We start from the raw sequence: 142294 nt of genomic DNA on the forward strand, positions 1-142294 counted from the left end.
GGCCAGAACTATAGAGCGAAGGGTTTCCATACGGAACTTGGAAACCTCCACAAACCTGTTCAATGTCTTGAGGTTGAGAATGGGCCGGGAGGACCCATTCGGTTTCGGGACTAGAAACAGCGGAGAATAGTACCCACCGGCCCCTCTGAGCAAGAGGCACCTATACTACGACTCCTGTATCCAGGAGGGTCTGTACCACCGAGTGTAGAGTTTTTGCCTTTGTCTGGTCCAACGGGACGTCTGTCTGTCGATGAGGGGGTCGGTATTTGAAGGCTATGGCGTAGCCTCGAGTGACAACTTTCCATACCCAGGCATCTGAAGTGGTCTTCAACCATTCCTGGGTATACCCTAGAAGCCGGCCCCCCACCCGGGGATCCCCCAGGGGGAGGCCCGCCCCGTCATGCGGCAGGCTTATTGGTCTTGGCAGCTGGCTGACGGGCAGCCCAGGCTCTTTTGGGCTTCGGCTTACCAGGCTTGAAAGTGCGGGCCTGCTTATGGTACGCCTGACCTTTTGCTTTACCTGAAGGGCGAAAGGACGTACCTTTAGCCTTCGACACAGAAGGAGCGGTATTAGGCAGACAGGCAGTTTTGGCAGTAGCCAAATCAGCCACAATCTTATTTAAGTCCTCCCCAAACAGAATATCTCCCTTGAAAGGGAGTACCTCCAGGGTTTTTCTAGAGTCCAGATCCACAGACCAGGATCTCAGCCACAATATCCGGCGAGCCAGGACTGACGTAGTAGAGGCCTTAGCTGCTAGGATACCGGCATCAGAAGCCGCCTCTTTAATATATCGAGAGGCTGTGACAATATATGACAAGCATTGTCTAGCATGGTCAGAAGAGATTTCAGCTTCTAACTCCAAGGACCATGCTTCAATAGCCTCTGCAGCCCATGTAGCTGCAATAGTGGGCCTTTGTGCAGTACCCGTGAGGGTGTAAATCGCTTTTAGACCCTCCACATGTTTATCCGTAGGCTCTTTTAGAGACGTGACGGTAGTGACAGGTAGAGCTGAGGAAACCACCATCCTAGCCACATGTGAGTCCACTGGAGGAGGCGTTTCACAATTTTTAGACAGCTCTGGCGCGAGGGGATAGCGAGCCAGCATCTTCTTTTGAGGCACAAACTTTGTACCCTGGTTTTCCCAGGGTTCCTGACGGATATCCACTAGGTGGTCAGAGTGAGGTAAAACTTGCTTAACCACCTTCTGACGCTTGAACCTATCTGGTTTCTTAGGAGGGACGGATGGCTCGGGATCATCCGTAATCTGCAGAACTAACTTAATAGCCTCCAAAAGATCAGGAACATCCACATGTGAACCACCCACCCCATCAGCCATATCTGAGTCAGAACCTGAGGGGTCAGTATATGTGCCGTCTTCATCAGACGAGGTGTCAGTGACAGCAGTGGATTGTGAGGAGATAAGCGCTCGCTTAGAGGACCTCTTGGACGTAGGCGAGCGTTGATTAGACTTTTTAGTAGTCAAGGACTGGTTTAACTTCTTTAATTGAGCAGATAAATCGTCCGCCCACGGCGGGTTAGCTGCAGGGACCACATACGGTTGTACCGGCATTGGGGGTCCCATAGGGGGAGTTAGTTTATGAACTAGCGTATGCAGAAGCGTGGAAAAAGCGGCCCACGGTGGGTCAGTATGTGCCTCCGTTGCCACAGTCCCACTGGGGGGCAAGGAGCCCCCAGAACCAGAGCCCACAGCTGCTATATTCTCCTCATATGGCCCCGTGGCGTCAGCAACACCGGCAGTGTGTTCAGCCCCAGAACCGTTACCCTCAGAAGCAGACATGATATAACTTGCAGTATGAGGTAACACAGTACAATTATCAGCAGCACTATACCTCTAAACCCAAACCCCTGCGCAGTGTAGTCAGCACTAGCAGAGATAAAGGAGAGATATGGTGACCAAATCACAGAGAAAAATACGTAATACAGTATATCTGTGAAAATCCTATATTAAATAACACCTGACGCACCAAGCCCCCTCAGGTTATAGAATATAGGGATAGCAAGTTGAGTGAAAGACACGAGATGGACACCACTCAGCTATCAAATGCACACACAGATAGTCACAGTCTGTACAATGCAGAGGTTATTACTAACAATAATACTGCACTGGACTAGCTTACACAGCTATATAAAAGTAGATATAACAGTACACAGTAAGAACTGGATGTATATCACAGGGTAATTGTACTAGGAAACCCTGACTAAATGCACTCTTTCTTACTAACACTGACTAAAAAGGCAGGTAGAATACTTAAGTGTCTTGTAAAGGCACAGCGCTGACAACCAGGCGGCTTTACATAGGAGGATTTGCCCAAGCATTCCCAGGAACAGTGAGCTGAGGGATAATGGCGCCGCAGACACTGCCAGGGAGTGATGGAGAGACAGATATGCAGCTCCAGGGCGGGAACATTTGCTAGAAATGGCGCCCTGAGGCTGGGGGAGGGGCTTCAGGTCTAAGCCTTATCCCCTCTGCTGGCAAAACCACCGGGTACTGTGGGCGATATAAGAATTGGTTTGGAGAGAAAACCTGACCTGCGCCCATGCCCTGGTGATCTAGTGGGATCGCCTGTACTGCCACAGTGTCCACCGTCAGTGCGCGCGGCCCGCCTCCCACTGACCGCGCCGGATCGCGATAAAGACCGGGTCCCGCAAGCGAGATCCACTTACCACCTCCCGAAGCGCGGCCACGCGATCCTGGAGAGCCCCAGCAGTGTTTCTAACGTGAAGAAAACCGGAGCCTCCGCTGTAGGTACCCAGCAACCAGGGCTCGGGAGTGTACAGCGCCGCTGGGGAGAGCTGGAGCTGCAGCAGTGAATGTCACAAGACATTTACCACTGCTGCTGCCCTTGAAGTCTTCACTTTTTACCTCATAAAAGGCTTTTCTTAGGACTGCCTGGAGCAGCCCCTCTGTTAAGTGCCTGCTTACTGCAGCACCAACTTACAAAACTGAGCTCCTGTGCAGGGAGGCGGGGTTATAGAGGAGGCGGTGCTGTGCATTCTGGGAACAGTCAAAGCTTTGAGCCTGTTGGTGCCTCGGATCAAGATCCTACTCTACACCCCATTGTCCAATCCTTGTGGAGCCCAGTGTACCCCGCAGCAGAAAATAAGGGAAGCCCCCACCCAGCCTGCGCAGCCATCTTTCCTGTTGCAGCGGCCGTGTATGACGTCACGTGGCCGCCCTGAAAACGGCAGAGGTGTTCGTATCACTGCGATGCGATCAAATTTGCCAGCCCGCGCACATGCAGAACTGGCCCTGTATGTGCGCTCTGGCCCGCGGATCGGCAGAATGCGATCACATCTCCGATCCAAGCTGAATAAGGCCCAATTAATTCTATATTTCACCTATGGACTATTAGTGATGGTGTGCCGGGGATAGCCCCAGGTTTCCGCCCTGGCCTTGGATGCCCTGGAGAGGGAGGACCCCTTATTTGGGGAAGAGGGGGGGTCTCCACTTCCCCAGGAATCCCCGGCCTGGGCAGTCTAGTTAGGGGGGATGAATGCTTTGGCCATGGGACTTCTGTCAAGTGTGTCCCCTGGCTGTGGCATTACCCCCCTGCTAGTGGAGCCCAGTGCTGGTTCTGAAAATATGGGGGACCCTTACTTGTTTTGTTCCCTGTATTTCTCTTACGTCCTAGAGGATGCTGGGGACTCCGTAAGGACCATGGGGAATAGACGGGCTCCGCAGGAGACATGGGCACTAAAAAAGAACTTTAGGTATGGGTGTGCACTGGCTCCTCCCTCTATGCCCCTCCTCCAGACCTCAGTTTAAGACTGTGCTCAGAGAGACTGGGTGCATTACAGGGAGCTCTCCTGAGCTTCCTGAAAGAAAGTATTTTGTTAGGTTTTTTATTTTCAGGGAGCACTGCTGGCAACAGGCTCCCTGCATCGAGGGACTGAGGAGAGAGAAGCTGACCTACTTAAGTGATAGGCTCTGCTTCTTAGGCAACTGGACACCATTAGCTCCAGAGGGAGTCGGAATGCAGGTCTCCCCTAGCGGTTCGTCCCGGAGCCGTGCCACTGTCCTCCTCGCAGAGCCGGAAGATAGAAGCCGGGTGAGTATAGGAAGACAGAAGACTTCAAAGGCGGCAGAAGACTTCAGAGCTTCACTGAGGTAACGCGCGGCGGTAACACTGCGCGCCATTGCTCCCTCACAGAACACACACAGCGCACACTGTTGGGTGCAGGGCGCGGGGGGGAGGGGGGGGGCAGGGCGGGCAGCAATATATACCTCTAAGACTGGCTATACATATATATACACTTTTTTGTGGTATTTACAGTGAATCCCCGCCAGTTGTTTTAAAAGAGCGGGACCGAAGCCCGCCACTGAGGGGGCGGGGGTTCTCCCTCAGCACTCACCAGCGCCATTTTCTCCACAGCACACGCTGAGAAGCTGGCTCCCCGGACTCTCCCCTGCTGATCACCGGTGACAGAGGGTTTTAAAGAAGGGGGGGGCACATAATTTGGTGCAGTACATATATAAAGAAGCGCTGTATCTGGGTAATTTTTTCCAGGGTTATTGGCGCTGGGTGTGTTCTGGCATACTCTCTCTCTGTCTCTCCAAAGGGCCTTGCGGGGGAACTGTCTCCAGATTAGAGCTTTCCCTGAGTGTGTGGTGTGTCGGTACGTGTGTGTCGGCATGTCTGAAGCGGAAGGCTCTCCTAGGGATGAGGTGGAGCGCATGAGTGTGGTGTCTCCGTCGGCAACGCCGACACATGACTGGATTGATATGTGGAATATTTTAAATGCAAATGTGAATTTATTGCACAAACGTTTGGACAAAGCAGAGTCCAGCGACGGTACAGGGGGTCATACCCTGCCTTTCCCTATGTCACAGGGGCCTTCTGGGTCCCAAAAACGCCCACTTTCTCCTGTAGTCGACACAGATACCGACACGGATTCTGAATCCAGTGTCGATTATGATGATACGAGGTTGCAGCCAAAATTGGCAAAGAGTATTCATTATATAATTATTGCTATAAAGGATGTGCTGCATATTATAGATGACCCCGCGGTGCTTAATCCAAAGATCCACATGTTCAAAGAAAAGAAGCCTGAGGTTACTTTTCCACCTTCTTTTGAATTAAATGAGTTATTTGAAAGTGCTTGGGAAACTCCAGACAAGAAACTGCAGATTCCCAAAAGGATTGTTATGGCGTATCCTTTCCCGATCAAGGACAGGATATGGTGGGAATCCTCCACAAGGGTGGACAAAGCGTTGACGCGCCTTTCCAAAAAGGTGGCGCTGCTGTCTCAGGATACCGCTGCCCTCAGTGATCCTGCTGATCGCAAGCAGGAAACTACCTTGAAGTCGATTTACACACATACTGGTACATCACTCAGGCCGGCAATAGCGTCGGCTTGGGTTTGTAGTGCTGTAATAGCGTGGACCGATACCTTATCTGCGGATATGGATACGATGGATAAGGAAACTATTTTATTGACCCTGGGCCATATTAAGGATGCGGTCCTTTATATGAGAGAGGCTCAGAGGGATGTGGGCATACTGGGGTCCAGAGCGAACGCTATGGCGATTTCTGCCAGGCGAGCACTGTGGACCCGACAGTGGTCGGGTGATCCGACTCGAAACGGCATATGGAGGTATTGCCTTATGATTTTGTCGATATTATCTTAAACCATAAAGCTATACCTCTAGATACACTTTTTCCGTGGAGCCGCTATGGCCGCTAGACTGAATACACGTGCTACGCACTTTGTACGCTATTTGCGTACAGAGTCCCGTACGTGGTACGTACTTGGCGTACACACGCCGCGCTGAGTGCACCGAGTACGCACAGCGCGCACACACACAATTGATAACCTTTAAACCTTTTTAGTAATACAATGTAATAATATGGTTACACTTTAAACCTTTATGCAGCAAAGCACTGCAATGATGTTATACCTTAAACCTTAAGTAGCGCTGACGGTATAAAGTACCCGCAGTGCGTACACCTTATCAATACTTATAAACCTTATACAGTTAAATACGCTTTAAACCCTAGCAGGGAAATGAGGACACAACACCGATATGTAGTTGAACCACAGGGTTCTAAGGCCACAGTGGATTATTTCAAAAAGGGTTAACAGTACAAATCATACACTACAGGCTAACAAGATAAATCTAAACAGAATAATGGCTACAGTCAATGTACATACGTGAGAATGTTCGCTTGCGCAACCCGGCTGGTCCTCCGCTTGTCAGGTAGAAAGCGTTCAGAGTCTACTGACCGGCCAAGCAACAACAGGCTTTTTATACACAACTTCCATATACAATACAATGGTCACTGTATTCTCATTGTCCATTGGACACAGAGGTGCATCTTTACATTACAGGAGAGGTCATAGGTTGATTTGAAAAGGTGGGCGATGTCTTTCTCAACTGCTCTCGTGGGTGGTATCCTCTGGATTACCGCCGCATACATAATATACAGAAAATACAGTTAATATCTATATTCTACTTTTGCACATAACTATACGCAGGAACATGCGATCTTTCTCTAACCAACACCGGAATGTTACTCTGAAAATACCCTACAGCTGGATACCAGACATCACCTTATAACCTTCGTCTGTCCCCTCCTATCATGCAAAGGCGAATCCCTTAGTCCTGGAATCATTTAAACTGTTGATACTTGCTGATGTGGTGTAGGGGAACTATGTGTACAAAATGCACTATTTGGGTTAAATATGTAATGTTCTGATAACCCTCTATGCGCTCACAAACTCCGCCGTAAATACCCACACCACGTGCATGATCGCAGGAGCGATCCTACGCAAATTGCGGATATGTGCACGCACGGCAGAATAAGTGCACGCGCAGCGGGCATGTGTATGGGGTTAGTACATGGTGTATGCATTACAATATTTTTCGACTTTGACACTTACAGGGGTGAGGAATTGTTTTGGGAAGGTCTCGCGGACCTAGTTTCCATGGCTACTGCAGGTAAATCAACCTTTTTACCTTATGTTTCCTCACAGCATAAAAAAGCGCCACATTATCAGATGCAGTCCTTCCGGTCGCATAAATCCAAGAGAGCTCGGGGATCTTCCTTTCTTGCCAGAGGTAAGGGCAAAGGGAAAAAGCTGCCAGCTACAGCCAGTTCCCAGGAACAGAAGTCCTCCCTGGCTTCTACTAAATCCACTGCATGACGCTGGGGTTCCGCGGGGGGAGTCCGCTCCTGTGGGGGCATGTCTTCGTCTTTTCAGCCAAGTCTGGGTTCACTCTCAGGTGGATCTCTGGGCAATAGACATTGTTTCCCAGGGGTACAAGCTGGGATTCGAAGAGGTGCCTCCTCGCCGGTTTTTCAAATCGGCACTGCCGACTTCTTCCCCAGAGAGGGAGGTAGTTTTGGCAGCAATTCAAAAGTTGTGCCTTCAACAAGTGGTGGTCAAAGTTCCCCTGCTGCAGCAGGGGATGGGCTATTACTCAACCCTGTTTGTGGTCCCGAAACCGGACGGTTCGGTCAGACCCATTCTGAATTTAAAATCCTTAAACCTATACTTAAAGAGGTTCAAGTTCAAGATGGAATCGCTCAGAGCGGTCATCGCAAGTCTGGAAGGGGGAAATTATATGGTGTCCCTAGACATAAAGGATGCATACCTTCATGTCCCCATATATCAACCTCATCAGGCGTTCCTGAGATTTGTGGTGCAGGATTGTCATTACCAATTTCAGACGTTACCGTTTGGGCTTTCCACGGCCCCGAGGATTTTTACCAAATTAATGGCAGAGATGATGGTGCTCCTGCGCAATCAGGGTGTCACAATTATCCCATACTTGGACGATCTCCTGATAAAAGCGAGATCGAGAGAACAGTTGCAGGACAGCGTATCTCTCTCCCTGACGGTGTTGCAACAACACGGTTGGATTCTCAATCTACCGAAGTCACAGTTAGTTTCAATGACCCGATTGCCTTTCTTAGGCATGATTCTGGACACGGAACAAAAGAGGGTCTCTCTCCCGATGGAAAAGGCCCAGGAACTTCAGAGTTTGGTCAGGGACCTGTTAAAGCCAGACAGGGTGTCGGTACATCACTGCACTCGAGTTCTGGGAAAGATAGTGGCGTCTTACGAGGCCATTCCATTCGGCAGGTTCCATACCAGGACTTTTTAGTGGGACCTTCTGGACAAGTGGTCCGGGTCACATCTACAGATTCATCAGATAATCCGCCTGTCCCCCAGGACCAGGGTATCTCTCTTGTGGTGGCTGCAGAGTGCTTACCTTCAAGAGTGTCAGGTCCGGGTGTTTTTGTGAATCCGTTAACCCGGGACCAACCACAGGTGTAGGTGCTGGGCTATGAAGAAAGCAGGGAGGACGAAGAAAGTTCCGATTCATATATTTATTCAAAATAACAATTCAGTAAAGAGTTAACTGACAAGTTGTTAATCATCATATTATACTGAAGTATTGCAGGAATAATATGCAAGAGAAAACTCAAAAATACATAAAAGAAATGTTCATGGAAACATATGCAAAACAAGCTGATGAATAAATGTTGGATTGTCCAAATATAAACGAGCTTTGATGCTGAACTGCAGAATATGATTAACTGGATAATGCAGACATGAAGAGATAACTGTAAGGATTTGCAATGGAGTTTTGAGAGTTAACTGAGAGACTGTGAAGAATTATCCTTGTTATGACAACATAGCAAATATAAACAAGCTTTGATGCTGAACTGCAGAATGTTATTAACTGGATAATGCAGACATGAAGAGATAACTGTAAGGATTTGCAATGGAGTTTTGAGAGTTAACTGAGAGACTGAAGAATTATCCTTGTTATGACAACATAGCAAATATAAACAAGCTTTGATGCTGAACTGCAGATTGTGTTTAACTGGTTAATGCAGACATGGAGAATTAACTGTAAGAATTGGCAATGGAGCTTTGAGAGTTAACTGAGAGACTGAAGAATTATCCTTGTTATGACAACATAGCAAATATAAACAAGCTTTGATGCTGAACTGCAGAATGTTATTAACTGGATAATGCAGACATGAAGAGATAACTGTAAGGATTTGCAATGGAGTTTTCAGAGTTAACTGAGAGACTGAAGAATTATCCTTGTTATGACAACATAGCAAATATAAACAAGCTTTGATGCTGAACTGCAGATTGTGTTTAACTGGTTAATGCAGACATGGAGAATTAACTGTAAGAATTGGCAATGGAGCTTTGAGAGTTAACTGAGAGACTGTGATGAATTATCCTTGTAATGACAACATAGCAAATAAAAGTACTGAATTGGGTTACTTGCGGGTTCCGGAGGTCACTGTGAAACTGTAGTAGAAGACAAGGTGATGAATGGGTTAAATGCAGAGTTGAACAAACGAACAGCTGAGAGAAACAGAATCCTCCAGACTTTGAATGATAGGCAGACTGACAAGGTAACCTCATGCAGGACACTGGGAATCCAACTATTTCCAATAGGAGTGCAATTAACTGACAGCACAGCAGAGAGCCGGTGGATCTTTCAGCAGTGAAGGCTGCAGACGGACCTCTGGGAACGGAGGCGATATCTGGACCACGGGAATCACACAGGAATGCACGGAGAGAGCTCAGAGCTAGAGCACAGCTTTGATACAACAAAGCACTGGCCCAGAGTAACATAATCCCAGCCTACTTAAAGGCAGCACAAGCACGGGATTGGCTTACACCTGCCCACAGGTGTTTTCACAAGTGCTCTGTATTAGCTATTTGGTCTCCAACATGGCCACCTCCTATACAGCAGACACACCGCAGTGCCTTAGGCCATTTGGTCCCCGCACTCACAGTTCCCAGACTCTGCATTACCTGTGCCATTGATCACGCCGTGTCCCCACACGGGCGCACAGCACCGCGAGCAACCGCACTGGCAACGGATGAACCCCAGAACCCGCAGAGGTAAGAGACCGGTTCGTGACAAAGAGGGTCACAGGTTCGGCATCAGGACTGGGTTCTGGTGACCACGGACGCGAGCCTCCGAGGATGGGGAGCAGTCACACAGGGAAGAAACTTCCAAGGTCTGTGGTCAAGCCAGGAGACTTGTCTACACATCAACGTACTGGAATTAAGGGCCATATACAACGGCCTTCGTCAAGCGGAGACCTTACTTCGAGGTCTACCGGTTATGATTCAGTCAGACAACATCACAGTAGTGGCTCATGTAAACCGCCAAGGCGGCACAAGGAGCAGAGTGGCAATGGCAGAAGCCTCAAAGATTCTTTGATGGGCGGAGAGTCATGTAAGCGCTCTGTCAGCAGTCTTCATTCCGGGAGTGGACAACTGGGAGGCAGACTTCCTAAGCAGACACGATCTGCATCCAGGAGAGTGGGGACTTCATCAGGAAGTCTTCGCAGAGATTGCAGGTCAGTGGGGACTGTCTCAAATAGACATGATGGCTTCACGCCTCAACAAGAAACTTCCGAGATATTGCGCCAGGTCAAGGGACCCTCAGGCGGTAGCAGTGGACGCCCTGGTGACACCGTGGGTGTTCCAGTCGGTCTATGTGTTTCCTCCTCTTCCTCTCATCTCAAAGATACTGAGAATCATAAGACGAAGAGGGATTCAGACAATTCCCATTGTTCCAGATTGGCCTCGAAGGGCCTGGTATCCAGATCTGCAGGAAATGCTCACAGAAGATCCGTGGCCTCTTACTCTCATGGAAGACCTGCTACAACAAGGACCCTGTCTGTTGCAGGACTTACCGCGACTGCGTTTGACGGCATGGCGGTTGAACGCAGGATCCTAGCGAAAAAGAGCATTCCGGATGATAAAGGCTAGGAAGGAGGTGACATCGAAACATTATCACCGTATCTGGAGGATGTATGTATCTTGGTGCGAAGCCAGGACTGCTCCTCTGGAAGAATTCCATCTCGGACGTTTTCTCCACTTCCTGCAAACTGGAGTGAATTTGGGCCTAAAGTTAGGCTCCATTAAGGTTCAGTTTCGGCCCTATCCGTTTTCTTTCAAAAGGAATTGGCTTCTCTTCCAGAAGTCCAGACTTTCGTGAAAGCGGTGGTGCATATCCAGCCTCCTTTTGTGCCTCCGGTGGCACCATGGGACCTTAACGTGGTGTTACGGTTTCTTAAGTCACACTGGTTTGAACCTCTTCAAACTGTTGAATTGAAGTATCTCACTTGGAAAGTGGTCATGTTATTGGCTTTGGCTTCAGCGCGGCGAGTGTCGGAGTTGGCGGCTTTGTCTCACAAAAGCCCTTATCTGATTTTTCATGTGGATAGAGCTGAGTTGCGGACTCGTCCTCAGTTTCTGCCTAAGGTGGTTTCTTCTTTTCATGTGAACCAACCTATTGTGGTGCCAGTGGCTACGGACCTGGAAGATTCCGAGTCCCTAGATGTGGTCAGGGCATTGAAAATTTATGTGGCCAGAACGGCTCGGGTTAGGAAAACAGAGGCCCTGTTTATCCTGTATGCAGCCAACAAGGTTGGTGCTCCTGCATCTAAGCAGACTGTTGCTCGCTGGATCTGTAACACGATTCAGCAGGCTCATTCTACGGCTGGATTGCCGTTACCGAATTCGGTAAAGGCCCATTCCACTAGGAAGGTGGGCTCTTCTTGGGCGGCTGCCCGAGGCGTCTCGGCTTTACAACTTTGCCGAGCGGCGACTTGGTCGGGTTCAAACACATTTGCAAAATTCTACAAGTTTGATACCCTGGCTGATGAGAACCTAATGTTTGCTCATTCTGTGCTGCAGAGTCATCCGCACTCTCCCGCCCGTTTTGGAGCTTTGGTATAATCCCCATGGTCCTTACGGAGTCCCCAGCATCCTCTAGGACGTAAGAGAAAAATAAGATTTTACTTACCGATAAATCTATTTCTCATAGTCCGTAGTGGATGCTGGGGACTCCGTCAGGACCATGGGGATTAGCGGCTCCGCAGGAGACAGGGCACAAAAAGTAAGCTTTTAGGATCACATGGTGTGTACTGGCTCCTCCCCCTATGACCCTCCTCCAAGCCTCAGTTAGGTACTGTGCCCGGACGAGCGTACACAATAAGGAAGGATCTTGAATCCCGGGTAAGACTCATACCAGCCACACCAATCACACCGTACAACTTGTGATTTGAACCCAGTTAACAGTATGATAACAACGAAGGAGCCTCTGAAAAGATGGCCCACAACAATAATAACCCGATTTTTGTAACAATAATTATGTACAAGTAATGCAGACAATCCGCACTTGGGATGGGCGCCCAGCATCCACTACGGACTATGAGAAATAGATTTATCGGTAAGTAAAATCTTATTTTCTCTAACGTCCTAGTGGATGCTGGGGACTCCGTCAGGACCATGGGGATTATACCAAAGCTCCCAAACGGGCGGGAGAGTGCGGATGACTCTGCAGCACCGAATGAGAGAACTCCAGGTCCTCCTCAGCCAGGGTATCAAATTTGTAGAATTTTACAAACGTGTTCCCCCCTGACCACGTAGCTGCTCGGCAAAGTTGTAAAGCCGAGACCCCTCGGGCAGCCGCCCAAGATGAGCCCACCTTCCTTGTGGAATGGGCATTTACAGATTTTGGCTGTGGCAGGCCTGCCACAGAATGTGCAAGCTGAATTGTACTACAAATCCAACGAGCAATAGTCTGCTTAGAAGCAGGAGCACCCAGCTTTTTGGGTGCATACAATATAAACAGCAAGTCAGACTTTCTGACTCCAGCCGTCCTGGAATTATATATATATATATATATTTTCAGGGCCCTGACAACGTCTAGCAACTTGGAGTCCTCCAAGTCCCTAGTAGCCGCAGGCACCACAATAGGTTGTTTCAGGTGAAACGCTGACACCACCTTAGGAAGAAACTGGGGACGAGTCCGCAGTTCTGCCCTGTCCGAATGGAAAATCAAATATGGGCTTTTGTAAGACAAAGCCGCCAATTCTAACACTCGCCTGGCCGAGGCCAGGGCCAACAGCATGGTCACTTTCCATGTGAGATATTTCAAATCCACAGATTTGAGCGGTTCAAACCAATATGATTTTAGGAATCCCAACACTACGTTGAGATCCCACGGTGCCACTGGAGGCACAAAAGGGGCTGTATATGCAATACTCCCTTGACAAATGTCTGGACTTCAGGAACTGAAGCCAATTCTTTCTGGAAGAAAATCTACAGGGCCGAAACTTGAACCTTAATGGACCCCAATTTGAGGCTCATAGACACTCCTGTTTGCAGGAAGTGCAGAAATCGACCTAGTTGAAATTTCTTCGTGGGGCCTTCCTGGCCTCACCCACGCAACATATTTTCACCACATGTGGTGATAACGTTGTGCGGTCACCTCCTTCCTGGCTTTGACCAGGGTAGGTATGACCTCTTCCGGAATGCCTTTTCCCTTAGGATCCGGCGTTCAACCGCCATGCCGTCAAACGCAGCCGCGGTAAGTCTTGGAACAGACATGGTACTTGCTGAAGCAAGTCCCTTCTTAGCTCCCGAGGCCATTAGTCCTCTGTGAGCATCTCTTGAAATTCCGGGTACCAAGACCCTCTTGGCCAATCCGGAGCCACGAGTATAGTTCTTACTCCTCTACGTCTTATAATTCTCAATACCTTGGTTATGAGAAGCAGAGGAGGGAACACATACACCGACTGTTACACCCACGGTGTTACCAGGACATCCACAGCTATCGCCTGAAGGTCTCGTGACCTGGCGCAATACCTGTCCCGTTTTTTGTTCGGGCGGGATGCCATCATGTCCACCTTTGGTCTTTCCCAACGGTTCACAATCATGCGGAACTTCCCGATGAAGTTCCCACTCTCCCGGGTGGAGGTCGTGCCTGCTGAGGAAGTCTGCTTCCCAGTCGTCCACTCCCGGAATGAACACTGCTGACAGTGCTATCACATGATTTTCCGCCTAGCGAAAAATCCTTGCAGTTTTGCCACTGCCCTCCTGCTTCTTGTGCCGCCCTTTCTGTTTACGTGGGCGACTGCCGTGATGTTATCCCACTGGATCAATACCGGCTGACCTTGAAGCAGAGGTCTTGCTAAGTTTAGAGCATTATAAATTTGCTCTTAGCTCCAGTATATTTATGTGGAGAGAATTCTCCAGACTTGATCACACTCCCTGGAAATTTTTTCCCTGTGTGACTGCTCTCCAGCCTCTCAGGCTGGCCTCCGTGGTCACCAGCACCCAATCCTGAATGCCGAATCTGCGGCCCTCTAGAAGATGAGCACTCTGTAATCACCACAGGAGAGACACCCTTGTCCTTGGATATAGGGTTATCCGCCGATGCATCTGAAGATGCGATCCGGACCATTTGTCCAGCAGATCCCACTGAAGAGTTCTTGCGTGAAATCTGCCGAATGGAATCGCTTCGTAATAAGCCACCATTTTTACCAGGACTCTTGTGCAATGATGCACTGACACTTTTCCTGGTTTTAGGAGGATCCCGATTAGCTCGGATAACTCCCTGGCTTTCTCCTCTGGGAGAAACACCTTTTTCTGGACTGTGTCCAGAATCATCCCTAGGACCAGCAGACGTGTCGTCGGAACAACTGCGGTTTTGGAATATTTAGAATCCACCCGTGTTGTCGTAGAACTACTTGAGATAGTGCTACTCCGACCTCCAACTGTTCTCTGGACCTTGTTCTTATCAGGAAGTCGTCCATTTTCTTTGAAGACGAATCCTCATTTCGGTCATTACCTTGGTAAGGACCCGGGGTGCCTTGGACAATCCAACGGCATCGTCTGAAACTGATAGTGACAGTTCTGTACCACGAACCTGAGGTACCCTCGGTGAGAAAGGCAAATTTTTGGGACATGGAGGTAAGCATCCCTGATGTCCCGGGACACCATATAGTCCCCTTCTTCCCGGTTCGCTATCACTGCTCTGAGTGACTCCATCTGGATTTGAACTTTTGTAAGTGTTCAAATATTTCAGATTTAGAATAGGTCTCACCTAGCCTTCTGGCTTCAGTACCACCATATAGTGTGGAATAATACCCCTTTCCTTGTTGTAGGAGGGGTACTTTGATTATCACCTGCTGGGAATACAGCTTGTGAATTGTTTTCAATACTGCCTCCCTGTCGGAGGGAGACATTGGTACAGCAGACTACAGGAACCTGCGAGGGGGAAACGTCTCGACATTCCAATCTGTACCCCTTGGATACTACTTGTAGGATCCAGGGGTCCTGTACGGTCCCAGCGTCATGCTGAGAACTTGGTAGAAGCGTTGGAGGGCTTCTGTTCCTGGGAATGGGCTGCCTGCTGCAGTCTTCTTCCCTTTCCTCTATCCCTGGGCAGATATGACTCTTATAGGGACGAAAGGACTGAGGCTGAAAAGACGGTGTCTTTTTCTGCAGAGATGTGACTTAGGGTAAAAAACGGTGGATTTTCCAGCAGTTGCCGTGACCACCAGGTCCCATGGACCGACCCCAAATAACTCCTCCCCTTTATACGGCAATACATCTTTGTGCCGTTTGGAATCTGCATCACCTGACCACTGTCGTGTCCATAAACATCTTCTTGCAGATATGGACATCGCATTTACTCTTGATGCCAGAGTGCAAATATCCCTCTGCGCATCTCGCATATATAGAAATGCATCCTTTAAATGCTCTATAGTCAATAAAATACTGTCCCTGTCAAGGGTATCAATATTTTTAGTCAGGGAATCCGACCAAGCCACCTCAGCTCTGCACATCCAGGCTGAGGCGATCGCTGGTCGCAGTATAACACCAGCATGTGTGTGTATACTTTTTAGGATATTTTCCAGCCTCCTATCAGCTGGCTCCTTAAGTACGGCCCTATCTGTAGATGGTACCGCCACTTGTTCTGATAAGCATGTGAGCGCCTTATCCACCCTAAGGGGTGTTTCCCAACGCGCCCTAACTTCTGGCGGGAAAGGGTATACCGCCAATAATTTTCTATCGGGGGAAACCCACGCATCATCACACACTTCATTTAATTTATCTGATTCAGGAAAAACTACAGGTAGTTTTTTCACATCCCACATAATACCCTTTTTTGTGGTACTTGTAGTATCAGAAATATGTAACACCTCCTTCATTGCCCTTAACGTGTGGCCCTAAAGGAAAATACGTTTGTTTCTTCACCGTCGACACTGAAATCAGTGTCCGTGTCTGGGTCTGTGTCGACCGACTGAGGTAAATGGGCGTTTTACAGCCCCTGACGGTGTTTGAGACGCCTGGACAGGTACTAATTTGTTCGCCGGCCGTCTCATGTCGTCAACCGGCTTGCAGCGTGTTGACATTATCACGTAATTCCATAAATAAGCCATCCATTCCGGTGTCGACTCCCTAGAGAGTGACATCACCATTACAGGCAATTTGCTCCGCCTCCTCACCAACATTTTCCTCATACATGTCGACACACACGTACCGACATACAGCACACACATAGGGAATGCTCTGATAGAGGACAGGACCCACTAGCCCTTTGGGGAGACAGAGGGAGAGTTTGCCAGCACACACCAAAACGCTATAATTATATAGGGACAACCTTTATATAAGTGTTCCTCCCTTATAGCATTTAATATATATTCATATCGCCAAATCAGTGCCCCCCCTCTCTGTTTTAACCCTGTTTCTGTAGTGCAGTGCAGGGGAGAGCATGGGAGCCTTCCCACCAGCATTTATGTGAGGGAAAATGGCGCTGTGTGCTGAGGAGAATAGGCCCCGCCCCCTTTTCGGCTGGCTTCTTCTCCGGAGTTTGTGATATCTGGCAGGGGTTAAATACATCCATATAGCCTCAAGGGCTATATGTGATGTATTTTTCGCCATACAGGTATTATACATTGCTGCCCAGGGCGCCCCCCCCCGCGCCCTGCACCCTCCGTGACCGCTGTGTGAAGTGTGCTGACAACAATGGCGCACAGCTGCAGTGCTGTGCGCTACCTGATGAAGACTGAAAGTCTTCTGCCGCCTGGTTCCGGACCTCTTCAATCTTCAGCATCTGCAAGGGGGGTCGGCGGCGCGGCTCCGGGACGAACCCCAGGGCGAGACCTGTGTTCCGACTCCCTCTGGAGCTAATGGTGTCCAGTAGCCTAAGAAGCCAATCCATCCTGCACGCAGGTGAGTTCACTTCTCTCCCCTAAGTCCCTCGATGCAGTGAGCCTGTTGCCAGCAGGACTCACTGAAAATAAAGAACCTAAAAACTTTTTCTAAGCAACTCTTTAAGAGAGCCACCTAGATTGCACCCTGCTCGGACGGGCACAAAAACCTAACTAAGGCTTGGAGGAGGGTCATAGGGGGAGGAGCCAGTACACACCATGTGATCCTAAAAGCTTACTTTTTGTGCCCTGTCTCCTGCGGAGCCGCTAATCCCCATGGTCCTGACGGAGTCCCCAGCATCCACTAGGACGTTAGAGAAATAAGATTTTAAACCTACCGGTAAATCTTTTTCTCCTAGTCCGTAGAGGATGCTGGGCGCCCGTCCCAGTGCGGACAACATCCTGCAAGACTTGTATATAGGGGGTCATTCCGAGTTGTTCGCTTGTTGCCGATTTTCGCTATACTGAGATTAGTCGCTTACTGCGCTTGCGCAAGGTTCGCATAGCGCATGCGCTTAGTTATTTTACACAAAAGTTAGGTATTTTACTCACGGCATAACGAAGTTTTTTCTTCGTTCTGGTGATCGGTGAGTGATTGACAGGAAGTGGGTCTTTCTGGGCGGAAACTGACTGTTTTCTGGGAGTGTGCGGGAAAAACGCAGGGGTTTCAGGGGAAAACGCGGGAGTGGCTGGAGAAACGGGGGAGTGTCTGGCCGAACGCTGGGCGTGTTTGTGACGTCAAACCAGGAACGAAACTGACTGAACTGATCGCTATGTGTGAGTAAGTCTCAAGCTACTCAGAAACTGCTAAGAATTTTCTATTCGCAATTCTGCTAATCTTTCATTCGCAATTCTGCTATGCTAAGATACACTCCCAGAGGGCGGCGGCTTAGCGTGTGCAATGCTGCTAAAAGCAGCTAGCGAACGAACAACTCGGAATGAGGGCCATAGTTGTTGCTTACATAAGGGTTATGTTTTCAGTTTGGATCATTTTTGGACTGATACTGGTTTTGTTTCATACTGTTGACTGGTTCGTGTATCCCATGTTATACAGTGTGGATGGTGTGGGCTGGTATGAATTTTGCCCTTGGATTTCCAAAATCCTTTCCTCGTACTGTCCGTCTCCTCTGGGCACTGGGGGTAATTCCAAGTTGATCGCAGCAGGAAATTTTTTAGCAGTTGGGCAAAACCATGTGCACTCATTTTTTTAAGGGGAGGTTCATTAAAATCCTGTACTCAGCCCCCCTTCGCCATTATAATTGATCAAATTCCTATATTAATAAGTACCCCAGCGAAAATTATATTTTTTCAGCAGAATGTTTCTGTACACAGATTGGTCTGCTAAAAAATTGGACAAGTGTGTAGGGAGGATTGTATGTAGACAATGCTGTTTTTGTAGGAAAATAGGTTCAGGAACTGTGGGCAGGGCAGAGGTGGGTGGTGATGAGGGTGGAGCTACCACAGTGGCGGGGCACCACTTAGTGCCTACACTTTTTTTTAAAAACACATAATGCCCCCAGTAGTGCCCTATATACACTTAGTGCGCCAAAAGTGCCATATATACACATAATGCCCCCAGTGTAGTGTCAGAGACACAATGCCAACAGTGTAGTGCCAAATACACATAATGCCCTCTGTGTAGTGCCAAATACACAATGCCCCAGTGTAGTGCCAGATGCACAATGCCTCCAGTTGTGCCAGATACACAATGCCCCAGTAGTGGCAGTTACACAATGCCCCCAGTAGTGCCACATACACAATGCCCCCAGTGTAGTGCCAGATATACATATTGCCCACAGTGTAGTGCTAGATACACATAATGCCCTCAGTGTAGTGCCAAATACACAATGCCCCCAGTGTAGTGCCAGATATACATATTGCCCACAGTGTAGTGCTAGATACACATAATGCCCTCAGTGTGGTGCCAAATACACAATGCCCCCAGTGTAGTGCCAGATATACATATTGCCCACAGTGTAGTGCTAGATACACATAATGCCCTCAGTGTAGTGCCAAATACACAATGCCCCCAGTGTAGTGCCAGACACACAATGCTCCCAGAGTAGTGCAGATACACCATGCCCCCAGAGAAGTGCCAGATACACAATGACCCCAGTAGTGGCAGTTACACATTCTGGCCCTAGAAGTGCCAGATACACAATGCCCCCAGTAGTGCCAGTTACTCATTCTGGCCCCAGTAGTGCCAGATAGACAATGCCCCCAGTAGTGCCAGATTCACAATGCCCCAGTATAGTGCCAGATACACAATGCATCCAGTAGTGCCAGTTACACATTCTGTCCCCACTAGTGCAAGTTACCCAATGCCCCCTGTAGTGCCAGTTACACATTGTGCCCCCAGAGTGCCAGTTACACAATGCCCCCAGTGTAGTGCTAGATACACAATGCCCCAGTGTAGTGCCAGATACACAATGTCCCAGTGTAGTGTCAGATACCCAATGCCCCAGTAGTGCCAGTTACACATTCTGCCCACACGTTCACCCCTCTTCTGCTGCTGCAGCTGCCAATGTCTGTATATGTGGGGAAGGGAAGGCGCAGCGTGCGCCTTGCCTGCCCCTCTCCAGCGGCCATTTGAGGCGCTGGCTTGTAAGCCATTCAAAGTTTGCGGCCTGCAGCCAATCAGGGACCGCCACTGTCGGTCCGCGAGCTCTGACCGGCTGGCGGCCAGAGCCACATTTGAAATGGCCGCGTGCCCCTTTGCCCGGACCCCGCCGCTGTGGGCAGGCCGCAGACGTTCCGGCCCATCGTTTTAGAAAAGTAACGACGTTCCGGCCCAAAAATAGCCCCGATTTGCAGAGGATTGGAAAAGCGTGTACCCAGCTCTACTCCCAGATTAGGGCGCTGTAGGTCCCGGAGAAGGTCTGTTACTCCCTGGTACATAACACATACAGGCAAACAGACATTGTGGGGTAAATTTACTAAGACGGGAGATCTATGTAAGATGGGATGTTGCCCATAGCAACCAATCAGATTCTACTTTTCATTTATCTAGCACCTTCTAGAACAGTGATGGCGAACCTTTGGCACTCCAGCTGTTGTTGAACTACATATACCAGCATGCCCAGCTACAGTTTTGCCATGCTAAAACTGTAGCAGGGCATGCTGGGATGTGTAGTTCAACAACAGCTGGAGTGCCAAAGGTTCCCTATCACTGTTCTAGAAGGTAATACCTGGGATCTGATTGGTTGCTATTGGCAACATCCCATCTTAGTACATTTACCGCTGTGAGCGTGATGGGAGAGGACAGGTCAGGGCTTAATACTAACGGGGAACAAGGTAGAGGTCAGGCAGTGTATAGTTATGCTGGGACTTGTGGTCCCTCTGACAGAGCTCAGCTATATCCATGGGAGACACCCTGGACGGGGCAGGGCTAACCCAATGTTTATTTACTGCAGGCCCCGCCCACTACACCTCACAGGCCATTTCCGGCGCCGCCATGTTGCTGCACCGGAAGTGGGGCAGGTAGCGTGTGAGTGGGGCGGTGAGGCTGTCGCTGTGTCACCCCGAGACCCCCCAACCGCTGACATAACGGTCGCCCAGCGCGCCGGCTGAGGGTCCTCGGGCGCCGACCGACCCCCTCTGATTGGCCGCCGGCGACGCTCTCGCGAGACCGGCGACGCTCTCCCGTGGCCCCGCCCCGCCAGCACGGGAGCACAGTGCGTCACGTGACCCCTCCCCTCAGCGCCGCCGCCATCTTGTCCTGGGATCCCCGCACACGGAGGAGGTGGCGGAGGAGGGAGCGTGACGTGTCGTGACGTAACGAGTGAATATCGCGACCGAGGCGACAGGGACGCAGCCTGGGGGGGGGGCGAGAGAGAGCGGGAGACGGAGCAAGGTCCCCCCGGGAGGAGGCGGCCCGTTACCCGCACGCAGAGAGGGACTGAGCCCGGGCCTTCGGGCCTAGCACACCGCGAGCTCGGGGTCCAGCGCCGCCGCCTCAGTGCTCGGGTCAGGGCCGGTGGCCAGTAACGCACAGCCGGGGAGGGGGCACCTCTTACCGCCAGGGGGCCCCGTGTCTGACACCCCGGGGGCCACACACAGGACTGGGGGCACCTACAAGTCACCTGGGTCAGACATGTTTACATTCAGCGGGCCGGGGTCAGGGCAGGCAGCTGTACACTCGCGTGTAGCGGCCTAGGCAGCGGTATACCGGCACTGCACCCACTATATATAGCTCTTATATATATATATATATAGGTGCACAGGCAGGTACACCTGTATATACAGCGCCAGGCGGGGCCCTGGAGGGAGAGACACTGACGCTACGGGGTCGCTGCGCAGGGTAACGTCTTACTGTACCCACCCCCGGGGCCCGGTCACATCGCAGAGATCCGGGGCCCAAATACCGTCATCCAAAGGAAGATAACCCAGAGCCGTAAGGAACGCGCAGTGAGGAGACCCCGGCGGCATCCTGGTGGAAGGTAAATGGCCAAGCGGAGTCTGCTGTATACTGTCAGGAGTCTGCTGTATACTGTCAGGGTACAGGGGATGTGACAGTCCCATAGCGGACTCATATACTGTCTGCTGTATACTGTCAGGGTACAGGGGGTGTGACAGTCCCAGAGTGGGGTTATATACTGTCTGCTGTATACTGTCAGTGTACAGGGGGTGTGACAGTCCCATAGCGGGGTTATATACTGTCTGCTGTATACTGTCAGGGTACAGGGGGTGTGACAGTCCCAGAGTGGGGTTATATACTGTCTGCTGTATACTGTCGGGGCACAGGGGGTGTGACAGTCCCAGAGCGGGGTTATATACTGTCTGTTGTATACTGCCAGGGTACAGGGGGTGTGACAGTCCCATAGAGGGCTTATATACTGTCTGCTGTATAATGTCAGGGTACAGCGGGTGTGACTATCCCAGAGCGGGCTTATATACTGTCAGTGTACAGGGGGTGTGACAGTCCCATAGCGGGGTTATATACTGTCTGCTGTATACTGTCAGGGTACAGGGGCTGTGACAGTCCCAGAGCGGGGTTATATACTGTCTGCTGTATACTGCCAGGGTACAGGGGGTGTGACAGTCCCAGATCGGGGCTTATATACTGTCTATTGTATACGGTCAGGGTACAGGGGGTGTGACAGTCCCAGAACAGGGTTATATACGGTCTGCTGTATACTGTCAGGGTACAGGGGGTGTGACAGTCCCAGAACAGGGTTATATACGGTCTGCTGTATACTGTCAGGGTACAGGGGGTGTGACAGTCCCATAGCGGGGTCATATACTGTCTGCTGTATACTGTCAGTGTACAGGGGGTGTGACAGTCCCATAGCGGGGTTATATACTGTCTGCTGTATACTGCCAGGGTACAGGGGGTGTGACAGTCCCAGAGCGGGGTTATATACTGTCTGTTGTATACTGTCAGGGTACAGGGGGTGTGACAGTCCCATAGCGGGGTTATATACTGTCTGCTGTATACTGTCAGGGTACAGGGGGTGTGACAGTCCCAGAGCGGGGTTATATACTGTCTGTTGTATACTGCCAGGGTACAGGGGGTGTGACAGTCCCAGAGCGGGGTTATATGCTGTCTGTTGTATACTGCCAGGGTACAGGGGGTGTGACAGTCCCAGATCGGGGTTATATACTGTCTGTTGTATACTGTCAGGGTACAGGGGGTGTGACAGTCACAGAGCGGGGTTATATACTGTCTGTTGTATACTGCCAGGGTACAGGGGGTGTGACAGTCCCATAGAGGGCTCATATACTGTCTGCTGTATAATGTCAGGGTACATGGGGTGTGACTATCCCAGAGCGGGCTTATATACTGTCTGCTGTATACTGCCAGGGTACAGGGGGTGTGACAGTCCCAGATCGGGGCTTATATACTGTCAATTGTATACGGTCAGGGTACAGGGGGTGTGACAGTCCCAGAACAGGGTTATATACGGTCTGCTGTATACTGTCAGGGTACAGGGGGTGTGACAGTCCCAGAGCGGGGTCATATATGGTCTGCTGTATACTGTCATGGTACAGGGGGGGGTGACAGTACCAGAGCGGGGTTATATACTGTCTGCTGTATACTGCCAGGGTACAGGGGGTGTGACAGTCCCAGATCGGGGCTTATATACTGTCTATTGTATACGGTCAGGGTACAGGGGGTGTGACAGTCCCAGAACAGGGGTATATACGGTCTGCTGTATACTGTCAGGGTACAGGGTGTGTGACAGTCCCAGAGTGGGGTTATATACTGTCTGCTGTATACTGCCAGGGTACAGACGGTGTGACAGTCCCAGAGCGGGGTTATATAGTGTCTGCTGTATACTGTCAGGGTACAGGGTGTGTGACAGTCACAGAGTGGGGTTATATACTGGCAGGGTACAGGGGGTGTGACAGTCCCAGAGCGGGGTTATATAGTGTCTGCTGTATACTGTGAGGGTACAGGGAGTGTGACAGTCCCAGAGTGGGGTTATATACGGTCTGTTGTATACTGTCAGTGTACAGGGTGTGTGACAGTCCCATCCGGGGCTCATATACGGTCGGGGTACAGGGGGTGTGACAGTCCAAGAGCGGGGCTTATATACTGTCTGCTGTATACTGTCAGGGTACAGGGGGGTGAGACAGTGCCAGAGCGGTTCTTATATACTGTCTGCTGTATACTCTCAGGGTACAGGGGGTCTGACAGTCCCAGAGCGGGGCTTATATACTGTCAGTATACAGGGGGGGTGATAGTCCCATCCGGGGCTTATGTACTGTCTGCTGTATACTGTGAGGGTACAGGGGGTGTGACATTCCCTTAGCAGGGTTATATACTGTCTGCTGTATACTGTCAGGGTACAGCGGGGTGTGACAGTCCCATAGCGGGCTTATATACGGTCTGCTGTATACTGCCTGCTGTATACTGCCAGGGTACAGAGGGTGTGACAGTCCCAGAGCGGGCTTATATACTGTCTGCTGTATACTGTGAGGATACAGGGGGTGTGACAGTCCCACAGTGGGGCTTATATACTGTCTGCTGTATACTGTCAGGGTACAGACGGTGTGACAGTCCCAGAGCAGGGCTTTGTACTGTCTGCTGTATACTGTCAGGGTACAGGGGGGGGGGGGGGGGGGGGGGGACAGTCCCAGAGTGGGGTTATATACTGTCTGCTGTATACTGCCAGGTTACAGACGGTGTGACAGTCCCATCCGGGGCTCATATACTGTCTGCTGTATACTGTCAGGGTACAGGGGGTGTGACAGTCCCAGAGCGGGGTTATATACTGTCTGCTGTATACTGTCAGGGTACAGGGGGTGTGACAGTCCCAGAGCTGGGTTATATACTGTCAGGGTACAGGGGGTGTGACAGTCCCATAGCGGGGTTATATACTGTCGGGGTACAGCGGGGGTGACTGTCCCAGAGCGGGGTTATATACAGTCTGCTGTATACTGTCAGGGTACAGGGGGTGTGACAGTCCCAGAGCTGGGTTATATACTGTCAGGGTACAGGGGGTGTGACAGTCCCATAGCGGGCTTATATACTGTCTGTTGTATACGGTCAGTGTACAGAGGGTGTGACAGTCCCATTCGGGGCTCGTATACTGTCAGGGTACAGGGGGTGTGACAGTCCCAGAGCGGTGTTTATATACTGCCTGCTGCATACTGTCGGGGTACTGAGGGTGTGACAGTCCCATTCGGGGCTTATATACTATCAGGGTACCCCCTGTGACAATGCCAGAGCGGGGTTATATTCGGCCTGCTGTATACTGTCAGGGTACAGGGGGGGGGGGGGGGGGTGACAGTGCCAGAGCGGGGCTTATATACTGTCTGCTGTATATTCTCAGGGTACAGGGGGTGTGACAGTCCCATAGCTGGGTTATATACTGTCTGCTGTATACTGTCAGCGTACAGGGGGGGGGGGTGACAGTGCCAGAGCGGGGCTTATATACTGTCTGCTGTATACTCTCAGGGTACAGGGAGTGTGACAGTCCTAGAGCGGGGCTTATATATTGTCTGTATACTGTGAGGGTACAGGGGGTGTGACATTCCCATAGATGGGTTATATACTGTCTGCTGTATACTGTCAGGGTACAGGGGGGGTGACTGTCCTAGAGCGGGTTTATATACTGTCTGCTGTATACTGTCAGGGTACAGGGGGTGTGACAGTCCCACAGCGGGCTTATATACTGTCTGCTGTATACTGTGAGGATACAGGGGGTGTGACAGTCCCACAGTGGGGCTTATATACTGTCTGCTGTATACTGTCAGGGTACAGACGGTGTGACAGTCCCAGAGCAGGGCTTGTGTACTGTCTGCTGTATACTGTCAGGGTACAGGGTGTGTGACGGTCCCATATCGGGGTTATATACTGTCTGCTGTATACTGTCAGAGTACAGGGTGTGTGACAGTCCCAGAGTGGGGTTATATACTGTCTGCTGTATACTGCCAGGTTACAGACGGTGTGACCGTGCCAGAGCGGGGTTATATACTGTCTGCTGTATACTGTCAGCGTACAGGGGGTGTGACAGTCCCATAGCGGGGTTATATACTGTCTGCTGTATACTGTCAGGGGACAGGGGGTGTGACAGTCCCAGAGCTGGCTTGTATACTGCCAGGGTACAGGGGGTGTGACAGTCCCAGAGCGGGGCTTATATACTGTCTGCTATATACTGTCAGGGTACAGGGGGTGTGACTGTCCTAGAGCGGGGCTTATATACTGTCTGCTGTATACTGTCAGGGTACAGGGGGTGTGACTGTCCCAGAGCGGGGTTATATACTGTCTGCTATATACTGTCAGGGTACAGGGGGTGTGACAGTCCCAGAGTGGTGCTTATATACTGGCTGCTGTATACTGTCACGGTACAGGGGGTGTGACAGTCCCAGAGCGGGGTTATATACGGTCTGCTGTATACTGTCAGGGTACAGGGGGTGTGACAATCCCAGAGTGGGGCTTATATACTGTCTGCTGTATACTGTCAGGGTACAGATGGTGTGACAGTACCAGAGCAGGGCTTATATAGTGTCTTCTGTATACTGTCAGGGTACAGGGGGTGTGACAGTCCCATAGAGGGCTCATATACTGTCTGCTGTATAATGTCAGGGTACAGGGGGTGTGACTATCCCAGAGCGGGCTTATATACTGTCAGTGTACAGGGGGTGTGACAGTCCCATAGCGGGGTTATATACTGTCTGCTGTATACTGTCAGGGTACAGGGGGTGTGACAGTCCCAGAGCGGGGTTATATACTGTCTGTTGTATACTGTCAGGGTACAGGGGGTGTGACAGTCCCATAGCGGGGTTATATACTGTCTGCTGTATAATGCCAGGGTACAGGGGGTGTGACAGTCCCAGAGCGGGGTTATATACTGTCTGTTGTATACTGTCAGGGTACAGGGGGTGTGACAGTCCCATAGCGGGGTTATATACTGTCTGTTGTATACTGCCAGGGTACAGGGGGTGTGACAGTCCCATAGAGGGCTCATATACTGTCTGCTGTATAATGTCAGGGTACAGGGGGTGTGACTATCCCAGAGCGGGCTTATATACGGTCTGCTGTATACTGCCAGGGTACAGGGGGTGTGACAGTCCCAGATCGGGTCTTATATACTGTCAATTGTATACGGTCAGGGTACAGGGGGTGTGACAGTCCCAGAACAGGGTTATATACGGTCTGCTGTATACTGTCAGGGTACAGGGGGGGGGTGACAGTACCAGAGCGGGGTTATATACTGTCTGCTGTATACTGCCAGGGTACAGGGTGTGTGACAGTCACAGAGTGGGGTTATATACTGTCTGCTGTATACTGTCAGGGTACAGGGGGTGTGACAGTCCCAGAGCGGGGTTATATAGTGTCTGCTGTATACTGTGAGGGTACAGGGGGTGTGACAGTCCCAGAGTGGGGTTATATACGGTCTGTTGTATACTGTCAGTGTACAGGGTGTTTGACAGTCCCATCCGGGGCTCATATACTGTCAGGGTACAGGGGGTGTGACAGTCCAAGAGCGGGGCTTATATACTGTCTGCTGTATACTGTCAGGGTACAGGGGGTTGTGACAGTGCCAGAGCGGTGCTTATATACTGTCTGCTGTATACTCTCAGGGTACAGGGGGTCTGACAGTCCCAGAGCGGGGCTTATATACTGTCTGCTGTCAGTATACAGGGGGGGGTGACAGTCCCATCCGGGGCTTATATACTGTCTGCTGTATACTGTGAGGGTACAGGGGGTGTGACATTCCCTTAGCAGGGTTATATACTGTCTGCTGTATACTGTCAGGGTACAGCGGGGTGTGACAGTCCCATAGCGGGCTTATATACGGTCTGCTGTATACTGTCAGGGTACAGACGGTGTGACAGTCCCAGAGCAGGGCTTGTGTACTGTCTGCTGTATACTGTCAGGGTACGGGGGGGTAGGGGGGGGGGGGGACACAGTACCAGAGTGGGGCTTATATACTGTGTGCTTTATAATGTCAGGGTACAGGGTGTGTAACAGTCCCAGAGTGGGGTTATATACTGTCTGCTGTATACTGCCAGGTTACAGACGGTGTGACAGTCCCATCCGGGGCTCATATACTGTCTGCTGTATACTGTCAGGGTACAGGGGGTGTGACAGTCCCAGAGCGGGGTTATATACTGTCTGCTGTATACTGTCAGGGTACAGGGGGTGTGACAGTCCCAGAGCTGGGTTATATACTGTCTGCTGTATACTGCCAGGGTACAGGGGGTGTGACAGTCCCATAGCGGGCTTATATACTGTCTGTTGTATACGGTCAGTGTACAGAGGGTGTGACAGTCCCATTCGGGGCTCATATACTGTCTGCTGTATACTGTCAGGGTACAGGGGGTGTGACAGTCCCAGAGCGGTGTTTATATACTGCCTGCTGCATACTGTCGGGGTACTGAGGGTGTGACAGTCCCATTCGGGGCTTGTATACGATCAGGGTACAGTGGGTGTGACAATGCCAGAGCGGGGTTATATTCGGCCTGCTGTATACTGTCAGGGTACAGGGGGGGGGGGGGTGACAGTGCCAGAGCGGGGCTTATATACTGTCTGCTGTATATTCTCAGGGTACAGGGGGTGTGACAGTCCCATAGCGGGGTTATATACTGTCTGCTGTATACTGTCAGCGTACAGGGGGTGTGTGACAGTGCCAGAGCGGGGCTTATATACTGTCTGCTGTATACTCTCAGGGTACAGGGAGTGTGACAGTCCTAGAGCGGGGCTTATATACGGTCTGTATACTGTGAGGGTACAGGAGGTGTGACATTCCCATAGCGGGGTTATATACTGTCTGCTGTATACTGTCAGGGTACAGGGGGGGTGACTGTCCTAGAGCGGGTTTATATACTGTCTGCTATATACTGTCAGGGTACAGGGGGTGTGACAGTCCCATAGCGGGCTTATATACTGTCTGCTGTATACTGTGAGGATACAGGGGGTGTGACAGTCCCACAGTGGGGCTTATATACTGTCTGCTGTATACTGTCAGGGTACAGACGGTGTGACAGTCCCAGAGCAGGGCTTGTGTACTGTCTGCTTTATACTGTCAGGGTACAGGGGGGGGGGGGGGGGGGGGGGGGGGGGGGGGTGTGACAGTACCAGAGTGGGGCTTATATACTGTGTGCTTTATAATGTCAGGGTACAGGGTGTGTGACGGTCCCATATCGGGGTTATATACTGTCTGCTGTATACTGTCAGGGTACAGGGTGTGTGACAGTCCCAGAGTGGGGTTATATACTGTCTGCTGTATACTGCCAGGTTACAGACGGTGTGACAGTGCCAGAGCGGGGTTATATGCTGTATACTGTGAAGGTACAGGGGGTGTGACAGTCCCATAGCGGGGTTATATACTGTCTGCTGTATACTGTCAGCGTACAGGGGGTGTGACAGTCCCATAGCGGGGTTATATACTGTCTGCTGTATACTGTCAGGGGACAGGGGGTGTGACAGTCCCAGAGCTGGGTTGTATACTGCCAGGGGACAGGGGGTGTGACAGTCCCAGAGCGGGGCTTATATACTGTCTGCTGTATACTGTCAGGGTACAGGGGGTGTGACTGTCCCAGAGCGGGGTTATATACTGTCTGCTGTATACTTTCAGGGTACAGGGGGTGTGACAGTCCCAGAGCGGGGCTTATATACTGTCTGCTGTATACTGTCGGGGTACAGGGGGTGTGACCGTCCCAGAGCGGTGCTTATATACTGGCTGCTGTATACTGTCACGGTACAGGGGGTGTGACAGTCCCAGAGCGGGGTTATATACGGTCTGCTGTATACTGTCAGGGTACAGGGGGTGTGACAGTCCCAGAGTGGGGCTTATATACTGTCTGCTGTATACTGTCAGGGTACAGATGGTGTGACAGTACCAGAGCAGGGCTTATATACGGTCTGTATACTGTGAGGGTACAGGGGGTGTGACAGTCCTAGAGCGGGGCTTATATACGGTCTGTATACTGTGAGGGTACAGGGGGTGTGACATTCCCATAGATGGGTTATATACTGTCTGCTGTATACTGTCAGGGTACAGGGGGTGTGACAGTGCCAGAGCTGGGGTTATATACTGTCTGCTGTATACTGTCAGGGTACAGGTTGGGGGCGGGGGGGGGTGACAGAGCGTTGCTTATATACTGTCTGCTGTATACTGTCGGGGTACTGGTCCCATTCGGGGCTTATATACTGGCTGCTGTATACTGTCATGGTACAGGGGGTGTGACAGTGCCAGAGCGGGGTTATATACGGTCTGCTGTATAATGTCAGGGTACAGGGGGTGTGACAGTCCCAGAGCGGGGTTATATACTGTATACTGTGGGATTGTATACTGTCTGCTGTATACTGTCAGCGTATAGGGGATGTGACAGTACCAGAGCGGGGTTATATACTGTCTGCTGTATACTGTCAGGGTACAGGGGGTGTGACAGTCCCAGAGCGGGGTTATATACTGTCTGCTGTATACTGTGGGATTGTATACTGTCTGCTGTCAGGGTACAGGGGGTGTGACAGTCCCAGAGCGGGGTTATATACTGTCTGCTGTATACTGTCAGGGTACAGATAGTGTGACAGTCCCAGAGCGGGGTTATATAGTGTCTGCTGTATACTGTCAAGGTACAGGGGGTGTGACAGTCCCAGATCGGGGTTATATACTGTCTGCTGTATACTGTCAGGGTACAGGGGGTGTGACAGTCCCAGAGCGGGGTTATATACTGTCTGCTGTATACTGTCAGGGTACAGGGGGTGTGACAGTCCCAGAGCGGGGTTATATACTGTCTGCTGTATACTGTCAGGGTACAGATGGTGTGACCGTTCCAGAGCGGGGTTATATACTGTCTGCTGTATACTGTCAGGGGAGGTGACCGTACCAGAGCGGGGCTTGTATACTGTCAGGGTACAGGGGGGTGACAGTACCAGAGCGGGGCTTGTATACTGTCAGGGTACGGGGGGGGGGGGGGGGGTGATAGTACCAGAGTGGGGCTTGTATACTGTCAGGGTACGGGGGTGGGGTGACAGTACCAGAGTGGGTCTTGTATACTGTCAGGGTATGGGAGGGTGACAGTACCAGAGTGGGGCTATATACTGTCTGCTGTATACTGTCAGGGTACAGATGGTGTGACCGTTCCAGAGCGGGGTTATATACTGTCTGCTGTATACTGTCAGGGGAGGTGACAGTACCAGAGCGGGGCCTATATACTGTATATACATCCAGGGTACGGGGGGGGGGGGGGGGGCTGGGGGGGGCGGGGGGGGGGCGGTGACTGTACCAGAGTGGGGCATGTATACTGTCAGGGTACAGGGGGGTGTCAGTACCAGAGCGGGGCTTGTATACTGTCAGGGTACAGGGAGGTGACAGTACCAGAGCGGGGCTTGTATACTGTCAGGGTACAGGGGGGTGACAGTACCAGAGCGGGGCTTGTATACTGTCAGGGTACGGGGGGGTGACAGTACCAGAGTGGGGCTTGTATACTGTCAGGGTACGGGGGGGGTGACAGTACCAGAGCGGGTCTTGTATACTGTCAGGGTACGGGGGGGGTGACAGTACCAGAGTGGGGCTTGTATACTGTCAGGGTACAGGGGGGTGACAGTACCAGAGCGGGGCTTGTATACTGTCAGGGTACGGGGGGGGGGGGGGGGGGGTGACAGTACCAGAGTGGGGCTTGTATACTGTCGGGGTACAGGGGGGGTGACGGTACCAGAGCGGGGCTTGTATACTGTCAGGGTACATAGTGTTCACTCTAGGAGTGAAAAGGGGCAGGGCGCCGGACTCCGGGGGCACATGCGCGACCACTCAAATTAGGGGGCGTGGCCACGCCTACGTCATTTTAGGGGCGGTGCGGCCCACAGACGCTACTATAGAGAGCGTCTGTGGCCGGCGACGTCACTGTTGGGCGCGTGCCCAGCACCTCCGTCGGTGCTGGGCTTCCCCCAGCCCTCTCCCAATGCATGAATGGATACCGCACGCATGCGCACGGCATCTATACACGCCGGGAGGGCAGGAAGCGGGCGGCTGTTCTAGCAGGGTGCCGCAAAAGGGGCAGGGCGGGTTTTGCCTGCTAAAAAACGGGCAGGGCGCGGCGCCCTGCTAAAACAGCCTAGAGTGAACACTAGTACAGGGGGGTGACAGTACCAGAGTGGGGCATGTATACTGTCAGGGTACAGGGGGGTGACAGTACCAGAGCGGGGCTTGTATACTGTCATGGTACGGGGGGGGGGGGTGACAGTACCAGAGTGGGGCTTGTATACGGTCAGGGTACGGGGGGGGGGAGGGGGGGTGACAGTACCAGAGCGGGGCTTGTATACTGTCAGGGTACGGGGGGGGTGACAGTACCAGAGTGGGGCTTGTGTACTGTCAGGGTACGGGGGGGGAGGGGGGGTGACCGGAGCGGGGCTTGTATACTGTCAGGGTACAGGGGGGTGACAGTACCGGAGCGGGGCTTGTATACTGTCATGGTACAGGGGGGGGGGGGGGTGACAGTACCAAAGTGGGGCTTGTATACTGTCAGGGTACAGAGGGGTGACAGTACCAGAGCGGGGCTTGTATACTGTCATGGTACGGGGGGGGGGGGGGGGGGTGACAGTACCAGAGTGGGGCTTGTATACTGTCAGGGTACGGGGGGGGGGGGGGGGTGACAGTACCGGAGCGGGGCTTGTATACTGTCAGGGTACGGGGGGGGGGGGGGGGGAAGACAGTACCGGAGCGGGGCTTGTATACTGTCAGGGTACAGGGGGGTGACAGTACCAGAGCGGGGCTTGTATACTGTCATGGTACGGGGGGGGGGGGGGGTGACAGTACCAGAGTGGGGCTTGTATACTGTCAGGGTACGGGGGGGGGGGGGGGGAGACAGTACCGGAGCGGGGCTTGTATACTGTCAGGGTACAGGGGGGTGACAGTACCAGAGCGGGGCTTGTATACTGTCAGGGTACAGGGGGGTGACAGTACCAGAGTGGGGCTTGTATACTGTCAGGGTACAGAGGGGTGACAGTACCAGTGCGGGGCTTGTATACTGTCAGGGTACGGAGGGGGTGACAGTACCAGTGCGGGGCTTGTATACTGTCAGGGTACGGAGGGGGTGACAGTACCAGAGCGGGGCTTGTATACTGTCAGGGTACGGAGGGGGTGACAGTACCAGAGTGGGGCTTGTATACTGTCAGGGTACAGGGGGGGATACAGTACCAGAGTGGGGCTTGTATAATGTCAGGGTACGGGGGGGGGGGGGGGTGATAGTACCAGAGCGGGGCTTGTATACTGTCAGGGTACGGGGGGTTACAGTACCAGAGTGGGGCTTGTATACTGTCAGGGTACGGGGGGGTTACAGTACCAGAGCGGGGCTTGTATACTGTCAGGGTACGGGGGGGTTACAGTACTAGAGTGGGGCTTGTATACTGTCAGGGTACGGGGGGGGGGGGGGGGGGTGACAGTACCAGAGCGGGGCTTGTATACTGTCAGGGTACGGGGGGGGGGGGGGGTGACAGTACCAGAGCGGGGCTTGTATACTGTCAGGGTTTACAGTGTTACATTTTCTGCTTGTGTTGTAGTTATGTGAATGTTGCAATAAGTGGTTTCTGGTAAATAGGCAACGCCCCCTCTGAGCAGCGCAATTTGCATAAAGCTGCGTCAGACATAGAAATGTTCCGTTCGGTGTTGTGATATGAACTAAGGTAATAAAATTAAATGGTTCCAGCTGCCTATGTATGCACGTCCTCCTCTTACTAATGTATCTGCAGCACTTTCTGTGTATAGATTATCTTCCCTGCGCCGGGAAGCAGCACATAATGTGTCAGGTGTAGACCGCTGTACAGAGGTAATCAGGAACTCTGTATGATATAAAGACACTGCTGTACAGCACAGACTTACAGTAATAAGATAATGCAATGTGCTCCGCTAGTTTCAGGACTTTATATACAGTAAGTGGCTTGTACTTATGGCTGAAGGCTAGTATGAATTGGTGTTTGTTATATGGGCACGTTGGAATCTCTGGAGCCAGCTGTCAGTATGCAGTGTGAGCAAGACTGTCTCCATGGTAACACAACTTTCTCTGACGTCCTAGTGGATGCTGGGAACTCCGTAAGGAACATGGGGAATAGTGGCTCCGCAGGAGACTGGGCACAACTAAAGAAAGCTTTAGGACTATCTGGTGTGCACTGGCTCCTCCCTCTATGACCCTCCTCCAGACCTCAGTTAGAATGTTGTGCCCGGCTGAGCTGGATGCACACTAGGGGCTCTCCTGAGCTCTTAGAAAAAGAAAGTTTATTTTAGGTTTTTTATTTTCAGTGAGATCTGCTGGCAACAGACTCTCTGCTACGAGGGACTAAGGGGAGAGAAGTGAACCTACCTGCTTGCAGCTAGCTTGGGCTTCTAGGCTACTGGACACCATTAGCTCCAGAGGGATCGAACACAGGCCCAGCCTCGGTCGTCCGGTCCCAGAGTCGCGCCGCCGCCCCCCTTACAGAGCCAGAAGCAAGAAGAGGGTCCTGGAAATCGTCAGCAGAAGACGTCGGTCTTCATCAAGGTAGCGCACAGCACTGCAGCTGTGCGCCATTGCTTCCCATGCACACCTCACACTCCGGTCACTGATGGGTGCAGGGCGCTGGGGGGGGGGGGCGCCCTGAGCTGCAATATTGAGTACCTTGGCTGGCAAATAACACATAATATAGTCATAGAGACTATATATGTGTAAAATACCCCTGCCAGATATACATAGAAAAAAGCGGGAGAAGTCCGCCGAAAAAGGGGCGGGGCTATCTCCCTCGGCACACTGGCGCCATTTTCCCTCACAGCTCCGCTGGAAGGATCGCTCCCAGGCTCTCCCCTGCAGTTTCCAGACTACATAGGGTAAAAAAGAGAGGGGGGGCACTAAATTTAGGCGCAATATTGTGTATACAAGCAGCTATTGGGAAGAATCACTCCGTTATAGTGTTAATCCCTGTGTTATATAGCGCTGTTGGTGTGTGCTGGCATATTCTCTCTCTGTCTCCCCAAAGGGCTTTGTGGGGTCCTGTCCTCAGTCAGAGCATTCCCTGTGTGTGTGGGGTGTGTCGGTACGGCTGTGTCGACATGTTTGATGAGGAGGCTTATGTGGAGGCGGAGCAGGTGCCGATAAATGTGATGTCACCCCCTGCGGGGTCGACACCTGAGTGGATGGTTATGTGGAAGGAATTACGCGACAGTGTCGACTCCTTACATAAAAGGTTTGACGACATAGCAGATGTGGGACAGCCGGCTTCTCAGCCTGTGCCTGCCCAGACGTCTCTAAAGCCATCAGGGTCTCTAAAACGCCCGCTACCTCAGATGGCAGACACAGATGTCGACACGGATACTGACTCCAGTGTCGACGATGATGAGACTAGTGTACATTCCAATAGAGCCACCCGTTACATGATTACGGCAATGAAAAATGTGTTGCATATTTCTGATATTACCCCAGGTACCACAAAAAAGGGTATTATGTTTGGAGAGAAAAAACTACCAGTGGTTTTTCCCCCATCTGATGAATTAAATGAAGTGTGTGAAGAAGCGTGGGCTTCCCCCGATAAGAAACTGGTAATTTCTAAAAAGTTACTAATGGCGTACCCTTTCCCGCCAGAGGACAGGTCACGTTGGGAGACATCCCCTAGGGTGGATAAAGCGCTCACATGTCTGTCAAAAAAGGTGGCACTACCGTCTCCTGACACGGCCGCCCTAAAGGAGCCTGCAGATAGAAAGCAGGAGGCTATCCTGAAGTCTGTATATACACACTCAGGTACAGGTTGAGTATCCCATATCCAAATATTCCGAAATACGGATTATTCCGAAATACGGACTTTTTTGAGTGAGAGTGAGATAGTGAAACCTTTGTTTTTTGATGGCTCAATGTACACAAACTTTGTTTAATACACAAAGTTATTAAAAATATTGTATTAAATGACCTTCAGGCTGTGTGTATAAGGTGTATATGAAACATAAATGAATTGTGTGAATGTAGACACGCTTTGTTTAATGCACAAAGTTATGAAAAATATTGGCTAAAATTACCTGCAGGCTGTGTGTATAAGGTGTATATGTAACATAAATGCATTCTGTGCTTAGATTTAGGTCCCATCGCCATGATATCTCATTATGGTATGCAATTATTCCAAAATACGGAAAAATCCCATATCCAAAATACCTCTGGTCCCAAGCATTTTGGATAAGGGATACTCAACCTGTATTATGCTGAGACCGGCTATTGCTTCAGCATGGATGTGCAGTGCTGCAGCTGCGTGGTCAGATTCCCTGTCGGAAAACATTGATACCCTAGACAGGGACACTATTTTGCTAACCGTAGAGCATATTAAAGACGCTGTCTTGTACATGAGAGATGCACAGAGGGATATTTGTCGGCTGGCATCTAAAATAAACGCAATGTCCATTTCTGCCAGGAGAGGATTGTGGACTCGGCAGTGGACAGGAGATGCAGATTCTAAAAGGCACATGGAAGTATTGCCTTACAAGGGTGAGGAGTTGTTTGGGGATGGTCTCTCGGACCTCGTTTCCACAGCGACAGCTGGGAAGTCGGCATTTTTACCCCATGTTCCCTCACAGCCAAAGAAAGCACAGTATTATCAGGTACAGTCCTTTCGGCCCCAGAAAGGCAAGCGGGTTAGAGGCGCGTCCTTTCTGCCCAGAGGCAGAGGTAGAGGGAAAAAGCTGCAACATACAGCCAGTTCCCAGGAACAAATGTCCTCCCCCGCTTCCTCTAAGTCCACCGCATGACGCTGGGGCTCCACAGGCGGAGCCAGGTACGGTGGGGGCCCGTCTCAAGAACTTCAGCGACCAGTGGGCTCGCTCACGGGTGGATCCCTGGATTCTACAAGTAGTATCTCAGGGGTACAAGCTGGAATTCGAGACGTCTCCCCCTCGCCGTTTCCTCAAATCTGCCTTGCCGACAGCTCCCCCGGACAGGGAGGCAGTGCTGGAGGCGATTCACAAGCTGTATTCTCAGCAGGTGATAATCAAGGTACCCCTCCTTCAACAAGGACGGGGTTACTATTCCACAATGTTTGTGGTACCGAAACCGGACGGTTCGGTGAGACCCATTTTAAATTTAAAATCCTTGAACACTTATATAAGAAGGTTCAAGTTCAAGATGGAATCGCTCAGGGCGGTGATTGCAAGCCTGGAGGAGGGGGATTCCATGGTATCACTGGACATCAAGGATGCTTACCTGCATGTCCCCATTTACCCTCCTCACCAGGAGTACCTCAGATTTGTGGTACAGGACTGTCATTACCAATTCCAGACGTTGCCGTTTGGTCTGTCCACGGCACCGAGGGTATTTACCAAGGTAATGGCCGAAATGATGATACTCCTTCGGAGAAAGGGAGTTTTAATTATCCCGTACTTGGACGATCTCCTTATAAAGGCGAGGTCCAGGGAACAGTTGTTGATCGGTGTAGCACTAGCTCGGGAAGTGCTACAACAGCACGGCTGGATCCTGAATATTCCAAAGTCGCAGCTGGTTCCTACAACGCGTCTACTGTTCCTGGGGATGGTTCTGGACACAGAACAGAAAAAAGTATTTCTCCCGGAGGATAAGGCCAAGGAGTTGTCATCTCTAGTCAGAGACCTCCTAAAACCAAAACAGGTGTCGGTGCACCACTGCACGCGAGTCCTGGGAAAGATGGTGGCTTCTTACGAAGCAATTCCATTCGGAAGGTTCCATGCAAGGATCTTTCAGTGGGATCTGTTGGACAAGTGGTCCGGATCGCATCTTCAGATGCATCGGCTGATAACCCTGTCTCCAAGGACCAGGGTGTCGCTGTTGTGGTGGCTGCAGAGTGCTCATCTTCTAGAGGGCCGCAGATTCGGCATACAGGACTGGGTCCTGGTGACCACGGATGCCAGCCTTCGAGGTTGGGGGGCAGTCACACAGGGAAGAAACTTCCAGGGACTATGGACAAGTCAGGAGACTTCCCTACAAAATCATGTGTTAGCACTGTCAGCAGTGTTCATTCCCGGAGTGGACAACTGGAAAGCAGGCTTTCTTAGCAGACACGACCTCCACCCGGGAGAGTGGGGACTTCATCCAGAAGTCTTCCAAATGATTGTACACCGGTGGGAAAGGCCACAGGTGGACATGATGGCGTCCTGCCTCAACAAAAAGCTAAAAAGATATTGCGCCAGGTCAAGGGACCCTTAGACGATAGCTGTGGACGCTCTGGTAACACCGTGGGTGTACCGGTCGGTGTATGTGTGTCCTCCTCTGCCTCTCATACGCAAGGTACTGAGACTAATAAGAAGGAGAGGAATAAGAACTATACTCATTGTTCCTGAAGGAAAAGGGCATTCCGGAGGAAGTTATCCCTTTGCTTATTAAAGGAATTTCAGCTAGGTCGGTTTCTGCACTTCCTACAGTCGGGGGTGACTATGGGCCTAAAATTGGGTTCCATTAAGGTCCAGATTTCGGCTCTATCGATTTTCTTCCAAAAAGAACTGGCTTCACTACCTGAAGTTCAGACATTTGTTAAGGGAGTGCTGCATATTCAGCCCCCTTTTGTGCCCCCAGTGGCACCTTGGGATCTCAACGTGGTGTTGGATTTCCTAAAGTCGCATTGGTTTGAACTACTTAAAACCGTGGAACTAAAATATCTCACGTGGAAAGTGGTCATGCTGTTGGCCTTGGCTTCGGCCAGGCGTGTGTCAGAATTGGCGGCTTTGTCTTGTAAAAGCCCTTATCTGATTTTCCATATGGATAGGGCGGAATTGAGGACTCGTCCCCAATTTCTCCCAAAGGTGGTTTCAGCGTTTCATTTGAACCAGCCTATTGTGGTGCCTGCGGCTACTCGTGACTTGGAGGACGCCAAGTTGCTGGACGTAGTCCGGGCCCTAAAAATCTATGTTTCCAGGACAGCTGGAGTCAGAAAGATTGACTCGCTATTTTTCCTGCATGCGCCCAACAAGTTGGGTGCGCCTGCTTCAAAGCAGACTATTGCTCGCTGGATCTGTAGCACGATTCAACTTGCACATTCTGCGGCTTGACTGCCGCATCCTAAATCTGTAAAAGCCCATTCCACGAGGAAGGTGGACTCTTCTTGGGCGGCTGCCCGAGGGGGTCTCGGCTTTACAACTTTGCCGAGCAGCTACTTGGTCGGGGTCAAACACATTTGCTAAGTTCTACAAGTTTGATACCCTGGCTGAGGAGGACCTAGAGTTCGCTCATTCGGTGCTGCAGAGTCATCCGCACTCTCCCGCCCGTTTGGGAGCTTTGGTATAATCCCCATGGTCCTTACGGAGTTCCCAGCATCCACTAGGACGTCAGAGAAAATAAGATTTTACTCACCGGTAAATCTATTTCTCGTAGTCCGTAGTGGATGCTGGGCGCCCGTCCCAAGTGCGGATTGTCTGCAATACTTGTATATAGTTATTGTTTAACTAAAGGGTTATTGTTGAGCCATCTGTTGAGAGGCTCAGTTATATTTCATACTGTTAACTGGGTATAGTATCACGAGTTATACGGTGTGATTGGTGTGGCTGGTATGAGTCTTACCCGGGATTCCAAATCCTTTCCTTATTGTGTCAGCTCTTCCGGGCACAGTATCCTAACTGAGGTCTGGAGGAGGGTCATAGGGGGAGGAGCCAGTGCACACCAGGTAGTCCTAAAGCTTTCTTTAGTTGTGCCCAGTCTCCTGCGGAGCCGCTATTCCCCATGGTCCTTACGGAGTTCCCAGCATCCACTACGGACTACGAGAAATAGATTTACCGGTGAGTAAAATCTTATTTTCACCAGGCGCTCGTTCCTTATACTGTGTCAGTTTTGGGGTTTGAATCGGTCTCATCCCGTGGTGCGTACGGTCGGTCTCATACCGTGGTGCGTGCAGTCAGTCTTATCCTGTGGTGCGGCAGTCTCATACCGTGGTGCGTACTCTGTCTCATCTGTGTAGTACAGAGTACTGTATCTGCTCTGTAAGAAGAACCGGTTTGTGTGTTATAAATAGTGACTGGAATGTGTAATGGCTCTCTAAGCTTTTACACGTTTTAATGATTGTTTGTTAAGCATTAATAAACCATTATAAGATACTGGCGAGGTGAATGTCATGTGTAAGTAATGTCTGGGACTATCCTTTCTGCGTTATTATACTGGTATGCCATGTGGTGCTCTGGGGAGGGACAGTCTACAAGCTTTCAGGGAAACGGCTACACTGACAATCATGGCGCAGGTGTGTGAGAAATGGGCTTACCTGTGCGCAGGTGTGTGAGAAATGGGCTTACCTGTGCGCAGGTGTGTGAGAAATGGGCTTACCTGTGCGCAGGTGTGTGAGAAATGGGCTTACCTGTGCGCAGGTGTGTGAGAAATGGGCTTACCTGTGCGCAGGTGTGTGAGAAATGGGCTTACCTGTGCGCAGGTGTGAGAAATGGGCTTACCTGTGCGCAGGTGTGTGAGAAATGGGCTTACCTGTGCGCAGGTGTGTGAGAAATGGGCTTATCTGTGCGCAGGTGTGAGAAATGGGTTTACCTGTGCGCAGGTGTGTGAGAAATGGGCTTACCTGTGCGCAGGTGTGAGAAATGGGTTTACCTGTGCGCAGGTGTCTGAGAAATGGGCTTACCTGTGCGCAGGTGTGTGAGAAATGGGCTTACCTGTGCGCAGGTGTGTGAGAAATGGGTTTACCTGTGCGCAGGTGTGTGAGAAATGGGCTTACCTGTGCGCAGGTGTGTGAGAAGGGGCTTACCTGTGCGCAGGTGTGTGAGAAGGGGCTTACCTGTGCACAGGTGTGTGAGAAGGGGCTTACCTGTGCACAGGTGTGTGAGAAGGGGCTTACCTGTGCACAGGTGTGTGAGAAGGGGCTTACCTGTGCACAGGTGTGTGAGAAGGGGCTTACCTGTGCACAGGTGTGTGAGAAGGGGCTTACCTGTGCACAGGGGTCTGAGAAGGGGCTTACCTGTGCACAGGTGTGTGAGAAGGGGCTTACCTGTGCACAGGTGTGTGAGAAGGGGCTTACCTGTGCACAGGTGTGTGAGAAGGGGCTTACCTGTGCACAGGTGTGTGAGAAGGGGCTTACCTGTGCACAGGGGTCTGAGAAGGGGCTTACCTGTGCACAGGTGTGTGAGAAGGGGCTTACCTGTGCACAGGTGTGTGAGAAGGGGCTTACCTGTGCACAGGGGTCTGAGAAGGGGCTTACCTGTGCGCAGGTGTGTGAGAAGGGGCTACCTGCTTGTATCAGGAAGAGTACCAGTTTGTCCAGGTAATCAGTTATACTTTGGATGTACCCAGTGAACGCTGTAGTGACAGGGTATATAATGTCATGTATACATTACATTTCTCATCAGTCAGACACCCCGTGATGCTGAAACACGGCTGCAGGTTCCCCCTCCACATTCATCTGCCAGCACCCTGCCCTTACAGTGCCCAGTCTTCCAGCTGTTCTCCCGCACTGCCAGGCACTGTGAGGGGACTGCCTGCTATAGCCTCCTCTATGTATAACACACAGACATAGGAGGAGAAGCCACTGCCTCTTACTGGTGACTGGGTCACTGTCTATATGCTGGGTGTTATAACAGCGTACGTTGCAGTGTTCATTAGGAATAAATGCATTAATAAAAGGGGGGAATTCAATTGTCATTGCGGCACGATCTCCCGTGTAAGGTGATGGGCGATATTCAATTTATGCTCATATCGCGCTGTCCGTGACCATTAGTGTCGCGTTTTGCCGCGTAAAGCAGCTAATCATGTTTTCTCTAACGTCCTAAGTGGATGCTGGGGACTCCATCAGGACCATGGGGAATAGCGGCTCCGCAGGAGACAGGGCACAAAAATAAAGCTTTAGGATCAGGTGGTGTGCACTGGCTCCTCCCCCTATGACCCTCCTCCAAGCCTCAGTTAGGTTTTTGTGCCCGTCCGAGCAGGGTGCAATCTAGGTGGCTCTCTTAAGGAGCTGCTTAGAAAAAGTTTTTAGGTTTCTTATTTTCAGTGAGTCCTGCTGGCAACAGGCTCACTGCATCGAGGGACTTAGGGGAGAGAATTTCAACTCACCTGCGTGCAGGATGGATTGGATTCTTAGGCTACTGGACATCAGCTCCAGAGGGAGTCGGAACACAGGGCTCACCCTGGGGTTCGTCCCGGAGCCGCGCCGCCGACCCCCCTTACAGATGCTGAAGATTGAAGGTCCGGAAACAGGCGGCAGAAGGCTCTTCAGTCTTCATGAAGGTAGCGCACAGCACTGCAGCTGTGCGCCATTGTTGTCACACACTTCACACCAAGCGGTCACGGAGGGTGCAGGGCGCTGCTGGGGGCGCCCTGGGCAGCAATATTTAATACCTTTATGGCAAAAGAATACATCACATATAGCCATTGAGGCTATATGTATGTATTTAACCCATGCCAGATATCTAAAACTCCGGGAGAAAAGCCCGCCGAAATAGGGGGCGGGGCTTATTCTCCTCAGCACACAGCGCCATTTTCCTGCTCAGCTCCGCTGTGAGGAAGGCTCCCAGGACTCTCCCCTGCACTGCACTACAGAAACAGGGTAAAACAGAGAGGGGGGGCATTTTTTGGCGATATTTTGATATATTTAAGCTGCTATAAGGAACAACACTTATATAAGGTTGTTCCCATATATATTATAGCGCTTGGGTGTGTGCTGGCAAACTCTCCCTCTGTCTCCCCAAAGGGCTAGTGGGGTCCTGTCTTCGATAAGAGCATTCCCTGTGTGTCTGCTGTGTGTCGGTACGTGTGTGTCGACATGTATGAGGACGATGTTGGTGTGGAGGCAGAGCAATTGCCGATAATGGTGATGTCACCCCCCAGGGAGTCGACACCGGAATGGATGGCTTTGTTTATGGAATTACGTGATAATGTCAGCACATTACAAAAATCAGTTGACGACATGAGACGGCCGGCAAACCAGTTAGTACCTGCCCAGGCGTCTCAGACACCGTCAGGGGCTGTAAAGCGCCCTTTACCTCAGTCGCTCCACACAGACCCAGGCACAGACACTGAATCTAGTGTCGACGGTGATGAAACAAACGTATTTTCAAGTAGGGCCACACGTTATATGATCACGGCAATGAAGGAGGCTTTGCATATCTCTGATACTGCAAGTACCACAAAAAGGGGTATTTTATGTGGGGGGTGAAAAAACTACCTGTAGTTTTTCCTGAATCAGAGGAATTAAATGATGTATGTGATGAAGCGTGGGTTAACCCAGATAGAAAAGTGCTAATTTCAAAAAAGTTATTAGCATTATACCCTTTCCCGCCAGAGGTTAGGGCGCGCTGGGAAACACCCCCTAGGGTGGATAAGGCGCTCACACGCTTATCAAAACAAGTGGCGTTACCGTCTCCTGATACGGCCGCCCTCAGGGATCCAGCTGATAGGAGACTGGAAACTACCCTAAAAAGTATATACACACATACTGGTGTTATACTGCGACCAGCCATCGCCTCAGCCTGGATGTGCAGTGCTGGGGTCGTCTGGTTGGATTCCCTGACTGAAAATATTGATACCCTGGATAGGGACAGTATTTTATTGACTATAGAGCAATTAAAGGATGCTTTCCTTTATATGCGAGATGCTCAGAGAGATATTTGCACTCTGGCATCGAGAGTAAATGCGATGTCCATATCTGCCAGAAGGAGTTTATGGACGCGACAGTGGTCAGGTGATGCGGATTCCAAACGACATATGGAAGTATTGCCGTATAAAGGGGAGGAATTCTTTGGCGTCGGTCTATCGGATCTGGTGGCCACGGCAACTGCCGGAAAATCCACCTTTTTACCTCAGACCCCCTCCCAACAGAAAAAGACACCGTCTTTTCAGCCGCAGTCCTTTCGGTCCTATAAGAAGAAGCGGACAAAAGGACAGTCATATCTGCCTCGGGGCAGAGGAAGGGGTAAGAGAGGGCAGCAAGCAGCCCCTGCCCACGAACAGAAGCCCTCTCAGGGTTCTGCAAAGCCCTCAGCATGACGCTGGGGCCTTACAAGCGGACTCAGGAGCGGTGGGGGGTCGACTCAGGAATTTCAGCGCGCAGTGGGCTTGCTCACAGGTGGACCCCTGGATCCTGCAGGTAGTATCTCAGGGTTACAGGTTGGAATTCGAGAAGTCTCCCCCTCGCAGGTTCCTAAAGTCTGCTTTGCCAACGTCTCCCTCAGACAGGGCGACGGTATTGGAAGCCATTCACAAGCTGTATTCTCAGCAGGTGATAGTCAAGGTACCCCTCCTACAACAGGGAAAGGGGTATTACTCCACGCTATTTGTGGTACCGAAGCCGGACGGCTCGGTAAGACCTATTCTAAATCTGAAATCTTTGAACCTGTACATACAAAAATTCAAGTTCAAGATGGAGTCACTCAGAGCAGTGATAGCGAATCTGGAAGAAGGGGACTTTATGGTGTCCCTGGACATAAAGGATGCTTACCTGCATGTCCCAATTTGCCCTTCACAACAAGGGTACCTCAGGTTCGTGGTGCAAAACTGTCATTATCAGTTTCAGACGCTGCCGTTTGGATTGTCCACGGCACCTCGGGTCTTTACCAAGGTAATGGCCGAAATGATGATTCTTCTGCGAAGAAGAGGCGTATTAATTATCCCTTACTTGGACGATCTCCTGATAAGGGCAAGGTCCAGAGAACAGCTGGAGGACGGAGTAGCACTAACCCGACTAGTGCTGCAACAACACGGGTGGATTCTGAATTTTCCAAAATCTCAGTTGACCCCGATGACACGTCTGCTGTTCCTGGGAATGATTCTGGACACGGTTCAGAAAAAGGTGTTTCTTCCGGAGGAGAAAGCCAAGGAGTTATCCGAACTTGTCAGGAACCTCCTAAAACCAGGGAAAGTGTCTGTGCATCAATGCACAAGAGTCCTGGGAAAGATGGTGGCTTCTTACGAAGCGATTCCATTCGGCAGATTCCACGCACAAACTTTTCAGTGGGATCTGCTGGACAAATGGTCCGGATCACATCTGCAGATGCATCAGCGGATAACCTTATCGCCACGGACAAGGGTGTCTCTTCTGTGGTGGTTGCAGAGTGCTCATCTGTTAGAGGGCCGCAGATTCGGCATACAGGACTGGGTCCTGGTGACCACGGATGCCAGTCTGAGAGGTTGGGGAGCGGTCACACAGGGAAGAAACTTCCAGGGAGTATGGTCAAGCCTGGAGATGTCTTTTCACATAAATATACTGGAGCTAAGAGCGATTTACAATGCTCTAAGTCTGGCAAAACCCCTGCTTCAGGGTCAGCCGGTGTTGATCCAGTCGGACAACATCACGGCAGTCGCCCACGTAAACAGACAGGGCGGCACAAGAAGCAGGACAGCAATGGCAGAAGCTGCAAGGATTCTTCGCTGGGCGGAAGATCATGTGATAGCACTGTCAGCAGTATTCATTCCGGGAGTGGACAACTGGGAAGCAGACTTCCTCAGCAGACACGATCTACACCCGGGAGAGTGGGGACTTCATCCAGAAGTCTTCCACATGATTGTGAACCGTTGGGAAAAACCAATGGTGGATATGATGGCGTCCCGCCTCAACAAAAAACTGGACAGGTATTGCGCCAGGTCAAGAGACCCTCAGGCAATAGCTGTGGACGCTCTGGTAACACCGTGGGTGTTCCAGTCAGTGTATGTGTTCCCTCCTCTGCCTCTCATACCAAAAGTACTGAAAATTATACGGCAAAAGGGAGTAAGAACGATACTAGTGGCTCCGGATTGGCCAAGAAGAACTTGGTACCCGGAACTTCAAGAGATGCTCACGGAGGATCCGTGGCCTCTACCTCTAAGACGGGACCTGCTTCAGCAGGGACCGTGTCTATTCCAAGACTTACCGCGGCTGCGTTTGACGGCATGGCGGTTGAACGCCGAATTCTAAGGGAAAAAGGCATTCCGGAAGAGGTCATTCCTACACTGGTAAAAGCCAGGAAGGAGGTGACTGCACAACATTATCACCGCATTTGGAGAAAATATGTTGCGTGGTGTGAGGCCAGGAAGGCCCCCACGGAGGAATTTCAATTGGGTCGATTCCTACATTTCCTGCAAACAGGATTGTCTATGGGCCTCAAATTGGGGTCCATTAAGGTTCAAATTTCGGCCCTGTCGATTTTCTTCCAAAAAGAATTGGCTTCAGTTCCTGAAGTCCAGACTTTTGTAAAAGGAGTACTACATATACAGCCCCCGGTTGTGCCCCCAGTGGCACCGTGGGATCTTAATGTAGTCTTGGATTTTCTCAAATCCCATTGGTTTGAGCCGCTCAAATCGGTGGAGTTGAAGTATCTTACATGGAAAGTAACCATGCTACTGGCCCTGGCTTCAGCCAGGAGAGTATCAGAATTGGCGGCTTTATCATATAAGAGCCCATATCTGATTTTCCATACGGACAGGGCAGAACTGCGGACGCGTCCTCATTTTCTGCCTAAGGTGGTGTCAGCGTTTCACCTGAACCAGCCTATTGTGGTGCCTGCGGCTACTAACGATTTAGAGGATTCCAAGTTGTTGGACGTGGTCCGGGCATTGAAAATATATATTTCAAAAACGGCGGGAGTCAGAAAGTCTGACTCACTGTTTATATTGTATGCACCCAACAAGATGGGTGCTCCTGCTTCTAAGCAGACGATTGCTCGTTGGATTTGTAGCACAATTCAACTTGCACATTCTGTGGCAGGCTTGCCACAACCTCAATCTGTCAAGGCCCATTCCACAAGGAAAGTGGGCTCATCCTGGGCGGCTGCCCGGGGGGGTCTCGGCATTACAACTCTGCCGAGCTGCTACTTGGTCAGGGGCAAACACGTTTGCAAAATTCTACAAATTTGATACCCTGGCTGAGGAGGACCTTGAGTTCTCTCATTCGGTGCTGCAGAGTCATCCGCACTCTCCCGCCCGTTTGGGAGCTTTGGTATAATCCCCATGGTCCTGACGGAGTCCCCAGCATCCACTTAGGACGTTAGAGAAAATAAGAATTTACTTACCGATAATTCTATTTCTCGTAGTCCGTAGTGGATGCTGGGCGCCCATCCCAAGTGCGGATTGTCTGCAATACTTGTACATAGTTATTGTTACAAACAAATTCGGGTTGTTATTGTTGTGAGCCGTCTGTTCAGAGGCTCCTACGTTTGTCATACTGTTAACTGGGTTCAGATCACAAGTTATACGGTGTGATTGGTGTGGCTGGTATGAGTCTTACCCGGGATTCAATATCCTTCCTTATTGTGTACGCTCGTCCGGGCACAGTATCCTAACTGAGGCTTGGAGGAGGGTCATAGGGGGAGGAGCCAGTACACACCACCTAATCCTAAAGCTTTATTTTTGTGCCCTGTCTCCTGCGGAGCCGCTATTCCCCATGGTCCTGACGGAGTCCCCAGCATCCACTACGGACTACGAGAAATAGAATTATCGGTAAGTAAATTCTTATTTAAACTAATGGGCGTGATCATTAAGAATTGTCCCCCCCCCCCACATAATGTTAATTTTAGCACCCTGCACCTGTCACAACCTGTACAGTTCCTCTTTCCTGCCTGGGCTGTTCCCCTCTGCTCCGGTGTTTCTAACACAGTCTGGTCTGTATAGCAATGCTACGTGTGCTAGAAGCACCAGAGCAGAGAGTGACTCCCCAGGCAGGAAAGCGGTTGTGACAGGTGCAGGCTGCTAGAATGAACACTAACAGACAGGTACAAAGGCTTCTTACAGGTGTGGTTCATAGGGTCGACAGTCACTAGGTCGACCACTATTGGTTGACAGTGACTAAGTCGACACCTAAAATAGGTTGACACAAGCATTAGGTCGACAGGATTTTTTTTAAAAATTTGGTGTCGTTTTCTTCGTATAGTGACAGGGAACCCCAATTAGTGCACTGCCATGCTCTGGGCTTCAGGTTACCGTTCCCAGTCGTAGTCCACGTGGATCGTAAAGTATGAAAAAGTTTAACAAAAAAGAAAAAAATTGTGAAAAACTCATGTCAACCTTTTGTCATGTCGACCTAGAAACCATGTCAACCAATAGTGGTCGACCTAGAGACCCGATACCACTTTTTAGGGTCTAAAATAAAATAGGGGGGGGGGATTCATTTGCAGTCCTTGTGCCCACTTTTGGATTACCGTGGGGAAGGGGGTTACCGATACCCGTGCTCTCCAGTTTTAAAAATAGTTGTGGGGGGTTTTCAGCTCTGAAAACGCTGCAGCGTGGGAAAAGAAACGCACACGGGAGGGGGATGCTGGGAGGCTCAGTGGCTACTGGGAGATGTAGTTCTCCTAACTGCTGCCTCCGCTGAGGGGTCACACACACCCGCGCACACCCGCACATCCATTATACTAACTGCTACTGCAGAGGACTGGAACCCGACGCTGGATGCAGGAGACACCGCTTCCGAAGCGGAGTCATTACACTAATCTCATTTGCTTGAATAGTCCTCTGTATGCCGAGGTCCCAGAGCAAGTCCTGATGATTTTTCTACTAAAATTAACGACTTAAGGAAAAAATCAGACTCGCTTTCTCTCTAATTGAATAGCAAAACCCTGTGGCCTCAGGAAAACTCCCATTTAAAAAAAAAAAAAAAAAAAAATTCCTGGCGTCAGTTGAATTCCCTCCTAGATAATACATTGCCAGTATGATGAGGTGTTCTCAGGGGGTGTATTATGTTATGCCCGCGGCCGGGTTCCCGGCCACCGGCATGCCGGTAGCTGGGTGAACGCAAATGAGCCCCTTGTGGGCTCGCGGCGCACACCCCGCTGTTTATTCTCCCTCCAGGGGTGTTGTGGACTCCCAAGAGGGACAATAGTTGTCGGTATGCTGGATGTCGGGATTCCGGCGCCATTATACTGAGTGCCGGCATCCCAACAGCCGGCATACTGAATACCACCCGTTCTCAGGGAACGCTGGGAGGCTAGAGTAAAGTCTTGTAGTGCGAGGGGGGTATTCCACAGAGCGGGTGCAGTAAGGAGTGTGGATGAGAGACTCTGACCTTGTGCGGAGGAGTCATGTTAGGAGATAGATGTATGTCAGTGTAGTGTGGATGAGAGACTGACCTTGTACGGAGGAGTCATGTTAGGAGATAGATGTATGTCAGTGTAGTGTGGAAGAGAGACTCTGATCTTGTGCGGAGGAGTCATGTTAGGAGATGTATGTCAGTGTAGTGTGGATAAGAGACTGACCTTGTACGGAGGATTCACGTTAGGAGATTTATGGCAGTGTAGTGTGGATGAGAGACTCGGACCTTGTACGGAGGATTCACGTTAGGAGCTGTATGTCAGTGTAGTGTGGATGAGAGACTCTGACCTTGTGCGGAGGAGTCATGTTAGGAGATGTATGTCCGTGTAGTGTGGATGAGAGACTCTGACCTTGTGCGGAGGAGTCACGTTAGGAGATGTATGTCAGTGTAGTGTGGATGAGAGACTCGGACCTTGTACGGAGGAGTCACGTTAGGAGATGTATGTCAGTGTAGTGTGGATGAGAGACTCGGACCTTGTGCGGAGGAGTCACGTTAGGAGATAGGAGATTTATGGCAGTGTAGTGTGGATGAGAGACTCTGACCTTGTGCGGAGGAGTCACGATAGGAGATGTATGTCAGTGTAGTGTGGATGAGAGACTCGGACCTTGTGCGGAGGAGTCACGTTAGGAGATAGGAGATTTATGGCAGTGTAGTGTGGATGAGAGACTCTGACCTTGTGCGGAGGAGTCACGATAGGAGATGTATGTCAGTGTAGTGTGGATGAGAGACTCGGACCTTGTACGGAGGAGTCACGTTAGGAGATGTATGTTAGTGTAGTGTGGATGAGAGACTCTGACCTTGTGCGGAGGAGTCATGTTAGGAGATGTATGTCAGTGTAGTGTGGATGAGAGACTCTGACCTTGTACGGAGGAGTCATGTTAGGAGATGTATGTCCGTGTAGTGTGGATGAGAGACTCTGACCTTGTGCGGAGGAGTCACGTTAGGAGATGTATGTCAGTGTAGTGTGGATGAGAGACTCGGACCTTGTGCGGAGGAGTCACGATAGGAGATGTATGTCAGTGTAGTGTGGATGAGAGACTCGGACCTTGTGCGGAGGAGTCACGTTAGGAGATAGGAGATTTATGGCAGTGTAGTGTGGATGAGAGACTCGGACCTTGTGCGGAGGAGTCACGTTAGGAGATGTATGTCAGTGTAGTGTGGATGAGAGACTCGGACCTTGTACGGAGGAGTCACGTTAGGAGATGTATGTCAGTGTAGTGTGGATGAGAGACTCGGACCTTGTACGGAGGAGTCACGTTAGGAGATGTATGTCAGTGTAGTGTGGATGAGAGACTCGGACCTTGTACGGAGGAGTCACGTTAGGAGATGTATGTCAGTGTAGTGTGGATGAGAGACTCGGACCTTGTACGGAGGAGTCACGTTAGGAGATGTATGTCAGTGTAGTGTGGATGAGAGACTCGAACCTTGTACGGAGGAGTCACGTTAGGAGATGTATGTCAGTGTAGTGTGGATGAGAGACTCGGACCTTGTGCGGAGGAGTCACGTTAGGAGATAGGAGATTTATGGCACTGTAGTGTGGATGAGAGACTCTGACCTTGTGCGGAGGAGTCACGATAGGAGATGTATGTCAGTGTAGTGTGGATGAGAGACTCGGACCTTGTACGGAGGAGTCACGATAGGAGATGTATGTCAGTGTAGTGTGGATGAGAGACTCGGACCTTGTACGGAGGAGTCACGATAGGAGATGTATGTCAGTGTAGTGTGGATGAGAGACTCGGACCTTGTACGGAGGAGTCATGTTAGGAGATGTATGTCAGTGTAGTGTGGATGAGAGACTCGGACCTTGTACGGAGGAGTCACGTTAGGAGATGTATGTCAGTGTAGTGTGGATGAGAGACTCGAACCTTGTACGGAGGAGTCACGTTAGGAGATGTATGTCAGTGTAGTGTGGATGAGAGACTCGGACCTTGTGCGGAGGAGTCACGTTAGGAGATAGGAGATTTATGGCACTGTAGTGTGGATGAGAGACTCGGACCTTGTGCGGAGGAGTCATGTTAGGAGATGTATGTCAGTGTAGTGTGGATGAGAGACTCGGCCCTTGTACGGAGGAGTCATGTTAGGAGATGTATGTCAGTGTAGTGTGGATGAGAGACTCGGCCCTTGTACGGAGGAGTCATGTTAGGAGATGTATGTCAGTGTAGTGTGGATGAGAGACTCGGACCTTGTACGGAGGAGTCATGTTAGGAGATGTATGTTAGTGTAGTGTGGATGAGAGACTCGGACCTTGTGCGGAGGAGTCATGTTAGGAGATGTATGTCAGTGTAGTGTGGATGAGAGACTCTGACCTTGTGCGGAGGAGTCACGATAGGAGATGTATGTCAGTGTAGTGTGGATGAGAGACTCTGACCTTGTGCGGAGGAGTCACGTTAGGAGATGTATGTCAGTGTAGTGTGGATGAGAGACTCTGACCTTGTGCGAAGGAGTCACGTTAGGAGATGTATGTCAGTGTAGTGTGGATGAGAGACTCGGACCTTGTACGGAGGAGTCACGTTAGGAGATGTATGTCAGTGTAGTGTGGATGAGAGACTCGGACCTTGTGCGGAGGAGTCACGTTAGGAGATAGGAGATTTATGGCACTGTAGTGTGGATGAGAGACTCTGACCTTGTGCGGAGGAGTCACGATAGGAGATGTATGTCAGTGTAGTGTGGATGAGAGACTCGGACCTTGTACGGAGGAGTCACGATAGGAGATGTATGTCAGTGTAGTGTGGATGAGAGACTCGGACCTTGTACGGAGGAGTCACGTTAGGAGATGTATGTCAGTGTAGTGTGGATGAGAGACTCGGCCCTTGTGCGGAGGAGTCATGTTAGGAGATGTATGTCAGTGTAGTGTGGATGAGAGACTCGGACCTTGTACGGAGGAGTCACGTTAGGAGATGTATGTCAGTGTAGTATGGATGAGAGACTCGGACCTTGTGCGGAGGAGTCATATTAGGAGATAAGAGATGTATGTCAGTGTAGTGTGGATGAGAGACTCAGACCTTGTGCGGAGGAGTCATGTTAGGAGGTGTATGTCAGTGTAGTGTGGATGGAGACTCGGACCTTGTGCGGAGGAGTCACGTTAGGAGATGTATGTCAGTGTAGTGTGGATGAGAGACTCTGACCTTGTACGGAGGAGTCACGTTAGAGATGTATGTAAGTGTAGTGTGGATGAGAGACTCGGACCTTGTACGGAGGAGTCACGTTAGGAGATGTATGTCAGTGTAGTGTGGATGAGAGACTTGGACCTTGTACGGAGGAGTCACGTTAGGAGATGTATGTCAGTGTAGTGTGGATGAGAGACTCTGACCTTGTGCGGAGGAGTCATGATAGGAGATTTATGGCAGTGTAGTGTGGATGAGAGACTCTGACCTTGTGCGGAGGAGTCACGATAGGAGATGTATGTCAGTGTAGTGTGGATGAGAGACTTGGACCTTGTACGGAGGAGTCACGATAGGAGATGTATGTCAGTTTAGTGTGGATGAGAGACTCGGACCTTGTGCGGAGGAGTCACGTTAGGAGATGGGAGGTGTATGTCAGTGTAGTGTGAATGAGAGACTCTGACCTTGTGCGGAGGAGTCACGTTATGAGAAGAGATGTATGGCAGTGTAGTGTGGATGAGAGACTCATACCTTGTGCGGAGGAGTCACGTTAGGAGATGTATGTCAGTGTAGTGTGGATGAGAGACTCGGACCTTGTACGGAGGAGTCACGTTAGGAGATGTATGTCAGTGTAGTGTGGATGGAGACTCGGGCCTTGTGCGGAGGAGTCATGTTAGGAGATGTATGTCAGTGTAGTGTGGATGAGAGACTCTGACCTTGTGCGGAGGAGTCATGTTAGGAGATAGATGTATGTCAGTGTAGTGTGGATGAGAGACTCTGACCTTGTGCGGAGGAGTCATGTTAGGAGATAGATGTATGTCAGTGTAGTGTGGTTGAGAGACTCTGACCTTGTGCGGAGGAGTCATGTTAGGAGATGTATGTCAGTGTAGTGTGGATGAGAGACTCGGACCTTGTGCGGAGGAGTCACGTTAGGAGATGTATGTCAGTGTAGTGTGGATGAGAGACTCGGACCTTGTACGGAGGAGTCACGTTAGGAGATGTATGTCAGTGTAGTGTGGATGAGAGACTCGGACCTTGTGCGGAGGAGTCACGTTAGGAGATGTATGTCAGTGTAGTGTGGATGAGAGACTCGGACCTTGTACGGAGGAGTCACGTTAGGAGCTGTATGTCAGTGTAGTGTGGATGAGAGACTCGGACCTTGTGCGGAGGAGTCATGTTAGGAGATGTATGTCAGTGTAGTGTGGATGAGAGACTCTGACCTTGTGCGGAGGAGTCATGTTAGGAGATAGATGTATGTCAGTGTAGTGTGGATGAGAGACTCAGACCTTGTGCGGAGGAGTCATGTTAGGAGATAGATGTATGTCAGTGTAGTGTTTATGGCCTTGTGTGTAAAGAGAAGTTTTTGTAGAGAACTCGGTAATGTCGGGACTGACAGGACAGCAGAGGTTTCTGGCTGCAGCTTGCACAGTGGAGAGTACGGGTGACAGTCTGGTTATAGGAAGACCTGTAAGGATTCAATGGGGTCGATTCAATTCGGCAACTTATGAATAGCGCCGGGAATTAGCTCCCGACGCTATTCAATTCAGCTGCTAGTTACCCGCAATTGTCGGGAATTCTTCTCTCATCCTCGGGGGATGAGAGAAGAAACCCGACAAAAGTGCTGCCTCGCGGCCGGTGCGAGGCTGATTCTGTTGGGAATCAGCCTCGCGCCGGGGAGTTAAGTTGGAGAATGACCGTTCTCCCGACAATTCAACGTGTTTAGTCGGCGAGAACGGGCCATCGCCGACTTAACTGGAGCTGAATTGAATAGCGGCGGGAGCTAATTCCCGGCGCTATTCAGAAGTTGCCGAATTGAATCGACCACAATGTCAATAATCAACAAAGAAGATGATGTATTCACAAATGTCTCTGTGAGATCTGATACTTAGATGTATGTAACATGAATCATGTATTGGATGCGGCCTTATGATTATTATCCCTTATTTATACAGCGCCGCAGGGGATCCGCAGCGCCCAGTTACAGTGATGTGTTATTAGGCTGGAGACTGTCAGATATTACATTCTGTTCCAGCCTCCGCCCTCCTGACCTCTTTATATGATGTTCTTTCACCATGACATTAATACGTCATTGCTCATACTACTGTATATTGCATGTAGGGTCATTCCACACCAAACCAGCACAGGTTTCCAACTGTGATGATAAATACTGCCGTGAGTGTAAAGAGAACCCCCAAATCTTAAGGCCCATACACACGGTGAGATTGTCACTATGCAACAGGGGCTAGATCGGGACATAGTCGGTATCGCAAGCACATAATGACACTGCTTACGATACTGACTATGTGCGATTTTGACTATCTCTTCTATAGAGAGACTGTGCAGGCAAGTAAATTTTGACTATCTATTCTTGCGATGCCGGTCGCGCAGGACCGCGCATCGGCATCGAATCGGGATTGCAAGGTGACCTTGCGATTTGCACTAACTTTTCTTACGATTTTGACTACATAGTCAAAATCGTCCGAAAAAATCTCACCATGTCTACACACCATTAGGCTGATATGCGCGCTGCTTGTGCTGTTGTATGCCTTTTAAAGCTAGATTTAAAAAAAAAAGTTTGCTATTAACGTTCTTTTAAATTGCGCTTGCAACTCACCTGATTGAGCTAGAGTGTTGGGCATGGTCTCATTTTAAACCTATTTTTGGGCTATCATGTGATATATAAAACAGCAGTATGTTTCCATAAGAATTCCAAAGTAATTTTTTCCCCCAAAATTTTAATTTCCGCAAAAAAAAAAAAATTTTTTTAAACTTAAAAAAAAATTGTTCATACTGTTAATAATTTCCCAAAGTTTTATTTTGGGATCACTTGCTATAAGAGCTGTCATTTTTGAGTAATTCGTGAAAATGATATTTAAAAATCAACAACACACTATTTCCAGCTCCCTACATTAGGGGAATGCACGCCCCTCTTCCGGTGTGTTTAGGGAGGAGATTCTACAGACAGCGCCTGCTCCCACTTCTGCGCAGGCGCACAAACTTGAGTGGAAAGGTACTCCATGTGGAAAGACACTTCAGCTCTGTTGAATAGGGCGGCATTTTACATTTCCCTGGACCACCAACAGTGGCGATCTGGAAAAGTGCAGTTTGTGCGCCCAAACGGGTCACTTTTCACACACTTCAACTTGCCATCCCTGGAGGGTGCGAGCTGAAATGTAAACGCTGGTACAAAGCTACAATTGAATAGCTCCATTGGGTGCCATCTAGTGGCTGCTGGCCAGAAACACATTTAAATTTCACCCATTGTTTTGCTGATTTGCATAAACAATCTTCATGAATCACTCAAAAATTAAAGCTCTTATAGCGTGTAATCCCATCCTGATCCCAAAATAAAACTTCTGGGTTTATTAACAACAGTATAAAAAAAAAATATGTGATTTTTTTTTTTTTTTTAATGTAAAAAAAAATTTTTAATTATCTTTTTGAGAAAATGTAAATTATTTTTATGGTTTTATGGAAACATACTTCTGTGCTATATATCATCATATTAAAGCCCAAAACGATAGGTTTACAATGAGACCTTGCCCGGCTCTCTAGCTCAGTCAGGTGAGCTGCAGGTGCAATTCAGAAGAACGTTATTAGCAAACTTCTCATGAAAAACTTGCTGCTGTAAAGGCCTAGAACCAGCGTGCATATCGGCCTTGATTTGGGGGTATTCTGTACACCCATGGCAGCGCTTACTGTACCACATTTCATTACAATCTGAAACCTGTGTGGAATAAGCCTGTAGCCTTGGACCGCTGCTGTCTGATTTCCAGGTCAGATGAGACCTCTAGGACATTGTATAGCGCTGTAAGGTTTATTGCGTCTCCAGATGCTGCCATCTTTTTGTTTGGACTGGTTATCAGTGGGCGCTGTCTTAATGCTCTCTGTGGGGAATTCAGTTGTTTTACCGGGCGCCTTAACTAATGGCCACACAATTCAATTGTTGCTCTGGTCGGGTGCCCCCTAGCTGCTGGAGACATTAGAAATGTGTGAAAGTCTGGTTTTTGGGCACCCTAACCAGGACTTAAGACGGGTTTAGTCGCTATACACGGCTAAACCCGGTATTGGGCGCATGTAAAGCGCTCGGTAAACAAATTTAATTCCCTCCTTATGTTATTCTAGGGTTATATAATAGTGTTATGCCTATGTATGTGTACTGACTGATATACTCTGACCATCCAGCATAAGTCATACTACATTAGTAAAGGTGGAGGTCTGATGCTGGGGAGCCCTCTCCTCCTCTGACCGCGTAATTGGGACATTTGGTTGGCGGGTGGCTGAGTGACCCACTTTCTGTTTTTTGTTCCCAGATATCTGAAGACTACGTCATGGCTGCTGAAACACTAAACTTTGGGCCAGAATGGTGAGCCTCCCTGCAGTCACTGTGTAGCTATAGGGTATATTGTGGGGTCATCTGTATGGTATGGGGATATGGGGTGTTGGCTGGGTCCTGATGAATGGGAAGATTACATGGAGTAGAAAGATGGGTCTTGTAGGTGATGTAGAATAATGTGTATCTGTATGTGGTTCCTAGTAAAAGGGAGACATGAATTAGATGGGGGCGTACTATGAGAATGAGTGATGTCTACTAGTTGAAACAGATCCTATCAGGAGCGGTGATGTGAACTGGCTTTAGGGTGGGGGGGGGGGGTGTCAGGAGGGGTGATGTAGACTAGTTGGGGGGGTCTGTTAGGAGAGGTGATGTGGACTAGTTGGGGGGTCTGTTAGGAGGGGTGATGTAGACTAGTTGGGGGGTCTGTTAGGAGAGGTGATGTAGACTAGTTGGGGGGTCTGTTAGGAGAGGTGATGTGGACTAGTTAACATGGGTTCTACTTGGAAGGGTAATGTGAACAAGTTGGGGGTGGGGGGGTTCCTGTTGGCAGGGCTAATGAACTAGTTGGGGGTCTTGTTGGCAGGATTGATGTGGGATAGTTGAAGCAGCCCCTACCAGGTGGGATGATGTGGACTAGTTGGGGTAGGGGGGCCTGTCTGGAGTGGTAATGTGGACTAATTGGGGGGGCTGTCTGGCGGGGTGATGTGGATTAGTTGGGGGGGGGCGGTCTGGAGGTGTGATTTGGACTAGTTGGGGGGGCTGTCGTCTGGAGGGGTGATGTGGACTAGTTGGGGGGGCTGTCGGTCTGGAGGGGTGATGTGGACTAGTTGGGGGGGCTGTCGGTCTGGAGGGGTGATGTGGATTAGTTGGAGGGTGCGGTCTGGATGGGTGATGTGGACTAGTTGGGGGGGGGGGGGTCTGTCGGTCTGGAGGGGTGATATGGACTAGTGGGGGGGGGCTGTCTGAAGAGGTGATGTGGCCTAGTTTGGGGGGGGCTGTCGGGAGGGGTGATGTGGCCTAGTTGGCGGGGGGAGGGCCTGTCTGGAAGGGTGTTATGGACTAGTGGGGGGGGCCTGTCTGGAGGGGTGCTGCGGCCTAGTTGGGGGGGGGGGCTGTCGGGAGGGGTGATGTGGCCTAGTTGGGGGGGGGGGGCCTGTCTGGAGGGGTGTTATGGACTAGTGGGGGCCCTGTTGGGAGGGGTGATGTGGCCTAGTTGGGGGCCCTGTCAGGAGGGGTGATGTGGCCTAGTTGGGGGCCCTGTCGGGAGGGGTGATGTGGCCTAGTTGGGGGCCCTGTCGGGAGGGGTGATGTGGACTAGTTGGGGGGCCTGTCGGGAGGGGTGATGTGGCCTAGTTGGGGGCCCTGTCGGGAGGGGTGATGTGGACTAGTTGGGAAGGGGGGGCACTGTCGGGAGGGGTGATGTGGCCTAGTTGGGGGGCCTGTCGGAAGGGGTGATGTGGCCTAGTTGGGGGGCCTGTCGGGAGGGGTGATGTGGACTAGTTGGGAAGGGGGGGCCCTGTCGGGAGGGGTGATGTGGACTAGTTTGGGAGGGGGGCCCTGTCGGGAGGGGTGATGTGGCCTAGTTGGCGGGGGGAGGGCCTGTCTGGAGGGGTGTTATGGACTAGTGGGGGGGGGCCTGTCTGGAGGGGTGCTGTGGCCTAGTTGGGGGGGGCTGTCGGGAGGGGTGATGTGGCCTAGTTGGGGGGGGCTGTCTGGAGGGGTGATGTGACCCAGTTGGGGGGGGGGCGGCTATCTGGAGGGGTGTTATGGACTAGTGGGGGCCCTGTTGGGAGGGGTGATGTGGCCTAGTTGGGGGCCCTGTCAGGAGGGGTGATGTGGCCTAGTTGGGGGGCCTGTCGGGAGGGGTGATGTGGCCTAGTTGGGGGCCCTGTCGGGAGGGGTGATGTGGACTAGTTGGGGGGCCTGTCGGGAGGGGTGATGTGGCCTAGTTGGGGGCCCTGTCGGGAGGGGTGATGTGGACTAGTTGGGAAGGGGGGGCACTGTCGGGAGGGGTGATGTGGCCTAGTTGGGGGGCCTGTCGGGAGGGGTGATGTGGCCTAGTTGGGGGGCCTGTCGGGAGGGGTGATGTGGACTAGTTGGGAAGGGGGGGCCCTGTCGGGAGGGGTGATGTGGACTAGTTTGGGAGGGGGGCCCTGTCGGGAGGGGTGATGTGGACTAGTTGGGGGGGGCTGTCGGGAGGGGTGATGTGGCCTAGTTGGGGGGGGGGGCGGCCTGTCGGGAGGGTTGATGTGGACTAGTTGGGGGGGGCTGTCGGGAGGGGTGATGTGGACTAGTTGGGGGGGGGGGGCTGTCGGGAGGGGTGATGTGGACTAGTTGGGAAGGGGGGGCCCTGTCGGGAGGGGTGATGTGGCCTAGTTGGGGGGAGGGGGGGCCTGTCGGGAGGGGTGATGTGGACTAGTTGGGGGGCCTGTCGGGAGGGGTGATGTGGCCTAGTTGGGGGGGCGGCCTGTCGGGAGGGGTGATGTGGACTAGTTGGGGTTCTGTGGGGGTTATCTAGCAGCAGTCACATGGTATTAGAGGTTAGGCGAGCGGACCACAGGAAGGATGTGGAGTAAATGAGGTTATGGGTGAAGGTCTCCCTAGAAGGGTGCGTTAGCTATATAGATAAGTGTACCCGATTTTTCTCACTAGGCTTCGTGCACTATCCAGTGGAGGTTCCGTTGCTTCCCCTCCTCCTTCCCCTGCTATGCCAAAGTATAAACTGGCGGAGTATCGCTACGGGCGAGAGGAGATGTTGGCACTTTATGTAAAGGAGAATAAGGTGAGAACTGACGGGACCCTGTCCTGCCTGTGGCCATGTCTATGGAAGCTTGTTACCTCTTCCCCTTAGCGTAGCTCCTGGAAATGTAGGCTAAAGCTGGGTACGCACCGGGACGATGTGTTCCCAGCCGGTATATCGGGCTGAAGGACCGACGTATTGGATCCTGGCTACACATTGAACAATGTAAGGAAGGTTGGTGCGACATATTGCTCCTATCTGCATTACACATGCCGCGGTCGCTAGTTTTATCGCTAGTTCGGATGTGCAGCACGTCAGACATGACAACGTCACTAGCGCCCGCGAGCACTCGCGTATCGGGCATACATACTGAGCGATATGTCGTTCCAAATCGCCCCAAAACGACACATCGGGCTGGTTTCGGCACATTGTGTACCCCGGCTTTAGATAGTTTCTCCAGGGACTCCTCCGGTTCAGGTGTACAACAGCGGAATGAGCTCGCCACTCTGATGGGAAATGGCCGCTGAGGTCAGTGTGAGCTGTAGGGCCAATAGGCTGTACCTAAAAAAAAAACGCTGCCGCACCGCAGAAGTGGAAGAGCCGCAACAAGACCTGTTTCAGCTTCCCGTTCCCCGGGCTCCAGTTCAGTCCTCGCCATTATTACAGAATTGTTTTGTCGATTCCAGCGCTATAATTGAAATAGAACGCAGAGGGCACTACAGCAGAGCCCCAGCTTACCTCCTTTCTCCCCGTGACTAGCATGTGGTCCTCTGCTGGATGTAATGCAGAGACTTTGGGTACTCCCGGAAGTGTCAGCCATGTGTTATAGCTGAGTGGAGCCCTGGACAGCCGGTACTGACCCCTCTCTCTTCATGCAGGTCCCAGATGAGATGCAAGACAAGGAGTTTGCTGTGATTCTGAACGAGGAGCCCTTACAGCCACTCGCTCTCCTTCCGCTTACAGAGGAGGAGCAGGTAATCAGCGTGACACACAGGGGAACCCTATGGGAACCGTATACATCACTCTCACCCTTCTCCTCTGCTCCTCTAGAGAAACTTCTCGCTGTCCGTGAACAGTGTTCCGGTCCTGAGGCTGATGGGAAAGGGAGCGACTGCACCACCTCCTGGAGGTGTAGCGAGAGGGCGAGGCACCGCACGTGGAAGAGGTGAGTGTTGTCACTGGTGAGGAAGGGTAGGGTGCATTTCCATTTGTCACGTAACGTCTAAATTCCTGGTCACGGTTTCTTGTGTCCCTGAAAAGTAACTGAGGATATCAGCGAGCAAACCACTGACCGTCACTGTCACCCTCCTGCAGGCCGCGGCCGTGGAGATGCAGCCGTTTACCAGCGACCTCTGGATGAAGCAGAGCCTGGATTTGGCCGTGGGGGGCGGGAGATTCATCGGAGCCAAAGCTGGGATGACAGGTGAGGTGCATTTGATAGAAGCAGATATAGATAGTAGTTCTCAGCTCTGCCTGTATCCCTGCAGTCATCAAACTCTCTCTCTCTTTTCAGGGGAGAGCGGCGATTTGAGAAGCCCATCAGGAGGGAAGCGGGTAAGTAATGTGCTCAGCCCCTCATAGCTGCTGCCTGTGACGACACTGCTCTCTCCAGCGCAGAACCTTCTGCTGCTCTGCGCCGGTTCCTGGGTGCTGTGCTCTGCGCTGGCCCCTGGGTGTAGCCCTGGCAATTGTGCCAGTGCTTTCATTCATCCTGTGGGGGTCACTGTACCCTGTGGATACAGAGGCTCAGCCAGGAGCTTGCCTTTCCATATAAAATCGTTATCTGTCATGTCTGATAGAGGGAGCATCTCCAGAGCAAAGTCTGGTTCATCCAAATGACCTAATGCAGAGGTTCCCAAACCCTGCCATGGCAGTCCAGGTTTTAAGGATATCCAATTCTTGAGCACAGGTGACTTAATTAGTACATCAGTCAATTTAATTTAACCATCTGATCTCAAGTATTGATGTCCATAAAACTTGGGCTGGAATGGCGGGGGTTCGGGAAACTGACTTATTGGATATGTACAAGGCGGGCTACTGATGACTGACTGCTGCTGGTGCCACCGATCTAGTGAACCAACCCTGTGCTAAATCTTTGGCCCAGTCTGTTGCTGAGATTCTACAGCTTGTCCCAGTCAGAGGAAAGGGTAACTTCCTCCCGCCTCTGCTGTTGTAGCTGCAGGGAACCACTCTACTTGCTGAGGGCTCTTACACAGTGGTCTTAGGGCCCCCGTAGCAAGCCAGAGCATTGTCACGGTTTATTGAGAGAGTATTCTAGAGTCGGCTGCTCCACGTGGGCATTGTAAGACTCTGCTGTGGTTGAGTTCTGGATTATTAGCCACACCATGTATGGTTTGAATTCCTTTTTACCTGTTAATGTACCTAAAGAGCAGAGTCCCAGGACTCAAGCATTGCCGGAAAAGCACAGGGTGAAACATCTAGAGGGCAATGTTCTGTTATTCATGGTGGGGTAGAAGGTATCTGGCTCATACAGGCAAGCGACTGGCCTGCAAGCCCTCAGAAACAAAGCACTTGGCATGACAGGCCATTTGCCCACCTGGTAGCGCCTGTGGTGTAAATACATCTTCTTATAGTCTGGGATGACTGGTTGAGGGGCATTGTAGATAGGGGATATAGTATAGGTTGCCTGAAGTCTCCACACAGATAGCTTTTCACCACTGAGACCAAGCAAGACGCCAGGCTCTTAGGGAACTCATCCAGTAATACCGTCAGGGGTGGTCATCACAATACTGGAAGAGCAGAACCAAACAAAACTCCTTTACCAATCTCTTCCTCATCCGAAAACCAGGCAGATCCTTTGGACCATACCAAATCTCAAGACCAAAGAGCACTCGTTCAGCTAGCCAGGTTCAAGGTGCAATGAGTTCTGTTCCCCGTGGATATGAAGGATGCATAGCTCCATATGCCTCCCCATATTCACAGCTCCGTCCCATCATTTCCTGTGTTCTTCATTGTGACAGCTACGCGGTTATTCATGAAGATCTTGGTGGCTGTTCTTCCGGGAACCATGGGGTGACAGGCGTTTATATGCCCCCAGTCCTCCACAATGCCAATTATATGCCCACCAGACTATACCACATGCCCCTTTATAATCCCGTCCGACCTCTTCTGCCCACAAGTCACTTACATTCTCTACTGCAATGGCTACCGCAGGAGGGCTGGGTCCTGTGGAGCAGATGATGGTGGAAGACCACCATCTGACTCCTCCTTTTCCCGAGCATCAGATTGGCAGAGAAGGACAGTGCCACTGATTGGCTCTGAGCACATCCTGCCGTCTGTGGGTCACTATAGTTCAGGGATATCCAACCCGGTTATGGAGAGTGTAGCTCATTTGGTGGCCAACTCTACAAAGCGCTTATCCACCTTATGGGTAGGGACTAACGCAACAACGGACGTCAACTATTGGGGCTGGGGGTGGTCTCTCACCAGTGTCTCTTTCAGGGTCTGTGTCACCAGCAGAGGCAAACGTTCTGATAAATGTACTGGAATTAAGGATAGTTCTGTAATGCTGCGGTCAGAGGCTGACATCTGGAGTGGGCATTCCCCACAATGTATCATTCAAGCCAGTGCCACATGGTGGCATTAATCAGGAATCTGGCAGTACCCTGCCGCCTGGAGAGTGCTCTGTAAATGCAGGTTGTGGAGAATGTCTACATGATGACATCTCTATTGGACCTGCAGGTGCTTTTTGGGAGGCACGATGTCTGTCTGTTTCATGAATGTCATTTGATTGATCTGCTCCCTCCAGTGGCAGTGCTTCCACTCACTCCCTAATATATAGAGAAAGGCGGTCCAAGTGCTCTTTAAGCGCCATTCGCCTGGCTGAGCGTCTGTAACTCCATGGTGGCCCTCTCCCCCAGTTGGATGAAGGAGGAATGGATTTAATGTATGATGGCTGATTGAAAAATAATACGACTGCCTCCCGTAGTTAGACGCGGCAACGCTTTGCTGGTAATTCTGAAGCTCATACATTGATGTGTTTGACTCTTATTTGGTCACGGTAAGTGGAAGATAGTACTTTTCGGTATGGCGGTTGAGTAAGACGTGTCTGTGAGATGACGTCAATGATGTGATTGCATTTTGTGTTAAACTTGGAAAAAGCGGAAATGAAAGTTATTAAATGTCACGACAGCATGCGGCGGTAAATAAAACAATTAGCCGCTTCGCAGTATTTCTGTGGTGGAAGCACTTCAAAGAGGGTAATACGCGAGCGACCGACGAAGCGCGCTCTGGCAGACCATCAAACGCGGTTACAGATGTCCGTATTGCTAAAGCCGCAGAGATGTTTCAAAATGGTAGAAGGTTACCTTTACGCAAACTTTCTGCTTCACTTGGCATATGTTTGGAATGGGTTCAGCGTATTCTGACAAAGGGACTGAAAATGCACCGAAATACAGCAGCATGGCTAATTGTTTCTTCACCGCATGCTGCCGGAACATTTTGTGAGTTTCATTTTTGCTTTCTCCAAGTTTAACACAAAATTCAATCACACGTCTCTGACATAACCTCACAGACACGTCTTCCTCATCCGCCATGACGGACCGTACGAAGATCTACCACTCGCTGTGATCAAACAAGACTGCAGCAGTCAGACAGATGAGCTTCATAATAACCAGCACAGCGTTTTACCTATAGCACAGAAAAACAGAGGCAGTCTCATGACCTTTCAATCATCCCTCGTAGGTATGACTGGGGGGTAATCCTGTAACGTATGCTGCTGCATTAGGATGTTACACGTAGTGCTGTCATGGCGATATAGCGCTGTCATCTAACCACCTCTCTCCCACAGTGCGCGTGGGGTTTGAGGAGGCCGTAGGTCCATCTAGGAAGGAATTTGCCCGCTCGGACAGTGACAACTGGCGCACTTTGCGTGACGGGCAGGAGGAAGATGAGGATGGCAACTGGAGGCTCTCTGTGGGCCGGCGGGACGATCGTTGGCGATCAACCAGTCCCGGTGGCAGCGTCACAGGTATGACGGCGCGCTGTGCTTTGTCCATTTTTATTTTACCCTTTCCTGTTTGTGACGTTCATCGCCCATCCTTTGTTCCGCAACTACAGAAGCTCCGCGCTCAGCTGGGTGGAGGGATCACGGAGAGCGGCGCCGGAAGTTTGACTTCGACGTGGTCCGGGAGGAGGGTGGAGGGGCACCACGTGGCGGTGGGCGCGGAGGTGACGGTGCTCAGGAAGATGAGAGGGATGGCCTACCCGAATGGTGCATGGAGGATGAAGACGATGAGATGGGAACCTTCGATTCCTCTGGGGCCTTCCTATCATTTAAGGTGGGTCTCAGTAATAAGGGAGTAAGTTACTGTGCCTTGTAGGCACTAGGCTGTGCACCGCTATGACACTTGGTGATATGGTCTGTGGGTAGCTGGGCCATTCACACTGCTCTTCTGTTCCAGAAAAGCCCCAAAGACATTATCCTGGAGGAGCAGGAGTTGGAGTTCCAGGGTGTGGAGGAGGAGGAGGAAGAGGAGAGAGCGGAGAATGGAGGGGACAGGGCTAATAGTAAGTTACTCATACCAACAAAATGCTGCTGTGTGCCTAGTGGTCATCCAGTGTTATTACATCTCATAAACATGTCGGTTCAGTAAGTAATGCACCAAGACCTCTGGACGTGTGTGATGTTTATTTCAGTTTAATTCCCCATCAGGCCAGAACAGGTAGACCACTGCTTAGAATAGAGAACATTACACACGTGAGAGGTCTTGTTACCTTGCTTATTGAACCACCCTGGTATATTAGGCTCTAATTATGCAGTATCCCCAGCAGCACAGAGTATATCAGGAAAGAGTGATGTCAGTGAGGACAGGCCTGCATGTGACGGGCAGTAACATGATGTGAGGACGGGAATGGAAGCCACAGACTGAGTTTTATATAGTGAAAGGTGCAGGGTTCCACAGCAGATGCTACATCAACGTCGCTTTTCCACATAGGAGGAACCCTTTTTCCTTTTTGGTTTTGGTATTGCTGTAAGAATTTGTCTTGTCAGGCCTTGTGACCTCATGGACTATTGCTAATTTCTTCTCCAGGGTTAATAGGTAAACCTATTCCTGTAAACTTGATAGCACATTTCATCCAGTCGGCAAGTGTCTTTTGGGCCGTGAGACTTCGGCCAAATGGCTGCACTGGTCATCAACTATGTCATCTGTCGCTACGGTCAGAAAGTTTTACAAGTTCGCTGTTCTCTTGTCCAAAAATGGTCTTGTCCTTTGTGATGTGCTCTGTATTTACCTCTGTCTCCTGTGCTGGTGTGCCATTAGAAAGACAACTTGCTCCAGGGTAGGAGATACAGTTAAAGGGGAATTCTGTGTGCAGAAAGACTTTTTAAGGTGCTCAAGGTCCTTCAACCACCTCAATACCCTGTTTCTCTATCGTCCTAAGTGGATGCTGGGGTTCCTGAAAGGACCATGGGGAATAGCGGCTCCGCAGGAGACAGGGCACAAAAAAGTAAAGCTTTTACCAGATCAGGTGGTGTGCACTGGCTCCTCCCCCTATGACCCTCCTCCAGACTCCAGTTAGATTTTGTGCCCGAACGAGAAGGGTGCAATCTAGGTGGCTCTCCTAAAGAGCTGCTTAGAGAAAGTTTAGCTTAGGTTTTTTACTTTACAGTGAGTCCTGCTGGCAACAGGATCACTGCAACGAGGGACTTAGGGGAGAAGTAGTGAACTCACCTGCGTGCAGAGTGGATTTGCTGCTTGGCTACTGGACACTAGCTCCAGAGGGACGATCACAGGTACAGCCTGGATGGTCACCGGAGCCGCGCCGCCGGCCCCCTTGCAGACGCTGAAGAGAGAAGAGGTCCAAAATCGGCGGCTGAAGACTCCTGAGTCTTCATAAAGGTAGCGCACAGCACTGCAGCTGTGCGCCATTTTCCTCTCAGCACACTTCACACAACAGTCACTGAGGGTGCAGAGCGCTGGGGGGGGCGCTCTGAGAGGCAAATAAAAACCTTATTAGAGGCAAAAAATACCTCACATATAGCCCACAGAGGCTATATGGAGATATTTAACCCCTGCCTAACTTCAAAAATAGCGGGAGACGAGGCCGCCGAAAAAGGGGCGGGGCCTATCTCCTCAGCACACAGCGCCATTTTCTCTCACAGAAAAGCTGGAGAGAAGGCTCCCAGGCTCTCCCCTGCACTGCACTACAGAAACAGGGTTAAAACAGAGAGGGGGGGCACTGATTTTGGCGATATTGTATATATATAAAAGATGCTATAAGGGAGAAACACTTATATAAGGTTGTCCCTATATAATTATAGCGTTTTTGGTGTGTGCTGGCAGACTCTCCCTCTGTCTCCCCAAAGGGCTAGTGGGTCCTGTCCTCTGTCAGAGCATTCCCGGTGTGTGTGCTGTGTGTCGGTACGTGTGTGTCGACATGTATGAGGACGATGTTGGTGAGGAGGCGGAGAAATTGCCTGTAATGGTGATGTCACTCTCTAGGGAGTCGACACCGGAATGGATGGCTTATTTAGAGAATTACGTGAGAATGTCAACACGCTGCAAGGTCGGTTGACGACATGAGACGGCCGACAATCTATTAGGACCGGTCCAGGCGTCTCAGAAACACCGTCAGGGGTTTTAAAAACGCCCATTTACCTCAGTCGGTCGACACAGACACAGACACGGACACTGAATACAGTGTCGACGGTGAATAAACAAACGTATTTCTCATTAGGGCCACACGTTAAGGGCAATGAAGGAGGTGTTACGTGTTTCTGATACTACAAGTACCACAAGAAAGGGTATTATGTGGGAGTGAAAAAACTACCTGTAGTTTTTCCTGAATCAGATAAAATAAAATGAAGTGTGTGATGATGCGTAGGGTTACCCCGATAGCAAATATTGGCGTTATACCCTTTCCCGCCAGAAATTAGGGTACGTTGGGAAACACCCCTTAGGGTGATAAGGCGCTCACACGCTTATCAAGTGGCGTTACCGTCTCCAGATACGGCCGCCCTCAAGGAGCCAGCTGATAGGAAGCTGGAAAAATATCCTAAAAAGTATATACACACATACGGTGGTTATACTGCGACCAGCGATCGCCATCAGCCTGGAGATGCAGTGCTGGGTTGGCTTGGTCGGATTCCCTGACTGAAAATATTTTATTCATGTAGAGCATTTAATAGGATGCATTCTATATATATGTATGTGAGATGCACAGAGGGATATTTGCTCTCTGGCATCAAGATAAGTGCGTTGTCCATATCTCCCAGAAGATGTCAGGGACACGACAGTGGTCAGGTGATACAGATCCCATACGGCAGATGGAAGTATTGCTGTATAAAGGGAAGGAGTTATTTGGGGGTCGGTCCATCGGACCTGGGGACCACAGCAACAGCTGGGAAATCCAACCTTTTTTACCCCAAGTTACATCTCAGCTAAAAAAGACACCGTCTTTTCAGCCTCAATCTTTCCTTTCCCATGAGGGCATGCAGGCAAAAGGCCAGTCATATCTGCCCAGACATAGAGGTAAGGGAAGTAGACTGCAGCAGGCAGCCCTTTCCCAGGAAAAGAAGCCCTCCACCGCGTCTGCCAAGTCCTCAGCATGACGCTGGGGCCGTGCAAGCGGACTCAAGGTGGGGGGGTAGTCTCAAGAGTCTCAGGGCGCAGTGGGATCACTCGCAAGTTGACCCCTAGATCGTACGAGTATTATCCCAGGGGTAAAGATTGGAGAGTCGAGACATCTTCTCCTCGCAGCTTCCTGAAGTCTGCTTTACCAACGGCTCCCTCCGACAGGGAGGCAGCATTGGAAACAATTCACAAGCTGTATATCCAGCAGGTGATAATCAAAGTACCCCTCCTACGACAAGGAAAAGGGTATTATTTTTCCACACTATATTGTGGTACTGAAGCCAGACGGCTTGGTGACACATAGTCTAAATCTAAAATGTTTTGAACACTTACATAAAAGGTTCAAATCGAGATAAAGTCACTCAGAGCAGTGATAGCGAACCGGAAAAAAGGGGACTATATGGTGTCCCTGGACATCAAGGATTACCTCCATGTCCAAAATTTGTCCTTCTCATCAAGGGTACCTCTGGTTCGTGGTACAGAACTGTCAATATCAGTTTCAGACGATGCCGTTTGAATTATCCACGGCACCCCGGGCCTTTTTACCAAGGTAATGGCCGAAAAGATGTTTCTTCAAAGAAAAAAGGCATCTAAATTATCCCTTACTTGCACGACCTAAAAAGGGCAAGTTCCAGAGAACAGTTGGAGGTCGGAAGAGCACTATCTAAAGTAGTTCTTCGACGGCACGACTGGATTCTAAATATTCCAAGAATCGCAGCTGTTTTCCGACGATACGTCTGCTGTTCCTAGGGATGATTCTGGACACGGTTCAGAAAAAGGTTTTTCTTCCCGAGGAAAAAGCCAAGGAGTTATCCGACCTGTCAGGAACCTCCTAAAACCAGGAAAGGTGTCTGTACATCAATGCACAAGAGTCCTGGGAAAAATGGTGGCTTTTTACGAAGCAATTCCATTCGGCAGATTCCATGCAAGAATTTTCCAAAGGGATCTGTTGGACAAATGGTCAGGGTCGCATCCTCAGATGCACCTGCGAATAACCCTGTCGCCAAGGACAAGGGTATATCTTCTGTGGTGGTTGCAAAAGGCTCATCTATTGGAGGGCCGCAGATTCGGCATACAGGATTTGATCCTGGTGACCACGGACGCCAGCCTGAGAGGTTGGGGAGCAGTCACACAAGGAAGAAACTTCCAGGGGGTATGGACGAACCTGGAAAAGTCTATTCACATAAACATTCTGGTACTAAGAGCAATCTAAAATGCTCTAAGCCAGGCGGAACCACTCCTGCAAGGAAAACCGGTGTTGATTCAGTCGGACAACATCACGGCGGTCGCCCATGTAAACAGACAGGGCGGCACAAGAAGCAGGAGTGCAATGGCAGAAGCTGCCAAGATTCTTCGCTGGGCGGAGAATCACGTAATAGCACTGTCAGCAGTGTTCTTCCCGGGCGTGGACAACTGGGAAGCAGACTTCCTCAGCAGACACGATATACACCCGGGAGAGGGGGGTCTTCATCCAGAAGTCTTCCACATGCTAATAAACTGTTGGGAAAGACCAATGGTAGACATGATGGCGTCTCGCCTCAACAAGAAACTGGACAAGTATTGCGCCAGGTCAAGAGATCCACAGGCAATAGCTGTGGACGCACTGGTAACACCTTGGGTGTACAAATCAGTATATGTGTTTCCTCCTCTGCCTCTCATACCAAAGGTATTGAAGATTATACGGTGAGGAGGAGTAAGAAATACTAGTGGCTCCGGATTGGCCAAGAAGGACTTGGTACCCGGAACTTCAAGAGTTGGTCACGGACGACCCGTGCCCTCTACTTCTGAGAAGGGACCTGCTACAACAGGGTCCCTGTCTCTTTCAAGACTTACCGCGGCTGCGTTTGACGGCATGGCGGTTGAACGCCAGATCCTAAAAGGGAAAGGCATTCCAGAAGAAGTCATTCCTACCTTGATTAAGGCAAGGAAGGAAGTCACCGCGAAACATTATCACCGCATTTGGCGAAAATATGTCGCGTGGTGCGAGGATCGGAGTGTTCCGACGGAGGAATTTCAACTGGGTCGTTTCCTACATTTCCTACAATCAGGATTGTCTAGGGGTCTCAAATTGAGATCTATTAAGGTTCAAATTTCGGCCCTGTCAATATTCTTCCAAAAAGAATTGGCCTCAGTTCCTGAGGTACAGACTTTTGTTAAAGGAGTACTGCATATACAGCCTCCTGTGGTGCCTCCGGTGGCACCGTGGGATCTAAATGTAGTTTTAGATTTCCTCAAATCCCATTGGTTTGAACCATTGAAAAAGGTGGATTTTAAATATCTCACATGGAAAGTGACTATGTTACTGGCCCTGGCTTCCGCCAGGAGAGTATCTGAATTGGCGGCTTTATCTTATAAAAGCCCTTATCTAATCTTCCATTCGGATAGGGCAGAACTGAGGACTCGTCCGCATTTTCTCCCTAAGGTGGTATCAGCGTTTCACCTGAACCAACCTATTGTGGTGCCTGCGGCCACTGGCGACTTGGGGGACTCCAAGTTGTTGGACGTTGTCAGAGCCTTAAAAATATACATTTCAAGGACGGCTGAAGTCAGAAAATCTGACTCGCTGTTGATACTATATGCACCCAACAAGTTGGGTGCCCCTGCTTCTAAGCAGACGATTGCTCGTTGGATTTGTAACACAATTCAACTTGCTCATTCTGTGGCAGGCCTGCCACAGCCTAAATCTGTTAAGGCCCATTCCACAAGGAAGGTGGGCTCATCTTGGGCGGCTGCCCGAGGGGTCTCGGCATTACAATTCTGCCGAGCAGCTACGTGGTCGGGGGAAAACACGTTTGTAAAATTCTACAAATTTGATACCCTGGCAAAAGAGGACTTGGAATTCTCTCATTCGGTGCTGCAGAGTCATCCGCACTCTCCCGCCCGTTTGGGAGCTTTGGTATAATCCCCATGGTCCTTTCAGGAACCCCAGCATCCACTTAGGACGATAGAGAAAATAAGAATTTACTTACCGATAATTCTATTTCTCGGAGTCCGTAGTGGATGCTGGGCGCCCATCCCAAGTGCGGATTATCTGCAATACTGTACATAGTTATTGTTAACAAATTCGGGTTATATTGTTAAGGAGCCATCTTTAAGAGGCTCTTTCTGTTATCATACTGTTAACTGGGTTTAGATCACAAGTTGTACGGTGTGATTGGTGTGGCTGGTATGAGTCTTACCCGGGATTCAAATTGCCTCCCTTATTGTGTACGCTCGTCCGGGCACAGTACCTAACTGGAGTCTGGAGGAGGGTCATAGGGGGAGGAGCCAGTGCACACCACCTGATCTGGTAAAAGCTTTACTTTTTTGTGCCCTGTCTCCTGCGGAGCCGCTATTCCCCATGGTCCTTTCAGGAACCCCAGCATCCACTACGGACTCCGAGAAATAGAATTATCGGTAAGTAAATTCTTATTTTTTCTTTTGTCCTTTTGGACCATGAGAAATTCCCTTTATGTATAGGATTTAACGATGTATGTTTTACATGTCCTTTCCCAGGTGATGATCCATCAGTCCCTTCAGAAGAGGTATCTCAGGATTCACCATCAAAATCTCCAGACCTGAATAACTCTTTATGGTCGATAGGGCTGTACGGGGACGTAGAGGTTGAGCGATGCCCTGAGATGACCACCACAGATGGTCAAGATGGGGCAATGCCTCAGTGTCCAGTAGATGAAGGTGAGAAGGGAAGTGGCACTATTGCTGATCATGTGGGGAGGAGAAAGTGTCTCGTGTCTATGAGGAGGAGTCACAGTTAGTTGTCCTCTTTCCCTCAGGTAAACCTGGAGCCTATGTGCCCTCCTCGCTCTCTCCCCGTTCTTGCCGGCCACCTCCTTCCTCTTCCCCCCCAGTTGCTGCTACTGAATTCTCTGTGGGGGATCCGGAGGAGGATGAAGGCATGAAACATCTCCAGCAGGTGAGTGCCCACTCCGCGCTGCACAGACTGTCTGTAGCGGGCAGTCAGGGCCTCTCGCTGACTCCTCTTTCTCTTTCTCTTAGGAAGCGGAGAAGCTGGTGGCTTCGCTACAGGATTCCTCCCTGGAGGAGGACGCATTCTCCACCTCCCGCTCTCACAGTGCTGCTGCTCTACCCCTGTCCCACGAGGCTGCCATGAAGTGGTTCTACAAAGACCCTCAGGGGGAGATCCAAGGTTGGTTTGTTATCCTCCCGCAGGCCCATTATCTTTATGGTGGGTGGCCTGGGAAGTCTGTTCTATACCTGGCCCCAGGCCATATTTGCAGGTGTCCCTCCTGATCTCACGTTATGGTTTGGGGAGTCCATTCTCCCATTGGCTCCACAGTGTGGACCGGGAAGAGGCCGGATTCCCCTGGACTCATAGTGCATTCCCTCCTCTGTCATTGTACACACAGGTCCATTCAGTACACAGGAGATGGCGGAGTGGTGCCAGGCCGGGTACTTTACCATGTCACTGTTAGTCAAGAGAGGATGTGACGAGGGGTTCCAGCCCCTGGGCGAAGTCATCAAGATGTGGGGCCGCGTGCCCTTTGCTCCGGGACCCTCCCCGCCTCCTCTGCTGGTGAGAGAGCTTGTTCTATATGCAGGCCATGGCTTCGTGTACGCAATAGTATTTAGCAATGTTTTAGTTGGTGCACCCTGCACCGTTCCATAGAAAGCAGTTGCTTGGTCTCCTCCTATCTGGCTATGTATATTACGGTATATGCAATGTTCTTTACATTTAAACTGTTACAATATTTTGTTTTGCAGGGTAATATAGATCAGCAGTGCCTGAAAAAACAGCAGGAATTAGCTCTGTATCAGCAATTGCAACACCAGTATCTTCTGCAGCTTATCAGCAGGTAATGTCATTATGTGAGCGGCACATACCATACACAGAACTGCCCTCCCTCGCCCCTCTGTATCGCCCGCACTGCCCTCCCTCGCCCCTCTGTATCGCCTGCACTGCCCTCCCTCGCTCCTCTGTATCGCCCGCACTGCCCTCCCTCGCTCCTCTGTATCGCCCGCACTGCCCTCCCTCGCTCCTCTGTATCGCCCGCACTGCCCTCCCTCGCTCCTCTGTATCGCCCACACTGCCCTCCCTCGCTCCTCTGTATCGCCCGCACTGCCCTCCCTCGCTCCTCTGTATCGCCTGCACTGCCCTCCCTCGCTCCTCTGTATCGCCCACACTGCCCTCCCTCGCTCCTCTGTATCGCCCGCACTGCCCTCCCTCGCTCCTCTGTATCGCCCACACTGCCCTCCCTCGCTCCTCTGTATCGCCCGCACTGCTTTCCCTCGCCCCTCTGTATCGCCTGCACTGCCCTCCCTCGCTCCTCTGTATCGCCCGCACTGCCCTCCCTCGCCCCTCTGTATCGCCCGCACTGCCCTCCCTCTCTCCTCTGTATCGCCCGCACTGCCCTCCCTCGCTCCTCTGTATCGCCCGCACTGCCCTCCCTCGCTCCTCTGTATCGCCCGCACTGCCCTCCCTCGCTCCTCTGTATCGCCCACACTGCCCTCCCTCGCTCCTCTGTATCGCCCGCACTGCCCTCCCTCGCCCCTCTGTATCGCCCGCACTGCCCTCCCTCTCTCCTCTGTATCGCCTGCACTGCCCTCCCTCTCTCCTCTGTATCGCCTGCACTGCTTTCCCTCGCCCCTCTGTATCGCCTGCACTTCCCTCCCTCTCTCCTCTGTATCGCCCGCACTGCCCTCCCTCTCTCCTCTGTATCGCCTGCACTGCCCTCCCTCTCTCCTCTGTATCGCCTGCACTGCCCTCCCTCTCTCCTCTGTATCGCCTGCACTGCCCTCCCTCTCTCCTTTGTCTGTATCGCACGCACTGCCCTCCCTCTCTCCTTTGTCTGTATCGCCCGCACTGCCCTCCCTCTCTCCTTTGTCTGTATCGCGCGCACTGCCCTCCCTCTCTCCTTTGTCTGTATCGCGCGCTCTGCCCTCCCTCTCTCCTTTGTCTGTATCGCGCGCACTGCCCTCCCTCTCTCCTTTGTCTGTATCGCCCGCCCTGCCCTCCCTCTCTCCTTTGTCTGTATCGCCCGCCCTGCCCTCCCTCTCTCCTTTGTCTGTATCGCCCGCCCTGCCCTCCCTCTCTCCTTTGTCTGTATCGCCCGCCCTGCCCTCCCTCTCTCCTTTGTCTGTATCGCCCGCCCTGCCCTCCCTCTCTCCTTTGTCTGTATCGCCCGCCCTGCCCTCCCTCTCTCCTTTGTCTGTATCGCGCGCACTGCCCTCCCTCGCTCCTCTGTATCGCCCACACTGCCCTCCCTCGCTCCTCTGTATCGCCCGCACTGCCCTCCCTCGCCCCTCTGTATCGCCCGCACTGCCCTCCCTCTCTCCTCTGTATCGCCTGCACTGCCCTCCCTCTCTCCTCTGTATCGCCTGCACTGCTTTCCCTCGCCCCTCTGTATCGCCTGCACTTCCCTCCCTCTCTCCTCTGTATCGCCCGCACTGCCCTCCCTCTCTCCTCTGTATCGCCTGCACTGCCCTCCCTCTCTCCTCTGTATCGCCTGCACTGCCCTCCCTCTCTCCTCTGTATCGCCTGCACTGCCCTCCCTCTCTCCTTTGTCTGTATCGCCCGCCCTGCCCTCCCTCTCTCCTTTGTCTGTATCGCCCGCACTGCCCTCCCTCTCTCCTTTGTCTGTATCGCGCGCACTGCCCTCCCTCTCTCCTTTGTCTGTATCGCGCGCACTGCCCTCCCTCTCTCCTTTGTCTGTATCGCCCGCCCTGCCCTCCCTCTCTCCTTTGTCTGTATCGCCCGCCCTGCCCTCCCTCTCTCCTTTGTCTGTATCGCCCGCCCTGCCCTCCCTCTCTCCTTTGTCTGTATCGCCCGCCCTGCCCTCCCTCTCTCCTTTGTCTGTATCGCCCGCCCTGCCCTCCCTCTCTCCTTTGTCTGTATCGCCCGCCCTGCCCTCCCTCTCTCCTTTGTCTGTATCGCGCGCACTGCCCTCCCTCTCTCCTTTGTCTGTATCGCGCGCTCTGCCCTCCCTCTCTCCTTTGTCTGTATCGCGCGCTCTGCCCTCCCTCTCTCCTTTGTCTGTATCGCGCGCTCTGCCCTCCCTCTCTCCTTTGTCTGTATCGCGCGCTCTGCCCTCCCTCTCTCCTTTGTCTGTATCGCGCGCTCTGCCCTCCCTCTCTCCTTTGTCTGTATCGCGCGCTCTGCCCTCCCTCTCTCCTTTGTCTGTATCGCGCGCTCTGCCCTCCCTCTCTCCTTTGTCTGTATCGCGCGCTCTGCCCTCCCTCTCTCCTTTGTCTGTATCGCCCGCCCTGCCCTCCCTCTCTCCTTTGTCTGTATCGCCCGCCCTGCCCTCCCTCTCTCCTTTGTCTGTATCGCCCGCCCTGCCCTCCCTCTCTCCTTTGTCTGTATCGCCCGCCCTGCCCTCCCTCTCTCCTTTGTCTGTATCGCCCGCCCTGCCCTCCCTCTCTCCTTTGTCTGTATCGCCCGCCCTGCCCTCCCTCTCTCCTTTGTCTGTATCGCCCGCCCTGCCCTCCCTCTCTCCTTTGTCTGTATCGCCCGCCCTGCCCTACCCTATATAGTCAGATAATGATGGGATCTTCTCTCTCCTGGCTGCAGACAGCAGTACTCCTCCTCCCAGCAGAAATCTGGAGATCTGACGCCGCAACAGCAGCAGCAGCTAACACTGTTCCTACAGCAACTGAATCCCTCAAAATCCAGGTACTCTCCAGAAGCGGCTTTCTGTCTGATCTCCCCAGCAGTGTGTTACTTCTGCTATCTGGTAGGGATAAAAGAGGGACAGGTATAGGATGTGGTGATGGAGGGAGGCTGGGGGCAGGATGTGGTGGTAATAGGGGAGATGGAGGGAGGCTGGGGGCAGGATGTGGTGGTAATAGGGGAGATGGAGGGAGGCTGGGGGCAGGATGTGGTGGTAATAGGGGAGATGGAGGGAGGCTAGGGGCAGGATGTGGGGGTGATGGAGACCTGTGGTAATAGGGGAGATGGAGGGAGGCTAGGGGCAGGATGTGGTGGTAATAGGGGAGATGGAGGGAGGCTGGGGGCAGGATGTGGTGGTAATAGGGGAGATGGAGGGACGCTAGGGGCAGGATGTGGTGGTAATAGGGGAGATGGAGGGAGGCTGGGGGCAGGATGTGGTGGTAATAGGGGAGATGGAGGGAGGCTGGGGGCAGGATGTGGTGGTAATAGGGGAGATGGAGGGACGCTAGGGGCAGGATGTGGTGGTAATAGGGGAGATGGAGGGAGGCTAGGGGCAGGATGTGGTGGTAATAGGGGAGATGGAGGGAGGCTGGGGGGCAGGATGTGGTGGTAATAGGGGAGATGGAGGGACGCTAGGGGCAGGATGTGGTGGTAATAGGGGAGATGGAGGGAGGCTGGGGGCAGGATGTGGTGGTAATAGGGGAGATGGAGGGAGGCTGGGGGCAGGATGTGGTGATAATAGGGGAGATGGAGGGAGGCTGGGGGCAGGATGTGGTGATAATAGGGGAGATGGAGGGACGCTAGGGGCAGGATGTGGTGGTAATAGGGGAGATGGAGGGAGGCTGGGGGCAGGATGTGGTGGTAATAGGGGAGATGGAGGGAGGCTGGGGGCAGGATGTGGTGGTAATAGGGGAGATGGAGGGAGGCTGGGGGCAGGATGTGGTGGTAATAGGGGAGATGGAGGGAGGCTGGGGGCAGGATGTGGTGGTAATAGGGGAGATGGAGGGAGGCTAGGGGCAGGATGTGGGGGTGATGGAGACCTGTGGTAATAGGGCAGATGGAGGGAGGCTAGGGGCAGTATGTGGTGGTAATAGGGGAGATGGAGGGAGGCTGGGGGCAGGATGTGGTGGTAATAGGGGAGATGGAGGGACGCTAGGGGCAGGATGTGGTGGTAATAGGGGAGATGGAGGGAGGCTAGGGGCAGGATGTGGTGGTAATAGGGGAGATGGAGGGAGGCTGGGGGCAGGATGTGGTGGTAATAGGGGAGATGGAGGGACGCTAGGGGCAGGATGTGGTGGTAATAGGGGAGATGGAGGGAGGCTGGGGGCAGGATGTGGTGGTAATAGGGGAGATGGAGGGAGGCTGGGGGCAGGATGTGGTGGTAATAGGGGAGATGGAGGGAGGCTGGGGGCAGGATGTGGTGGTAATAGGGGAGATGGAGGGAGGCTAGGGGCAGGATGTGGGGGTGATGGAGACCTGTGGTAATAGGGGAGATGGAGGGAGGCTAGGGGCAGGATGTGGTGGTAATAGGGGAGATGGAGGGAGGCTGGGGGCAGGATGTGGTGGTAATAGGGGAGATGGAGGGACGCTAGGGGCAGGATGTGGTGGTAATAGGGGAGATGGAGGGAGGCTGGGGGCAGGATGTGGTGGTAATAGGGGAGATGGAGGGAGGCTGGGGGCAGGATGTGGTGGTAATAGGGGAGATGGAGGGACGCTAGGGGCAGGATGTGGTGGTAATAGGGGAGATGGAGGGAGGCTGGGGGCAGGATGTGGTGGTAATAGGGGAGATGGAGGGACGCTAGGGGCAGGATGTGGTGGTAATAGGGGAGATGGAGGGAGGCTAGGGGCAGGATGTGGTGGTAATAGGGGAGATGGAGGGAGGCTGGGGGCAGGATGTGGTGGTAATAGGGGAGATGGAGGGACGCTAGGGGCAGGATGTGGTGGTAATAGGGGAGATGGAGGGAGGCTGGGGGCAGGATGTGGTGGTAATAGGGGAGATGGAGGGAGGCTGGGGGCAGGATGTGGTGATAATAGGGGAGATGGAGGGACGCTAGGGGCAGGATGTGGTGGTAATAGGGGAGATGGAGGGACGCTAGGGGCAGGATGTGGTGGTAATAGGGGAGATGGAGGGAGGCTGGGGGCAGGATGTGGTGGTAATAGGGGAGATGGAGGGACGCTAGGGGCAGGATGTGGTGGTAATAGGGGAGATGGAGGGAGGCTGGGGGCAGGATGTGGTGGTAATAGGGGAGATGGAGGGAGGCTGGGGGCAGGATGTGGTGATAATAGGGGAGATGGAGGGACGCTAGGGGCAGGATGTGGTGGTAATAGGGGAGATGGAGGGACGCTAGGGGCAGGATGTGGTGGTAATAGGGGATATGGAGGGAGGCTGGGGGCAGGATGTGGTAATAGGGGAGATGGAGGGACGCTAGGGGCAGGATGTGGTGGTAATAGGGGAGATGGAGGGAGGCTGGGGGCAGGATGTGGTGGTAATAGGGGAGATGGAGGGACGCTAGGGGCAGGATGTGGTGGTAATAGGGGAGATGGAGGGACGCTAGGGGCAGGATGTGGTGGTAATAGGGGAGATGGAGGGACGCTAGGGGCAGGATGTGGGGGTGATGGAACCCTCTGGTAATAGGGGAGATGGAGGGAGGCTGGGGGCAGGATGTTGTGGTAATATGGGAGATGGAGGGAGGCTAGGGGCAGGATGTGGTGGTAATAGGGGAGATGGAGGAAGGCTGGGGGCAGGATGTGGTGGTAATAGGGGAGATGGAGGGACGCTGGGGGCAGGATGTGGTGGTAATAGGAGAGATGGAGGGAGGCTAGGGGCAGGATGTGGGGGTGATGGAGACCTGTGGTAATAGGGGAGATGGAGGGAGGCTAGGGGCAGGATGTGGGGGTGATGGAGACCTGTGGTAATAGGGGAGATGGAGGGAGGGTAGGGGCAGGATGTGGTGGTAATAGGGGAGATGGAGGGAGGCTGGGGGCAGGATGTGGTGGTAATAGGGGAGATGGAGGGACGCTAGGGGCAGGATGTGGTGGTAATAGGGGAGATGGAGGGAGGCTGGGGGCAGGATGTGGTGGTAATAGGGGAGATGGAGGGACGCTAGGGGCAGGATGTGGTGGTAATAGGGGAGATGGAGGGAGGCTGGGGGCAGGATGTGGTGGTACTAGGGGAGATGGAGGGACGCTAGGGGCAGGATGTGGTGGTAATAGGGGAGATGGAGGGACGCTAGGGGCAGGATGTGGGGGTTATGGAACCCTCTGGTAATAGGGGAGATGGAGGGAGGCTGGGGGCAGGATGTTGTGGTAATATGGGAGATGGAGGGAGGCTGGGGGCAGGATGTGGTGGTAATAGGGGAGATGGAGGGAGGCTAGGGGCAGGATGTGGTGGTAATAGGGGAGATGGAGGGAGGCTGGGGGCAGGATGTGGTGGTAATAGGGGAGATGGAGGAAGGCTGGGGGCAGGATGTGGTGGTAATAGGGGAGATGGAGGGACGCTAGGGGCAGGATGTGGTGGTAATAGGGGAGATGGAGGGAGGCTGTGGGCAGGATGTGGTGGTAATAGGGGAGATGGAGGGACGCTAGGGGCAGGATGTGGTGGTAATAGGGGAGATGGAGGGAGGCTGGGGGCAGGATGTGGTGGTAATAGGGGAGATGGAGGGAGGCTGGGGGCAGGATGTGGTGGTAATAGGGGAGATGGAGGGACGCTAGGGGCAGGATGTGGTGGTAATAGGGGAGATGGAGGGACGCTAGGGGCAGGATGTGGTGGTAATAGGGGAGATGGAGGGACGCTAGGGGCAGGATGTGGGGGTGATGGAACCCTCTGGTAATAGGGGAGATGGAGGGAGGCTGGGGGCAGGATGTGGTGGTAATATGGGAGATGGAGGGAGGCTGGGGGCAGGATGTGGTGGTAATAGGGGAGATGGAGGGAGGCTAGGGGCAGGATGTGGTGGTAATAGGGGAGATGGAGGGAGGCTAGCGGCAGGATGTGGTGGTAATAGGGGAGATGGAGGGAGGCTGGGGGCAGGATGTGGTGGTAATAGGGGAGATGGAGGAAGGCTGGGGGCAGGATGTGGTGGTAATAGGGGAGATGGAGGGAGGCTAGGGGCAGGATGTGGTGGTAATAGGGGAGATGGAGGAAGGCTGGGGGCAGGATGTGGTGGTAATAGGGGAGATGGAGGAAGGCTGGGGGCAGGATGTGGTGGTAATAGGGGAGATGGAGGGACGCTAGGGGCAGGATGTGGTGGTAATAGGGGAGATGGAGGGAGGCTGTGGGCAGGATGTGGTGGTAATAGGGGAGATGGAGGGACGCTAGGGGCAGGATGTGGTGGTAATAGGGGAGATGGAGGGAGGCTGGGGGCAGGATGTGGTGGTAATAGGGGAGATGGAGGGACGCTAGGGGCAGGATGTGGTGGTAATAGGGGAGATGGAGGAAGGCTGGGGGCAGGATGTGGTGGTAATAAGGGAGATGGAGGGAGGCTGGGGGCAGGATGTGGTGGTAATAGGGGAGATGGAGGGAGGCTAGGGGCAGGATGTGGTGGTAATAGGGGAGATGGAGGGAGGCTGTGGGCAGGATGTGGTGGTAATAGGGGAGATGGAGGGACGCTAGGGGCAGGATGTGGTGGTAATAGGGGAGATGGAGGGAGGCTGGGGGCAGGATGTGGTGGTAATAGGGGAGATGGAGGGACGCTAGGGGCAGGATGTGGTGGTAATAGGGGAGATGGAGGGACGCTAGGGGCAGGATGTGGTGGTAATAGGGGAGATGGAGGGACGCTAGGGGCAGGATGTGGGGGTGATGGAACCCTCTGGTAATAGGGGAGATGGAGGGAGGCTGGGGGCAGGATGTGGTGGTAATATGGGAGATGGAGGGAGGCTGGGGGCAGGATGTGGTGGTAATAGGGGAGATGGAGGGAGGCTAGGGGCAGGATGTGGTGGTAATAGGGGAGATGGAGGGAGGCTAGCGGCAGGATGTGGTGGTAATAGGGGAGATGGAGGGAGGCTGGGGGCAGGATGTGGTGGTAATAGGGGAGATGGAGGAAGGCTGGGGGCAGGATGTGGTGGTAATAGGGGAGATGGAGGGAGGCTAGGGGCAGGATGTGGTGGTAATAGGGGAGATGGAGGAAGGCTGGGGGCAGGATGTGGTGGTAATAGGGGAGATGGAGGGAGGCTAGGGGCAGGATGTGGTGGTAATAGGGGAGATGGAGGAAGGCTGGGGGCAGGATGTGGTGGTAATAGGGGAGATGGAGGGAGGCTAGGGGCAGGATGTGGTGGTAATAGGGGAGATGGAGGAAGGCTGGGGGCAGGATGTGGTGGTAATAGGGGAGATGGAGGGAGGGTAGGGGCAGGATGTGGGGGTGATGGAGGGAGGCTAGGGGCAGGATGTGGGGGTGATGGAGCCCTGTGGTAATAGGGGAGATGGAGGAAGGCTGGGGGCAGGATGTGGTAGTAATAGGGGAGATGGATGGAGGCTAAGGGCAGGATGTGGTGGTAATAGGGGAGATGGAGGAAGGCTAGGGGCAGGATGTGGTGGTAATAGGGGAGATGGAGGGAGGCTAGCGGCAGGATGTGGTGGTAATAGGGGAGATGGAGGGAGGCTAGGGGCAGGATGTGGTGGTAATAGGGGAGATGGAGGGAGGCTAGGGGCAGGATGTGGGGGTGATGGAGGGAGGCTAGGGGCAGGATGTGGGGGTGATGGAGCCCTGTGGTAATAGGGGAGATGGAGGAAGGCTGGGGGCAGGATGTAGTGGTAATAGGGGAGATGGAGGGAGGCTAGGGGCAGGATGTGGGGGTGATGGAGCCCTGTGGTAATAGGGGAGATGGAGGGCGGCTAGGGGCAGGATGTGGTGGTAATAGGGGAGATGGAGGGAGGCTAGGGGCAGGATGTGGGGGAGATGGAGGGAGACTAGGGGCAGGATGTGGGGGTGATGGAGCCCTGTGGTAATAGGGGAGATGGAGGGAGGCTGCGGGCAGGATGTGGTGGTAATAGGGGAGATGGAGGAAGGCTGGGGGCAGGATGTGGTGGTAATAGGGGAGATGGAGGGAGACTGGGGTCAGTATGTGGTGGTAATAGGGGAGACGGAGGAAGGCTGGGGGCAGGATGTGGTGGTAATAGGGGAGATGGAGGGAGGCTAGGGTCAGGATGTGTGGGTGATGGAGACCTGTGGTAATAGGGGAGATGGAGGAAGGCTGGGGGCAGGATGTGGTGGTAATAGGGGAGATGGAGGGAGGCTAGGGGCGGGATGTGGTAATAGGGGAGATGGAGGGAGGCTAGGGGCAGGATGTGGGGTGATAGGGGAGATGGAGGGACGCTAGGGGCAGGATGTGGTGGTAATAGGGGAGATGGTGGGAGGCTGGGGGCAGGATGTGGTGGTAATAGGGGAGATGGAGGGACGCTAGGGGCAGGATGTGGTGGTAATAGGGGAGATGGAGGGAGGCTGGGGGCAGGATGTGGTGGTACTAGGGGAGATGGAGGGACGCTAGGGGCAGGATGTGGTGGTAATAGGGGAGATGGAGGGACGCTAGGGGCAGGATGTGGTGGTAATAGGGGAGATGGAGGGAGGCTGGGGGCAGGATGTGGTGGTAATAGGGGAGATGGAGGGACGCTAGGGGCAGGATGTGGTGGTAATAGGGGAGATGGAGGGAGGCTGGGGGCAGGATGTGGTGGTACTAGGGGAGATGGAGGGACGCTAGGGGCAGGATGTGGTGGTAATAGGGGAGATGGAGGGACGCTAGGGGCAGGATGTGGTGGTAATAGGGGAGATGGAGGGACGCTAGGGGCAGGATGTGGGGGTTATGGAACCCTCTGGTAATAGGGGAGATGGAGGGAGGCTAGGGGCAGGATGTGGTGGTAATAGGGGAGATGGAGGGAGGCTGGGGGCAGGATGTGGTGGTAATAGGGGAGATGGAGGGAGGCTGGGGGCAGGATGTGGTGGTAATAGGGGAGATGGAGGGACGCTAGGGGCAGGATGTGGTGGTAATAGGGGAGATGGAGGGAGGCTAGGGGCAGGATGTGGTGGTAATAGGGGAGATGGAGGGAGGCTGGGGGCAGGATGTGGTGGTAATAGGGGAGATGGAGGGAGGCTGGGGGCAGGATGTCGTGGTAATAGGGGAGATGGAGGGACGCTAGGGGCAGGATGTGGTGGTAATAGGGGAGATGGAGGGAGGCTGGGGGCAGGATGTGGTGGTAATAGGGGAGATGGAGGGACGCTAGGGGCAGGATGTGGTGGTAATAGGGGAGATGGAGGGAGGCTGGGGGCAGGATGTGGTGGTACTAGGGGAGATGGAGGGACGCTAGGGGCAGGATGTGGTGGTAATAGGGGAGATGGAGGGACGCTAGGGGCAGGATGTGGTGGTAATAGGGGAGATGGAGGGACGCTAGGGGCAGGATGTGGGGGTTATGGAACCCTCTGGTAATAGGGGAGATGGAGGGAGGCTGGGGGCAGGATGTGGTGGTAATATGGGAGATGGAGGGAGGCTGGGGGCAGGATGTGGTGGTAATAGGGGAGATGGAGGGAGGCTGGGGGCAGGATGTGGTGGTAATAGGGGAGATGGAGGGAGGCTGGGGGCAGGATGTGGTGGTAATAGGGGAGATGGAGGAAGGCTGGGGGCAGGATGTGGTGGTAATAGGGGAGATGGAGGGACGCTGGGGGCAGGATGTGGTGGTAATAGGAGAGATGGAGGGAGGCTAGGGGCAGGATGTGGGGGTGATGGAGCCCTGTGGTAATAGGGGAGATGGAGGGCGGCTAGGGGCAGGATGTGGTGGTAATAGGGGAGATGGAGGGAGGCTGGGGGCAGGATGTGGTGGTAATAGGGGAGATGGAGGGACGCTAGGGGCAGGATGTGGTGGTAATAGGGGAGATGGAGGGAGGCTGGGGGCAGGATGTGGTGGTAATAAGGGAGATGGAGGGAGGCTGGGGGCAGGATGTGGTGGTAATAGGGGAGATGGAGGGAGGCTAGGGGCAGGATGTGGTGGTAATAGGGGAGATGGAGGGAGGCTGTGGGCAGGATGTGGTGGTAATAGGGGAGATGGAGGGAGGCTGGGGGCAGGATGTGGTGGTAATAGGGGAGATGGAGGGACGCTAGGGGCAGGATGTGGTGGTAATAGGGGAGATGGAGGGACGCTAGGGGCAGGATGTGGTGGTAATAGGGGAGATGGAGGGAGGCTGGGGGCAGGATGTGGTGGTAATAGGGGAGATGGAGGGAGGCTGGGGGCAGGATGTGGTGGTAATAGGGGAGATGGAGGGACGCTAGGGGCAGGATGTGGGGGTGATGGAACCCTCTGGTAATAGGGGAGATGGAGGGAGGCTGGGGGCAGGATGTGGTGGTAATATGGGAGATGGAGGGAGGCTGGGGGCAGGATGTGGTGGTAATAGGGGAGATGGAGGGAGGCTAGGGGCAGGATGTGGTGGTAATAGGGGAGATGGAGGGAGGCTAGCGGCAGGATGTGGTGGTAATAGGGGAGATGGAGGGAGGCTGGGGGCAGGATGTGGTGGTAATAGGGTAGATGGAGGAAGGCTGGGGGCAGGATGTGGTGGTAATAGGGGAGATGGAGGGAGGCTAGGGGCAGGATGTGGTGGTAATGGGGGAGATGGAGGAAGGCTGGGGGCAGGATGTGGTGGTAATAGGGGAGATGGAGGGAGGCTAGGGGCAGGATGTGGTGGTAATAGGGGAGATGGAGGAAGGCTGGGGGCAGGATGTGGTGGTAATAGGGGAGATGGAGGGAGGCTAGGGGCAGGATGTGGTGGTAATAGGGGAGATGGAGGAAGGCTGGGGGCAGGATGTGGTGGTAATAGGGGAGATGGAGGGAGGCTAGGGGCAGGATGTGGTGGTAATAGGGGAGATGGAGGAAGGCTGGGGGCAGGATGTGGTAGTAATAGGGGAGATGGAGGGAGGCTAGGGGCAGGATGTGGGGGTGATGGAGGGAGGCTAGGGGCAGGATGTGGGGTGATGGAGCCCTGTGGTAATAGGGGAGATGGAGGAAGGCTGGGGGCAGGATGTGGTGGTAATAGGGGAGATGGATGGAGGCTAGGGGCAGGGTGTGGTGGTAATAGGGGAGATGGAGGAAGGCTAGGGGCAGGATGTGGTGGTAATAGGGGAGATGGAGGGAGGCTAGCGGCAGGATGTGGTGGTAATAGGGGAGATGGAGGGAGGCTAGGGGCAGGATGTGGTGGTAATAGGGGAGATGGAGGGAGGCTAGGGGCAGGATTTGGGGGTGATGGAGGGAGGCTAGGGGCAGGATGTGGGGGTGATGGAGCCCTGTGGTAATAGGGGAGATGGAGGAAGGCTGGGGGCAGGATGTAGTGGTAATAGGGGAGATGGAGGGAGGCTAGGGGCAGGATGTGGGGGTGATGGAGCCCTGTGGTAATAGGGGAGATGGAGGGCGGCTAGGGGCAGGATGTGGTGGTAATAGGGGAGATGGAGGGAGGCTAGGGGCAGGATGTGGGGGAGATGGAGGGAGACTAGGGGCAGGATGTGGGGGTGATGGAGCCCTGTGGTAATAGGGGAGATGGAGGGAGGCTGGGGGCAGGATGTGGTGGTAATAGGGGAGATGGAGGGAGACTGGGGTCAGTATGTGGTGGTAATAGGGGAGACGGAGGAAGGCTGGGGGCAGGATGTGGTGGTAATAGGGGAGATGGAGGAAGACTGGGGCAGGATGTGGGGTTGATGGAGCCCTGTGGTAATAGGGGAGATGGAGGGAGGCTGGGGGCAGGATGTGGTGGTAATAGGGGAGATGGAGGGAGACTGGGGTCAGTATGTGGTGGTAATAGGGGAGACGGAGGAAGGCTGGGGGCAGGATGTGGTGGTAATAGGGGAGATGGAGGGAGGCTAGGGGCGGGATGTGGTAATAGGGGAGATGGAGGGAGGCTAGGGGCAGGATGTGGTGGTAATAGGGGAGATGGAGAAAGGCTAGGGGCAGGATGTGGGGGTGATGGAGCCCTGTGGTAATAGGTGAGATGGAGGGAGGCTAGGGGCAGGATGTGGGGAGATGGAGCCCTGTGGTAATAGGGGAGATGGGGGAAGGCTGGGGGCAGGATGTGGTGGTAATAGGTGAGATGGAGGAAGGCTAGGGGCAGGATGTGGGGGTGATGGAGCCCTGTGGTAATAGGGGAGATGGAGGGAGGTTGGGGGCAGGATGTGGTGGTAATAATGGAGATGGAGGGAGGCTGGGGTCAGTATGTGGTGGTAATAGGGGAGATGGAGGAAGGTTAGGAGCAGGATGTGGTGGTAATAGTGGAGATGGAGGGAGGCTAGGGGCAGGATGTGGTAATAGGGGAGATGGAGGGAGGCTGGGGGCAGGATGTGGTGGTTAATAGTGGAGATGGAGGAAGGTTAGGGGCAGGATGTGGTGGTAATTGGGGAGATGGAGGGAGGCTAGGGGCGGGATATGGTAATAGGGGAGATGGAGGGAGGCTGGGGGCAGGATGTGGTGGTAATAGGGGAGATGGAGGAAGGCTAGGGGCAGGATGTGTGGGTGATGGAGACCTGTGGTAATAGGGGAGATGGAGGAAGGCTGGGGGCAGGATGTGGTGGTAATAGGGGAGATGGAGGAAGGCTGGGGGCAGGATGTGGTGGTAATAGGGGAGATGGAGGAAGGCTAGGGGCAGGATGTGGGGGTGATAGAACCCTCTGGTAATAGGGGAGATGGAGGGAGGCTAGGGGCAGGAAGTGGTGGTAATAGGGGAGATGGAGGAAGGCTAGGGGCAGGATGTGGTGGTAATAGGGGAGATGGAGGAAGGCTGGGGGCAGGATGTGGTGGTAATAGGGGAGATGGAGGGAGGCTAGGGGCAGTATGTGGGGGTGATGGAGCCCTGTGGTAATAGGGGCGATGGAGGGAAGCTAGGGGCAGGATGTGGGGGTGATGGAGCCCTGTGGTAATAGGGGAGATGGAGGGAGGCTGCGGGCAGGATGTAGTGGTAATAGGGGAGATGGAGGAAGGCTAGGGGCAGGATGTGGTGGTAATAGGGGAGATGGAGGGAGGCTAGGGGCAGGATGTGGGGGAGATGGAGGGAGACTAGGGGCAGGATGTGGGGGTGATGGAGACCTGTGGTAATAGGGGAGATGGAGGAAGGCTGGGGGCAGGATGTGGTGGTAATAGGGGAGATGGAGGGAGGCTGGGGGCAGGATGTGGTGGTAATAGGGGAGATGGAGGGAGGCTGGGGGCAGGATGTGGTGGTAATAGGGGAGATGGAGGGAGGCTGGGGTCAGTATGTGGTGGTAATAGGGGAGATGGAGGAAGGCTGGGGGCAGGATGTGGTGGTAATAGGGGAGATGGAGGAAGGCTAGGGGCAGGATGTGGGGGTGATGGAGACCTGTGGTAATAGGGGTGATGGAGGAAGGCTGGGGGCAGGATGTGGTGGTAATAGGGGAGATGGAGGGAGGCTGGGGTCAGTATGTGGTGGTAATAGGGGAGATGGAGGAAGGTTAGGGGCAGGATGTGGTGGTAATAGGGGAGATGGAGGGAGGCTAGGAGCGGGATGTGGTAATAAGGGAGATGGAGGGAGGCTGGGGGCAGGATGTGGTGGTAATAGGGGAGATGGAGGAAGGCTAGGGGCAGGATGTGGGGGTGATGGAGACCTGTGGTAATAGGGGAGATGGAGGGAGGCTGGGGGCAGGATGTGGTGGTAATAGGGGAGATGGAGGGAGGCTGGGGTCAGTATGTGGTGGTAATAGGGGAGATGGAGGAAGGTTAGGGGCAGGATGTGGTGGTAATAGGGGAGATGGAGGGAGGCTGGGGTCAGTATGTGGTGGTAATAGGGGAGATGGAGGAAGGTTAGGGGCAGGATGTGGTGGTAATAGGGGAGATGGAGGGAGGCTAGGGGCAGGATGTGGGGGTGATGGAGCCCTGTGGTAATAGGGGATATGGAGGGAGGCTAGGGGCAGGATGTGGGGGTGATGGAGCCCTGTGGTAATAGGGGAGATGGAGGGAGGCTAGGGGCAGGATGTGGTGGTAATAGGGGAGATGGAGGGAGGCTAGGGGCAGGATGTGGGGGAGATGGAGGGAGACTAGGGGCAGGATGTGGGGGTGATGGAGCCTTGTGGTAATTTGTGAGATGGAGGAAGGCTGGGGGCAGGATGTGGTAGTAATAGGGGAGATGGAGGGAGGCTAGGGGCAGGATGTGGGGGAGATGGAGGGAGACTAGGGGCAGGATGTGGGGGTGATGGAGACCTGTGGTAATAGGGGAGATGGAGGAAGGCTGGGGGCAGGATGCGGTGGTAATAGGGGAGAAGGAGGAAGGCTGGGGGCAGGATGTGGTGGTAATAGGGGAGATGGAGGAAGGCTGGGGGCAGGATGTGGTGGTAATAGGGGAGATGGAGGAAGGCTAGGGGCAGGATATGGGGGTGATGGAGACCTGTGGTAATAGGGGAGATGGAGGAAGGCTGGGGGCAGGATGTGGTGGTAATAGGGGAGATGGAGGAAGGCTAGGGGCAGGATGTGGGGGTGATGGATCCCTGTGGTAATAGGGGAGATGGAGGGAGGCTAGGGGCAGGATGTGGGGGTGATGGAGCCCTGTGGTAATAGGGAGATGGAGGGAGGCTAGGGGCAGGATGTGGGGGTGATGGAGCCCTGTGGTAATAGGGGAGATGGAGGGAGGCTAGGGGCAGGATGTGGTGGTAATAGGGGAGATGGAGGGAGGCTGGGGTCAGTATGTGGTGGTAATAGGGGAGATGGAGGGAGGCTAGGGGCAGGATGTGGGTGTGATGGAGACCTGTGGTAATAGGGGAGATGGAGGGAGGCTAGGGGCAGGATGTGGGGGTGATGGAGGCCTATGGTAATAGGGGAGATGGAGGAAGGCTAGGGGCAGGATGTGGGGGTGATGGAGCCCTGTGGTAATAGGGGAGATGGAGGGGGACTAGGGGCGGGATGTGGTAATAGGGGAGATGGAGGAAAGCTAGGGGCAGGATGTGGGGGTGATGGAGCCCTGTGGTAATAGGGGAGATGGAGGAAGGCTAGGGGCAGGATGTGGGGGTGATGGAGCCCTGTGGTAATAGGGGAGATGGAGGAAGGCTAGGGGCGGGATGTGGGGGTGATGGAGCCCTGTGGTAATAGGGGAGATGGATGGAGGCTAGGGGCGGGATGTGGTAATAGGGGAGATGGAGGAAGGCTAGGGGCAGGATGTGGGGGTGATGGAGCCCTGTGGTAATAGGGGAGATGGAGGGAGGCTAGGGGCGGGATGTGGTAATAGGGGAGATGGAGGAAGGCTAGGGGCAGGATGTTGGGGTAATAGGGGAGATGGAGGGAGGCTAGGGGCAGGATGTGGGGGTAATAGGGGAGATGGAGGGAGGCTAGGGGCAGGATGTGGGGGTGATGGAGCCCTGTGGTAATAGGGGAGATGGATGGAGGCTAGGGGCGGGATGTGGTAATAGGGGAGATGGAGGAAGGCTAGGGGCAGGATGTGGGGGTGATGGAGACCTGTGGTAATAGGGGAGATGGAGGAAGGCTAGGGGCGGGATGTGGGGGTGATAGAGCCCTCCTGTGATTGGAGGAAGTGTTGGCAGAACACGTTGACGTCATACTTTTGTTTCTTGTCCTGCAGGGGGTCTGATGCCTCCCTCCTCCCCTCCATGAACAGATCTCTCTCTGTGCCAGACACTGGGTCCTTATGGGACCTTAATACCTCAAACACATCGGCAGCAGGTAAGTCCTGTTACGGAGAATGTGCTCTCACATTGCGCCCACATGCAGGGTGCTAGAGCTCTGCGTAGACACCTCTGCAGCACGTGAATGGACTTTTGTGTGTTCTGTCTCCGCCATCTGTGAGCTCTGTGGTCTTTGGCGATTACTATTATCCTCTGGAAACGCGCTCTCATCTGTGAGAAACTTGTATTAGGTCTGGTCCACACTTGCCAAGCAGTTCCTTTATGTCAGGAGAGTAGGGAAAGGACAATTATATTTTGTTCTCTGTAACTAAGAAGTCTCAGGAGAGACCGGCTCCTCTGCATCCTGAATGCACCAGCAATAGGTTCTTCTATGGGTGCCCATCCGGACCTCCTCCTGCCTCACATCTCTGGTCCAGAGCAGGGGTGTGGTGTGTACCTTCTCTAGCAAACCCTGTTAGAGACTTGGCCAACGTTTGGGCCGAGAATGGCTTTTCTGTGGGAATAGGGGAGCTTTAAAGGTTCTGTCCCATCTGGGGGATATAGAGGGGAAGGAGTCAGGATTTCACTGGGTTTTTCTTAAAGTGAGTCTGCAGTGTTTAGCATCCACAGAGGAGACTGGAGCTTGCAAGATTGGCTCCTGAGGATACAGTTACATGTCTCATACAGTACAGGCAGAGCCAAAATAGGCATCTCCTTACTGCGCCCCCCAGTGGCCAGACAGAAGAACAACAAGAAGGGGTAGTGGGAGGAATGTCTCAAGCTGTTTTTTTTTTTGTTTGTTTTTTACTTGTTGTAATATCCACAATGTGGTTCAATTTACTTTCTCTTCTCATTCCCAGGTGGGGAATCCGCTCTGTGGGACCTGCCAGTCACTGCTGTCTCTCAGGGGCCAATATTAGAGCAGCTGCAACTGCAACAAAAGGTATCATTAGAAGGGACTACCATCCCAGACCTGTCAGTACAGTAATAGCAGAGAGATACAGGACAGGATGGAGGTGTAGTGACAGAGCTGTGTGTGTGGGGTCAGTACAGGAATAGCAGAGAGATACAGGACAGGATGGAGGTGTAGTGACAGAGCTGTGTGTGTGGGGTCAGTACAGGAATAGCAGAGAGATACAGGACAGGATGGAGGTGTAGTGACAGAGCTGTGTGTGTGTGAGGGGTCAGTACAGGAATAGTAGAGATACAGGATGGAGGTGTAGTGACAGAGCTGTGTGTGTGTGGGATCAGTACAGGAATAGTAGAGATATACAGGACAGGATGGAGGTGTAGTGACAGAGCTGAGTGTGTGTGAGGGGTCAGTACAGGAATAGCAGAGAGATACAGGATAGGATGGAGGTGTAGTGACAGAGCTGTGTGTGTGGGGTCAGTACAGGAATAGTAGAGAGATACAGGACAGGATGGAGGTGTAGTGACAGAGCTGTGTGTGTGTGGGATCAGTACAGGAATAGTAGAGATATACAGGACAGGATGGAGGTGTAGTGACAGCTGTGTGTGTGTGAGGGGTCAGTACAGGAATAGTAGAGAGATACAGGACAGGATGGAGGTGTAGTGACAGAGCTGTGTGTGTGTGGGGTCAGTACAGGAATAGTAGGGAGATACAGTACAGGTTGGAGGTGTAGTGACAGAGCTGTGTGTGTGTGGTCAGTACAGGAATAGTAGAGAATACAGGACAGGATGGAGGTGTAGTGACAGAGCTGTGTGTGTGTGAGGGGTCAGTACAGGAATAGTAGAGAGATACAGGATAGGATGGAGGTGTAGTGACAGCTGTGTGTGTGTGTGGGATCAGTACAGGAATAGTAGAGAGATACAGGACAGGATGGAGGTGTAGTGACAGAGCTGTGTGTGTGAGGTCAGTATTGGAATAGTAGAGAGATACAGGACAGGATGGAGGTGTAGTGACAGAGGTGTGTGTGTGTGTGTGTGTGTGTGTGTGTGTGTGTGTGTGTGTGAGGTCAGTACAGGAATAGCAGAGAGATACAGGACAGGATGGAGGTGTAGTGACAGAGCTGTGTGTGTGTGGGGTCAGTACAGGAATATTAGAGAGATACAGGACAGGATGGAGGTGTAGTGACAGAGCTGTGTGTGTGAGGTCAGTACAGTAATAGTAGAGAATACAGGACAGGATGGAGGTGTAGTGACAGAGCTGTGTGTGAGGGGTCAGTACAGGAATAGTAGAGAGATACAGGATAGGATGGAGGTGTAGTGACAGCTGTGTGTGTGTGTGTGTGTGGTCAGTACAGTAATAGTAGGGAGATACAGGACAGGATGGAGGTGTAGTGACAGAGGTGTGTGTGTGAGGTCAGTATTGGAATAGTAGAGAGATACAGGACAGGATGGAGGTGTAGTGACAGAGCTGTGTGTGTGTGAGGTCAGTACAGGAATAGCAGAGATACAGGACAGGATGGAGGTGTAGTGACAGAGCTGTGTGTGTGTGAGGTCAGTACAGGAATATTAGAGATACAGGACAGGATGGAGGTGTAGTGACAGAGGTGTGTGTGTGAGGTTAGTACAGTAATAGTAGAGAGATACAGGACAGGATGGAGGTGTAGTGACAGAGGTGTGTGTGTGTGTGAGGTCAGTACAGGAATAGTAGAGAGATACAGGACAGGATGGAGGTGTAGTGACAGCTGTGTGAGGTCAGTGCAGGAATAGTAGAGAGATACAGGACAGGATGGAGGTGTAGTGACAGAGCTGTATGTGGTCAGTACAGGAATAGTAGAGAGATACAGGACAGGATGGAGGTGTAGTGACAGAGGTGTGTGTGTGTGAGGTCAGTACAGGAATAGTAGAGAGATACAGGACAGGATGGCGGTGTAGTGACAGCTGTGTGAGGTCAGTGCAGGAATAGTAGAGAGATACAGGACAGGATGGAGGTGTAGTGACAGAGCTGTGTGTGTGTGAGGTCAGTGCAGGAATAGTAGAGAGATACAGGACAGGATGGAGGTGTAGTGACAGGTGTGTGTGTGGGGTCAGTACAGGAATAGTAGAGAGATACAGTACAGGATGGAGGTGTAGTGACAGAGGTGTGTGTGTGTGAGGTCAGTATTGGAATAGTAGAGAGATACAGGACAGGATGGAGGTGTAGTGACAGAGCTGTGTGTGTGAGGTCAGTACAGTAATAGTAGAGAGATACAGGACAGGATGGAGGTGTAGTGACGTGTGTGTGAGGTCAGTACAGGAATAGTAGAGAGATACAGGACAGGATGGAGGTGTAGTGACAGCTGTGTGAGGTCAGTGCAGGAATAGTAGAGAGATACAGGACAGGATGGAGGTGTGGTGACAGAGCTCTATGTGGTCAGTACAGGAATAGTAGAGAGATACAGGACAGGATGGAGGTGTAGTGACAGAGGTGTGTGTGTGTGAGGTCAGTACAGGAATAGTAGAGAAATACAGGCCAGGATGGCGATGTAGTGACAGCTGTGTGAGGTCAGTGCAGGAATAGTAGAGAGATACAGGACAGGATGGAGGTGTAGTGACAGAGCTGTGTGTGTTTGAGGGGTCAGTGCAGGAATAGTAGAGAGATACAGGACAGGATGGAGGTGTAGTGACAGAGCTGTGTGGGGTCAGTACAGGAATAGCATAGAGATACAGGACAGGATGGAGGTGTAGTGACAGAGCTGTATGTGGTCAGTACAGGAATAGTAGAGAGATACAGGATAGGATGGAGGTATAGTGACAGAGCTGTGTGTGTGAGGTCAGTACAGGAATAGTAGAGAGATACAGGACAGGATGGAGGTGTAGCGACAGAGCTGTGTGTGTGAGGGGTCAGTACAGGAATAGTATAGAGATACAGGACAGGATGGAGGTGTAGTGACAGAGCTGTGTGTGTGAGGGGTCAGTACAGGAATAGTAGAGAGATACAGGACAGGATGGAGGTGTAGTGACAGAGCTGTATGTGGTCAGTACAGGAATAGTAGAGAGATACAGGATAGGATGGAGGTATAGTGACAGAGCTGTGTGTGTGAGGTCAGTACAGGAATAGTAGAGAGATACAGGACAGGATGGAGGTGTAGCGACAGAGCTGTGTGTGTGAGGGGTCAGTACAGGAATAGTATAGAGATACAGGACAGGATGGAGGTGTAGTGACAGAGCTGTGTGTGTGAGGGGTCAGTACAGGAATAGTAGAGAGATACAGGACAGGATGGAGGTGTAGTGACAGAGCTGTATGTGGTCAGTACAGGAATAGTAGAGAGATACAGGATAGGATGGAGGTATAGTGACAGAGCTGTGTGTGTGAGGTCAGTACAGGAATAGTAGAGAGATACAGGACAGGATGGCGATGTAGTGACAGCTGTGTGAGGTCAGTACAGGAATAGTAGAGAGATACAGGATGGAGGTGTAGTGACAGAGCTGTGTGTGTGAGGTCAGTACAGGAATAGTAGAGAGATACAGGACAGGATGGAGGTGTAGTGACAGAGCTGTATGTGGTCCGTACAGGAATAGTATAGAGATACAGGACAGGATGGAGGTGTAGTGACAGAGCTGTATGTGGTCCGTACAGGAATAGTATAGAGATACAGGACAGGATGGAGGTGTAGTGACAGAGCTGTGTGTGTGTGGTCAGTACAGGAATAGTATAGAGATACAGGACAGGATGGAGGTGTAGTGACAGAGCTGTGTGTGTGTGGGGTCAGTACAGGAATAGTATAGAGATACAGGACAGGATGGAGGTGTAGTGACAGAGCTGTGTGTGTGAGGTCAGTACAGGAATAGTATAGAGATACAGGACAGGATGGAGGTGTAGTGACAGAGCTGTGTGTGTGTGGTCAGTACACGAATATTATAGATACAGGATAGGATGGAGGTGTAGTGACAGAGGTGTGTGTTTGTGTGGTCAGTGCAGGAATATTAGAGAGATACAGGATAGGATGGAGGTGTAGTGACAGAGCTGTGTGTGTGAGGGGTCAGTACAGGAATAGTATAGAGATACAGGATAGGATGGAGGTGTAGTGACAGAGCTGTATGTGGTCAGTACAGGAATAGTAGAGAGATACAGGATGGAGGTGTAGTGACAGAGCTGTGTGTGTGTGGGGTCAGTACAGGAATAGTGTAGAGATACAGGACAGAATGGATGTGTAGTGACAGAGCTCTGTGTGTGTGTGTGAGGGGTCAGTACAGGAATAGTAGAGAGATACAGGATAGGATGGAGGTGTAGTGACAGAGCTGTATGTGGTCAGTACAGGAATAGTAGAGAGATACAGGATAGGATGGAGGTATAGTGACAGAGCTGTGTGTGTGAGGTCAGTACAGGAATAGTAGAGAGATACAGGACAGGATGGAGGTGTAGCGACAGAGCTGTGTGTGTGAGGGGTCAGTACAGGAATAGTATAGAGATACAGGACAGGATGGAGGTGTAGTGACAGAGGTGTGTGTGTGTGTGAGGTCAGTATTGGAATAGTAGAGAGATACAGGACAGGATGGAGGTGTAGTGACAGAGCTGTGTGTGTGAGGTCAGTACAGTAATAGTAGAGAGATACAGGACAGGATGGAGGTGTAGTGACAGGTGTGTGTGTGTGTGAGGTCAGTACAGGAATAGTAGAGAGATACAGGACAGGATGGAGGTGTAGTGACAGCTGTGTGAGGTCAGTGCAGGAATAGTAGAGAGATACAGGACAGGATGGAGGTGTGGTGACAGAGCTGTATGTGGTCAGTACAGGAATAGTAGAGAGATACAGGACAGGATGGAGGTGTAGTGACAGAGCTGTGTGTGTGTGGGGTCAGTACATGAATAGCATAGAGATACAGGACAGGATGGAGGTGTAGTGACAGCTGTATGTGGTCAGTACAGGAATAGTAGAGAGATACAGGATAGGATGGAGGTATAGTGACAGAGCTGTGTGTGTGAGGTCAGTACAGGAATAGTAGAGAGATACAGGACAGGATGGAGGTGTAGCGACAGAGCTGTGTGTGTGAGGGGTCAGTACAGGAATAGTATAGAGATACAGGACAGGATGGAGGTGTAGTGACAGAGCTGTGTGTGTGAGGGGTCAGTACAGGAATAGTAGAGAGATACAGGACAGGATGGAGGTGTAGTGACAGAGCTGTGTGTGTGAGGTCAGTACAGGAATAGTAGAGAGATACAGGACAGGATGGCGATGTAGTGACAGCTGTGTGAGGTCAGTACAGGAATAGTAGAGAGATACAGGATGGAGGTGTAGTGACAGAGCTGTGTGTGTGAGGTCAGTACAGGAATAGTAGAGAGATACAGGACAGGATGGAGGTGTAGTGACAGAGCTGTATGTGGTCCGTACAGGAATAGTATAGAGATACAGGACAGGATGGAGGTGTAGTGATAGAGCTGTGTGTGTGTGGTCAGTACAGGAATAGTATAGAGATACAGGACAGGATGGAGGTGTAGTGACAGAGCTGTGTGTGTGTGGGGTCAGTACAGGAATAGTATAGAGATACAGGACAGGATGGAGGTGTAGTGACAGAGCTGTGTGTGTGAGGTCAGTGCAGGAATAGTAGAGAGATACAGGACAGGATGGAGGTGTAGTGACAGAGCTGTGTGTGTGGTCAGTACACGAATATTATAGATACAGGATAGGATGGAGGTGTAGTGACAGAGGTGTGTGTTTGTGTGGTCAGTGCAGGAATATTAGAGAGATATAGGATGGAGGTGTAGTGACAGAGCTGTGTGTGTGAGGGGTCAGTACAGGAATAGTATAGAGATACAGGATAGGATGGAGGTGTAGTGACAGAGCTGTATGTGGTCAGTACAGGAATAGTAGAGAGATACAGGATGGAGGTGTAGTGACAGAGCTGTGTGTGTGTGTGGGGTCAGTACAGGAATAGTGTAGAGATACAGGACAGAATGGATGTGTAGTGACAGAGCTGTGTGTGTGTGTGTGAGGGGTCAGTAGAGGAATAGTAGAGAGATACAGGACAGGATGGAGGTGTAGTGACAGAGCTGTGTGTGTGTGAGGGGTCAGTACAGGAATAGTAGAGAGATACAGGATAGGATGGAGGTGTAGTGACAGAGCTGTATGTGTGTGAGGTCAGTACAGGAATAGTAGAGAGATACAGGATAGGATGGAGGTATAGTGACAGAGCTGTGTGTGTGAGGTCAGTACAGGAATAGTAGAGAGATACAGGACAGGATGGAGGTGTAGCGACAGAGCTGTGTGTGTGAGGGGTCAGTACAGGAATAGTATAGAGATACAGGACAGGATGGAGGTGTAGTGACAGAGCTGTGTGTGTGAGGGGTCAGTACAGGAATAGTAGAGAGATACAGGACAGGATGGAGGTGTAGTGACAGAGCTGTGTGTGTGAGGTCAGTACAGGAATAGTAGAGAGATACAGGACAGGATGGCGATGTAGTGACAGCTGTGTGAGGTCAGTACAGGAATAGTAGGGAGATACAGGATGGAGGTGTAGTGACAGAGCTGTGTGTGTGAGGTCAGTACAGGAATAGTAGAGAGATACAGGACAGGATGGAGGTGTAGTGACAGAGCTGTATGTGGTCCGTACAGGAATAGTATAGAGATACAGGACAGGATGGAGGTGTAGTGACAGAGCTGTATGTGGTCCGTACAGGAATAGTATAGAGAAACAGGACAGGATGGAGGTGTAGTGACAGAGCTGTGTGTGTGTGGGGTCAGTACAGGAATAGTATAGAGATACAGGACAGGATGGAGGTGTAGTGACAGAGCTGTGTGTGTGAGGTCAGTACAGGAATAGTAGAGAGATACAGGACAGGATGGCGATGTAGTGACAGCTGTGTGAGGTCAGTACAGGAATAGTAGGGAGATACAGGATGGAGGTGTAGTGACAGAGCTGTGTGTGTGTGGTCAGTACAGGAATAGTATAGAGATACAGGACAGGATGGAGGTGTAGTGACAGAGCTGTGTGTGTGTGGGGTCAGTACAGGAATAGTATAGAGATACAGGACAGGATGGAGGTGTAGTGACAGCTGTGTGTGTGAGGTCAGTACAGGAATAGTATAGAGATACAGGACAGGATGGAGGTGTAGTGACAGAGCTGTGTGTGTGAGGTTAGTGCAGGAATAGTAGAGAGATACAGGACAGGATGGAGGTGTAGTGACAGAGCTGTGTGTGTGGTCAGTACACGAATATTATAGATACAGGATAGGATGGAGGTGTAGTGACAGAGGTGTGTGTTTGTGTGGTCAGTGCAGGAATATTAGAGAGATATAGGATGGAGGTGTAGTGACAGAGCTGTGTGTGTGAGGGGTCAGTACAGGAATAGTATAGAGATACAGGATAGGATGGAGGTGTAGTGACAGAGCTGTATGTGGTCAGTACAGGAATAGTAGAGTGATACAGGATGGAGGTGTAGTGACAGAGCTGTGTGTGTGTGGGGTCAGTACAGGAATAGTGTAGAGATACAGGACAGAATGGATGTGTAGTGACAGAGCTCTGTGTGTGTGTGTGAGGGGTCAGTAGAGGAATAGTAGAGAGATACAGGACAGGATGGAGGTGTAGTGACAGAGCTGTGTGTGTGTGTGTGTGTGTGAGGGGTCAGTACAGGAATAGTAGAGAGATACAGGATAGGATGGAGGTGTAGTGACAGAGCTGTGTGTGTGAGGGGTCAGTACAGGAATAGTATAGAGATACAGGACAGGATGGATGTGTAGTGACAGAGCTGTGTGTGTGAGGTCAGTACAGGAAAGGTAGAGAGATACAGGACAGGATGGAGGTGTAGTGACAGAGCTGTGTGTGTGAGGTCAGTACAGGAATAGTAGAGAGATACAGGACAGGATGGAGGTGTAGTGACAGAGCTGTGTGTGTGAGGTCAGTACAGGAATAGTAGAGAGATACAGGACAGGATGGAGGTGTAGTGACAGAGCTGTATGTGGTCCGTACAGGAATAGTATAGAGATATAGGACAGGATGGAGGTGTAGTGACAGAGCTGTGTGTGTGAGGTCAGTACAGGAATAGTATAGAGATACAGGATAGGATGGAGGTGTAGTGACAGAGCTGTATGTGGTCAGTACAGGAATAGTAGAGAGATACAGGATGGAGGTGTAGTGACAGAGCTGTGTGTGTGAGGTCAGTACAGGAATAGTAGAGAGATACAGGACAGAATGGAGGTGTAGTGACAGAGGTGTGTGTGTGTGTGTGAGGTCAGTGCAGGAATAGTAGAGAGATACAGGACAGGATGGAGGTGTAGTGACAGAGCTGTGTGTGTGAGTGAGGGGTCAGTACAGGAATAGTATAGAGATACAGGACAGGATGGAGGTGTAGTGACAGAGCTGTATGTGGTCAGTACAGGAATAATAGAGAGATACAGGATGGAGGTGTAGTGACAGAGCTGTGTGTGTGAGGGGTCAGTACAGGAATAGTATAGAGATACAGGACAGGATGGAGGTGTAGTGACAGAGCTGTGTGTGTGAGGGGTCAGTACAGGAATAGTAGAGAGATACAGGACAGGATGGAGGTGTAGTGACAGAGCTGTATGTGGTCAGTACAGGAATAGTAGAGAGATACAGGATGGAGGTGTAGTGACAGAGCTGTGTGTGTGTGGTCAGTACAGGAATAGTATAGAGATACAGGACAGGATGGAGGTGTAGTGACAGAGCTGTATGTGGTCCGTACAGGAATAGTATAGAGATATAGGACAGGATGGAGGTGTAGTGACAGAGCTGTGTGTGTGAGGTCTGTACAGGAATAGTATAGAGATACAGGACAGGATGGAGGTGTAGTGACAGAGCTGTGTGTGTGTGAGGTCAGTGCAGGAATAGTAGAGAGATACAGGACAGGATGGAGGTGTAGTGATAGAGCTGTGTGTGTGTGGTCAGTACAGGAATAGTGTAGAGATACAGGACAGGATGGAGGTGTCGTGACAGAGCTCTGTGTGTGTGTGAGGGGTCTGTACAGGAATAGTAGAGAGATACAGGATAGGATGGAGGTGTAGTGACAGAGCTGTGTGTGTGTGGGGTCAGTACAGGAATAGTATAGAGATACAGGACAGAATGGAGGTGTAGTGACAGAGCTGTGTTTGTGTGAGGGGTCAGTACAGGAATAGTATAGAGGTGTGTGTGGTCAGTAGAGGAATAGTAGAGATACAGGACAGGATGGAGGTGTAGTGACAGGTGTGTCTGGTCAGTAGAGGAATATTAGATACAGGACAGGATGGAGGTGTAGTGACAGAGCTGTATGTGGTCAGTACAGGAATAGTATAGAGATACAGGACAGGATGGAGGTGTAGTGACAGAGCTGTGTCTGTGTGTGGGGTCAGTGCAGGAATAGTAGAGAGATACAGGACAGGATGGAGGTGTAGTGACAGCTGTGTGTGTGGTCAGTACACGAATATTATAGATACAGGATAGGATGGAGGTGTAGTGACAGAGGTGTGTGTTTGTGTGGTCAGTGCAGGAATATTAGAGAGATACAGGATAGGATGGAGGTGTAGTGACAGAGCTGTGTGTGTGTGGGGTCAGTACAGGAATAGTGTAGAGATACAGGACAGAATGGATGTGTAGTGACAGAGCTCTGTGTGTGTGTGTGAGGGGTCAGTAGAGGAATAGTAGAGAGATACAGGACAGGATGGAGGTGTAGTGACAGAGCTGTGTGTGTGTGAGGGGTCCGTACAGGAATAGTAGAGAGATATAGGATGGAGGTGTAGTGACAGAGCTGTGTGTGTGAGGGGTCAGTACAGGAATAGTATAGAGATACAGGACAGGATGGATGTGTAGTGACAGAGCTGTGTGTGTGAGGTCAGTACAGGAATAGTAGAGAGATACAGGACAGGATGGAGGTGTAGTGACAGAGGTGTGTGTGTGTGTGTGTGTGTGTGTGTGTGTGTGTGTGTGTGTGAGGTTAGTGAGTGCAGGAATAGTAGAGAGATACAGGACAGGATGGAGGTGTAGTGACAGAGCTGTATGTGGTCAGTACAGGAATAATAGAGAGATACAGGATGGAGGTGTAGTGACAGAGCTGTGTGTGTGGGGTCAGTACAGGAATAGCATAGAGATACAGGACAGGATGGAGGTGTAGTGACAGAGCTGTGTGTGTGAGGTCAGTACAGGAATTGTAGAGAGATACAGGACAGGATGGAGGTGTAGTGACAGAGCTGTGTGTGTGAGGTCAGTACAGGAATAGTAGAGAGATACAGGACAGGATGGAGGTGTAGTGACAGAGCTGTGTGTGTTTGAGGGGTACAGGAATAGTAGAGAGATACAGGACAGGATGGAGGTGTAGTGAAAGAGCTGTGTGTGTGAGGTCAGTACAGGAATAGTAGAGAGATACAGGACAGGATGGAGGTGTAGTGACAGAGCTGTATGTGGTCCGTACAGGAATAGTATAGAGATATAGGACAGGATGGAGGTGTAGTGACAGAGCTGTGTGTGTGAGGTCAGTGCAGGAATAGTAGAGAGATACAGGACAGGATGGAGGTGTAGTGACAGAGCTGTATGTGGTCAGTACAGGAATAGTAGAGAGATGGAGGTGTAGTGACAGCTGTGCGTGTGGGGTCAGTACAGGAATAGTAGCTAGAGATACAGGACAGGATGGAGGTGTGGTGACAGAGCTGTATGTGGTCAGTACAGGAATAGTGGAGAGATACAGGATGGAGGTGTAGTGACTGATGTGTGTGTGTGTGGGGTCAGTACAGGAATAGTATAGAGATACAGGACAGAATGGAGGTGTAGTGACAGAGCTGTGTTTGTGTGAGGGGTCAGTACAGGAATAGTATAGAGGTGTGTGTGGTCAGTAGAGGAATAGTAGAGATACAGGACAGGATGGAGGTGTAGTGACAGGTGTGTCTGGTCAGTAGAGGAATATTAGATACAGGACAGGATGGAGGTGTAGTGACAGAGCTGTATGTGGTCAGTACAGGAATAGTATAGAGATACAGGACAGGATGGAGGTGTAGTGACAGAGCTGTGTCTGTGTGTGAGGTCAGTGCAGGAATAGTAGAGAGATACAGGACAGGATGGAGGTGTAGTGACAGCTGTGTGTGTGGTCAGTACACGAATATTATAGATACAGGATAGGATGGAGGTGTAGTGACAGAGCTGTGTGTGTGAGGGGTCAGTACAGGAATAGTATAGAGATACAGGATAGGATGGAGGTGTAGTGACAGAGCTGTATGTGGTCAGTACAGGAATAGTAGAGAGATACAGGATGGAGGTGTAGTGACAGAGCTGTGTGTGTGTGGGGTCAGTACAGGAATAGTGTAGAGATACAGGACAGAATGGATGTGTAGTGACAGAGCTCTGTGTGTGTGTGTGTGTGTGAGGGGTCGGTAGAGGAATAGTAGAGAGATACAGGACAGGATGGAGGTGTAGTGACAGAGCTGTGTGTGTGTGTGTGAGGGGTCAGTACAGGAATAGTAGAGAGATACAGGATAGGATGGAGGTGTAGTGACAGAGCTGTGTGTGTGAGGGGTCAGTACAGGAATAGTATAGAGATACAGGACAGGATGGATGTGTAGTGACAGAGCTGTGTGTGTGAGGTCAGTACAGGAAAGGTAGAGAGATACAGGACAGGATGGAGGTGTAGTGACAGAGCTGTGTGTGTGAGGTCAGTACAGGAATAGTATAGAGATACAGGATAGGATGGAGGTGTAGTGACAGAGCTGTATGTGGTCAGTACAGGAATAGTAGAGAGATACAGGATGGAGGTGTAGTGACAGAGCTGTGTGTGTGAGGTCAGTACAGGAATAGTAGAGAGATACAGGACAGAATGGAGGTGTAGTGACAGAGGTGTGTGTGTGTGTGTGAGGTCAGTGCAGGAATAGTAGAGAGATACAGGACAGGATGGAGGTGTAGTGACAGAGCTGTGTGTGTGAGTGAGGGGTCAGTACAGGAATAGTATAGAGATACAGGACAGGATGGAGGTGTAGTGACAGAGCTGTATGTGGTCAGTACAGGAATAATAGAGAGATACAGGATGGAGGTGTAGTGACAGAGCTGTGTGTGTGAGGGGTCAGTACAGGAATAGCAGAGAGATACAGGACAGGATGGAGGTGTAGTGACAGAGCTGTGTGTGTGGGGTCAGTACAGGAATAGCAGAGAGATACAGGACAGGATGGAGGTGTAGTGACAGAGCTGTGTGTGTGTGAGGGGTCAGTACAGGAATAGTAGAGATACAGGACAGAGGTGTTTTGACAGAGGTGTGTGTGTGTGTGTGTGTGTGTGAGGTCAGTGCAGGAATAGTAGAGAGATACAGGACAGGATGGAGGTGTAGTGACAGAGCTGTGTGTGTGAGTGAGGGGTCAGTACAGGAATAGTATAGAGATACAGGACAGGATGGAGGTGTAGTGACAGAGCTGTATGTGGTCAGTACAGGAATAATAGAGAGATACAGGATGGAGGTGTAGTGACAGAGCTGTGTGTGTGGGGTCAGTACAGGAATAGCATAGAGATACAGGACAGGATGGAGGTGTAGTGACAGAGCTGTGTGTGTGAGGTCAGTACAGGAATTGTAGAGAGATACAGGACAGGATGGAGGTGTAGTGAAAGAGCTGTGTGTGTGAGGTCAGTACAGGAATAGTAGAGAGATACAGGACAGGATGGAGGTGTAGTGACAGAGCTGTATGTGGTCCGTACAGGAATAGTATAGAGATATAGGACAGGATGGAGGTGTAGTGACAGAGCTGTGTGTGTGAGGTCAGTACAGGAATAGTAGAGAGATACAGGACAGGATGGAGGTGTAGTGACAGAGGTGTGTGTGAGGTCAGTGCAGGAATAGTAGAGAGATACAGGACAGGATGGAGGTGTATTGACAGAGTTGTGTGTGTGAGTGAGGGGTCAGTACAGGAATAGTATAGAGATACAGGACAGGATGGAAGTGTAGTGACAGAGCTGTATGTGGTCAGTACAGGAATAGTAGAGAGATGGAGGTGTAGTGACAGCTGTGTGTGTGGAGTCAGTACAGGAATAGTAGCTAGAGATACAGGACAGGATGGAGGTGTAGTGACAGAGCTGTATGTGGTCAGTACAGGAATAGTGGAGAGATACAGGATGGAGGTGTAGTGACTGATGTGTGTGTGTGTGTGTGGGGTCAGTACAGGAATAGTGTAGAGATACAGGACAGGATGGAGGTGTCGTGACTGATGTGTGTGTGTGTGTGTGTGAGGGGTCTGTACAGGAATAGTAGAGAGATACAGGATAGGATGGAGGTGTAGTGACAGAGCTGTGTGTGTGTGGGGTCAGTACAGGAATAGTATAGAGATACAGGACAGAATGGAGGTGTAGTGACAGAGCTGTGTTTGTGTGAGGGGTCAGTACAGGAATAGTATAGAGGTGTGTGTGTGGTCAGTAGAGGAATAGTAGAGATACAGGACAGGATGGAGGTGTAGTGACAGGTGTGTCTGGTCAGTAGAGGAATATTAGATACAGGACAGGATGGAGGTGTAGTGACAGAGCTGTATGTGGTCAGTACAGGAATAGTATAGAGATACAGGACAGGATGGAGGTGTAGTGACAGAGCGCTGTGTGTGGGGTCAGGACAGGATGGAGGTGTAGAGACAGAGCGCTGTGTGGGGTCAGGACAGGACGGAGGTGTAGTGACAGAGCTGTGTGTGTGGGGTCAGTACAGGAATAGTAGAGAGATACAGGACAGGATGGAGGTTTAGTGACAGCTGTGTGTGTGAGGTCAGTACAGGAATAGTAGAGAGATACAGGACAGGATGGAGGTGTAGTGACAGAGCTGTGTGTGTGTGGGGGGTCAGTACAGGAATAGTAGAGAGTTACAGGACAGGGTGGAGGTGTAGTGACAGGACTGTGTGTGTGTGAGGGGTCAGTACAGGAATAGTAGAGAGATACAGGACAGGATGGAGGTGTAGTGACAGAGCTGTGTGTGTGTGAGGTGTCAGTACAGGAATAGTAGAGAGATACAGGACAGGATGGAGGTGTAGTGACAGACGCTGTGTGAGGGGTCAGTAGAGGAATAGTAGAGAGATACAGGACAGGATGGAGGTGTAGTGACAGAGCTGTGTGTGTGGGGTCAGTACAGGAATAGTAGAGAGATACAGGATGGAGGTGTAGTGACAGAGCTGTGTGTGTGTGTGTGGTCAGTACAGGAATAGTAGAGAGATACAGGACAGGAAGGAGGTATAGTGACAGAGCTGTGTGTGTGTGTGGGGTCAGTACAGGAATAGTAGAGAGATACAGGACAGGATGGAGGTGTAGTGACAGAGCTGTGTGTGTGTGGTCAGTACACGAATAGTAGAGAGATACAGGACAGGATGGAGGTGTAGTGACAGAGCTGTGTGTGTGTGAGGTGTCAGTACAGGAATAGTAGAGAGATACAGGACAGGATGGAGGTGTAGTGACAGAGCGCTGTGTGAGGGGTCAGTAGAGGAATAGTAGAGAGATACAGGACAGGATGGAGGTGTAGTGACAGAGCTGTGTGTGTGAGGTCAGTACAGGAATAGTAGAGAGATACAGGATAGGATGGAGGTGTAGTGACAGAGCTGTGTGTGTGTGAGGTCAGTACAGGAATAGTAGAGAGATACAGGATAGGATGGAGGTGTAGTGACAGAGCTGTGTGTGTGAGGGGTCAGTACAGGAATAGTAGAGAGATACAGGACAGGATGGAGGTGTAGTGACAGAGCTGTGTGTGTGAGGTCAGTACAGGAATAGTAGAGAGATACAGGACAGGATGGAGGTGTAGTGACAGAGCTGTGTGTGTGTGAGGTCAGTACAGGAATAGTAGAGAGATACAGGACAGAGGTGTAGTGACAGAGCTGTGTGTGTGTGTAATCAGTACAGGAATAGCAGTGTGTGGCTCATTGTTGCTGTGCCCCAGTTGCAGGAACGCAGAGATGCAGAACTCAGGGCTAAGAGAGAGGAGGAGGAGAGGAAAAGGAGGGAGGAGAAACGGAGACAGGAAGAGCAGAAGCGCAGAGACCAGGAGGAGGAGATGTACCGGAGGAAGCAGGTGAGTCCCTGCTCTTGGCTCTTTAGATGACACCAATCTATTACCTACCTGTTAATTACCCATATCTGCTTCTCTGTCCTAGTGTCGCCAACAACAGGAGCTACTTTTGAAGCTCATCCAGCAGAGTGGGCAGCCTTCCTCCTCTCAGTCTGTCTGGTCATCGCATGGGAAGGGCGTCTCTCTAAAAGCCATGTTGGAGATGCAGGAGAGAGAGGGCCAGCTGCTGAAACAAAGATCTCAGCCGTCGAGGACAGTGGTGAGTGACAGCCGGGCCTAGCGTACGGAGACGCTCCCAGAGTGGTGTGAGTTAGGAATAGTAGAGAGGTTACACTGCAGGGGATATGTGAGGGGTAGAGTTATGTGGGGTAGTGAAATGGGTGGTGTTGCAGCTATTGGGGGTGGGGGGGTAGTTTGCCCGGCATAGGGGCACAGTGTATATGGAGTGTCAGTCGTCCTGTGCTTGAGGTGAGGCATAGATTAGGGGTAGTAGAATTCTGTACACATTGTCTTCTCAACCTTATTTCTCTATCGTCCTAGTGGATGCTGGGGTTCCTGAAAGGACCATGGGGAATAGCGGCTCCGCAGGAGACAGGGCACAAAAAGTAAAGCTTTTCCAGATCAGGTGGTGTGCACTGGCTCCTCCCCCTATGACCCTCCTCCAGACTCCAGTTAGATTTTTGTGCCCGGCCGAGAAGGGTGCAATCTAGGTGGCTCTCCTAAAGAGCTGCTTAGAAAAAGTTTAGCTTAGGTTTTTTATTTTACAGCGAGTCCTGCTGGCAACAGGATCACTGCAACGAGGGACTGAGGGGAGAAGAAGTGAACTCACCTGCGTGCAGGATGGATTGGCTTCTTGGCTACTGGACATCAGCTCCAGAGGGACGATCACAGGTACAGCCTGGATGGTCACCGGAGCCGCGCCGCCGGCCCCCTTGCCGATGCTGAAGTCAGAAGAGGTCCAAAATCGGCGGCTGAAGACTCCTGCAGTCTTCTAAAGGTAGCGCACAGCACTGCAGCTGTGCGCCATTTTCCTCTCAGCACACTTCACACGCAGTCACTGAGGGTGCAGGGCGCTGGGGGGGCGCGCCCTGGGAGGCAAATGTAACCTATATAAAGGCTAAAAATACCTCACATATAGCCCCCAGAGGCTATATGGAGATATTTAACCCCTGCCTGGCTTCACTAAATAGCGGGAGACGAGCCCGCCAAAAAAGGGGCGGGGCCTATCTCCTCAGCACACGGCGCCATTTCCTCTCACAGCTCCGCTGGTCAGGACGGCTCCCAGGTCTCTCCCCTGCACTGCACTACAGAAACAGGGTAAAACAGAGAGGGGGGGCAAATTTATGGCGATATTTTTATATATATAAAGCAGCTATAAGGGAGCACTTATTATAAGGCTATCCCTGTTATATATAGCGCTTTTGGTGTGTGCTGGCAAACTCTCCCTCTGTCTCCCCAAAGGGCTAGTGGGTCCTGTCTTCGTTAGGAGCATTCCCTGTGTGTCTGCTGTGTGTCGGTACGTGTGTGTCGACATGTATGAGGACGATATTGGTGTGGAGGCGGAGCAATTGCCAAATATGAGGATGTCACCCCCTAGGGAGTCGACACCAGAATGGATGCCTTTATTTATGGAACTACGGGATAGTGTCAACACGCTAAAGCAGTCGTTTGACGACATGAGACGGCCGGACAATCAATTAGTGCCTGTCCAGGCGACTCAAACACCGTCAGGGGCTGTAAAACGCCCTTTGCCTCAGTCAGTCGACACAGACCCAGACACAGGCACTGACTCCAGTGGTGACGGTGACGAATCAACCGTATTTTCCAGTAGGGCCACACGTTATATGATTTTGGCAATGAAGGAGGCGTTACATTTAGCTGATACTACAGGTACCACTAAACAGGGTATTATGTGGGGTGTGAAAAAACTACCTATAGTTTTTCCTGAATCAGAAGAATTAAATGACGTGTGTAATGAAGCGTGGGTTGCTCCTGATAAAAAGCTGATAATTTCAAAGAAATTATTGGCATTATACCCTTTCCCGCCAGAGGTTAGGGAGCGCTGGGAAACATCTCCTAGGGTGGACAAGGCGCTAACACGCTTATCTAAACAAGTGGCGTTACCCTCTCCTGAGACGGCCGCACTTAAAGATCCATCAGATAGGAGGATGGAAAATATCCAAAAAAGTATATACACACATGCAGGTGTTATACTACGACCAGCTATAGCGACTGCCTGGATGTGCAGTGCTGGGGTAGTTTGGTCAGAGTCCCTGATTGAAAATATTGATACCCTGGACAGGGACAATATTTTACTGTCGTTAGAACAAATAAAGGATGCATTTCTTTATATGCGTGATGCACAGAGGGATATCTGCACACTGGCATCACGGGTAAGTGCTATGTCCATTTCGGCCAGAAGAGCTTTATGGACGCGACAGTGGACAGGCGATGCGGATTCAAAACGGCATATGGAAGTTTTGCCGTATAAAGGGGAGGAGTTATTTGGAGTCGGTCTATCAGATTTGGTGGCCACGGCTACAGCCGGGAAATCCACCTTTCTACCTCAAGTCACTCCCCAACAGAAAAAGGCACCGACTTTTCAACCGCAGCCCTTTCGTTCCTTTAAAAATAAGAGAGCAAAGGGCTATTCATATCTGCCACGAGGCAGAGGTCGAGGGAAGAGACAGCAACAGGCAGCTCCTTCCCAGGAACAGAAGCCCTCCCCGGCTTCTACAAAAGCCTCAGCATGACGCTGGGGCTTCTCAAGCGGACTCGGGGACGGTGGGCGGTCGTCTCAAAAATTACAGCGCGCAGTGGGCTCACTCGCAAGTAGATCCCTGGATCCTGCAGATAATATCTCAGGGGTACAGGTTGGAATTAGAGACAGATCCACCTCGCCGTTTCCTGAAGTCTGCTTTACCAACGTCCCCCTCCGAAAGGGAGACGGTTTTGGAAGCCATTCACAAGCTGTACTCTCAGCAGGTGATAGTCAAGGTACCTCTTCTACAACAAGGGAAGGGGTATTATTCCACTCTTTTTGTGGTACCGAAGCCGGATGGCTCGGTAAGGCCTATTCTAAATCTGAAGTCCTTGAACCTGTACATAAAGAAGTTCAAGTTCAAAATGGAGTCACTCAGAGCAGTGATAGCGAACCTGGAAGAGGGGGATTTTATGGTATCCTTGGACATCAAGGATGCGTATCTCCACGTTCCAATTTACCCCTCACACCAGGGGTACCTCAGGTTCGTTGTACAAAACTGTCACTATCAGTTTCAGACGCTGCCGTTCGGATTGTCCACGGCACCTCGGGTCTTTACAAAGGTAATGGCCGAGATGATGATTCTTCTTCGAAGAAAAGGCATATTAATTATCCCATACTTGGACGATCTCCTAATAAGAGCAAGGTCCAGAGAACAGCTAGAAATGGGATTAGCACTGTCTCAAGAAGTGCTAAAACAGCACGGGTGGATTCTGAATATTCCAAAATCCCAGTTAATGCCGACAACTCGTCTGCTGTTCCTAGGGATGATTCTGGACACGGTTCAGAAAAAGGTTTTTCTCCCGGAGGAAAAAGCCAAGGAGTTATCCGAGCTTGTCAGGAACCTCCTAAAACCAGGAAAGGTGTCTGTACATCAATGCACAAGAGTCCTGGGAAAAATGGTGGCTTCTTACGAAGCAATTCCATTCGGCAGATTCCACGCACAAATGGTCAGGGTCGCATCTTCAGATGCACCTGCGGATAACCCTGTCTCCAAGGACAAGGGTGTCTCTTCTGTGGTGGTTGCAGAGTGCTCATCTATTGGAGGGCCGCAGATTCGGCATACAGGATTGGATCCTGGTGACCACGGACGCCAGCCTGAGAGGCTGGGGAGCAGTCACACAAGGAAGAAACTTCCAGGGAGTATGGACGAGCCTGGAAACGTCTCTTCACATAAACATTCTGGAACTAAGAGCAATCTACAATGCTCTAAGCCAGGCAGAACCTCTGCTTCAGGGAAAACCGGTGTTGATCCAGTCGGACAACATCACGGCAGTCGCCCATGTGAACAGACAGGGCGGCACAAGAAGCAGGAGTGCAATGGCAGAAGCTGCAAGGATTCTTCGCTGGGCAGAGAATCATGTGATAGCACTGTCAGCAGTGTTCATCCCGGGAGTGGACAACTGGGAAGCAGACTTCCTCAGCAGACACGATCTTCACCCGGGAGAGTGGGGACTTCATCCAGAAGTCTTCCACATGCTGGTAACCCGTTGGGAAAGACCAATGGTGGACATGATGGCGTCTCGCCTCAACAAAAAACTGGACAGGTATTGCGCCAGGTCAAGAGATCCGCAGGCAATAGCTGTGGACGCGCTGGTAACGCCTTGGGTGTACCAGTCGGTGTATGTGTTTCCTCCTCTGCCTCTCATACCAAAAGTATTGAGAATTATACGGCAAAGAGGCGTAAGAACGATACTAGTGGTTCCGGATTGGCCAAGAAGGACTTGGTACCCGAAACTTCAAGAGATGATCACGGAAGATCCGTGGCCTCTACCTCTAAGGAGGGACTTGCTTCAGCAGGGTCCCTGTCTGTTTCAAGACTTACCGCGGCTGCGTTTGACGGCATGGCGGTTGAACGCCGGATCCTAAAGGAAAAAGGCATGCCGGAAGAAGTCATTCCTACTTTGATTAAAGCAAGGAAGGAAGTAACCGTGCAACATTATCACCGAATTTGGCGAAAATATGTTGCGTGGTGCGAAGATCGGAGTGCTCCGACGGAGGAATTTCAACTGGGTCGATTCCTACATTTCCTGCAATCAGGATTGTCTATGGGTCTCAAATTGGGATCTATTAAGGTTCAAATTTCGGCCCTGTCGATTTTCTTTCAAAAAGAATTGGCTTCAGTCCCTGAAGTCCAGACCTTTGTTAAGGGAGTGCTGCATATACAGCCTCCTGTGGTGCCTCCAGTGGCACCGTGGGATCTCAATGTGGTTTTGGACTTTCTAAAATCTCATTGGTTTGAACCACTAAAAAAGGTGGATTTGAAATATCTCACATGGAAAGTGACCATGCTTCTAGCCCTGGCTTCGGCCAGGAGAGTGTCAGAACTGGCAGCTTTAGCTTACAAAAGCCCATATCTGATTTTCCATTCGGACAGGGCAGAACTGCGGACTCGTCCGCATTTTCTCCCTAAGGTGGTGTCAGCATTTCATCTGAACCAGCCTATTGTAGTGCCTGCGGCTACAAGTGACTTGGAGGACTCCAAGTTACTGGACGTTGTCAGAGCATTAAAAATATATATTGCAAGGACAGCTGGAGTCAGAAAATCTGACTCGTTGTTTATATTGTATACACCCAACAAGATGGGTGCTCCTGCGTCTAAGCAGACGATTGCTCGTTGGATCTGTAGCACAATCCAACTTGCACATTCTGTGGCAGGCCTGCCACAGCCTAAATCTGTAAAGGCCCACTCCACAAGGAAGGTGGGCTCATCTTGGGCGGCTGCCCGAGGGGTCTCGGCATTACAACTTTGCCGAGCAGCTACGTGGTCAGGGGAGAACACGTTTGTAAAATTTTACAAATTTGATACTCTGGCTAAGGAGGACCTGGAGTTCTCTCATTCGGTGCTGCAGAGTCATCCGCACTCTCCCGCCCGTTTGGGAGCTTTGGTATAATCCCCATGGTCCTTTCAGGAACCCCAGCATCCACTAGGACGATAGAGAAAATAAGATTTTACTTACCGATAAATCTATTTCTCGGAGTCCGTAGTGGATGCTGGGCGCCCATCCCAAGTGCGGATTATCTGCAATAATTGTACATAGTTATTGTTAACAAATTCGGGTTATTGTTGAAGGAAGCCATCTTTCAGAGGCTCCGCTGTTGTCATACTGTTAACTGGGTTTAGATCACAAGTTGTACGGTGTGATTGGTGTGGCTGGTATGAGTCTTACCCGGGATTCAAAATCCTCCCTTATTGTGTACGCTCGTCCGGGCACAGTACCTAACTGGAGTCTGGAGGAGGGTCATAGGGGGAGGAGCCAGTGCACACCACCTGATCTGGAAAAGCTTTACTTTTTGTGCCCTGTCTCCTGCGGAGCCGCTATTCCCCATGGTCCTTTCAGGAACCCCAGCATCCACTACGGACTCCGAGAAATAGATTTATCGGTAAGTAAAATCTTATTTTTCAGCATGGAGGTCTGGGGATGTCTGGTGCTGCAATCATTCCCTCCCAGTGGGGATCCGACTCGGGCTCTTTGTGGGGCGGGCTGGAGAAAAGCCCTTGGGAAGAAGGTGTCAAATCTGGGCCCAGCAGTAGAGGCCTAAGGAACAGCAGAAGTAGCCCATCGCTGACGTGAGTACTGGCGCAGGCCGGCTTGCCTAATGGGACCCACAAATCTGCAATAATTGGGGCAATTCCCTGTTCGGGTTATCGGCAAAATCCAACATGTTGCACAATCTCTCGTGGATCTGGATGTTAGAAACTCCTGACTCGCCAATTCTGACATTTTTGGGTTGGAATCGGCAAGTCAGGGATTTGGGACATTTAGTATTTTGCAGATTCCCAAGAAATCGCCGGTCATTGTAGTACGCCTCTCGGTAACTTGTATTGGAGTTGCCTCATAGCTGTATGGGTCGCATAAGACCTTCTCCCAACATGTCTACCTGTCTGCTCATTGTGACATGCGTGCAGTATGTGAGTCTGAGGCAGCACTGGGAAGTGACATAGGAATAGCTTGCCCCCTCTGTGCGGCTGGGGTGAGCCGGCCTGCTTATTGCTTTGTACCGCATATGAAGCGCACGCTTAATGATGCACAGAGCAGTACGTAATCGCCATTATGCTATCCTCAATCTGATCTTCATCCATATCTGTGCTCTTACCTCTCAGTGATTCCTACGCTGCAACTGCCCGGCGCAAAAAGACAGATGATGAGGAGAAGCTTCTGAAACTACTGCAGGGAATTAAACCATCGGATGGATTTACTCAGTGGTGCGAACAAATGTTACACATCCTCAATACATCAAATAACCTGGACGGTGAGATCTGCGTGCTGTCTTGTTCGCTCGTGCTGCCATGCTCCCAGCCGTCTCATTTTGCGCCCTGTCCCTCACGCTGTTGCCCACAGTGACGTTGTGCTCTCTGATCCAGTCTCACACACTTGCGCTGTCACCCACCATGAGATTTTGTGCACGTCATCCACAGTGACATTTTGTGCTCTCTGTCCTTTGCAGTCCCCACGTTGGTGGCCATTCTGAAGGAGCTGGAGTCTCCGTACGACGTCCACGATTACATCCGTTCCTGTCTTGGGGAAACACTTGAAGCCAAAGAATTTGCTAAACAGTTTTTAGAACGGCGAGCAAAGTACAAGGCCAGCCAGCGCCAGCAGGTATCGTCCGACAGCGCCTATGCACTCATGGTAAATGAGATGTGCTATCTGCACTTCACCGTATAATTTACTGTGACACAAGTATGAATCAGCTGACAAGATGACCGTAGGTTACACACACACAGACGCGCAGCAAAACATTACGAACACTCCCATATGAAGTGACTGACATAACAGTGGCACATGCTCATGAACTTTTAGAAATGGGAAGATGATGAAGAGTTTGAGGTGTTGCCTCCAAATTCATCAGGGGGTATATTTACAAAAATTTGATTTTGGGAAGGGGCTTTATGAATCTTCCAAATCGATTCTATTTGGTCTTTCTAAACTTTTAGAAGTTTACCTTATTCACTAAAAATCGATTTTGCATTCGATTTTAAAATCAAATTCGATGTTGATTCATGTTTAGAAGGGTTTTAGAATTGAATCTATGGAATCCTTTCCTAAATCGAACCTCAAATCCCCATTGAAATCTCCAGACAAATAGAATGTAAAATCGAATAGAAAACCCTCATAGCTTCCTACTGGTCCAAATGTATCGCATGCTCACTAATTAAAAAGGGAAACATACTCATTACATTGTTTTATACATAAATATTTTTTTATTTTATTTTTTGTGTGTGATTATGCAATAGACTGCAGCTGAGCAAAAAGACGAATTTTGCAAATATTGATTAACAAATATGCAATTTGTAAAAAATATTATTGGAATCAAACAAAGATGCATTCTGCCAAGGATTGGGTGGCTGTATGTGCCTCTAAAAATTTTTTTTTTTAAATGAGCAGACTGCTATCTTACACAACAACCATCCCTTTGCAATTTGTCCAACAAGATTTTAAGCAGACAGGGATTAGTTAGTGAGGATGTAAGCACCATGGGCAGAATCTGGTTAGGCACTTAATTCACTCTTGGTTTTTTTGCTAATGTCATCATCATTTACTGTAAATTTGCAAATATTGTGCTCTGGTGCTGTCTTTTGCATCATTTTTTATTTATTTATTTGCCTAAAAGTAGATATATGTGCTCTACTGAACTCATGAAGCTGCTGACAGTACTCTTTTTTTCAGAGTTTTTTCAGTCAGGTGGTATTTTGCATGCTATAGGTAGGTGCACAACATGCCATTGTCTTGGGCATCCATTTTTGCTACTTTCACAGTGAACTGTGTTTTTGGAAACTTAGAAAAATTATAGTGATGACTTTTTATCTTTAGAATGGGGTTAGAAGCCAATTTGAGATTCGATTTGGAGGTCTGATTCAAATCAAACCTTAGTAAATGAGGGGATTTCATGTTCTATGGGAAAACATCAGTGTTTTTTAGAAATTCGATTTCTTTTGGGATATTGGCTATAGAATCGATTTGACATTCGATTTGGGCTTTAGTAAATCTCTTCAACCCAAATCGACTTGAAATCGAATTGTAACAGAATGACAAATCACTTGAATCACCAAAATCGTACTTTAGTAAATCTTGCCCCAGAACTCAATCCGATCCATGTTAGCTGCACCTTGTGACTAGCAGGCCCCTTGGTGCGCGAACTCTGCGCTAGCTGTTTTGGCAGCACACAGAGGAGCAACAGCAAATTAGGCTGCTGGTCATGATATTTGGGCCATCAATGTAATTGTGAGGAATAGTCATATTTGCATGTATTTCAAGTGTGACTGTATTTTTATTTTTGTTTTTTTGTTGTTAATGCTCTAAAAGCAGATGTGATCAGTTTAGTCGCCCCTCTATTCTACAGGAAGCTGCCTGGCTGACTCCCTCAATGTTTCCAACATCCCAGAATTCCAAGCAAAGCAGCGGATTCGATGTACAGAGCAGCAAGATGAAGAGGCGGCTTCAGATGTTACACTCAGATCCCAGCATTCTGGGTAGGTTTCCTGGGCTGTCTGTTATTCCCGTACACTGTGTTCAGCTATAGGTAGCTCTAATACAAAATGACGTGAACTCAGGGACGGCTGCTTTTCCTTACAAATTCATTAGCTCCGGGTTTGTACAGGTATGTTGCATGGTGATTAATGGGAACTGATTATGTTAATGTTTTTATATTTAGGTTACTCCTTGCACGGCTCCCCAAATGAGATGGAAGCTATTGACGACTACTGAGGCGTGTCTCTTCCTTCGGACGCCATCTTTACTTCACCTGCCGCATTCCTGCGGCAATACTGCACTGCAAACTTTACCCCTCCCTCTGCAGGAAGGAGGGGAAGAGACTGGGAGAGGAGGGGGTGGGTGTTACCCAGCCAGAGCCAGGGAGGAGGGGGGAGCTACACCCTGTTCCCTCCCCCCACTCCCCTAAACATAATGCACTCATTTTAAAGCACCTTAAAAAAAAATGCACTTTACAGAAACTGATCAAAAAAATCTGAATTCCATTTTTTTTTCCTATAATTTTTTTTCTATAATTTTTTTTTTTTTTTTACAAAAAAATAAAAATAGAAAAAAAAAACACCCTAGGAGGAGAGGAAAAACTGGATTTATTGACTTTGACTGTTTATTACTAGCATAACCTTTTTGTTTGAGCGTTTTTTTTCTTTAATTGTTCATTGTTTTTGTTTTGTTTTTTAACTTGACAGTTTCTGACTTTTTTTTTTTTTTTTTTTGTATCAAAAAGTAAAGTATTCCGGCAACGGATCTATATAATGAAAAGAGAAAAAAAAAAAAGAAAAATATTTTGGGAAGAAAAAAAATACAGCCAAAAACTTTTTTTTCCTCAAATTTTTTTGCAAAATCTATTTTGTTTAAAAAAAATAAAAAATAATAAAAAAAAAAACCTAAGAAAAAAAATTTAAAACTACAAAACAAAAAAAAAAATTAAGAAAAGTAGTAAGTTTTCCACGCTTTTTGCAAAAATTACAATGCTCTGCTTTCAGTTCCCTATTGTGTTGGGGAGTGTCGAGGGGGAGTTAATCCATCAAAACTTGAAGAATGCACTTAGCAATTTGGGGGGTCGGGGGAGTCTGCATTTTTAATGGTTATTTTTGCACAGATATAAAATGTTGTGATTTTTTTTTTTTGTTACTAAAACGGCAGAAAAAAAAAAGAAAAAAATCCCCCTTTTGAACTGTTAAAATTGTTTGTTGCTTTTTTGTTTTTGCCCCCTTGTCATAAAGGATGCACTTGCTTCTCATATGTAAGAGGCCCCTGAAGGATCGCATACCGCAGTCATTACGGAGTGCCAGGACTTCTGGGCACATCAGATACTAGTCAAGGACTTATATAATGGGCCTTTCAGTGGATGTTTATGTGGAGATTCGCACCTCGCCTTCCGTGTCTGCATTGCTCATGGTTATTTTTTTTATTTGATTTTTTTTTTTTTTTTAACAAAGGGATATGGTACTTGTTCTTAAACCCTGTTTTCCCGGAAATGCGGAATAGTTTGTTGTGTTTTATTTTATTTTTTTTCTCCTCTGGTTCTTGTTTTTATTCTGCTTTTGTTTACAAATGTCCTAAGAGGACAAATGGCCGATCAGATAGGACAATGGATCCCCCAGGACATGTCTCAAGGAATAAACCAGTTTCTCTTGAGGGGACCTGGATGGGGGAGTGAATAGGAGAGGGGAGGACGTTTTTGGGAGTGTAGGGTGCAGTTGCCTTAATGTTGACACCACAGCTCTACACCGTCCCAAGTCACGCAATCTCCTCCCAAGGACAACTGGGGACCAGCGTTATGAACCCACCTTGAGAGCTTCTCACGCAGTCGCTCGGGAAATCAGTCTTATGAACGGACCTTCTCAGAACTAAAGGAGCGCGGCCTCCTTACAAGCTAAAGGGTTTCGGCTGCAGCGAGATTTCTGCCCAGCGAGCACCGCCAATGGAAAACCCTTGAAAGGAGTAGCTCCGATAAAGCAGTGTTTATTTCTGACCAGGCGCTGAACGTTGTAGGCTTTGCCTGGTGGGGAACTTAGTCTCCTTTGAACCTTACAAACTTTTCATGGAAACATACTGTGTACATAAAATGGCAACAGGAAAAAAAAACGCTAATTTTGCCTAAATGTGGCTGTTTTATGCCTAAAAAAAAGACTCTCATTTTTGCTGTGGGTTTCATGTGTATCTTAACCACAAGAATGTATTAGGGCAGAAGCTGGTATCCAGTAACACAGCTGCCCCCCGGTCCCCGCAGCGCCCTCTAACGCTGGGGGAGTGTATATAGTTGGTGCCCTTGTTTTGGGGTGTATACAGTGACGCACTGCGCTTGCTGTGTGTATATAGTGGGGTACACGTCTTGTACGGCTTACAAGTTTATTGTGCTGAATGTATAACGTACGTGTGTGTATATATGTATATATAAATATGTATATAGAATGTGTATTAACATATACGCAGGATACTTCATGAATACGGAAGGACCCAGACACTGTACTGTACCTGTACAGTAGGTGGAGTGATGGCTGCGCAGTCCTGACGCTACTCCGTGTATCCTGCATATATGTATACATAAAATACAGATGTTTATATACACATGGTCAGATATATATCTTTCTGTATACATACCCTGGTTCATGTCTGTATTACATGTGGAAGCGGGTCATCTGACCGTTACATATAATACAGACAGTCTGTGGATACCGCTGTATGTACTAACGTCTACATACGCATTCAGACTCTGCTGTTTGTTTTTTATGCCTGTTGAATTCCTTCAGTTTTCTCAGTTTGTGATTATTTTTGCCTTATTTTCAGTATTAAAAGGTTGAAGTGAACAGAAGTTGTTTTTACATGTGCAGAATCGTCAGATAAGTAGCGGGTGACCCTCACCGCTAGAATGGGGTTTCTTGTGCCCCCGTTAATAGTGTGCTGGTTCAGTAATATAAATCTATAATCTTATCCAATCAGACAGGAGCCTGAGAACCGTGCACAAGTACTGAATCAGGGGCACATTCATGAACACCTGGCGCGTGGGGGAGTTGGCTGCACAATGGTACTATAATCCGTAGCAACTGGTCATCCTCTAGACTACAGATGGTAACGTAAATGCAGTTGCTGTGGGTTACGGTACCCCGTGTTGTTGCTCTAGCACCCGTTTTCTGCAATGTCCCCCCAGTATGTTCTCGGAGTCGGCTGTCTTCCTAGAAATTGAATACAAATCGCTTTACGGCCTGTTTAATTTCCAGCAATGTATTGACCTGTGGGCCAAAGCTGTCGAGGCAGAAAGAAGCTTTGACCAATGGGCAGCCACAACCAGGGACGTATATTAATACACAGCTGTCACTGGCGAGAGACCGTTATAGATATATATATGTAGTCATTAATGATTTTCATTTGCTTCTGGTACCTGAGCAAAACATGGCTGCCCTCCCGTCTCAAACAAGTCGTAGTTTCAGAGTTTTACAGAGTGATAATGCGAGACATTCACCGTATTCCTCATCCTGCTCATGAGATGGCGCTATTGTATTGGTGTAGATGATGGAGCAGCTACCACTATGATTAATAAAAGAGCTTCTTTGTGCTGAACTGTCTGTCTGTGTTTTACTGGCCGCCGGAGATTGTGACCTCTAGGGGGCGCAGTCAGAAGATCTAAGCGGGCCGGCTTTCTGCTCGTCAGAACGAGTCCCCAGCTTATGCGCCCGATATGGAGGTGGTGGGGGCAGACGGAGTGCACAGTAAAATAAAATGCCAATATTTTGTGAGCCAGGGAACTCGTGTCTGTCCTGGGTACTAATGGGCGGCTGCTGCCCATATACGTTATAATAAGTTGGGGAGGTTTCCGAAAGGGATAACTATAAATTCAGTGGCTGATTGCAGCAGTGCCAGCGACATACAGCTACTGACATCTATCGTGTCCTGATGAATGAGTCACTGACTTCAGTTCTGGTTAGTAGAGTGCACGTATAGTTGCTTTATATCCTGGTGCGGCTGTTTTGCATCCGGGTTCTAAAGTGCATAGCAAGTTATAGAACGCTTCCATCTTATGAATATACACTAGTTAGTTTAATTCTGCTATTAAAAAAAAAAAACACAAGGATGATCGTATGACCTCACTGTTCCGAGCGATCACAGAACGGAGCTGTGTTTGATGAAGGTTTCTCGGTTGACTGATGGTGTGCCTTGGTACGCACCAGCGGATGACGGATGGACGCAGGCAGCGTCTATTTACACTAGGTGCCTCCTGCTGTATTTGCACATTAGCTGTACGGTGTCGCTTCCAACGCTTTCCTGCGGCTGCGCAATAGTGTACAATCGCTTTCCTTTACACATTCTTAGCAAACGCCACAATACAAGAATACCCCCCGGAGTGCATTGAATCTAAGTAAAGGTTTACTCGGGTAACACTAAACCTTTTTGCTAGGGCCAGGATAATTATCTGGATCAGAAAACAAGGTGATTCCCAAACATGGCAATTTCCTATAAAATACTAATTAATAAAAGTACACAGTCCATACGTATAAACATGCAATTCTACAGAGTATCCTATATAATAAAAGCCAAGTCTGCTCCTCACCTCTGTTATGTGCGCTGGCAGCCACACACAATTATTTCTTTGTGTACAGGAAGCTGACACAGCTCAGACTGAAAGTGATACTGCAAGGAGATGTGACAGCCTCATACCCTGCTGCTGGTAATATTATAATACTGATCTGACGGTTTCACACTCACTGCATATGGAGAGAGGGGGCTGGGGAGAGAGCATGTGGGTAGGGGCAGAAAGGGACTGAGAGATGGAGAGTAGGGTATGGGGCAAATAGGGACTGGGGGCGAAAGAAGGAGGGTTGGCCCAGATAGGGACTGGGGAGATAGTTGGAGTAGATAGGGCATGGGGGGAGGGGTTGGAGTAGATAGGGCATGGGGGGGGGGGGTTGGGATAGATAGGGACCGGAGAGAGAGAGGAGTGGTAGGAGCAGGTATGGACGGTGGAGAGAGATGCAGGGTTGTTGTTTTTTTTTAAATATAGTCACCTCTGTGTGCCACGCACACACACTCCATAAATACACTGCAACCCCCACCATAAACTGCTCCTCCCTCTTTTTACATATTCTGCAACCCCCACCCTATACTACCCCTATAAACACACTTCACCTCCATACCCCTCAATATACTGCTCCCGCCATATACCACATACTCTGCACCCCCTCCATATACTGTGCTGCAACCCCAGGTTACTTGTCATCCTGGGACTCAGCAACAAGTAGCAGCAGTAACCAGGGAACGGATGCAGGGAACCACCAGACGGTCCCGCAGTGCTCAGAGCGGAGGCATTGGGGGACATGTGACCCTGTGTGGGGTGACTGGGAGGAGGAGGGGTCGGTGCTGGTGCTGCAGATAATGCGGGAGGAGAAGGGGTCGGTGCTGGGGTTGCAGATGCGGGAGGAGGAGGGGCCGGTGCTGGGGCTGCAGATGATGCGGGAGGAGAAGGGGCCGGTGCTGGGGCTGCAGATGATGTGGGAGGAGGAGGAGGGGTTGGTGTTGGGGCTGCAGATGATGCGGGAGGAGAAGGGGCCGGTGCTGGGGCTGCAGATGATACGGGAGGAGGAGGGGTCGGTGCAGGGGCTGCAGATGATGCGGGAGGAGGAGGGGTCTGTGCTGGGGCTGCAGATGATGCGGGAGGAGGAGGGGTCTGTGCTGGGGCTGCAGATGATGCGGGAGGAGAAGGTGCTGGGGCTGCAGATCATGCGGGAGGAGGAGGGGTCGGTGCTGGGGCTGCAGATGATGCGGGAGGAGGAGGGGTCGGTGCTGGGGTTGCAGATGCGGGAGGAGGAGGGGCCGGTGCTGGGGCTGCAGATGATGCGGGAGGAGAAGGGGCCGGTGCTGGGGCTGCAGATGATGTGGGAGGAGGAGGAGGGGTTGGTGTTGGGGCTGCAGATGATGCGGGAGGAGAAGGGGCCGGTGCTGGGGCTGCAGATGATACGGGAGGAGGAGGGGTCGGTGCAGGGGCTGCAGATGATGCGGGAGGAGGAGGGGTCTGTGCTGGGGCTGCAGATGATGCGGGAGGAGGAGGGGTCTGTGCTGGGGCTGCAGATGATGCGGGAGGAGGAGGGGTCTGTGCTGGGGCTGCAGATGATGCGGGAGGAGAAGGTGCTGGGGCTGCAGATGATGCGGGAGGAGGAGGGGTCGTGCTGGGGCTGCAGATGATGCGGGAGGAGGAGGAGTGGTCGGTGCTGGGGCTGCGGATGATGCGGGAGGAGAAGGTGCTGGGGCTGCAGATGGGAGAGAAGGTGCTGAGGCTGCAGATGATGCGGGAGAAGGAGGGGTCGGTGCTGGGGCTGCAGATGATGCGGGAGGAGAAGGTGCTGGGGCTGCAGATGATGCGGGAGGAGGAGGGGTCGTGCTGGGGCTGCAGATGATGCGGGAGGAGGAGGGGTCGGTGCTGGGGTTGCAGATGATGCGGGAGGAGGAGGGGTCGGTACTGGGGTTGCAGATGATGCGGGAGGAGGAGGGGTCGGTGCTGGGGCTGCAGATGATGCGGGAGGAGAAGGGGCCGGTGCTGGGGCTGCAGATGATGCGGGAGAAGGTGCTGGGGCTGCAGATGATGCGGGAGGAGGAGGGGTCGGTGCTGGGGCTGCAGATGATGCGGGAGGAGGAGGGGTCGGTGCTGGGGCTGCAGATGATGCGGGAGGAGGAGAGGTCGGTGCTGGGGCTGCAGATGATACGGGAGGAGGAGGGGTCGTGCTGGGGCTGCGGATGATACGGGAGGAGGAGGGGTCGGTACTGGGGCTGCAGATGATGTGGGAGAAGGAGGGGTCGGTGCTGGGGCTGCAGATGATGCGGGAGGAGAAGGTGCTGGGGCTGCAGATCATGCGGGAGGAGGAGGGGTCGGTGCTGGGGCTGCAGATGATGCGGGAGGAGGAGGGGTCGGTACTGGGGTTGCAGATGATGCGGGAGGAGGAGGGGTCGGTGCTGGGGCTGCAGATGATGCGGGAGGAGGAGGGGTCGGTGCTGGGGCTGCAGATGATGCGGGAGGAGAAGGGGCCGGTGCTGGGGCTGCAGATGATGCGGGAGAAGGTGCTGGGGCTGCAGATGATGCGGGAGGAGGAGGGGTCGGTGCTGGGGCTGCAGATGATGCGGGAGGAGGAGGGGTCGGTGCTGGGGCTGCAGATGATGCGGGAGGAGGAGAGGTCGGTGCTGGGGCTGCAGATGATACGGGAGGAGGAGGGGTCGTGCTGGGGCTGCAGATGATACGGGAGGAGGAGGGGTCGGTGCTGGGGCTGCAGATGATGTGGGAGAAGGAGGGGTCGGTGCTGGGGCTGCAGATGATGCGGGAGGAGAAGGTGCTGGGGCTGCAGATCATGCGGGAGGAGGAGGGGTCGGTGCTGGGGCTGCAGATGATGCGGGAGGAGGAGGGGTCGGTGCTGGGGTTGCAGATGCGGGAGGAGGAGGGGTCGTGCTGGGGCTGCAGATGATGCGGGAGGAGAAGGGGCCGGTGCTGGGGCTGGGGCTGCAGATGATGCGGGAGAAGGAGGGGTCGTTGCTGGGGCTGCATATGATGCGGGAGGAGAAGGTGCTTGGGCTGCATATGATGCGGGAGGAGGAGGGGTCGGTGCTGGGGCTGCAGATGATGCCGGAGGAGAAGGGGCCGGTGCTGGGGCTGCGGATGATGCGGGAGGAGAAGGGGTCGGTGCTGGGGCTGCGGATGATGCGGGAGGAGAAGGTGCTGGGGCTGCAGATGATGCGGGAGGAGAAGGTGCTGGGGCTGCAGATGATGCGGGAGGAGAAGGTGCTGGGGCTGCAGATGATGCGGGAGGAGGAGGGGTCAGTGCTGGGGCTGCAGATGATGCGGGAGGAGAAGGTGCTGGGGCTGCAGATGATGCGGGAGAAGGAGGGGTCGGTGCTGGGGCTGCAGATGATGCGGGAGCAGAAGGTGCTGGGGCTGCAGATGATGTGGGAGGAGAAGGGGCCGGTGCTGGGGCTGCGGATGATGCGGGAGGAGAAGGGGCTGGGGCTGCAGATGATGCGGGAGGAGAAGGTGCTGGGGCTGCACATGATGCGGGAGGAGGAGGGGTCGGTGCTGGGGTTGCAGATGATGCGGGAGGAGGAGGGGTCGGTACTGGGGTTGCAGATGATGCGGGAGGAGGAGGGGTCGGTGCTGGGGCTGCAGATGATGCGGGAGGAGAAGGGGCCGGTGCTGGGGCTGCAGATGATGCGGGAGTAGGTGCTGGGGCTGCAGATGATACGGGAGGAGAAGGGGCCGGTGCTGGGGCTGCAGATGATGCGGGAGAAGGAGGGGTCGTTGCTGGGGCTGCATATGATGCGGGAGGAGAAGGTGCTTGGGCTGCATATGATGCGGGAGGAGGAGGGGTCGGTGCTGGGGCTGCAGATGATGCCGGAGGAGAAGGGGCCGGTGCTGGGGCTGCGGATGATGCCGGAGGAGAAGGGGCCGGTGCTGGGGCTGCGGATGATGCCGGAGGAGAAGGGGTCGGTGCTGGGGCTGCGGATGATGCGGGAGGAGAAGGTGCTGGGGCTGCAGATGATGCGGGAGGAGAAGGTGCTGGGGCTGCAGATGATGCGGGAGGAGAAGGTGCTGGGGCTGCAGATGATGCGGGAGGAGGAGGGGTCAGTGCTGGGGCTGCAGATGATGCGGGAGGAGAAGGTGCTGGGGCAGCAGATGATGCGGGAGAAGGAGGGGTCGGTGCTGGGGCTGCAGATGATGCGGGAGGTGAAGGTGCTGGGGCTGCAGATGATGCGGGAGGAGGAGGGGTCGGTGCTGGGGCTGCAGATGATGTGGGAGGAGAAGGGGCCGGTGCTGGGGCTGCGGATGATGCGGGAGGAGAAGGGGCTGGGGCTGCAGATGATGCGGGAGGAGAAGGTGCTGGGGCTGCAGATGATGCGGGAGGAGGAGGGGTCGGTGCTGGGGTTGCAGATGATGCGGGAGGAGGAGGGGTCGGTACTGGGGTTGCAGAGGATGCGGGAGGAGGAGGGGTCGGTGCTGGGGCTGCAGATGATGCGGGAGGAGAAGGGGCCGGTGCTGGGGCTGCAGATGATGCGGGAGAAGGTGCTTGGGCTGCAGATGATACGGGAGGAGGAGGGGTCGGTGCTGGGGCTGCAGATGATGCGGGAGGAGGAGAGGTCGGTGCTGGGGCTGCAGATGATGCGGGAGGAGGAGGGGTCGGTGCTGGGGCTGCAGATGATGCGGGAGGAGGAGGGGTCGGTGCTGGGGCTGCAGATGATGCGGGAGGAGGAGGAGGGGTCAGTGCTGGGGTTGCAGATGATGCAGGAGGAGGAGGGGTCGGTGCTGGGGCTGCAGATGATGCGGGAGGAGAAGGGGCCGGTGCTGGGGCTGCAGATGATGTGGGAGGAGGAGGAGGGGTTGGTGTTGGGGCTGCAGATGATGCGGGAGGAGAAGGGGCCGGTGCTGGGGCTGCAGATGATACGGGAGGAGAAGGGGTCGGTGCTGGGGCTGCGGATGATGCGGGAGGAGAAGGTGCTGGGGCTGCAGATGATGCGGGAGGAGAAGGTGCTGGGGCTGCAGATGATGCGGGAGGAGAAGGTGCTGGGGCTGCAGATGATGCGGGAGGAGGAGGGGTCAGTGCTGGGGCTGCAGATGATGCGGGAGGAGAAGGTGCTGGGGCTGCAGATGATGCGGGAGAAGGAGGGGTCGGTGCTGGGGCTGCAGATGATGTGGGAGGTGAAGGTGCTGGGGCTGCAGATGATGCGGGAGGAGGAGGGGTCGGTGCTGGGGCTGCAGATGATGTGGGAGGAGAAGGGGCCGGTGCTGGGGCTGCGGATGATGCGGGAGGAGAAGGGGCTGGGGCTGCAGATGATGCGGGAGGAGAAGGGGCCGGTGCTGGGGCTGCAGATGATGTGGGAGGAGGAGGAGGGGTTGGTGTTGGGGCTGCAGATGATGCGGGAGGAGAAGGGGCCGGTGCTGGGGCTGCAGATGATACGGGAGGAGGAGGGGTCGGTGCAGGGGCTGCAGATGATGCGGGAGGAGGAGGGGTCTGTGCTGGGGCTGCAGATGATGCGGGAGGAGGAGGGGTCTGTGCTGGGGCTGCAGATGATGCGGGAGGAGGAGGGGTCTGTGCTGGGGCTGCAGATGATGCGGGAGGAGAAGGTGCTGGGGCTGCAGATCATGCGGGAGGAGGAGGGGTCGGTGCTGGGGCTGCAGATGATGCGGGAGGAGGAGGGGTCGGTGCTGGGGTTGCAGATGCGGGAGGAGGAGGGGCCGGTGCTGGGGCTGCAGATGATGCGGGAGGAGAAGGGGCCGGTGCTGGGGCTGCAGATGATGTGGGAGGAGGAGGAGGGGTTGGTGTTGGGGCTGCAGATGATGCGGGAGGAGAAGGGGCCGGTGCTGGGGCTGCAGATGATACGGGAGGAGGAGGGGTCGGTGCAGGGGCTGCAGATGATGCGGGAGGAGGAGGGGTCTGTGCTGGGGCTGCAGATGATGCGGGAGGAGGAGGGGTCTGTGCTGGGGCTGCAGATGATGCGGGAGGAGGAGGGGTCTGTGCTGGGGCTGCAGATGATGCGGGAGGAGAAGGTGCTGGGGCTGCAGATGATGCGGGAGGAGGAGGGGTCGTGCTGGGGCTGCAGATGATGCGGGAGGAGGAGGAGTGGTCGGTGCTGGGGCTGCGGATGATGCGGGAGGAGAAGGTGCTGGGGCTGCAGATGGGAGAGAAGGTGCTGAGGCTGCAGATGATGCGGGAGAAGGAGGGGTCGGTGCTGGGGCTGCAGATGATGCGGGAGGAGAAGGTGCTGGGGCTGCAGATGATGCGGGAGGAGGAGGGGTCGTGCTGGGGCTGCAGATGATGCGGGAGGAGGAGGGGTCGGTGCTGGGGTTGCAGATGATGCGGGAGGAGGAGGGGTCGGTACTGGGGTTGCAGATGATGCGGGAGGAGGAGGGGTCGGTGCTGGGGCTGCAGATGATGCGGGAGGAGAAGGGGCCGGTGCTGGGGCTGCAGATGATGCGGGAGAAGGTGCTGGGGCTGCAGATGATGCGGGAGGAGGAGGGGTCGGTGCTGGGGCTGCAGATGATGCGGGAGGAGGAGGGGTCGGTGCTGGGGCTGCAGATGATGCGGGAGGAGGAGAGGTCGGTGCTGGGGCTGCAGATGATACGGGAGGAGGAGGGGTCGTGCTGGGGCTGCGGATGATACGGGAGGAGGAGGGGTCGGTACTGGGGCTGCAGATGATGTGGGAGAAGGAGGGGTCGGTGCTGGGGCTGCAGATGATGCGGGAGGAGAAGGTGCTGGGGCTGCAGATCATGCGGGAGGAGGAGGGGTCGGTGCTGGGGCTGCAGATGATGCGGGAGGAGGAGGGGTCGGTACTGGGGTTGCAGATGATGCGGGAGGAGGAGGGGTCGGTGCTGGGGCTGCAGATGATGCGGGAGGAGGAGGGGTCGGTGCTGGGGCTGCAGATGATGCGGGAGGAGAAGGGGCCGGTGCTGGGGCTGCAGATGATGCGGGAGAAGGTGCTGGGGCTGCAGATGATGCGGGAGGAGGAGGGGTCGGTGCTGGGGCTGCAGATGATGCGGGAGGAGGAGGGGTCGGTGCTGGGGCTGCAGATGATGCGGGAGGAGGAGAGGTCGGTGCTGGGGCTGCAGATGATACGGGAGGAGGAGGGGTCGTGCTGGGGCTGCAGATGATACGGGAGGAGGAGGGGTCGGTGCTGGGGCTGCAGATGATGTGGGAGAAGGAGGGGTCGGTGCTGGGGCTGCAGATGATGCGGGAGGAGAAGGTGCTGGGGCTGCAGATCATGCGGGAGGAGGAGGGGTCGGTGCTGGGGCTGCAGATGATGCGGGAGGAGGAGGGGTCGGTGCTGGGGTTGCAGATGCGGGAGGAGGAGGGGTCGTGCTGGGGCTGCAGATGATGCGGGAGGAGAAGGGGCCGGTGCTGGGGCTGGGGCTGCAGATGATGCGGGAGAAGGAGGGGTCGTTGCTGGGGCTGCATATGATGCGGGAGGAGAAGGTGCTTGGGCTGCATATGATGCGGGAGGAGGAGGGGTCGGTGCTGGGGCTGCAGATGATGCCGGAGGAGAAGGGGCCGGTGCTGGGGCTGCGGATGATGCGGGAGGAGAAGGGGTCGGTGCTGGGGCTGCGGATGATGCGGGAGGAGAAGGTGCTGGGGCTGCAGATGATGCGGGAGGAGAAGGTGCTGGGGCTGCAGATGATGCGGGAGGAGAAGGTGCTGGGGCTGCAGATGATGCGGGAGGAGGAGGGGTCAGTGCTGGGGCTGCAGATGATGCGGGAGGAGAAGGTGCTGGGGCTGCAGATGATGCGGGAGAAGGAGGGGTCGGTGCTGGGGCTGCAGATGATGCGGGAGCAGAAGGTGCTGGGGCTGCAGATGATGCGGGAGGAGGAGGGGTCGGTGCTGGGGCTGCAGATGATGTGGGAGGAGAAGGGGCCGGTGCTGGGGCTGCGGATGATGCGGGAGGAGAAGGGGCTGGGGCTGCAGATGATGCGGGAGGAGAAGGTGCTGGGGCTGCACATGATGCGGGAGGAGGAGGGGTCGGTGCTGGGGTTGCAGATGATGCGGGAGGAGGAGGGGTCGGTACTGGGGTTGCAGATGATGCGGGAGGAGGAGGGGTCGGTGCTGGGGCTGCAGATGATGCGGGAGGAGAAGGGGCCGGTGCTGGGGCTGCAGATGATGCGGGAGTAGGTGCTGGGGCTGCAGATGATACGGGAGGAGAAGGGGCCGGTGCTGGGGCTGCAGATGATGCGGGAGAAGGAGGGGTCGTTGCTGGGGCTGCATATGATGCGGGAGGAGAAGGTGCTTGGGCTGCATATGATGCGGGAGGAGGAGGGGTCGGTGCTGGGGCTGCAGATGATGCCGGAGGAGAAGGGGCCGGTGCTGGGGCTGCGGATGATGCCGGAGGAGAAGGGGCCGGTGCTGGGGCTGCGGATGATGCCGGAGGAGAAGGGGTCGGTGCTGGGGCTGCGGATGATGCGGGAGGAGAAGGTGCTGGGGCTGCAGATGATGCGGGAGGAGAAGGTGCTGGGGCTGCAGATGATGCGGGAGGAGAAGGTGCTGGGGCTGCAGATGATGCGGGAGGAGGAGGGGTCAGTGCTGGGGCTGCAGATGATGCGGGAGGAGAAGGTGCTGGGGCTGCAGATGATGCGGGAGAAGGAGGGGTCGGTGCTGGGGCTGCAGATGATGCGGGAGGTGAAGGTGCTGGGGCTGCAGATGATGCGGGAGGAGGAGGGGTCGGTGCTGGGGCTGCAGATGATGTGGGAGGAGAAGGGGCCGGTGCTGGGGCTGCGGATGATGCGGGAGGAGAAGGGGCTGGGGCTGCAGATGATGCGGGAGGAGAAGGTGCTGGGGCTGCAGATGATGCGGGAGGAGGAGGGGTCGGTGCTGGGGTTGCAGATGATGCGGGAGGAGGAGGGGTCGGTACTGGGGTTGCAGAGGATGCGGGAGGAGGAGGGGTCGGTGCTGGGGCTGCAGATGATGCGGGAGGAGAAGGGGCCGGTGCTGGGGCTGCAGATGATGCGGGAGAAGGTGCTTGGGCTGCAGATGATACGGGAGGAGGAGGGGTCGGTGCTGGGGCTGCAGATGATGCGGGAGGAGGAGAGGTCGGTGCTGGGGCTGCAGATGATGCGGGAGGAGGAGGGGTCGGTGCTGGGGCTGCAGATGATGCGGGAGGAGGAGGGGTCGGTGCTGGGGCTGCAGATGATGCGGGAGGAGGAGGAGGGGTCAGTGCTGGGGTTGCAGATGATGCAGGAGGAGGAGGGGTCGGTGCTGGGGCTGCAGATGATGCGGGAGGAGAAGGGGCCGGTGCTGGGGCTGCAGATGATGTGGGAGGAGGAGGAGGGGTTGGTGTTGGGGCTGCAGATGATGCGGGAGGAGAAGGGGCCGGTGCTGGGGCTGCAGATGATACGGGAGGAGAAGGGGTCGGTGCTGGGGCTGCGGATGATGCGGGAGGAGAAGGTGCTGGGGCTGCAGATGATGCGGGAGGAGAAGGTGCTGGGGCTGCAGATGATGCGGGAGGAGAAGGTGCTGGGGCTGCAGATGATGCGGGAGGAGGAGGGGTCAGTGCTGGGGCTGCAGATGATGCGGGAGGAGAAGGTGCTGGGGCTGCAGATGATGCGGGAGAAGGAGGGGTCGGTGCTGGGGCTGCAGATGATGTGGGAGGTGAAGGTGCTGGGGCTGCAGATGATGCGGGAGGAGGAGGGGTCGGTGCTGGGGCTGCAGATGATGTGGGAGGAGAAGGGGCCGGTGCTGGGGCTGCGGATGATGCGGGAGGAGAAGGGGCTGGGGCTGCAGATGATGCGGGAGGAGAAGGTGCTGGGGCTGCAGATGATGCGGGAGGAGGAGGGGTCGGTGCTGGGGTTGCCGATGATGCGGGAGGAGGAGGGGTCGGTACTGGGGTTGCAGAGGATGCGGGAGGAGGAGGGGTCGGTGCTGGGGCTGCAGATGATGCGGGAGGAGAAGGGGCCGGTGCTGGGGCTGCAGATGATGCGGGAGAAGGTGCTGGGGCTGCAGATGATACGGGAGGAGGAGGGGTCGGTGCTGGGGCTGCAGATGATGCGGGAGGAGGAGAGGTCGGTGCTGGGGCTGCAGATGATGCGGGAGGAGGAGGGGTCGGTGCTGGGACTGCAGATGATGCGGGAGGAGGAGGGGTCGGTGCTGGGGCTGCAGATGATGCGGGAGGAGGAGGAGGGGTCAGTGCTGGGGTTGCAGATGATGCAGGAGGAGGAGGGGTCGGTGCTGGGGCTGCAGATGATGCGGGAGGAGAAGGGGCCGGTGCTGGGGCTGCAGATGATGTGGGAGGAGGAGGAGGGGTTGGTGTTGGGGCTGCAGATGATGCGGGAGGAGAAGGGGCCGGTGCTGGGGCTGCAGATGATACGGGAGGAGGAGGGGGTCGGTGCTGGGGCTGCAGATGATGCGGGAGGAGGAGGGGTCTGTGCTGGGGCTGCAGATGATGCGGGAGGAGGAGGGGTCTGTGCTGGGGCTGCAGATGATGCTGGAGGAGAAGGTGCTGGGGCTGCAGATGATGCGGGAGGAGGAGGGGTCATGCTGGGGCTGCAGATGATGCGGGAGGAGGAGGAGGAGGAGGAGGAGGAGGAGGGGTCGGTGCTGGGGCTGCGGATGATGCGGGAGGAGAAGGTGCTGGGGCTGCAGATGGGAGAGAAGGTGCTGAGGCTGCAGATGATGCGGGAGAAGGAGGGGTCGGTGCTGGGGCTGCAGATGATGCGGGAGGAGAAGGTGCTGGGGCTGCAGATGATGCGGGAGGAGGAGGGGTCGTGCTGGGGCTGCAGATGATGCGGGAGGAGGAGGGGTCGGTGCTGGGGTTGCAGATGATGCGGGAGGAGGAGGGGTCGGTACTGGGGTTGCAGATGATGCTGGAGGAGGAGGGGTCGGTGCTGGGGCTGCAGATGATGCGGGAGGAGAAGGGGCCGGTGCTGGGGCTGCAGATGATGCGGGAGAAGGTGCTGGGGCTGCAGATGATGCGGGAGAAGGAGGGGTCGGTGCTGGGGCTGCAGATGATGCGGGAGGAGGAGGGGTCGGTACTGGGGTTGCAGATGATGCGGGAGGAGAAGGGGCCGGTGCTGGGGCTGCAGATGATGCGGGAGAAGGTGCTGGGGCTGCAGATGATACGGGAGGAGGAGGGGTCGGTGCTGGGGCTGCAGATGATGCGGGAGGAGGAGAGGTCGGTGCTGGGGCTGCAGATGATGCGGGAGGAGGAGGGGTCGGTGCTGGGACTGCAGATGATGCGGGAGGAGGAGGGGTCGGTGCTGGGGCTGCAGATGATGCGGGAGGAGGAGGAGGGGTCAGTGCTGGGGTTGCAGATGATGCAGGAGGAGGAGGGGTCGGTGCTGGGGCTGCAGATGATGCGGGAGGAGAAGGGGCCGGTGCTGGGGCTGCAGATGATGTGGGAGGAGGAGGAGGGGTTGGTGTTGGGGCTGCAGATGATGCGGGAGGAGAAGGGGCCGGTGCTGGGGCTGCAGATGATGCGGGAGAAGGTGCTGGGGCTGCAGATGATACGGGAGGAGGAGGGGTCGGTGCTGGGGCTGCAGATGATGCGGGAGGAGGAGAGGTCGGTGCTGGGGCTGCAGATGATGCGGGAGGAGGAGGGGTCGGTGCTGGGACTGCAGATGATGCGGGAGGAGGAGGGGTCGGTGCTGGGGCTGCAGATGATGCGGGAGGAGGAGGAGGGGTCAGTGCTGGGGTTGCAGATGATGCAGGAGGAGGAGGGGTCGGTGCTGGGGCTGCAGATGATGCGGGAGGAGAAGGGGCCGGTGCTGGGGCTGCAGATGATGTGGGAGGAGGAGGAGGGGTTGGTGTTGGGGCTGCAGATGATGCGGGAGGAGAAGGGGCCGGTGCTGGGGCTGCAGATGATACGGGAGGAGGAGGGGTCGGTGCTGGGGCTGCAGATGATGCGGGAGGAGGAGGGGTCTGTGCTGGGGCTGCAGATGATGCGGGAGGAGGAGGGGTCTGTGCTGGGGCTGCAGATGATGCGGGAGGAGAAGGTGCTGGGGCTGCAGATGATGCGGGAGGAGGAGGGGTCGTGCTGGGGCTGCAGATGATGCGGGAGGAGGAGGAGGAGGAGGAGGAGGAGGAGGGGTCGGTGCTGGGGCTGCGGATGATGCGGGAGGAGAAGGTGCTGGGGCTGCAGATGGGAGAGAAGGTGCTGAGGCTGCAGATGATGCGGGAGAAGGAGGGGTCGGTGCTGGGGCTGCAGATGATGCGGGAGGAGAAGGTGCTGGGGCTGCAGATGATGCGGGAGGAGGAGGGGTCGTGCTGGGGCTGCAGATGATGCGGGAGGAGGAGGGGTCGGTGCTGGGGTTGCAGATGATGCGGGAGGAGAAGGGGTCGGTACTGGGGTTGCAGATGATGCGGGAGGAGGAGGGGTCGGTGCTGGGGCTGCAGATGATGCGGGAGGAGAAGGGGCCGGTGCTGGGGCTGCAGATGATGCGGGAGAAGGTGCTGGGGCTGCAGATGATGCGGGAGAAGGAGGGGTCGGTGCTGGGGCTGCAGATGATGCGGGAGGAGGAGGGGTCGGTGCTGGTGCTGCAGATGATGTGGGAGGAGGAGAGGTCGGTGCTGGGGCTGCAGATGATACGGGAGGTGGAGGGGTCGTGCTGGGGCTGCAGATGATACGGGAGGAGGAGGGGTCGGTGCTGGGGCTGCAGATGATGTGGGAGAAGGAGGGGTCGGTGCTGGGGCTGCAGATGATGCGGGAGGAGAAGGTGCTGGGGCTGCAGATCATGCGGGAGGAGGAGGGGTCGGTGCTGGGGCTGCAGATGATGCGGGAGGAGGAGGGGTCGTGCTGGGGATGCAGATGATGCGGGAGGAGAAGGGGCCGGTGCTGGGGCTGCAGATGATGCGGGAGAAGGAGGGGTCGTTGCTGGGGCTGCATATGATGCGGGAGGAGAAGGTGCTTGGGCTGCATATGATGCGGGAGGAGGAGGGGTCGGTGCTGGGGCTGCAGATGATGCCGGAGGAGAAGGGGCCGGTGCTGGGGCTGCGGATGATGGGGGAGGAGAAGGGGTCGGTGCTGCGGCTGCGGATGATTTGGGAGGAGAAGGTGCTGGGGCTGCAGATGATGCGGGAGGAGAAGGTGCTGGGGCTGCAGATGATGCGGGAGGAGAAGGTGCTGGGGCTGCAGATGATGCGTGAGGAGGAGGGGTCAGTGCTGGGGCTGCAGATGATGCGGGAGGAGAAGGTGCTGGTGCTGCAGATGATGCGGGAGGAGGAGAGGTCGGTGCTGGGGCTGCAGATGATACGGGAGGAGGAGGGGTCGTGCTGGGGCTGCAGATGATACGGGAGGAGGAGGGGTCGGTGCTGGGGCTGCAGATGATGTGGGAGAAGGAGGGGTCGGTGCTGGGGCTGCAGATGATGCGGGAGGAGAAGGTGCTGGGGCTGCAGATCATGCGGGAGGAGGAGGGGTCGGTGCTGGGGCTGCAGATGATGCGGGAGGAGGAGGGGTCGGTGCTGGGGTTGCAGATGCGGGAGGAGGAGGGGTCGTGCTGGGGCTGCAGATGATGCGGGAGGAGAAGGGGCCGGTGCTGGGGCTGCAGATGATGCGGGAGAAGGAGGGGTCGTTGCTGGGGCTGCATATGATGCAGGAGGAGAAGGTGCTTGGGCTGCATATGATGCGGGAGGAGGAGGGGTCGGTGCTGGGGCTGCAGATGATGCCGGAGGAGAAGGGGCCGGTGCTGGAGCTGCGGATGATGCGGGAGGAGAAGGGGTCGGTGCTGGGGCTGCGGATGATGCGGGAGGAGAAGGTGCTGGGGCTGCAGATGATGCGGGAGGAGAAGGTGCTGGGGCTGCAGATGATGCGGGAGGAGAAGGTGCTGGGGCTGCAGATGATGCGGGAGGAGGAGGGGTCAGTGCTGGGGCTGCAGATGATGCGGGAGGAGAAGGTGCTGGGGCTGCAGATGATGCGGGAGAAGGAGGGGTCGGTGCTGGGGCTGCAGATGATGCGGGAGGAGAAGGTGCTGGGGCTGCAGATGATGCGGGAGGAGGAGGGGTCGGTGCTGGGGCTGCAGATGATGTGGGAGGAGAAGGGGCCGGTGCTGGGGCTGCGGATGATGCGGGAGGAGAAGGGGCTGGGGCTGCAGATGATGCGGGAGGAGAAGGTGCTGGGGCTGCAGATGATGCGGGAGGAGGAGGGGTCGGTGCTGGGGTTGCAGATGATGCGGGAGGAGGAGGGGTCGGTACTGGGGTTGCAGATGATGCGGGAGGAGGAGGGGTCGGTGCTGGGGCTGCAGATGATGCGCGAGGAGAAGGGGCCGGTGCTGGGGCTGCAGATGATGCGGGAGAAGGTGCTGGGGCTGTAGATGATACGGGAGGAGGAGGGGTCGGTGCGGTGGCTGCAGATGATGCGGGAGGAGGAGGGGTCGGTGCTGGGGCTGCAGATGATGCGGGAGGAGGAGGGGTCGGTGCTGGGGCTGCAGATGATGCGGGAGGAGGAGGGGTCTGTGCTGGGGCTGCAGATGATGCGGGAGGAGGAGGGGTCTGTGCTGGGGCTGCAGATGATGCGGGAGGAGAAGGTGCTGGGGCTGCAGATGATGCGGGAGGAGGAGGGGTCGTGCTGGGGCTGCAGATGATGCGGGAGGAGGAGGAGGAGGGGTCGGTGCTGGGGCTGCGGATGATGCGGGAGGAGAAGGTGCTGGGGCTGCAGATGGGAGAGAAGGTGCTGAGGCTGCAGATGATGCGGGAGAAGGAGGGGTCGGTGCTGGGGCTGCAGATGATGCGGGAGGAGAAGGTGCTTGGGCTGCAGATGATGCGGGAGGAGGAGGGGTCGTGCTGGGGCTGCAGATGATGCGGGAGGAGGAGGGGTCGGTGCTGGGGTTGCAGATGATGCGGGAGGAGGAGGGGTCGGTACTGGGGTTGCAGATGATGCGGGAGGAGGAGGGGTCGGTGCTGGGGCTGCAGATGATGCGGGAGGAGAAGGGGCCGGTGCTGGGGCTGCAGATGATGCGGGAGAAGGTGCTGGGGCTGCAGATGATGCGGGAGGAGGAGGGGTCGGTGCTGGGGCTGCAGATGATGAGGGAGGAGGAGGGGTCGGTGCAGGGGCTGCAGATGATGCGGGAGGAGGAGAGGTCGGTGCTGGGGCTGCAGATGATACGGGAGGAGGAGGGGTCGTGCTGGGGCTGCAGATGATACGGGAGGAGGAGGGGTCGGTGCTGGGGCTGCAGATGATGTGGGAGAAGGAGGGGTCGGTGCTGGGGCTGCAGATGATGCGGGAGGAGTAGGTGCTGGGGCTGCAGATCATGCGGGAGGATGAGGGGTCGGTGCTGGGGCTGCAGATGATGCGGGAGGAGGAGGGGTCGGTGCTGGGGTTGCAGATGTGGGAGGAGGAGGGGTCGTGCTGGGGCTGCAGATGATGCGGGAGGAGAAGGGGCCGGTGCTGGGGCTGCAGATGATGCGGGAGGAGGGGTCGTTGCTGGGGCTGCATATGATGCGGGAGGAGAAGGTGCTTGGGCTGCATATGATGCGGGAGGAGGAGGGGTCGGTGCTGGGGCTGCAGATGATGCCGGAGGAGAAGGGGCCGGTGCTGGGGCTGCGGATGATGCGGGAGGAGAAGGGGTCGGTGCTGGGGCTGCGGATGATGCGGGAGGAGAAGGTGCTGGGGCTGCAGATGATGCGGGAGGAGAAGGTGCTGGGGCCATCTGCGGGAGTAGAAGGTGCTGGGGCTGCAGATGATGCGGGAGGAGGAGGGGTCAGTGCTGGGGCTGCAGATGATGCGGGAGGAGAAGGTGCTGGGGCTGCAGATGATGCGGGAGAAGGAGGGGTCGGTGCTGGGGCTGCAGATGATGCGGGAGGAGAAGGTGCTGGGGCTGCAGATGATGCGGGAGGAGGAGGGGTCGGTGCTGGGGCTGCAGATGATGTGGGAGGAGAAGGGGCCGGTGCTGGGGCTGCGGATGATGCGGGAGGAGAAGGGGCTGGGGCTGCAGATGATGCGGGAGGAGAAGGTGCTGGGGCTGCAGATGATGCGGGAGGAGGAGGGGTCGGTGCTGGGGTTGCAGATGATGCGGGAGGAGGAGGGGTCGGTACTGGGGTTGCAGATGATGCGGGAGGAGGAGGGGTCGGTGCTGGGGCTGCAGATGATGCGGGAGAAGGAGGGGTCGGTGCTGGGGCTGCAGATGATGCGGGAGGAGGAGAGGTCGGTGCTGGGGCTGCAGATGATACGGGAGGAGGAGGGGTCGTGCTGGGGCTGCAGATGATACGGGAGGAGGAGGGGTCGGTGCTGGGGCTACAGATGATGTGGGAGAAGGAGGGGTCGGTGCTGGGGCTGCAGATGATGCGGGAGGAGAAGGTGCTGGGGCTGCAGATGATGCGGGAGGAGGAGGGGTCGGTGCTAGGGCTGCAGATGATGCGGGAGGAGGAGGGGTCGGTGCTGGGGTTGCAGATGCGGGAGGAGGAGGGGTCGTGCTGGGGCTGCAGATGATGCTGGAGGAGAAGGGGTCGGTGCTGGGGCTGCAGATGATGTGGGAGGAGGAGGGGCCGGTGCTGGGGCTGCAGATGATGCGGGAGAAGGAGGGGCCGGTGCTGGGGCTGCAGATGATGCAGGAGAAGGAGGGGTTGGTGCTGGGGCTGCAGATGATGCGGGAGGAGGAGGGGTCGGTGCTGGGGCTGCAGATGATGCGGGAGGAGGAGGGGTCGGTGCTGGGACTGCAGATGATGCGGAAGGAGGAGGGGTCGGTGCTGGGGCTGCAGATGATGCGGGAGGAGGGGTCGGTGCTGGGGCTGCAGATGATGCGGGAGGAAGAGGGGTCGGTGCTGGGGCTGCAGAAGATGCGGGAGAAGGAGGTGCTGAGGCTGCAGATGATACGGGAGAAGGAGGGGTCGGTGCTGGGGCTGCAGATGATGCGGGAGGAGGAGGGGTCGGTGCTGGGGCTGCAGATGATGCAGGAGGAGGAGAGGTCGGTGCTGGGGCTGCAGATGATGCGGGAGGAGTAGGGGTCAGTGCTGGGGCTGCAGATGATGCGGGAGGAGAAGGGGTCGATGCTGGGGCTGCAGATGATGCGGGAGGAGGAGGGGTCGGTGCTGGGGCTGCAGATGATGCGGGAGGAGAAGGGGCCGGTGCTGGGGCTGCGGATGATGCGGGAGGAGAAGGGGCCGGTGCTGGGGCTGCAGATGATGCCGGAGGAGAAGGGGCCGGTGCTGGGGCTGCAGATGATGCCGGAGGAGAAGGGGCCGGTGCTGGGGCTGCAGATGATGCCGGAGGAGAAGGGGTCAGTGCTGGGGCTGCGGATGATGCGGGAGGAGAAGGTGCTGGGGCTGCGGATGATGCGGGAGGAGAAGGTGCTGGGGCTGCAGATGATGCGGGAGGAGAAGGTGCTGGGGCTGCAGATGATGCGGGAGGAGAAGGTGCTGGGGCTGCAGATGATGCGGGAGGAGATGGTGCTGGGGCTGCAGATGATGCTGGAGAAGGAGGGGTCGGTGCTGGGGCTGCAGATGATGCGGGAGGAGAAGGTGCTTGGGCTGCAGATGATGCAGGAGGAGGAGGGGTCGGTGCTGGGGCTACAGATGATGCGGGAGGAGGAGGGGTCGGTGCTGGGGCTGCAGATGATGCGGGAGGAGGAGGTGTCGGTGCTGGGGTTGCAGATGATGCGGGAGGAGAAGGGGCCGGTGCTGGGGCTGCAGATGATGCGGGAGAAGGAGGGGTCGGTGCTGGGGCTGCAGATGATGCTGGAGGAGAAGGGGTCGGTGCTGGGGCTGCAGATGATGTGGGAGGAGGAGGGGCCGGTGCTGGGGCTGCAGATGATGCGGGAGAAGGAGGGGCCGGTGCTGGGGCTGCAGATGATGCGGGAGAAGGAGGGGTCGGTGCTGGGGCTGCAGATGATGCTGGAGGAGAAGGGGTTGGTGCTGGGGCTGCAGATGATGCGGGAGGAGGAGGGGTCGGTGCTGGGGCTGCGGCTGCAGATGATGCGGGAGAAGGAGGGGTCGGTGCTGGGGCTGCAGATGATGCGGGAGAAGGAGGGGTCGGTGCTGGGGCTGCAGATGATGCGGGAGGAGGAGAGGTCGGTGCTGGGGCTGCAGATGATGCGGGAGGAGGAGGGGTCAGTGCTGGGGCTGCAGATGATGCGGGAGGAGAAGGTGCTGGGGCTGCAGATGATGCGGGAGGAGAAGGTACTGGGGCTGCAGATGATGCAGGAGAAGGAGGGGTCGGTGCTGGGGCTGCAGATGATGCGGGAGGAGAAGGTGCTGGGGCTGCAGATGATGCGGGAGAAGGAGGGGTCGGTGCTGGGGCTGCAGATGATACGGGAGAAGGTGCTGGGGCTGCAGATGATGCGGGAGGAGAAGGTGCTGGGGCTGCAGATGATGCGGGAGAAGGAGGGGCCGGTGCTGGGGCTGCAGATGATGCGGGAGGAGGAGGGGTCGGTGCTGGGGTTGCAGATGATGCGGGAGGAGGAGGGGTCGGTGCCGGGGCTGCAGATGATGCGGGAGGAGGAGGGGTCGGTGCTGGGGCTGCAGATGATGTGGGAGAAGGAGGGGTCGGTGCTGGGGCTGCAGATGATGTGGGAGGAGAAGGTGCTGGGGCTGCAGATCATGCGGGAGGAGGAGGGGTCGGTGCTAGGGCTGCAGATGATGCGGGAGGAGGAGGGGTCGGTGCTGGGGTTGCAGATGCGGGAGGAGGAGGGGTCGTGCTGGGGCTGCAGATGATGCTGGAGGAGAAGGGGTCGGTGCTGGGGCTGCAGATGATGTGGGAGGAGGAGGGGCCGGTGCTGGGGCTGCAGATGATGCGGGAGAAGGAGGGGCCGGTGCTGGGGCTGCAGATGATGCAGGAGAAGGAGGGGTTGGTGCTGGGGCTGCAGATGATGCGGGAGGAGGAGGGGTCGGTGCTGGGGCTGCAGATGATGCGGGAGGAGGAGGGGTCGGTGCAGGGACTGCAGATGATGCGGGAGGAGGAGGGGTCGGTGCTGGGGCTGCAGATGATGCGGGAGGAGGGGTCGGTGCTGGGGCTGCAGATGATGCGGGAGGAAGAGGGGTCGGTGCTGGGGCTGCAGAAGATGCGGGAGAAGGAGGTGCTGAGGCTGCAGATGATACGGGAGAAGGAGGGGTCGGTGCTGGGGCTGCAGATGATGCAGGAGGAGGAGAGGTCGGTGCTGGGGCTGCAGATGATGCGGGAGGAGGAGGGGTCAGTGCTGGGGCTGCAGATGATGCGGGAGGAGAAGGGGTCGATGCTGGGGCTGCAGATGATGCGGGAGGAGGAGGGGTCGGTGCTGGGGCTGCAGATGATGCGGGAGGAGAAGGGGCCGGTGCTGGGGCTGCGGATGATGCGGGAGGAGAAGGGGCCGGTGCTGGGGCTGCAGATGATGCTGGAGGAGAAGGGGCCGGTGCTGGGGCTGCAGATGATGCCGGAGGAGAAGGGGTCAGTGCTGGGGCTGCGGATGATGCGGGAGGAGAAGGTGCTGGGGCTGCGGATGATGCGGGAGGAGAAGGTGCTGGGGCTGCAGATGATGCAGGAGGAGAAGGTGCTGGGGCTGCAGATGATGCGGGAGGAGAAGGTGCTGGGGCTGCAGATGATGCGGGAGGAGATGGTGCTGGGGCTGCAGATGATGCTGGAGAAGGAGGGGTCGGTGCTGGGGCTGCAGATGATGCGGGAGGAGAAGGTGCTTGGGCTGCAGATGATGCAGGAGGAGGAGGGGTCGGTGCTGGGGCTACAGATGATGCGGGAGGAGGAGGGGTCGGTGCTGGGGCTGCAGATGATGCGGGAGGAGGAGGTGTCGGTGCTGGGGTTGCAGATGATGCGGGAGGAGAAGGGGCCGGTGCTGGGGCTGCAGATGATGCGGGAGAAGGAGGGGTCGGTGCTGGGGCTGCAGATGATGCTGGAGGAGAAGGGGTCGGTGCTGGGGCTGCAGATGATGTGGGAGGAGGAGGGGCCGGTGCTGGGGCTGCAGATGATGCGGGAGAAGGAGTGGCCGGTGCTGGGGCTGCAGATGATGCGGGAGAAGGAGGGGTCGGTGCTGGGGCTGCAGATGATGCTGGAGGAGAAGGGGTTGGTGCTGGGGCTGCAGATGATGCGGGAGGAGGAGGGGTCGGTGCTGGGGCTGCGGCTGCAGATGATGCGGGAGAAGGAGGGGTCGGTGCTGGGGCTGCAGATGATGCGGGAGAAGGAGGGGTCGGTGCTGGGGCTGCAGATGATGCGGGAGGAGGAGAGGTCGGTGCTGGGGCTGCAGATGATGCGGGAGGAGGAGGGGTCAGTGCTGGGGCTGCAGATGATGCGGGAGGAGAAGGTGCTGGGGCTGCAGATGATGCGGGAGGAGAAGGTACTGGGGCTGCAGATGATGCAGGAGAAGGAGGGGTCGGTGCTGGGGCTGCAGATGATGCGGGAGGAGAAGGTGCTGGGGCTGCAGATGATGCGGGAGAAGGAGGGGTCGGTGCTGGGGCTGCAGATGATACGGGAGAAGGTGCTGGGGCTGCAGATGATGCGGGAGGAGAAGGTGCTGGGGCTGCAGATGATGCGGGAGAAGGAGGGGCCGGTGCTGGGGCTGCAGATGATGCGGGAGGAGGAGGGGTCGGTGCTGGGGTTGCAGATGATGCGGGAGGAGGAGGGGTCGGTGCCGGGGCTGCAGATGATGCGGGAGGAGGAGGGGGTCGGTGCCGGGGTTGCAGATGATGCGGGAGGAGGAGGGGTTGGTGCTGGGGCTGCAGATGATGCGGGAGGAGAAGGGGCCGGTGCTGGGGCTGCAGATGATGCGGGAGGAGGAGGGGTCGGTGCTGGGGGCTGCAGATAATGCGGGAGGAGAAGGGGCTGGGGCTGCAGATGATGCGGGAGAAGGAGGGGTCGGTGCTGGGGCTGCAGATGATGCGGGAGGAGAAGGTGCTGGGGCTGCAGATGATGCGGGAGGAGGAGGGGTCGGTGCTGGGGCTGCAGATGATGTGGGAGGAGAAGGGGCCGGTGCTGGGGCTGCTGATGATGCGGGAGGAGAAGGGGCTGGGGCTGCAGATGATGCGGGAGGAGAAGGTGCTGGGGCTGCAGATGATGCGGGAGGAGGAGGGGTCGGTGCTGGGGTTGCAGATGATGCGGGAGGAGGGGTCGGTACTGGGGTTGCAGATGATGCGGGAGGAGGAGTGGTCGGTGCTGGGGCTGCAGATGATGCGGGAGGAGAAGGAGCTGGGGCTGCAGATGATGCGGGAGAAGGAGGGGTCGGTGCTGGGGCTGCAGATGATGCGGGAGGAGAAGGTGCTGGGGCTGCAGATGATGCGGGAGGAGAAGGGGCCGGTGCTGGTGCTGCAGATGATGCGGAAGAAGGTGCTGGGGCTGCAGATGATGCGGGAGGAGGAGGGGTCGGTGCTGGGGCTTCAGATGATGCGGGAGGAGGAGGGGTCGTGCTGGGGCTGCAGATGATACGGGAGGAGGAGGGGTCGGTGCTGGGGCTGCAGATGATGCGGGAGGAGGAGAGGTCGGTGCTGGGGTTGCAGATGATGCGGGAGGAGAAGGGGCCGGTGCTGGGGCTGCAGATGATGCGGGAGAAGGAGGGGCCGGTGCTGGGGCTGCAGATGATGCAGGAGAAGGAGGGGTTGGTGCTGGGGCTGCAGATGATGCGGGAGGAGGAGGGGTCGGTGCTGGGGCTGCAGATGATGCGGGAGGAGGAGGGGTCGGTGCTGGGACTGCAGATGATGCGGGAGGAGGGGTCGGTGCTGGGGCTGCAGATGATGCGGGAGGAAGAGGGGTCGGTGCTGGGGCTGCAGAAGATGCGGGAGAAGGAGGTGCTGAGGCTGCAGATGATACGGGAGAAGGAGGGGTCGGTGCTGGGGCTGCAGATGATGCAGGAGGAGGAGAGGTCGGTGCTGGGGCTGCAGATGATGCGGGAGGAGGAGGGGTCAGTGCTGGGGCTGCAGATGATGCGGGAGGAGAAGGTGCTGGGGCTGCAGATGATGCGGGAGGAGAAGGTACTGGGGCTGCAGATGATGCAGGAGAAGGAGGGGTCGGTGCTGGGGCTGCAGATGATGCGGGAGGAGAAGGTGCTGGGGCTGCAGATGATGCGGGAGAAGGAGGGGTCGGTGCTGGGGCTGCAGATGATGCGGGAGGAGGAGAGGTCGGTGCTGGGGCTGCAGATGATGCGGGAGGAGAAGGTACTGGGGCTGCAGATGATGCAGGAGAAGGAGGGGTCGGTGCTGGGGCTGCAGATGATGCGGGAGGAGAAGGTGCTGGGGCTGCAGATGATGCGGGAGAAGGAGAGGTCGGTGCTGGGGCTGCAGATGATACGGGAGAAGGTGCTGGGGCTGCAGATGATGCGGGAGGAGAAGGTGCTGGGGCTGCAGATGATGCGGGAGAAGGAGGGGTCGGTGCTGGGGCTGCAGATGATACGGGAGAAGGTGCTGGGGCTGCAGATGATGCGGGAGGAGAAGGTGCTGGGGCTGCAGATGATGCGGGAGAAGGAGGGGCCGGTGCTGGGGCTGCAGATGATGCGGGAGGAGGAGGGGTCGGTGCTGGGGTTGCAGATGATGCGGGAGGAGGAGGGGTCGGTGCCGGGGCTGCAGATGATGCGGGAGGAGGAGGGGTCGGTGCCGGGGTTGCAGATGATGCGGGAGGAGGAGGGGTCGGTGCTGGGGCTGCAGATGATGCGGGAGGAGAAGGGGCCGGTGCTGGGGCTGCACATGATGCGGGAGGAGGAGGGGTCGGTGCTGGGGGCTGCAGATAATGCGGGAGGAGAAGGGGCTGGGGCTGCAGATGATGCGGGAGAAGGAGGGGTCGGTGCTGGGGCTGCAGATGATGCGGGAGGAGAAGGTGCTGGGGCTGCAGATGATGCGGGAGGAGGAGGGGTCGGTGCTGGGGCTGCAGATGATGTGGGAGGAGAAGGGGCCGGTGCTGGGGCTGCGGATGATGCGGGAGGAGAAGGGGCTGGGGCTGCAGATGATGCGGGAGGAGAAGGTGCTGGGGCTGCAGATGATGCGGGAGGAGGAGGGGTCGGTGCTGGGGTTGCAGATGATGCGGGAGGAGGAGGGGTCGGTACTGGGGTTGCAGATGATGCGGGAGGAGGAGGGGTCGGTGCTGGGGCTGCAGATGATGCGGGAGGAGAAGGAGCTGGGGCTGCAGATGATGCGGGAGAAGGAGGGGTCGGTGCTGGGGCTGCAGATGATGCGGGAGGAGAAGGTGCTGGGGCTGCAGATGATGCGGGAGGAGAAGGGGCCGGTGCTGGGGCTGCAGATGATGCGGAAGAAGGTGCTGGGGCTGCAGATGATGCGGGAGGAGGAGGGGTCGGTGCTGGGGCTGCAGATGATGCGGGAGGAGGAGGGGTCGTGCTGGGGCTGCAGATGTGACGGGAGGAGGAGGGGTCGGTGCTGGGGCTGCAGATGATGCGGGAGGAGGAGAGGTCGGTGCTGGGGTTGCAGATGATGCGGGAGGAGAAGGGGCCGGTGCTGGGGCTGCAGATGATGCGGGAGGAGAAGGAGTCGGTGCTGGGGCTGCGGATGATGCGGGAGGAGGAGGGGTCGGTGCTGGGGCTGCAGATGATACGGGAGGAGGAGGGGTCGGTGCTGGGGCTGCAGATGATGCGGGAGGAGGAGGGGTCGGTGCTGGGGTTGCAGATGATGCGCGAGGAGAAGGGACCGGTGCTGGGGCTGCAGATGATGCGGGAGGAGGAGGGGTCGGTGCTGGGGCTGCAGATGATGCGGGAGGAGGAGAGGTCGGTGCTGGGGCTGCAGATGATGCAGGAGGAGGAGGGGTCGTGCTGGGGCTGCAGATGATGCGGGAGAAGGAGGGGTCGGTGCTGGGGCTGCAGATGATGCGGGAGGAGAAGGTGCTTGGGCTGCAGATGATGCAGGAGGAGGAGGGGTCGGTGCTGGGGCTACAGATGATGCGGGAGGAGGAGGGGTCGGTGCTGGGGCTGCAGATGATGCGGGAGGAGGAGGGGTCGGTGCTGGGGTTGCAGATGATGCGGGAGGAGAAGGGGCCGGTGCTGGGGCTGCAGATGATGCGGGAGAAGGAGGGGTCGGTGCTGGGGCTGCAGATAATGCGGGAGGAGGAGAGGTCGGTGCTGGGGCTGCAGATGATGCGGGAGGAGGAGGGGTCGTGCTGGGGCTGCAGATGATGCGGGAGAAGGAGGGGTCGGTGCTGGGGCTGCAGATGATGCGGGAGGAGAAGGTGCTGGGGCTGCAGATCATGCGGGAGGAGGAGGGGTCGGTGCTGGGGCTGCAGATGAAGCGGGAGGAGGAGGAGGGGCCGGTGCTGGGGTTGCAGATGCGGGAGGAGGAGGGGTCGTGCTGGGGCTGCAGATGATGCGGGAGGAGAAGGGGCCGGTGCTGGGGCTGCAGATGATGCGGGAGAAGGAGGGGTCGTTGCTGGGGCTGCATATGATGCGGGAGGAGAAGGTGCTTGGGCTGCATATGATGCGGGAGGAGGAGGGGTCGGTGCTGGGGCTGCAGATGATGCCGGAGGAGAAGGGGTCG

General features: G+C 53.6%; 1 protein-coding gene across 4 annotated transcripts; it reads left to right on the forward strand.

Annotated features, from left to right (window-relative positions):
* The first annotated feature begins 20528 nt into the window (after positions 1-20528).
* GIGYF1 (GRB10 interacting GYF protein 1) lies at positions 20529-117035 on the forward strand. 4 transcript variants are annotated; one of them, XM_063950444.1, is made up of 25 exons: positions 20529-21461; positions 55785-55837; positions 58460-58589; positions 59426-59521; positions 59598-59712; positions 59808-59970; positions 60061-60101; positions 63358-63537; positions 63627-63847; positions 63971-64076; positions 70640-70819; positions 70918-71057; positions 71141-71291; positions 71512-71678; positions 71867-71958; positions 74673-74774; positions 88307-88407; positions 89210-89292; positions 104091-104222; positions 104305-104478; positions 110388-110551; positions 111086-111234; positions 111430-111584; positions 113326-113455; positions 113638-117035. In XM_063950444.1, the coding sequence occupies exons 2-25, from the start codon at positions 55803-55805 to the stop codon at positions 113688-113690; spliced, it is 3060 nt and encodes a 1019-aa protein (XP_063806514.1). In that variant the 5' UTR covers positions 20529-21461; positions 55785-55802; the 3' UTR covers positions 113691-117035. The 4 variants fall into 4 exon arrangements, with proteins under 4 accessions (XP_063806514.1, XP_063806513.1, XP_063806516.1 ...); XM_063950443.1 differs by having other exon boundaries at positions 20530-21461; positions 111430-111614; XM_063950446.1 differs by having other exon boundaries at positions 20530-21461; positions 59862-59970.
* The last annotated feature ends 25259 nt before the right edge of the window (positions 117036-142294 follow it).

Source organism: Pseudophryne corroboree (genome assembly GCF_028390025.1).
Source record: "Pseudophryne corroboree isolate aPseCor3 chromosome 6 unlocalized genomic scaffold, aPseCor3.hap2 SUPER_6_unloc_4, whole genome shotgun sequence".
Lineage (NCBI taxonomy): Eukaryota > Metazoa > Chordata > Amphibia > Anura > Myobatrachidae > Pseudophryne > Pseudophryne corroboree.

Bases quoted from the DNA above. Each gene is read 5' to 3' on its own strand.
- GIGYF1 (XM_063950443.1), top strand. From the start codon at position 55,803: ATGGCTGCTGAAACACTAAACTTTGGGCCAGAATG. The intron at 70,820-70,917 runs GTGAGAAGGGAA...TCTTTCCCTCAG, and splicing joins TCAGTGTCCAGTAGATGAAG to GTAAACCTGGAGCCTATGTG. The intron at 71,292-71,511 runs GTTGGTTTGTTA...TTGTACACACAG, and splicing joins CCCTCAGGGGGAGATCCAAG to GTCCATTCAGTACACAGGAG.